The sequence below is a fragment of the Barbus barbus genome, assembly GCF_936440315.1.
Source record: "Barbus barbus genome assembly, chromosome: 27".
NCBI classification, from domain to species: Eukaryota; Metazoa; Chordata; class Actinopteri; order Cypriniformes; family Cyprinidae; genus Barbus; species Barbus barbus.
In genome coordinates this window covers 4,013,760-4,157,938 of record NC_136755.1, presented here as the reverse complement: position 1 = coordinate 4,157,938, position 144,179 = coordinate 4,013,760, and the positions used below count along the sequence as shown (strand labels likewise).

Here is a 144,179-nt window from a genome sequence, read left to right as displayed (position 1 = left end):
ATGATTTTTGTCATAATCGTACAGCCCTACGGCACAGCATCATCTTTTAGTTCCAATCAATTTGAAAATCCCACGCTGAATTGTGACTTGTTTGTAAATGAATCCGTGATACAATGAAGTGAACAAACGACTGAGTACTTACTGATGCGTTCTGGATCTTCAGTAAAAATGAAGTTCATCCACTCTTTCCTAACATTGAGATCAGAAGGAAGACCATGCAAACACCGGTTTTCCACAACTTGGCACTGCACAGCGTCTTGTTGTATTCGAAGTGATCTTTATCATTTGGTTTCTGCTTAGATCTGCGTCTTTGCCTCTTGTTATTTACACTACAGGCGCAAATCGGTGGGAGGGGCTAAAAATGCAGCGATGTAGAAGCAGGTGTTGATCTTCTGTGAAGACAGTGTTTAGCCACACTATTACATCATAGAGAAGATCATTCCACAAGCTGTCGTGTCGTTTGCTTTTAGGTTGCATACATATACATATATATATATACTGTATATGTGTGTGTGTGTGTATATATTAGGGGTGTAATGATACACATATTCGTATTGAACCGTTTGGTACGAGGCTTTCGGTTCGGTATGCATTACCAATGGATTGATTCGTTGGACTAATCCTATTACATTTTGAAAATAAAAGAGCTTAAAGTGTGTGTGAAATATAATGTTCTCTCAGTGCCAATGCGCTCAACAAGGCAGCCCAAACGACGTAACAGGCAACGTGCTGTCTGCCCAGTGGCTTAACGGACGGACCCGCGATAACCTCCCCTTGCTGGATTGCTTCGAAAGACGATGATCTTGTTTCGACGATAGCCAGAGATATTGTCAAAATCATCAATTATTCAGCATCTGATGCCAAAAGCTCCGTCATTACTCTGTCATTCCGTTTTTACTTTCACTTTCTGCATAGTGAATTAACTGAGAAGATCACCGGCATAACTCTAGCGCAAAGTTTGCACGTTGTTTATATCCACTGGTGATTTCCACTGGTGATATCCACTGGCTCGCCTTCATGGTTTAAAACAGAAATATTTCCAGCATAAGCAATTATATAAATTAATTTCCGAAGTAAGCAATTACCCCCCACCCCCATGTATGTATGTATGTATGTATGTTTTTATTAGGGCTGGGCAAGTTAACGTGTTATTATCATGTTAACACATTAATTAATTAATGCCGACAATTATTTTATCGAGCATTAACGCAATTTTTATTATTGTTTTGAAAGCCCATTGCTCAGTGGCTATGAATACACATACAGACAAACCATGGGTCACAGGAGGGGTAGGATGTTGATTTTTGTCAGTTTTTTGTTCATATGGCAAAGCAAAAAATAGATTTTTAACATTTGTAAATGTATTAAAAAAATATATATATTATTTCATTGCATTAATATTCATACCTTTATCTGGAACAGTTTAGATTAGGAGCATTCATATTGCATGTATATGTTACTACACTTCAAGTGAACTTAATCTGTGGCAAATTCAATTGAATGGGTATGATTTGGAAAGGCACACGACTTAATAAAAGGTCTAACAGTTGAGAATTCATATCAGAGCAAAAACCAAGCCCTGAGGTCAAAAGAACTGCCTTTAGAGCTCAGAGACAGGATTGCATCAAGCCACACATATGGGGAAAAGTAGAGCTGTAAAGTTACATCTGCTAAGTACTGAGTTAAGGGTATGAACACTTATGCAATGTACTTGTATCGGGTTTTTATTTTTTTTATTTTTTTTTTATATAAATTTACAAAGTTGTGACAATTCTGTTTTTGCTTTGTCATTATGGTGTATTGGGTGTAGATTGATGTGGACAAAAAGTAATTTAAAGCTGTTTAACACAAGTCAGCAACATTGCAAAAATGTATATATATTAGGGCTGTCAATCGATTAAAATATTTAAGTGACTGAAACGCGACCCATTAAGACTGCATAACAAGCTCTCCCTTCCAAGATGTTAATCTGCACAAAAATCCTGATAATCGATTCGTCGTCTGATGAAATCAAATACACATAAGATAAAGACAATAGCTGTGCTGTGATTTTGGCTATACTTGCATGTAAAATTAGAGAAACAACATAATATCTGTGTTTAACTGAAAGCGCTGCTCCTCTCTGCCGCTCACTGAACAGAAACTGAGCAGACGTAGAGAGAGGTGTGTGCACGCGCTGGCAAGACTGTGCATCTCCATTTTTGTAACTATGCGTTAGGCCACGGATCACACAGAAAATATGTGCTGTGTTAATCGCACGTTAATAAAATTAGTGCTGTTAAAATTAATTTGCGTTATTAACTTTGACAGCCCTATATATATATATATATATATATATATATATATATATATATATATATATATATACAAACACACAATAGTTATTTCTGGTCCTCGAATCTGATTGGCTGATAAGAGTGCGATATTAGAGTGATATCAGAACTCCAACAGCCATTTCACTTCACAGTTTGTAATCGTATCACTCTGCTTGTGGTACTTCTTACAGAGAGTGTCATGGCAGATGCCAAATCCAGTATAATTTTATAAATATTACTGTATCTGTATAGTTTTAATGTAGTTTTAAGAGGTTTTCAGGTGAGAATGTACTTGTTTATAGTTCACATATGCAGTTTGTTAATAAAGATAACATCTATTTGAAAATTTGCTTCGATGTTTTCGAACATGTGAGCTCCAGATGGTCAGCAGGCATTCTGCGCTCATGAAGCCGCCCGAGAGCGCCTCACTTCTGTTACAAATCGTTCAGGCTCACCTCCCAACCAATCACAGCGCACTTCCTCTCCCGAGTACTGATCACCAGCACATGTTCCTCATCTCACTCATCAAGTCCGGTTTTTAAGCACACACCTCAGCCATAGTCAGTGTCCGATCTCGCTAACATGAAGTGGACTCTACCCTTGGTACTCTCACCCAATTCTATTGAAGTGACTTACCTGTGGTACTTGCCTGCATTCTCTTCCTCCAGTTGTGTACTCCATCTTCAGCTCCAACTACACGCTGAGGTGTATGCTTCCAGTCATCTTTTAAGATGGGAGAGAAGTCTCCCATCTTCTCTCCAGTGCTCACCTGTTCAATAAACTACTCCTCTGTTACTAACTTACCTCTGTGTCCCGTTCAGTATATGTTACAACCTCAGCCAGATCTTCTGGAATTTGCCGCTGGCTCTGATGTCTCTATAGTGCTTAAACATGAGATAGAATTGGGTTTGGGTAAATCTAACGGGCAGTCTTTGGTCACATTAATCTATTATTTGTTCCGGAGAAGAGAGTTTTGCCAAAATCTAATGTTTATGTAAATTCAATGCTGTATATTAGAGCGCTGCTTTTGTACTTTTGACTGAATTGCCTAGCAACTTTTTTGATGGCGGTTGTTGTTGTTTATTAAATATTATTATTCAAACTAATGTTTATTGTGATATGATATTGATCTGAAGAATGAATTCTGTATCAGATGCAGGTAATCACACTCGCTCAGTCCATCTCTCTCTCACAATATCTACTATACATAATACATTTCTTTTAATACAGTAAGCCCTCAATGAAGCAACTCAACATTCCTTCGTTACTAGTTCTAAAGTGATGTTTTGGAATTAGTAATGGAGGCTTGGGCTCAGCTGTTCAACTGTCAAACTTTGATTTGAATCCGCTCTTCTCTCTAGAAATATGGCACATAGTCTTAGAGTTTGTACGTGATTAACTGGGGCCCAGGTCAGGAAGCAGACAGACTGGATAAACTGGAAGTCAGTTAATTCTCAGCACATAGAGACTCTTTCACCTAGATATCACACTATAGAGACTGTGTCTGTTCCCCGAACTAGAAAATACAGAAAACATCCAAACCAAAGTAAGAGTAACAATTTAATTGATGTTCAACAAATAAAAAACAGATATAATACAGATAAAAAAATGATAAAGCTTGGCTTATTGAATATTAGATCCCTTTCTACAAAAGCACTTTTTATAAATTATATGATCACTGACCATAAACTAGATGTGCTTTGTTTGACAGAAACCTGGCTAAAACCAGATGACAACAATACTTTAAACGAGTCTACCCCCCAAGATTACAGTTACAAACATGAACCGCATCAAAAACGTAAAGGGGGAGGTGTTGCCACAATTTATAGCAATATTTTCAGTATTTCTCAGAGGTCTGGTTTCAAGTATAATTCGCTCGAAGTAATGGTGCTTCATATAACGTTATCCAAAGAAACAAGTGTTAATGATAAATCCCCTGTGATGCTTGTACTGGCTACTGTTTACAGGCCACCAGGGCACCATACAGACTTTATTAAAGAATTTGCTGATTTTCTATCTGAAGTAGTGCTGGCTGCAGATAAAGTCCTAATTGCTGGTTATTTTAATATCCATGTTGATAATGAGATTCGTTGGGATCAGCATTTATAGATATTCTAAACTAACGTTTCAGGACCTACTCCTTGTCGAAATCATACTCTAGATTTAATACTGTCATATGGAATTGATGTCAGTGGTGTTGAAATATTGCAGCAGAGCGATAATATCTCAGATCATTATCTAGTTTCGTGTATATTCCATATAGCTAAAGTTGTAAAGCCAACTCCTTGTTACAAATATGGTAGAAACATCACTTCTACCACAAAAGACTACTTTATAAATAATCTTCCTGACTTATCTCAATTCCTCAGCATATCCAATAGCTCAGAACAACTTGATGATGTAACAGAAACTATTGACTCTCACTTTTCTAGCACTTTAGATACGGTTGCTCCTTTATGCTTAAGGAAAAGAGTCCAACACTGTGGTATAATGAGCACACTCGGGCCCTAAAGAGAGCAGCCCGGAAAATGGAGCGCAGCTGGAGAAAAACAAAATTAGAGGTATTTCGTATTGCTTGGCGGGAAAGTACCCTATCCTACAGAAAAGCATTAAAAACTGCTAGATCTGCTTACTTTGTCTCTTTTAGAAGAAAACCAACACAACCCCAACTATTTATTTAATACTGTGGCTAAATTAACAAAAAAAATAACATCAGCAGGTGCAGACATTACCCAGCAGCACAGTAGTAATGACTTTATGAACTACTTTACTTCCAAGATCAAAACTATTTGAGATAAAATTGTAACCATGCAGCTGTCAGCCACAGTATCGCATCAGATACTATAGTGCAGTGCACTATAGATCCCCTGAGGAACAATTCCACTCATTCTCTTCTATTGGAAATGAAAAATTTTATAAACTTCTTAAATCATCTAAACCAACAACCTGTATTTTAAACACTTTCCATCTAAGCTCCTAAAAGAGGTGCTTCCAGACGTAATATATCCTCTTCTGAATATTATTAACTCATTAGGATATGTCCCAAAAACCTTAAATCTGGCTGTTATTAAGCCTCTCATTAGAAAAACCACAAATTGACCCCAAATAATTAATTATTTACAGACCGATCTTGAATCGCCCTCTTCTGTCAAAGATATTAGAAAAGGTAGTATCATCACAACTATGTTCCTTCTTAGAGAAAAATTATATATGTGAGGATTTCCAGTCAGGTTTTAGACCATATCATAGTACTGAGACTGCTCTCCTTAGAGTTACAAACGACCTGCTTTTATCATCTGATCGTGGTTGTATCGCTCTATTTGTGCTACTGGATCTTAGCGCCACGTTTGACACTATCGACCACAACATTCTTTTAAATAGACTAGAAAATGATGTTGGCATTAGACAAAGTGCACTGGCATGGTTCAAATCGTACTTATCTGACCGCCATCAATTTGTGGCAGGAAATGAAGAGGTATCATACCAATCACAAGTGTAGTATGGAGTACCTCAAGGCTCAGTACTTGGACCCTTACTTTTCACGCTTTACATGTTACCCTTGTATACATATTACATGTTACACTGTAATATGCTCTGGTCCGCTCCCTGCTTACTGTGGCGATGAGATTCATAGCAGACTGTCGTCACTCAATGGCTGGATGTCTAAGTGGTGCCCGCAGAATAGCATAGACTTTATAGACAATTGGACGAGTTTTTGGGGCAGACCAGACCTGTTGAAAAGAGATGGTGTTCATCCCTCCTGGGGTGGTGCCGTTCTTCTCTCTAGAAATATGGCACATAGTCTCAGAGTTCGTACTTGACTAACTGGGGCCCAGGTCAGGAAGCAGACAGACTGGCTAAACTGACCGTCTGCTAGCCGCCTTACGTCACAGAAGTCAGTTAATTCTCAGCACATAGAGACTCTACAGAGAAAATACAGAAAACGTCCAAACCAAATTAAGAGTAACAATTTAATTGACATTCTACAAATAAAAAATGTTTACAATACAGAGAAACAACTGATAAAGCTTGGCTTACTGAATATCAGGTCTCTTTCTACAAAAGCACATTTTGTAAATGATTTGATCAATGATAATAGTCTAAATTTGCTCTGTTTGACAGAAACATGGCAAAAACCAGATGAATACGTTACTTTAAATGAGTCCACCCCCCAAGATTACTGCTATAAAAATGAGCCACGTCCGAAAGGTAAAGGGGGAGGTGTTGTTACAATTTATAGCAATATTCTCAGTATTTCTCAGAGGGCAGGCTTTAAGTATAACTCGTTTTAAGTTATGGTGCTGCGTATAACATTATCTAGAGAAACACGTGTTAGTGATAAATCCCCTGTGATGTTTGTACTGGCTACTGTATACAGGCCACCAGGGCACCACACAGACTTTATTAAAGAATTTGCTGATTTTCTATCTGAGGTAGTACTGGCTGCAGATAAAGTCTTAATTGCTGTCTATTTTAATATCCATGTCGATAATGAAAAAGATGCATTAGGATCAGCATTCATAGACATTCTGAACTCTATTAGGGTTAAACAACACGTTTCCGGACCTACTCATTGTCGAAATCATACTCTAGATTTAATACTGACACATGGAATTGATGTTAGTGGTGTTTCAATTCTGCAGCAAAGCGATGATATCTCAGATCAGTATCTAGTCTTGTGTAAACTCCATATAGCTAAAACTGTAAATTCTACACCTTGTTACAAGTATGGTAGAACCATCACCTCTACACAAAAGACTACTTTGTAAGTAATCTTCCTGATTTATCTCAATTCCTCAGCATATCCAACAGCGCAGAAAAACTTGATGATGTAACAAATTGACACAATTTGCATTGTTAAAAGCGCTATACAAATAATATTGACATGGTGGAAGGAAGTATAGTTCACACAAAAGAGAGCTTTTAAAGACAGCAGATTTCACGCTGTAGTGGAAACGCACCATTACACACACACACACACACAGAGAGAGAGAGAGAGAGAAAGAAAGAGAGAGGTCGGAGATCAGATTGCGCTGCACACACACATAAACTTCTTGTCAACGCTTCCCCGTGATTTTTATGAGTAAAATAGCCTAGATACTAGATCGCTACATTTTATTCCTCAGCAACGAGGTGTAAAGCATAGATTACATTTAAATTAAATTTTTATTGGATATATCTGTTTTTATATATTTTTTTTTTCAGTGAATGCAATCACTGATATTACAAATGGTATAAATGCATAAATTGTAAAAAAAAAAAAAATAGTTACAAGAATAGAATGATAAAATTGATAAACTGTAAAATATTCAAAATGTACAGCATAAGTATCATAACACTATTTTTTTTTCTGATACTCTAAAATTGTGTCCAACACAATTATGTATTTTCAGCAAAGCAGGATTATTCTATGCTGGTGACACCATTGCCTTGTGCATGTGGGACAAGAACCATAATTTCAGGAATTATGCACAAAACTATTCACAGGTAATTGTACTCTTACTGTTACTAAACTTAAGAACATGAGTAGATCATGATTACTGGTATGTTTTCACTGCAAAGTAACACACACACACACCCACAAACACACATAAAAACCCTGCAAATACCGCTGCAATTTTTTTTAAAAATGCAGTAAGTAACAAAACGTTTTCTGGTAGGACTGCTATCAAGTATAGTCTAACAGCAGGGTTTTAAGAAAGGATTAAATAAAAGGCTATTTGAATTTTCAGAGACACCATCACTCAGCTCTTAATTATATTACACATTCATGTTGGATCTAACAATTTATACATTCTTATTTTCTTCATCTTCGGTTTAACATCTAAAAAGACGTGTGTAAATCCTCTGCTGCACATTTCTGAACACCTGCTCAGCGGTAATTGGTGCTGCGGTCATCATCATGAATGAGGACACCAGCAGCAGATCAAGGTACCTCAGAGAGGTCATGTTATTGGCACTGCAGGGCAACATTTCATCTCTTCTTCATGTGAACGCGGATGTCTGACAAAGTCTCATTAATCTCCACAGGCGGCTGGTGTGGGAGGTGTTTGACTGACAGCTGCCAGCAGTTCCAGAATAACCAAGGCTTAATGGAGAATGATACAAATAGGATTATTTTCTTTAAGAATCAAAGGCATGTAGAAAACTTTCAAAGCGGAAATCCTTTTACAGAAATGACGCAATATTACTCAAGACATTAATCACACTTCAGATCATTCGGAGTGGTGAACATTCATGAATAGAGATCCATTACAGACATTCATGAATAGAATCCTTAAAAGAAAAAAGTATGATCTAAATGCAAAGTGACCCACATTTGTTTTGTTTTGTTTTGTTGTTGTTGTTTTTTGGTCACTATAAATGTGTGCAATTGAATTTACTCATGGAGTGGAGCCACATTAAAAGCCCAATATATCTGAAAATTAACCATATAAGGCCTTAAAACTTAAGAAACCAAATAAAACGTTTCTCTAGATATTTAATACTTCTTAAGTTATAGCCATGCAAACATTGGGGGGGGGGGGGGTATTTCCCCCATTTTTTAACTGTTGGCACTGGCATATAATGCAACGCTGAATGGTTAAGTCAACAGATTTTACTAACAGATCTACCAATCTCTATGTGAAAATGACATAATGATGCTGCCATCTTTCTGAAGACATTTCTACCCCCTGTAATTTGGCTCCAAATCTCAGGTGAAAATTGTTGCTTAAGATTTCGACCCCCATCTACAAAAGTACTTTTCACCTGAAATAAGATTTGATCAGGATATTTGTACTTTAACTCAAGCATAGGATTCATGTTTGTCCAGCACCGCTTGTTTGCACAGAATGTGTTAAAAATATGTGATGCACAGCAATTGGCAAACTGGAACAAAGTGTTGGCTACAGCATTTCTAATATGTGCTGCAGATAGCTGGGATTCATACATGAAGTTCCTTGCTCGACTCACACTTTGTCTTCTCACTTGCCCTCATTATAACACAACCCTCTGAGTCTGCTATACGTAAAAAAAAAAAAAAAAAAACTACAGACTTCTGCCCAGCCTGAATCAATGCAGAGCCACTAATGAACTAGTGTTGATAGCTGTCTCTTCAAGGGTTAGCCAATCCTTAATACAGTTGCAGAATGACAGACTAAAGCACAAACTTAGAGAGAAAACTTCCTGAAAAAGAAACTTTTGAGTAGACAGAACTAATGCTTTGATCAGACACTGCTTTCAATGCTAATTCTCACTTTGAATAAGAATAAGCCCTGCACCTGATTTATTCCATTTTTATGGAGGAATAAGTACAGCTGGTTGCATGCAGATTTGTTGGGGGTTTTTTTTGCAATCACACTCACATTTGTCTGATAAAATAAAAATCAATTGCCAGCATAAAATATAAATGGATAACAATCAGGGTTTAGCTTAAAAATTAATTGTATTTTAACCAATGGGTGAAGAGGCATTGAGCAAAACTGCAAAAAAAGACAAATAAAATAAAATAAAATTGTATTTTGTAAAAAGTGTATGTTTTAACAATGACCTGAATGTACTGAAAACAATATGATATATACTAGATAACAATAAAATATGCCTTTTTTGAGAATGTCAATTATTTTTTAAATTTAAAATAGTGATTGTTATACTTTAGTTGTCTCACTTGTTCAATTAAACTGCATGTTAAAAGACGCTAAATATGTATGTGTATGTATGTATATACAGTGGCCTCCATAAGTACTGGAACAGTAAAGAGAAAATTGCTTTGTTGGCTGAGGAGTCAAGACATTTGCAAATATGATTAAGAGATGAATATGAGACAAAACTACAGAATGTCACATTTTATTATTAGCCGTTTCAACACATATATGTTTTACCAAATAAAAAGAACAGCACTTTTAGAGTTTATCCCACTCATTGATGTGAGCATAAGTATTGGGACAGTTGAACATAAGGCAGATATAAAAGATTAAAAGCTATTATTTAGTTGCAGATCCCTTGCGCACAATCACAGCAGTGAGTCTGTGACCCATAGACATCACCAGACTCTTGGTCTCATCCTTTGAAATACTTTTCCCAGCCTTTAATGCAGCCAATTCCAGTTGCTTGTTTCGGGGAGTTTCTGCCTTTACTCTCCTCTTCAGCTGGTGAAATTCATGTTCAATCAGATTTAAATCTGGAGATTGACTTGGGCAATCTAAGAGTCCATTTCTTTGCCCTTATAGATTCTTTGACTGAACTGGCAGGGTGTTTTGGGTCATTGTCCTGATGCAATATGAAGCACTTCCCAATGAATCTGGTGGCATTTTCTTGAATATTGGTAGGCAAGATGGTTTTGTACCCTTCCAAATTCATTCTGCTACTGTCTTCATACATTAAGTCATCAGTAAAGTTGAGAGGGCCTGTTCCAGAGGCAGCCATGCATGCCCATGTCATGACACCACCTCCACCACGCTTTACAGACGAGGCTGTATGCTTGGGATCATTGTAGTTCCCTTTTTTTCTCCACATTTTTGCTTTCCCATCACTTAGATAAAGGTTCATCTTTGTCTCATCGGTCCATAAACACAGTTCCAAAACTCTTCTGGCTCACCTTTGTGCTTTTTTGCAAACTCTAATCTTGCCTTTCTATTTTTGGTGCTGGTCAGGGGTTTGCATCTTACTGTGTAACATCTGTAATTCTGTGTCAAAGTCTCCTGAGGACAGTAAAAAGTCTCCTGAGGACAGTAAAAAGTCTTGTAGGATTCATTTTCACAGCTTTTATGATTTGTCTGTCATCAACTACTGTTGTTTTCTCAGCCGATCAGGTCGTTGTTCGTTGCTGGTGGTTTCCAAACTCTTGATTTCTCCATGCTCTTTGTTTTTGCTAGAGCTCTAACTGACTTCCTCTTTTCTTTTAGCATCCAAATTGCTTGCTTTTCTCTCAAAGTCAGCTCCCTCGTCTTCATCCTGGTTTGTGTGTGTCATCATCGAATGCAAGATTCAGAATACAGAAATAATGTATATAACTGTTATGACACATTCCCTGCTTTTAATATCTGAAGAATTAATGCAACAGGACACAGCTGATCACGTAGAAAGACCTGTAAGGCAACTGTTCCAATATTTATGCTCACATCAGATAGAGGGATGGAACTCTAAAAGTGCTGAACTTTTTAGCTGGTAAAACATCTGTGTTGAAACACCCAATAATAAAATGTGACATTCTGTAGTTTTGTCTCATATTCATCTTTTAATCATATTTGTAAATGTCTTGACTCCACAGCCAACAGAGCAATTGTGTCTTTACTGTTCCAATACTTTTGGAGGGCACTGTATATATATATATATATATATATACACAACGAGCCGCCACACACGCTTGACACCATCTGAACCAAATAAGTTTATCTTGGTCTCATCAGACCACAGGACATGGTTCCAGTAATCTATGTCCTTAGTCTGCTTGTCTTCAGCAAACTGTTTGCAGGATTTCTTGTGCATCATCTTTAGAACAGGCTTTCTTCTGGGATGACAGCCATGCAGACCAATTTGATGCAGTGTGCAGGCGTATGGTCTGAGCACTGACAGGTTGACCCCCCACCCCTTCAACCTCTGCAGCAATGCCGGCAGCACTCATACGTCTATTTCCCAAACACAACCTCTGGATATGACGCTGAGCACATACACTCAACTTCTTTGGTCGACCATGGCGAAGCCTGTTCTGAGTGGAACCTGTCCTGTTAAACTGCTGTATGGTCTTGGCCACCGTGCTGCAGCTCAGTTTCAGGGTCTTGGCAATCTTCTTATAGCCTACGCCATCTTTATGTAGAGCAACAATTCTTTTTTCCAGATCCTCAGAGAGTTCTTTGCCATGAGGTGCCATGTTGAACTTCCAGTGACCAGTATGAGAGAGTGAGAGCGATAACACCAAATTTAACACACCTGCTCCCCATTCACACCTGAGACCTTGTAACACTAACGAGTCACATGACACTGGGGAGAGAAAATGGCTAATTGGACCCAATTTGGATATTTTCCCTTAGTACTCACTTTTGTGGCCAGTGGTTTAGACATTAATGCCTGTGTGTTGAGTTCTTTTGAGGGGACAGAAAATTTACACTCTTATACATGCTATACACTCACTACTTTACATTGTAGCAAAGTGCAATTTCTTCAGTGTCGTCACATGAAAAGATATAATAAAATATTTACAGAAATGTGAGGGGTGTACTCACTTCTGTGAGATACTGTATATTTTAAAACACCGAGCTCACAACATTATTTATGCTGTAATAATTTTCCATGCAGTGTAAATGCATTTGTGCTATATTTCAGCTACATTGAACTGTCTATATAAATGCATCTGAATGCCGCTCCAGTCACTTCTGTTTCTTCTGCAGTGGAAAGATTAATTTTGTAGATATGATTGGTAACAGCCCTATATTATCTTATTATATTAAGTTAAATTATTAATAAAATATAAGAATTTGATATGAAAGATGATGCATGCATTTAATATGGTTAGGGAAAAATGCCCTTTAAATAGATCAAAAATGACCTGGAAATCAGTTTAAATATATTTTTTATGCAGTATTAACTGGACCTGATGCCTCAGCTTTTAAGGAGCTGTGTAGCACTACAGACCTGGCTCTAAGGGCCACCAAGACCACGGCACAGGTTATAGTGAAGTGACATTCAGCCAAGTATGGTGACCCATACTCGGAATTCGTGCTCTGCATTTAACCCATCCAACGTGCACACACACAGCAGTGAACATACACACACACCGTGAACATACACCCGGAGCAGTGGGCAGCCATTTTATGCTGCAGCGCCCGGGGAGCAGTTGGGGGTTCGGTGCCTTGCTCAAGGGCACCTCAGTCGTGGTATTGAGGGTGGAGAGAGCACTGGACATTCACTCCCCCCACCTACAATTCCTGCCGGCCGGAGACTCGAACCCACAACCCTTGGATTACAATCCGACTCTCTAACCATTAGGCCACGACTTCCCGTGGGAGTCAATGGCCAATTTAGTGGTGCTGGAGCTGAACCTCACTGAGATTAAGGAGGCTGACAAAGTCCTTTTCCTTGACTCGCCGGCCTCTCCTGCGGGGCTGTTTGGACCTTTGCGGAGCGATTCACTGCAGCACAGAAGTCGTCCCAGGCTATGCGACACTTCTTGCCTAAACGATTCAGCTCTGCAACGGCCACCAGTCGCTCCAGACCTCCTCCAGCACAACAGTCAGCAGGGCCTGCTGGGCCTCATGGCCTCTGCTACTCCAGTACTTCAGTTGGGCCTGCTCCGGATGAGACCCCTTCAGTACTGGTTGAAACCTTTGATTCCGCCCAACAAGACGTGATGATGGCAATGGTCTACAGAAGGAAGGTTGTCTCGACAGATGCTTACAACACAGGTTGGGGAGCTCTGTGCGAGGGCAATCTGACCTTCGGCTCCTGGTCGAAAGCAGAAGGTCGGCTACACATCATCTGCCTTGAAATGATTGAAATATGTCGAGTGCTTCAAACCTTTCTGCCGGACCTGAAGGGACATCACGTGCTAGTCCGCTCAGACAGCATAACGGTGGTGGCATATATAAATCACCAAGGTGGGCTCACCTCGAAACGCCTTTTCGAGATGGTAAGGCGCCTCTTGGAGTGGGCACATCTCAACCTACATTCATTGAGGGCAGCACACGTGCCTGACATACTGAACCAGGGAGCAGATAGGCTATCTCGGAGCAACGTCCCCTCAGACTAGTTGATGCTCCACCCACAAACGGTTCAGAAAATCTGGGAGATCTTTGGCAAGGCAAAGGTTGACCTCTTCACCTCAAAAGACAACTCTCACTGTCGAACTTATTTTTTGAAGAGCAAGGATGCCCACGAATGGCCCAACCTCCTCTAATATGCTTTCCCCCCGATTGCTCTGATCCCTCAGGTAATCAGGCGAGTCAGGGAACACAGACACAGAGTGCTATTAGTGGCCACACTCTGGAGAAACCATTACTGGATCTCGGAGCTGTCTCAGCTGCTTATAGCAGCCCCGTGGCCCGTTCCCCTGAGGCGGGATCTCCACTCTCAGGCGAATAAAATGATTTGGCACCCTCAGCCCGAACTGTGGGCTCCACACGTATGGGCTCTCGACGGGAATCAGTAGATCTCCCCGAGAATGTCCTAAATATGATCTCACAGGCTAGAGCTTCGTCCACGAGATGCCTCTACGCCCTTAAGTGGTCGGTCTTTTCCGCCTGGTGTACGACCCATGGCGAGGACCCCGTATCATGTGACATATCGGTGATATTGTCCTACTTGCAAGAGCTGTTGGATAAGGGCCAATCACCCTCCATGCTCAAGGTGTATGTGGCAGCTATAGCAGCTTCCCATGCCCCTTTAGCCGGACAATCGGTGGGTCGGAACAACCTAGTTGTTCGTTTCCTGAGAGGATCCAGGAGGCTACATCCGCCCGGGCCCTCACGGTCCATACATGGGATCTGCCCACTGTCCTGAGAGCCCTCAAAGGCTCCCCCTTTGAGCCACTTCAGTCTGCAACCTTAAAAGTGCTTTCGCTGAAAACCGCGCTGCTACTAGCACTAGCATCGGTTAAGCGAATTGGCGACTTGCAGGCTCTTTCGATAAGCCCTGCATGACTTGAGTTTGGGCCTAACGACTCCAAGGTCGTCCTAAAGCCAAGACAAGGGTATGTCCCTAAGGTGCTCTACACTCCGTTTAGAGCCCTGGGCCCGTATTCACAAAACATTTTATCTTACCACTAAGAGTTCTCCTAAATAGCAGTAAAAGTTAATATAAGAAATGCATACTGACAAACATCCAATATTTTCTTAACGGTTTATGTTTAAGATGTAGCTGATTGCGTTTACTTGGATACTCGTCAAGACAGCCATTGTGACATAATATTTTGTATATTTGCTTATTTGTTCGAGAGGACGCGAAAGTGAATGACAGTCTCATGCAAGTTAGTTTCAATGGGACAATATTTTGCTTCTATTTGTTGTGCTACTTATATGCAAAATCTGACTTTGGCGTGCATATGAGACACAAGATTAGGTATGGGGTGTGGGGAAGGTGCGTATCATAAGCACACCAAATAGAAACAGAAATTTGTGCCATTGAAATGCACTTTCATGAGACCATGCTGGTGTGCTGTTCTTCATTCAAATGTGTGCACACACATTAACGATCTATCACAGTGCGTGATTACCACATTGAGAAAGATAAACGAGTGAGAATGATAAACTTTCTTGAGGAAGCAGCACTGGCCTGATGATTCAGATAACTGATTATAGTTTTCTATAAGGGTTGAGATGACAAATAGGGGGGCTGAAGCCCACTTAAAAAGGCTCTAGAACCGCCCTTGGCTAATTGTCAGTCTCTTACATGTATGTTTCTCGTAGTGGATGCATATAAACCGCCTTTTAATTAACAGAGTAGAATAATCGTGGCTGATGGTAAGACATGTAAACGTAAAAGAAAACCAAACTGGACGCAAGAACAGCTGTAACTTCTTGCCCAACTGGTTAATGAAAAGGATATAATCAAAGGAAAATTTGGAGTTGGGATAACCAAAGACCTAAAGGAGATAACTTTATAAAAGCTCATTATCGTCAAGTGTTTCTAAAATGTTTATATTCCGAGGCAGATTGCCGGCAACAGTCATTTTAGGATAGTTGTGAGTTGGTCTTAGTGACTTAGGAGTCCTCTTCAGTACTCCTAACGTTTCTCAGATTTAGGAGCTAGTTTTAGTGCTAAAACATTTTGTGAAATACTCTTAGAGAAAAATTTTAGGAGTCCTAAATTTAGGACTGACACGCCCACTATTTTTAAGATTTTCTCCTAAATCGGTGAGTTAGGAGCTACTTTTAACCTTAAGATGTTTTGTGAATACGGTCCCAAGTAATTATCCTCTCTGCGCTCCCTCCTTCTGAGGAGGACCAGGGCCCGTATTTCTACAGATTTTAAGAATCCTCTCAGAGAGCTTCTAATTTATCTTAAACATTTCTAACTAGGAATCTTAGCTTAAAAGTGATTCAGGACCAATCTGAGAGCAACTCTGAGCGAGGAAAAGACAAAAACTTTAATCTTAGTGAGGAGGCGGGGCTGACCCCGTTGCTAGCTATGACGCAGTCTTTTGAAGACTGTGATTGGTTGGTTGTCCAAGAAGGAAATAAAAGAGCGCTTTTAATAGTAGGGTTTATTATAAGCCTTCACTTTGAAAATTGCAGACTTAATTTTTCCTATTTTACCATACTCTCTCTCTTTCTCACACACACACACACACACACACACAAACATTATATATGTATATATATTCTTTATTTACCATGCTGTCATACCGTATTTTATAGGAAATTAACAGAGACATAATTGCTGTAACAGACCCAAATTATCACTGCTGCATAGTTGCATTTTTCCAGTTGCCAAATATGTTAATGTAGTGATTACGTCCATTTCTGCCGCTATGGCATTTCAGCGCGGTGTCGGAGATGTTAGCATGTCTTTAATAAGATCGGTCACAAGTATGATCCCTGCACAATCTAATGTGTAGCGTCTTATTAACTCACTGTCATGCATTGTGTGCAACACATTTGTTCTCCCTCTTCATGTTTCATACATTTTCTCCGCTGCTAAAGAAACTCTTAAGCCCCTTAAAAGTCCTTGTCCGTACTCCTAACAATTTTGGACCTTAAGACCTCTTTTAAGGGTTAAGATTCTTTCTGAATTACTTTTTTCTTTACTAGGACCTTTTCTTTAATTTAAAGAGGAAACACCCACATTTCTAAGAATTTTCTTAGAATTTTGTTACTAGGAGCAACTCTTAGCACTAAGATTTTTCATGAATACGGGCCCAGAAGTTTAAACTTCTCTGCCCAGTCAGGGTACTGAGAATTTACATCGAGCGTTCCGCCCCCTTCGGGCAGTCGGAACAACTCTTCGTATGCTTTGGTGGCCACACCAAGGGGTCTCCGGTCACAAAGCAGAAAATCTCTCGATGATTGGTAGATGCTATCGCACTAGCCTACTCCTCCCTGGTCTTCAGAGCCCTGTGGGAGTGAGAGCCCATTCCACTCGAGGCGTGGCCTCTTCTTGGGCATAGTCTAGGGGTGTATCCATAGCAGACATCTGTGCGGTGGCCGGCTGGGCCTCGCCATCCTCTTTCACCAGGTTCTATAGCTTGGACGTTCCGGCCTTACAGGCCCGGATTTTATCTGCTGAAAGGGGCACACGCCTATCTATGTGGTCTGACTCTCAGGCTCTGCCTGTTTCTTCAAGAACGCTCTTGGCCCTAATAATAGTGCTGAGGCTGTACATTAGACCGTTGGAACAATTATCTAAAGATGGGCTGACCTCTATGAGTTCATCCCTCATGCTTCTCGCAGGGCTGCATACACCCTGCATATAATTGGTCCTTCTGAGTCCTTATCGCTCAAGGCCAATTTACAGTATATCAGTCATTCCTCTTACATGGCACGGCTAATTGGATCCCCATTAGCGTCTAGCGATGCAGTACGAGTGAAGTATCGAAAGGGAACGTACTTGGTTACTTACGTAACCTCGGTTCCCTGAGATACGGGAACGAGTACTGCGTACGTTGCCTTGCCATGATGCTGCACGACTCAGTGTCGTCGCTTCAGTCGAATTTGCCTGAGATCCTATGGCGAAATATGAACATTTCATAACCCATAATAGGGGCACTTTAAGTAATTAATAGCGTCTAAATGTAAGCACTTGAGGTACTGTATAAACAACTTTACAGTTGAAAGGTTTATGAATCCTTTTTGGACAATAGTTGGCTATATTTAGTTTAGCTGTTAGATTTTTGTTTTGTTTTTTTACGTAAAACATCTGTATGTATAAAAACGTTTTATATTAAAAAATATGCATGATGATGGTTTTATTGTTGAGAAGAAGAGAGGTTTAGGAGCTCAAATAATATATGTATAATGGTAAAATGAAACTATACAAATGTATTAATATAAAGAATTAAAGGTATTTACATTTCTACATCTGTGCATGCATAAATACTTTTACATTTAATGCAATATGTCCATGTATATTTCAGGGAATATGTATAAGTAAACCTTACAATTACAACCTTGAATACCTATAGTAATGAGAGCCTGTTCCAAATTCACAAAACATTCCTTCTGAACTGCTCTTTTCTTCTTCTTCTACTTTTTTAAGAAATGTTTTTTTAATATTCAAAATATTCTTAATGTACTTATTTTTTCTTAAGACAGTTCTAAAGACAAAACTCAAGAAGAACTTCAATTCCTGAAACGAATGTTCATAAGCATAAAAAGAAAAAAAAAAAGTAAGAGAGAAGGAAAGAAACTCTTATAGGATAGCGTCTAACTTGTCTTAAATTTTGTCTTACGATTTTTGAGGTAATCTGCAGGCAACACAAAGTGACAGCCTTTGAGGTGCCTTTGTAAACTTTTCTTCTTAATAAAAAAATAGATGTTCTCAAGAAAATATTGGAAAACCTTTTAGAAATTTAGGATCATCCCAACAAACTTAGAAATTATCTAGAAACCTATTACACTTAAAAATAAAGGTGCTTCACGATGCCATAGAAGAACCTTTTTGTCTAAATGGTTCCATAAAGAGCCTTTAACATCTAAAGAACCTGTCTGTTTCACAAAAGGTTCTTTGTTGCAAAAGAAGGTTCTTTAGATTATAAAAAGGTAAGAAGTTGGTTCTTTAAAGAACCTTTGACTGAATGGTTCTTTGTAGAACCAAAAATGGTTCTTCTATGACATCGCTGTGAAGGACCATTTAAGCACCTTTACGTTTAGGTGTAACTTCTTTCCTAAGAATATATCTGTGAATCTGGCACCAGGGTGTTTTTTATTTTATTTTTTCTAGATTTAAATGAAACATCTGTTTCTTCCAGTTGATTGTGAAATCCAACTGAGAACACAGTTGAGTCTCCTGAGCCATAAAAGAGCGATATTTTCCTTTAGGGAGCTAATTAAACCCTATGTGGCAAAATCAAAAAACAAAATGTTAAAAACTCATATTTATTGCAGCTACTGGAAACGTTTTATGTACAAGTATTAGTCATATTAGAATGTCATTAAAGCTCTGTTGAATTATACTGTCAACTAGTAGATATAACAGACCAGGGGCCTCATTTATAAAATGTTGCGCAGAAACCATCCTAAATTTGATCTTACAATAATTTCTCAAATATGTGTACATGTGATTTATAAAACGCACGTACGCCTCTCTTTCAGGTGTGAAATCTATAAATCACAAATGTTACGTATTTGTGCTGTGCCGTTTGTTTCCCTCTGTCTTTTCTCTTGTTTACTTTCACTTTCGTAGTTACCAGTCATTGGTCTGGTCACCTGTCAATCTTCATTTGCTGCTGATGTCACCCATCCTGCCATTTCCAACCGGACAAGACCACCCCAGAAAAAAGAGCATGCCAGACCACCCGCAAGCACCCCTATGTTGTTACTGTTTTGTGTTCGTCATTTTGTTGATATCCTGTGTAATTATTGTATCCCCTTTTGTTTGTGTTGCTTGACCTACGTGTACGTTTACCTCTCATATATATATATTTTATATACGATACCCCCCCCCCCCCTTTTTTTTTTTCACATTTTCTTTTCGTAGTCTAGTCTCAGCCTCAGACGTCACGCCCTCGAATTGCTGGGTCCACCCCCTGATCCCTAAACCCACTCCATCTCCACCCCAAAACCTACCAATCTCCACCCCCTAGATGTGGATCCAACCACGCCTCCTGGATCTTGTGGACTGCAGCTACTTGTTTTGATTAGTAATGTGCATTGCTAAGAACTTCGTTTAGACAACTTTAAAGGTGATTTTCTCAATATTTAGATTTTTTTGCACCCTCAGATTCCAGATTGTCAAATAGTTGTATCTCGGCCATATATTGTCTGATCCTAACAAACCATACATCAATGGAAATCTCATTCAGTTTTCAGATGATGTATAAATCTCAATTTTGAAAAATGTACACTTAAGGTTGGTTTTGTGGTCCAGGGTCACATATGTCCAAGAGTTTTAAACACTGGTCTGTTATTGTGGTGACATTTCCACGAAACGTGATTGGTTGCTTTACCTGTCAGTCATATGGCTTCTTGGGCGGGCCTTGGCCATTCAAAGTGGCTAAAGTTCCCAGACCTTCAGCCGTCAATCTGAAGGTCTGGCTACGCAAGACTATTCGTAGTCAGGCTCCCTCTGTCTTGTGTATGATTGCTTCTGTAAATACTGTACATATATACCACTTTCTTTGTTTCACCATAAAACCTTTATTTTACCTCGTATTTACCCTCAATAAATCATTCTATTGCATTATATTCTTCCGGTTTCATGGCTCTTTGTCCCATAAAATGTATGAATGCATGTTTCTTTTAATGTCTATTTTTTTTTTTTTTTTAAACGTTGGACCTATCTTGATCTTGAACTTGCTCACAAATTAATGTTATCAGCTCTGCTTGTAAACAACTCCTAATTAATGTCATTAACAAATAAAAGATCACCAGTTATCGTCCAAATCCTTTAATTTAGAACAGCGTGCTGCAAGAACAGCTTACATTTCCAAAAACGTGCAGTACTCCGACAAGAAAAAGTGTGTACATCTGCTCAGACCCTGACGTGACGCTAAGCACTTTTCCATGTCTGTTCAAGGCTGCTTTTACAAATATGAGCGTTGGCATGGATTTAAGCGTATGCACACTCTAAGATCAAATCTGTGCGTACGCACACTTGAGGCCCCAGTTGTCCAGTCACAATCTATTAAACTGAAAAAAAAGCATTCCCACATACAGTATACACAATTTGGTCACACTTTATTTTAAGGTCCAATTCTTGCCATTAACAAACCATTAACTATGACTTTTGCCTCAATAAACTTCTAATTTGCTGCTTATTAATAGTTAACAAGGTAGTTGTTAAGTTTTGGTATGGGGTAGAATATGGCCATGCAGAATATGTGCTTTATAAGCACTAATAATCAGCCAAGATTTAAATAATAGGCATGCCGATAAACAACTAGTTAATCGTGAGAAATGGTCCCATAGTAAAGTGTTACCCACAATTTGCACTACTATTTCAAATTACTTTGCCTGCCATTTTTTAATGTTTTAAATGTACCCCATGTACTAAACATGTGAAAGCACAGCAGTCGTGATGCAAATCTATCACAGTTCACAGGCTCACAGTGTACGTCCGTGTGTTCTTTGGGAGTAATATGCATTGTAAACTAACAGATGGAACCTAAAAATGGCCACTATTAACTTCCCATATGAAACCTCTCTGAAGAATAGCACAGAATATTTTTAGTCCAGTCAATCACACAACATCCATATGTGACCAGCAGCAACCCTATCCCTATTTCTGAAGCAGCCTTTCCCCAGCTCCTGTTTCCCCTTCCATTCACTTGTTTTCTTCTTTGCTTAATACGGCAAGTCGAAGACTTAATAGATAGTGGGCTACTTCAAAGTACTCCACCTCCAAAGGCCCTGAATTAGCATTAGCGATAGAGCTCGTGTGATTATGCCTATGCAAAAAGAGGAGGTAATGGAGCTCTTCAGCGCTGTACAAATCATTCGCCAGAACCGAGTTGCTCGCAAGAAAACATACTTAGCGTGTGATGGATTCATCGATGGAAAACTTTATGCTGAAATAAATAATAGTGATGTCAGCTTGATTAGCTTGAAACAATTGCAGATGTTTTTGCCTTCTGGGCAAGAAAAGATGCTGGCATTAAACGCTTCGATCACTGCTGAGCTTCTGGTTTGATATTTTTAGCAATAGAGCAAACTAAATCAGCCTACTGCTATCCAGAAAAACTGCACAAATCAGATCAAAAGAGGGTTATCCATTCATTACCAGCAGGGTAGATTGCCACAATGGACTCTTCACTTTCCTAAAAACAAAACACACAAAACGCTGCTTCCAGTGTCATTTCTAATAAATTTATTGTATAAAAATCCCATATTGGCCTAGGAACAACTTATCTTGCAGAGATGCTGGTAGCATATAAATCAAACAGAGCTTTCAGATCACCAGGATCAGTTAAAATAAGAGCTATTATGCCTCTCACAGCTGAATAGCCAGTTGCATAAACTGCTTAGACTAGTCTTAAAAGAGATCAATCTAATTTTTCTTCAGTGTTGGTTATATATATCTATATATACTGTATATATATATATATATATTTATTTTTTTATAATTTTTTTTTTTTCCTGCACATTTTACACCTATATTTGTCTTTATTTCATTTTAATTCATATATCTCTAATTTCTTCCATTTTTATGCCTTAATTTTCACTGCTTTTTATGTACCTTTTCATGGCTATTTTTAAACAGACTCTATTGGGTCATTCCGTGTCAACTCAACCAGACGGCCTGAACAATTATTATTATTTTTTTTAAAGATAGTAATGATATCCAAAATATTAAATGTCAGACGTTTATTTCCCAAGTATACACTATTTTGTAGAGAGTGTCAAAATGACAATTTTCACCTGAGATTCACAGCCAAATTACAGGGGCTAAAAATAACTTCAGAAAGATGGCAGCATCATTGTTATTTTCACACAGAGATTGCTAGGTTAGTAAAATCAGTTGACTTTAGTCATCTTTGTTTACATTTACATTTAGTCATTTAGCAAATGCTTTTATCCAAAGTGACTTACAAACAGGGTTGGGCAATAACGCGTTACTGTAACTCAGTTAGTTTTGACAGTAACTAGTATTCTAACACATTACTTTTTAAATAAAATAACTCCGTTACCATTACAATATGGTGCGTTTGTCCATTACTTTTTTTTCAATTAATTGATTTTGGCTGAAGTGTAGCCTACAGCCAAACCTGTTTACAGCGGCGACGCATTGTGGGCGTGTTTGAGTTTATTCAAGTATGCGCGACGGTCAAGGCGAGAGCAAGACGAGTTTCTCAAAGTGGAAATATGCTCATTATTTCACTTTAGTTGAGCATAAAGACAAAAATATTTTAGTCAAATGTAAGCTGTGTCTTTCTGGTTCGAAGGTCCTATCTACTGCGATAAACAGCAACTTCAATCTGTCGAAGCACCTCCGGAAACTACATGCCTCGACGAAGCTAGAAGCAAACCCGGTGTCGGTAGACACACTCGAAGTGAGTCAAGCCCCTCCAGCCAAACAACAGCGACTAGATTTTAACCGTACTGTTAGCCAGGGACAGATCAACAAAGCTATTGCACGGTATGTTGTTGAAAACATGCAGCCTGTCTCTACTGTGGACTATGGTTGTCCATAATAGCATTTTTTGGTGCTGAGTTTCTCCAAATTGATTCTGAATAATAATTCAGATTGCTTTCATTTATTTATTTCAAAATGTTTTGTGTTATGTTGTACATTGTTGATAGTTTTCATACTTAAGCTGTGAAAGGAACATTTAAAGGGCTGAACACAGCTTTTATGATGCAGAAGCCACTTTAGGTTTTTTATTTTTGATTCTGAATATATTATTCAGCCTGTTTAGTGTTATCTTAGAAATCCTTGTGATATTTTCAGTTTGTGCTGGTCTGACTTCAAATGGTCTGAAATAAAATAGTGTTCAAAAATTACTATGTGTTCAAGTCAGTTTTGTGTTTGTATAGACCATAACGCATAAAAGAGCATTAATGGGAACAATCTTTTAAAAAATAACAAAAAAATTACTTTTACCAGTAATGCATTACTTTTTGGTATAAGTAATCAACAAAGTAATTGAGTTACTTTTTGAATGAAGTAACTAGTAACTGTAACTAGTTACTATTTCTTAGTAACTAGCACAACACTGCTTGAGGACAATGAAAGCAATCAAAATCAACAAAAGAGCAATGATACACAAGTGCTATGACAAGTCTCAGTTAGCTTAACGCAGTACACGTAGCAAGGTTTTATTTATTATATAATAAAAATAAGAAAGTTTTTTTATTTTAAGAATAGAATTAGAATAGAGAGTGCTAGAGTTAGAGGGTCAAATAACAATGGAAGAGATGTGTTTTATGCCGATTCTTGAAGATGGCTAAGGACTCAGATTGAGTTGTGTTGGACATTCCACCAGGAGGGAACATTTAATTTCAAAGTCTGTGAAAGTGATTGTGCCTCTTTGGGATGGCACAATAAAGTGACATTCACTTGCAGAATGCAAGCTTCTAGAGGGCACATACGTCTGAAGTAATGAATTTAGGTAAAGCAGTGCAGAGCCAATGGTGGTTTTGTAGGCAAACATTAATGCCTTGAATTTTATAGGAGCAGCTATTGGTAGCCAGTGCAAATTGATAAACAGAGGTGTGACGTGCGTTCTTTTCGGCTCATTAAAAATGAATCTTGCTGCCTTGCTCTGGATTAATTGTAAAGGTTTGATTGAACTGGCTGGAAGACCTTTCAAGAGAGCACTGTAATAGTCCAGCCTGGACAGAACAAGAGCTTGAACAAGGAGTTGTGAAGCATGTTCCGAAAGAAAGGGCCTGATCTTCTTGATGTTGAATAAAGCAAATCTGCAGGACCGGGCAGTATTAGCAATGTGGTCTGAGAAAGTCAGATGATCATCAATCACAACTCCAAGGTTTCTGGCTTTTTTTGAAGGAGTTATGGTTGATGTGCCTAACTGGATGGTGAAATTGTGATTAAACGATGGGTTTGCTGGAACCACAAGCAGTTCTGTCTTGGCAAGGTTGAGATGAAGGTGATGGTCCTTCATCTTTGTTGCATTATGTGTCAGTCGTGACAGTTTTAGAATGGGGAAAAAGCACTTTTCAAGTTTGCATGTCTGTAACTAAAGTATTAAAGATATCTTAATGCACTTTTTGAATTCAGATGTTAACCATTTTTAACATCTTAATTTTTTAGGCTGTATATGGTTCAGGTCCATATTAGAGATATTGGGATCAAAATATGGCTCCAGGAGTAAATTATTCAATTGTACACATTTTCAGTGGCCAAAAACCAAATATGGGTCATTTACATTAAGCTGATACCTTTTCCTTTTAAATAAGAAGGTCTGCAGAAAAAAATAATGTTGAAACTAGGATTGTATCTTAATTGCATTGAACATACCTGTGCAATTAATATAATTTTTCCAAATTTTTAAATTCTCAATCTTAGTAAACTTTTTATTTGTAAACTTAATTTTTAAGGTCCTACATGGTTCAGTCCCAGAGATATGGGGAGCCCATTGTGACTCAATGTCCATTTGGTTGAAAACCAAATGTTAGTCACTTTACATACAGCTGATACTTTTTGCATATAGAGAACCATGTCTGAAGAACAAATCATATTGAAAGCAGAAATGAATCTTGCTTCCCTCTATCAAGTACACATTAAAGTAATTAATGGTACACAACTTAACCTCTTAAGATAATTATGGCTTACAGATAATGAAAACCCAAAATTCAGTCTCAGAAAATTAGAATATTACATAAGATCAATAAAAAAAAGGATATTTTAAACAGAAATATCAGGCTTCTGAAAAGTATGTTCATTTCTATGCACTCAATACTTGATTGGGCCTCCTTTTGCATGAATTACTGCATCAATTCGGTGTGGCATGGAGGCAATCAGCCTGTGGCACTGCTCAGGTGTGATGGAAGCCCAACCCTAACCCTAACCCTAACCCTAACCTGAAGGTCATCTGCATTGTTGGGTCTGGTGTCTCTCATCTTCCTCTTGACAATACCCCACAGATTCTCTATGGGGCTCAGGTCAGGCGAGTTTGCTGGCCAATCAAGCACAGTAACACCATGGTCATTGAACCAGCTTTTGGTACCTTTGGCAGTGTGGGCAGGTGCCAAGTCCTGCTGGAAAATGAAATCAGCATCTCCATAAAGCTTCTCAGCAGAAGGAAGCATGAAGTGCTCTAAAATTTCCTGTTAGATGGCTGCGTTGACTGTGGACTTCAGAAAACACAGTGGACCAACACCAGCAGATGACATGGCAGCCCAAATCATCACTGACTGTGGAAACTTCACACTGGACTTCAAGCAACATGGATTCTGTGCCTCTCCACTCTTCCTCCAGACTCTGGGACCTTGATTTCCAAATGAAATGCAAAATTTACTTCCATCTGAAAAGAGGACTTTGGACCACTGAGCAACAGTCCAGTTCTTTTTCTCCACAGCCCAGGTAAGACGCTTCTGACGTTGTCTCTGGTTCAGAAGTGGCTTGGTAGCCCTTTTCCTGAAGCCGTCTGAGCGTGGTGACTCTTGATGCACTGACTCCAGCTTCAGTCCACTCCTTGTGAAGCTCTCCCAAGTGTTTGAATCAGCTTTGCTTGACAGTATTCTCAAACTTGCGGTCATCCCTGTTGCTTGTGCACCTTTTCCTACCAAGTTTCTTCCTTCCAATCAACTTTGCATTTACTATACAGCACTCTGTAAACAGCCACCCCTTTCAGTAATGACCCTCTGTGACTTACCCTCTTTGTGGAGGGCATCAATGTTCATCTTCTGGATCATTGCCAAGTCAGCAGTCTTCCCCATTATTGTGGTTTCAAAGAACAAGAGATACACAGAATGTATACTGTAGAGATGGTCATTAATTGAAACTCAAATGTAAATATTCTAATATTTTGAGATACTGATTTTGACTTTCATGTGCATTTGAAATGTTTTACTTTACATGTAATGAATCTAAAATATATGAAAGTTTCACTTTTTGAAATAAGTTACAAGAAAAAATTTACTTTTTCACAACATTCTAATATTTTTTAGATGTACCTGTAGTCTGAATATAAAAACGTATTATAGGTGTACCGTAGTATTGAGGATAAGCCAAAGACACGGTTTGGAAAGTGGATTCATGAGCTACTCGCTTCTTATAAATTCAGTAAATTTTGAACAAAAAAAGTTACAGACTGCAGTTTTAAAGTTTAAAATATTTGTTATTACTGTTATTAAAATAGTTAATAATTGATATACAACTTTATACATAGCTACACGAAACAATATTTTTTGGTACTTTTCTGGTCATGCAATTTTAAATAATTCTATTCTGAAATTGTCTTACCAAAACAAAACCTTCAGTACATTTGATGACAAATGTCTGCATGCTTTGATCTGATGGACTAAGAAACAAAGAAATAAATAAAAGTGGAATCAAGCAGTAAACACTGTTTTTCATGGCTAGACGGGTATCTTGATTATATATTGAACTCAAAATGCAAAAGTTTCACTCATCTGATAATTTCTTGTCAGCACGTTTGTTTATACTTAAAGTGCAACGTTGCATTCTGATTTATATAACAGCTTTTCAATTTCATGTCAGAGTTGGGCGACTATCCAAAAATAACAGAATAGAAAATAGGAATATGTGCAAATATAGAAGGGATATGATAGGAATATGTACACAATAAGAAGCAATATATGACAATATAAGAAGCAATTCTGGTCCAGCCTATCTGTGATGTACAGACTCTGTGGCAGATGGGAGGACGTGCAGGGAACAGACAGGGAGGGGGACAGCGATGCATTTGAGACGCACCCCAGCGTGTGCTGCGAAACACACAAACACAATTACACAGCAGGTCGACTCATTCCAAGTCTGCCGTGTCTGTTGAGATTAACATGCGCTCGTGTAAGTCTGTCCTTCCTCTCCCACTGTTTTGGCTGTGCACATGTTTACCTCTGTCTACCTTCTGTCCTTCATTCGACAGCCCAGGAATCAGACGCTAGACTGTAGAGTCATTCATCTGTCTAAAATGCACAGATGGATATAAAGAGTGACTTTTAAGAGTGTTTCAGAATGGTGGACAGGGGCTCGCTCACCTTTCTGAAATTCAAGGCTTCCCGTGGACTCAGTGTATGCCACATGCTAACTGTCTGCAATAGAACAGGCCAAGTGCCTGCTGATACTGTCTGTGCAGTTCTGGCTTCCTCTGGTTTGTAATAATCAGAGGCTACGATGAATTAAATTTAGTCCTAATTAAATGTGATTATGAATATAACCAATTGGGACATTTTGATTTTGGGACTTGGAAATTTATTTGCAAGTCTGCGTCAAGAGCAGTTTTAAGATTAATCTTAATTACAAAGTGTTTAAAACATTGGACCAGCATAAGAAAGAAGAAGAAATAAAAAAATGACATACGGCTTGTCTTTTGGGTGAAGGTATGATCCCAGCAAGACCACATCAAAACTTGTATGTGTTACGTGTCACATTTCTTAGTGTGTGTGTAGTTAAAGACCAAGACTATTTTAATTTTACATTTAAAATGAATTTGAATAAATTAATAAAAATAAAAAAAAACATGTTGCCGGTTACATATTTGCACAGTAAAATCCCCAGTGTTAAACAAACATTGCTCAGTTTTCATGTGGTGCTGATCTATAGAGAGTAAAAGTGACTGAGCATTAGTAATGACACCTGCAGTTAACAAGCAGAATCACCGAGGATAAGAGGAACAGCAAGAACAAAAGTGAAGAGGTGAGCAGAAGCACATCAACTACTTACAGCCACACAGCCTTAGATTAAATCAATATCTCACCAGAGGATGATTAAACAACTGCAAAAAGAATAGCCATATACACTTATTGCAAACCAGCTTGGCTTTATTTCTTTAATATGGTACATGTGCAAAGGTTGCTGGAGTCTGTTGCCATTATGGTGATCAGTGTTTCCTTTAGTTGGGCACTTGGCCATTGACTTTGGTTGAATTATATCTGTTTCAGCAGTTGTTGAAAGTGCACACTATCACTGTGTTCAGTAATATTTCATGGTCCTGACTGCACTGACTTAACTTTAATTATGTACACTTTTTGAAATCATTGACTGACTGCTGAATTTGGACATACAGTATATATATACATATATATATATTATACTGCATTTGCATATGGCTCCCAAACTCTGGACCAGCCTTTATGATAATGATCAGGGCTCAGACACATTCTTAAATCTAGATTAAACACACATCTCTTTAGCCAAGCAATCACATAATGCATCTCATAACCTTGTTCTATAGTTATATCGGATCAGATGCACATGATTATTCACTGCTTGAAAAGTCATGAATTTTGCTTTATATTGAGATATTAGAAACATTAACGTCATGAATGTCTGTAAAACTGCTTTGAAACTATTTGATTTCAATGAATAAATCATTTTTTTTCTTTTTTAGTTAATTGCATATGGTTCCAAATGCTCATGCAATAATATATGAAATAATATGTGCTAATCATGTACTTCCATCAGAGGCATAATGCATTCATGTCATCAGTGTTGTTTATGTGAGTGCTGCAGGGATGCAGATAGACACAGGTGGTTAATAGAGCAGTAGAGGAGAAACACACTGATTATCACATCACAGCAAAAATATGTTTTTAAGTTTTGGTCTTTGTTAAATAAGCAGTTATTCTGTCTCTCGTCAAAGCAGTTTTTGCTCATCAACAGTTTCGTTCTTAATCCATTCAAGGACTATAGAAAAGGGAATTTGGTGGAATATAGTTTAACAGAAAGAAAAACAGTTTTTTGATTTCATAGTCACTGGTTTAAAGCAAGCAGATGGAAAGACAAACATAAAACAATACCAAACACAAACAGAGTGCTTATGTAAAGGCAGATGAATGAAACGCTTTGGTGTTTCATTTTATGGGAATGGTTTTATTTAAAGTGCAGCAGGCTGTTTAAGATCGATTGCTTCTGCAGTGTTATCATTGCTCTCAAATCTGAATATCTGAGAACTGAGGCTTTATGTTTAGATATAAGGTTTTAGGAGGTATGCTGCTGCCTTAGCATCCGGTCTTTCAACCAAGGTTGTTGAGACCATACTCCAGTCCAGAGCTCTTGTTATGAGGAAACAGTACGCCTTGAAGTGGAGACTTTCACTTCTTGGTATGGAAAAGTGAGTTTATCACACCTGAGTTCAGTTCCTCTGGCCACACCTAGGCCTGATTACTGCCGCACCTGTTCGCAATCAAGAAATCACTTAAATAGGACCTGCCTGACAAAGTGAAGCCGTGGATCCAGTGAGTGAGGACAGAGATAAGGATGAGCCTGTCTCGGATCCCTCCGCTAAATCCACTCGTGAGCCCCATGTCAACAGTCTGCGCTGTGCCTTGGCAGCAGCGGGACCGGTGCCAACGGGATCATGAGCCTGACCGCTCTCATCAAACAAGTCCAGGTGGGAGCAGAGCACGCAGAGCAGGAGAAGCTCACCGTCCTGAGAGTCAGCCCCCTCGAGAGCTGATCGTGCATGCTCCACTCCCAAACAAATGACACACAGATCATGTGTAACCCCACCCACAAGATAGCCTGGCCCTTGTCCGACAGCTTATCAGAATTTTTTTGCCCCTTCTCCCAAAACAGCTTATACTGCTGTCTTGGTTTTTAAAGTTACGACCAAGCGGCCAGCGGCAGACAGTGAGCCTATCATTGTCGATGTGATCAATTTAGCCTTCTCAAATTTAGGTTCTCCCCACTCAGTGACGCACCCACTGAGAAACCTGATGAAAGTGCTCTAGTTATTGACGATTCTACGGAACGTAAAAATAGAGACACCAGCTACCATAGTCCAATGTTTACCGGGATCCAGAGCGCCTGACATCTTGGCAAATTTAAAAGTGCTGGCTAATGCTAAATGTAAATTCAGTAAGATTGTTATTCACGTCGGCGCTAATGATGTTCGACTTCGCCACTCGGAGATCACTAAAAATAATGTTAAAGAGGTGTGTGAACTTATTAAATTGTAATAAGTTCACACGTAATAAGTTCACGCAAGTACGATGTCAGACACTGTAATATGCTTTGGTCCGCTCCCTGCTTACCGGGGTGATGAGATTCATAGCAGACTGTCGTCACTCAATGGCTGGATGTCTAAGTGGTGCCCGCAGAATAACATAGGTTTTATAGACAATTGGACAAGTTTTTGGGGCAGACCTGACCTGTTGAAAAGAGATGGTGTTCATCCCTCCTGGGGTGATGCCGCTCTTCTCTCTAGAAATATGGCACATAGTCTTAGAGTTCGTACTTGACTAACTGGGGCCCAGGTCAGGAAGCAGACAGGCTGGCTAAACGGACCGCCTGCTAGCCACCTCACGTCACAGAAGTCAATTAATTCTCAGCACATAGAGACTCTTTCACCTAGATATCACACTATAGAGACTGTGTCTGTTCCCCAAACTAGAAAATACAGAAAACATCCAAACGAAAGTTTTCAGCATCATTAGTCTAGTCTTCAGTGCCACATGATTCTTCAGAAATCATTCTAATATGCTGATTTATAATCAATGTTGGAAACCGTTGTGCTGCTTCATATTTTTTGGGGGGACCTGCGATATTTTTTTATGATTCCGATCGCCAACACTTTGTTTATTTAAATGGGGAGTCATCTCAATTATTACTGTTTTACTGGACTATTGTAATGCACTGCTAGCTGGTTGATAGTAAACAAGCTACAGATAGTCCAAAATGCAGCGGCTAGAGTTCTTACCAGGTCAAGAAAATATGATCATATTACCCCAATTTTACAGTCTCTACACTGGCTACCTATTAAGTTCTGTATCAGTTACAAAATATTATTACTTGCCTATAAGGCCCTTAATAGTTCAGCTCCTGCGTACCTAACTAGTCTTCTATCACACTACAATCCATCAGGCTCCCTAAGGTTGCAAAACTCAATAACTGGACTTACGGTAGCACTTGACTCCCAAACTCTGGAATAGCCTTCCTGATAACGTTCTGGGTTCAGACACACTCTCTCTGTTTAAATCTAGATTAAAGACACATCTCTTTAGCCAAGCATTCACATAATGCATCTTATAATCTTGTACTGTAGTTATATCTGATCAAATGCACATTATTATTTTTTAGAGTATTTTTGCTTGAATTACACAAGCTTCAGTCTGAATCCAGAACACCTGAGAAGAGATGATGCCAAACCCTCAGGGGTCCTCAGATGATGCCAACCCTGAAACAACATACAGAACTACTAATTTGTTCTATAAGTTTGATTGCAACATATAATCCTTGCTGTGTCTGTTTGATTACGCCATTAACTGATTTTTACCGTATATTTCTGCCATATGTACATCAACTTGACATAGTCACCACTGATAAACTACTACTAAATATTTTGTACAATCTTTAATTTTCCGTAAAGCTGCTTTGCAACGATTTGTATTATGAAAAGCTCCATACAAATAAACTTGAATGGAATTGAATTATTTGATTAATAAAAAGTTAAATAGAACAGCATTCATTTGCAATGCTATTCAAAAGTTGGGGTCAGTACATTTTTTCTTTCTTTTTTTTTAAAGAAATTAATACTTTTATTCAGGAGAGATGTGTTAAATTAATAAAAAGTCATAGTAAAGACTTATATTGTTAGAAAATATTTCTATTCTGAACAAATGTTGCTCTTTTTAACTTTGTATTCATCAAAGAATCAAAGAAAAAAGTATTACATGTTCCAAAAAACAATATGAAGCAGCACAACAGTTTTAAAACTCATAATAAATCAGTATATTTGAATGATTTCTGAAGATCATGTGACACTGAAGACTGGAGTAATGATGCTGAAAATACAGCACTGCATCACATAAATAAATTATATTTTAAAGTATACTAAAAGAGGAAACCATTATTAGAAATTGCAATAAGATTTCACAAAATTACTGTTTTTTTTGATCGAATAAATACAGCCTTGATGAGCAGAAGAGACTACCTTAAAAAACATTAAAAATCTTACTGATTCCAAACTTTTGAGTTTATATATACACACATACAGGCACATAACGAGGGGTGAGAACCAGAGGGGAATAAGTTACATTTTTTGGTGAAATGGAGATATATTCATCAAATGAAAGCTCTTAATGAGCTCTTTCTACTGGCAAAAGTACTGTCATCCATGAGTGTACAAATTTGTATTATAAACAATTGAAATCAGTACACAAAGTCAGATCAGTCTATGGTAAAAAGTTTTGTTTTGGCTCTCCTGTAAAGTTGGTGAAATGTCACTTACGCCCTTCTGGTTCTCATTCCTCGATAACTACATTTCAATTGAGTTATTCACAACTGAAAAGAGTGAAACCTTTCATTATCATCAAATGTGCAGTATTAGCTTTTCAACTTTGACTTGACTTTAAAAAAAGCAGTTGACACATGGAGCGATTACATTCTCAGATGTCCTGGTGATTGATGGACGTCTCTTTTGGGATTATGTTGGGGCTGAAGCTCAGAGACCCAGTCGATCAGCAGCAGTAACTCAGCGGTTTGCTATGAGATCAGCAGGTAATGAGTAATGCTTCTCTCTTTAGGTAATGAAACACAGCCGGCCCCTCAGGCTCCAGTCAGCACATTTGCAAGTTTGTTTGTCGTGTTCATAACGATCACTATGACCTCTGGATATTTTTCACAGGAACACTGTTTTTCAAAAAGTGCTGTCATGAGAAACGCTGTATGTGCATCCCACAGTGACAGCAAATTAACAACTTTAATGATGCCGTGTCTCACAGTTTGTCGAATGCATATTTCTCTCTTTATTTTCTCTGTTTTGCTGGTTGAGTTCCGTTCAGCTGGAGGTGTCTGACTCTGAAGTGATTTTCTACTTGTCCGAGCCTCTGGAGTGCACATACACCAGCTCACTGAAGCTACAGTCACGAATACTCTGTCTCAAGAAGACGCCTGACATTCCCATGATGCCCAGGGGCTTTAAAGGCTACACTACAATAACAGACACAAGAGAGATGTCGTCTAGACAAGTGGTCCTCAAACTTTTCAGGCCTCTACACAAATCAGACCATCCAAGTACCACCAAGTCACAACTTTTCCCATATTTGTATTTCCGAAGTGTTAGATCGTGCCGACATCCTGTCAACAGCACCAAAATATTAGATCAAGTCTCCTCGTCTGGTATATTAGATCTGACCCTGGATGTCGGATCCTTTCAGAAAATAACATTTTCATCTGGCATCAAAATTCTTGTATGGTACCCAAAATCTTTAATTCCTTTTGTCTAGCACCCAAAACTGTATTACAAATCTTGTATCAGTCCAAGAGGCAGCCGGGGGAACAGCAGAAAGCAGGAAGAACGAGTATGATTATACTATAATCTCTACTCATTTTACTGTCAATTCCTTCTTTCTGCTCTTCCCTGGCTGTAGTAATACACTGATTTTGACATTATCTGCAGGATATCAGCCACAATAACAGAAGTGAACAGCTGACCTGTTTAAATGCAAGGTTCAAATTCTCTCATCATTTATTCGTTCCAAACCCAAATTTCAATCTTTGGAACACAAATGATGTTTTTAATGTTCACTCCTCATTTTATATCATCCATTGAAAGTCCATGCAACCAAAGTGTAATGCACCAAAAAGAACAAAACGACATAATAAAAGTAATCCATATGAATCAAACATGAAAACATGTACAATTACATGATGGACGAGTTCTTCCAATTATTCTTAAACTCATGAACATTTCAACCACAACTTAATGCAAAATATTGTCTGTGATAACAGCAACATTAAATGGCAAATATTTCTTCTTTTTTTATAAAATCTAAACAATATTTTAAGGCTAATTTGGTAGCATTTTATGTATTCTAACTACACACAAATAATATTCTCACACATAATATGGCAAAATAATAGTGTGACTGGAAATGACACACAAGCAATAATTTCCATGATTATATCTTTCTTTGTTTTCTTCACAAATCATGTCTTATCTTATTGACACTGTAGTCTTGCAATCTTTTTTTTTTTGATAAATGTTATCAGTGAAAAAATAGTCGGTTGCAATAAAAATGACTCAATCTGCTTCCTAAACAAACCCAACAATTATATAAATACTTCAGATTGGCAAACCTCAAGCACGTGTAACATTGAATTCAAACGAGAAGATTGAGTGAGATTAATGTATATTTTATATTCATCATCTGGACATGAATGTTAAATTGTGTGGCTTGTTAAAAAGAGGTGTGCTGTTACTTTCTCAGCAATCAGACTTATAATATTTACCTGGCTGACAATATAATTGTGTAGACTTTGATGGAAGGATAGAGCTAGTAAACCAGTAAAGCTCTGCGCAGACAAGAACCTCTCACATTTTCTTCAGAAAATGTAAAACTCTTTAATGAATGCCATCTGTTAACACCCATTTATTAGACACATATGGCTCTGTAAAGGGTCTTTGCTGCAGACGTAAGATGTCTGGACATATTGTGAGATTGTCTGAATCATTGCCTGTGGTTATGCTATAGAATACAGTGAGACAGATTCCTTATGGCATGTGAATAATTAACACTGGCCTGAGACCCTGTCAAATATATCATCGTATGTTCTGCAGGAGATCTGGAGACTGGAGTCTTGAGCAGCAGATGCTCATTTTGCTATGTTATGTTAAACTTTATGTAGTTATATAATGTCTTACTCCAATTGCTTGTCTTATATAAGTAGCCTACATGTGCACATATCATTCTGTAAGGTCTGTATAACAGCGGACACTCACCTACTTTATGTCACAAATATCAGTCTAAACATCTAGAAATTCTATCTGTTCCTCAAACAATGCTATTAAATGGCCTCAGAAGCCTTGCCTGTGTCATATGAACTATGTTTAAGGTACTTCAGTGTGCTTTAATGTCAATTCACATTAAACTAAGGAAAAACTGGGAAATATTCTGAACACCTTCTTTAGTCTGCCATGAAATTTCAAATCACATCAGTTTGGAATTTTGAGTAAAATTATAGAAGTTTCAGGGGTGAATTTAAAGGTTTCAAATAAACGTCACCATAGAGAATATTTGCTTCTTTGAACAGTCATTCATTAAACTGTGTATGACTGTCTCTGTGCTTTATTGCTTGCCAAACTAAACTCCTGAGGCTGGATTGAGAAAATGAAATGAGTTACTGAGGGGAAATCTTGCCAGTCCAGCATATTCTAATGAGTCTTACATCAGTGATAATGTAGATTCCCCACAGGACCAGAATGCCTTCAGAGACCCAGAAATGACTACTTCACTGTCTCTGCAGACCTCATTTTCCATTAACACTGACCTGCTTTCTTCAAATAAAGAAGCCGGTTTACAAACTCATCTGTATCTGTAACACTGTACCATGTAACAGAAATACGACTGGGTTGAGACTGTTTAGTAAGGACACATCCACACAGCAGCAGAATACAGTTTTCAGTCCTTACAGCTACATCCACACAGATTTCACTTCCGCATTCTGTTTCTAAACTCCTAACCATAAGTTTTCAGGACAACTGCATTTCCGATGAAGCCCTGCTGTATGAGGGGAACCAAATTAGAAAACTAGTTGTCTGCCATGTTATGCAGTGTGAGAGAAGATAGCCCTACTATGCAAAGCCTCAGCTGTCAGTGATAACAAGAAACACACCGCCTGAAAGCCTGTAATAAACATTGAAAGCATTGATCAAACTCTATATTATTCGCATTACAAGTAAAGTGAGTTACATAATCAGATTACTTTTTAAAATAACTAGTAAAGTAAACACATTACATTTAAATTTACAACTAAATGTCTGAGTTACGTTGTACTTTTTCAAATAAGTAACACGAGTTGATTTGTTTTCCCATTCATTCACTGACATCTCTACTGTCCCTGTCCCAGAGAGAAATGGGGAGTAAGTACACTTAGGCACTTCCTTCAGCCTGAGGCTTATTCATTTAACTTTTGATATGAAAGGGCCTTTACAACTGCCAAAAATATATTTGTTGTTTTTTTTTGTTAATAAAAACTAAACAGCGAGCCCAGCCCAGGTGACAAAATGTAACAGAAAAGGAAAGAAATGCATTACTTTTCATAAAATGTAATTAAGTAATGAAATTAGCTACTTTGCTTTGGAGTAACACAATATTGTAAAATAAAATAAAATAAAATTTCCCATACAGCCATTTATTAATAATACAGTTATTTATATAGTACAGTTTGTTACAGCATCACTGAAAGCCTGGGGCTTTGGCTGTAGTGGGACCGTTTTCTTTGGCGGAAAGTGTTCCCTCACAGAAGTGCTCCCTCTTATGTCATACTCTGGGGTTCCGTTATGCGTTTATGCACATGTGCACTCTTCAAAAACGGTACTTTTTGAGAGAAAAAAATTAAATATATAAATTAAAATGGATAGATTTATTCTGAATGGGAAATATAGTATTGTAGTAGAAGAAGAAGAAAGAAAGAAAGAAAGAAAGAAAGAAAGAAAGAAAGAAAGAAAGAAAAGTGTTTTTGGAACAATCAAACCAGATCAAAATGACTTGGATGTGTGTGTGCTTGTCTGTGTTGTTTAACTACTTTTGAAGACCAAATTTCTCCACTTATATTGTGAAATACAATATATATGTTTTTTTTTTTTGTTTGTTTGTTTGTTTTTAATCTAGTGTTCTGCACGTTTCTGTGATTCTTAAGTAGTGGTTGGGTTAGGTGATAGGAAATATCTTTAACATGATAGAAAATCAATGGAAGTCTATGCAATATCCTCACTAAGATAACAAAAGAAACTCATGTGTGTGTGTGTTTTAAACAGCATCTTCAGAGTGTCCCCTCAATAAAGTGCACTGTATAAAGGTGAATTCGGACTCAGCTCACATATCTTTGATATTATATATTATATTATATTATATTATCTTTAAACAATCTTTATTCATCCAACAGAGTAGACAAGAGTCACACACAGAGCACATGACGTATAACAGCGGACAGGCAACATTGGCAGAACACACTATAAATAGACAGAACTAATGAGGGGAAAACGAGACACCTGGAAACAGATCAGACACGGCTGGGACTAAATGAACTGAATGGGGACAGGAAAACCACAGTGTGAACAGTCATATCAGAATTCATGCAACTTTTGCATCCCTCTAGTCGAGATCAACATTCATCATCTGTGCTCATGGGAGTCACTTCCCAGATTTAACATATCTAAAGTTATCAAGACAGTTGCGAAAGGTAGTCAGTGGAAGTACAGTGATGTGTCAGAACTCAGAAAGTATTACAATGATAACTCTATATTCAAGCAAAACATGAGGGCTCATATCATTAAAAGTTTCATTAAAACTGCACATAATTTCGCTGGCTTCTGTGGCAGATCACACTATAAGTAAACGCATAATTGCTTACTTTATGTCCTCCATGTTTACGTCCGTATGATGGCGTACTGCGCAAATGTTGCCAAGTCCAAAGTTTTCCTGCAAAATTTATTTTTCACTGTTGCTGCAGGCTGTTTTTCAACTATGTGGGTTGAAGTGACCACACTAATGAAATATTTACCCCCCGGAATACGATTGGGCTTGTTTTGAGAAGCAATTGTTTGTTGTGAAAACCTGGCAAATCTGTTTGTATTGTTCTTTTGCGCATGCGGTTCAGTTCAGAACCATGATCTGTTCACACTGGAACTCTGATATTGGCCACATAAAAAAAAAAAAAAAAAAAAAAAAAAAAAATCAGGTCTGAGCAAAAATTTGAGATTTGAGCACTAATAAGGCTCACAGTGTGAACGTAGCCTGAATGACCCTCTGGTGTGACGATAGTCTGAAGCTCATATAGAATCACGCCAATTCATTGGCAGGTGGTGCAAGCACCACCCACTGAGGCATCACATGGCTGAATGAGCCTCATAAGGGAGCATCCGCACCTTCATCAACCATCATCAATGCTAAAGGGTCCTTTCGGTCCTATCGAGGTGTGCCTCCAGGTTTCTACTGAGGGGGGTCCCACCTGTCCATGGAATAAAATTTCTCCCCTGCCCCTGCGCACCATTACAGCTCAGATTTCTCTTCTTCAGGAAGATGATTTATCTGATTATGCTAATCTGTTATATATATTAGGATTCATTGTGTTCAGCAACCCATGTCGAGTGTTTTATTATTTTTCTTAAGCTCAATTCAGAATTGCATAGTTCTGTGTATTAGCTTCAGTATGAGCAAGGACACACATAATAAGTGTGTTTTGGGTTTTTGGCATGTACAAGTCAAGTCGAGTCAAGTCACCTTTATTTAGCGCTTTTAACAATACAGATTGTGTCAAAGCAGCTTTACAGCATCAAATAGGAAAATAGTGTGTCAATAATGCAAAAGGACAATAGTAAACACTCAATTTTCAGTTAAAGGCAGTTCATCATTGAATTCAGTGATGTCATCGTCCAGCTCAGTTCAGTTTAAATAGTATCTGTGCAATCAAGTCGACAATATCGCTGGAAATTAAGTGTCCACAACTAAGCAAGCCAGAGGTGACAGCGGCAAGGAACCAAAACTCCATCGGTAACAGAATGGAGAAAAAAAAACCTTGGGAGAAACCAGGCTCAGTTGGGGGGCCAGTTCTCCTCTGGCCAGACAAGCCAAAGTCAGATGCAGAGGACTCATCTGGTTCCCATGGTCTTGTCCCAATGGCCATCTAGGTAACAAGGTCTTCACTGGGGATCTGTTTTTGATATTCTAGGTATTATCAAGTATTATCGAGTTTTGAGAATGCCGCGGACGTAGAGGACTATAATGCGATAAGAGCTAGCTGAAGTATTGAGGTACTAAACCATTCAGGGCTTTATAAGTAATTAGCAAGATTTTAAAATCTATATGATGTTTAATGGTTTCCAGGTGTCTTTCATGGCATTGGAAAACTTCTGATGTTTCTCTACACCGCTTTTTGCATAACTCTGGGTCGTCGACACCAAGCTTCGTTGCAATTTCTTTCTAGGAATTGAATGCTTTCTCTGAATCTTTAAAGTCTCCCTGCAAGCGATTGTACATGTGTGGGTATATTTGTGGCAGTGCAGCCATTCGACACAGTGTATTTATGTTGCTAGTGACTTGGAGATGTTATTCTCCTGCCTCACCTCTTTTAGGAGCTTAGATGGAACAGGGTCTAACATACATGTAGTTGGTTTAGATTATTTAACAAGTTTTTACAATTCTTCCTCTCCTATAGTAGAGAATGAGTGGAATTGTTCCTCAGAGGATCTATAGTGCACTATTTGATGCGATACTGTAGCTGACGGCTGCATGGTTACAATTTTATCTTTAATTGTATCGATCTTGGAAGTAAAGTAGTTCATAAAGTCATTACTGTGCTGTTGGGAAATGTCAATACCTGTTGATGCTTTATTTTCCGTTAATTTAGCCATTGTATTGAATACATATCTGGGGTTATGATTGTTTTCTTCTAAAAGAGATGGAAAGTAGTCAGATCAGTTTTTAATGCTTTTCTGTAGGATAGAGTACTTTCCCGCCATGCAATATGAAATACCTCTAGTTTTGTTTTCCTCCAGCTGTGCTCCATTTTCCGGGCTGCTCTCTTTAGGGCACGCGTGTGCTCATTATACCACGGTGTCAGACTGTTTTCCTTAATCTTCCTTAAGAGTAAAGGAGCAACCATATCTAAAATGCTAGAAAGAGAAAGTCCATCGTTTCTGTTACATCATCAAGTTTTTCTGAGCTGTTGAATATGCTGAGGAATTGAGATCAATCAGGAATATTATTTACAAAGCAGTCTTTTGTGGTAGAGGTGATGGTTCTACCATACTTATAACAAGGAGTGGTTCTACCATACTTATAACAAGGAGTGGTTCTACCATACTTATAACAAGGAGTAGAATTTACAGTTTTAGCTATATGGAGTTTACACAAGACTAGATAATGATCTGAGATATCATCGCTTTGCTGCAGAATTTCATAACCATTAACATCAATTCAGTGTGACAGTATTACATTATACATTAAGTATACATACTAGTCTAAGTATGTTTAGAACATGTTTATTATTAAAAGCCTACTCTGTTCAAAAATAGATTTTAATAACATGCTAAACAACAATAATTAGTTTCTCAGTTTTATATATATATATATATATATATATATATATATATGTGTGTGTGTGTGTGTTTATTTGTCAGCATTAATGTAGAGTTACATGTCTGAGTATACTTTTCTGGGATTAGTCTACCAGAATCTACATATAAATTCAGAGGTGTAAAAAGTACTCAAAACCTTTACTCAAGTAAAAGTAAAGATACTCAGTGAAACTTTTACTCAATTAAAAGTACAAGTATCTGGCCAAAAACATACTTGAGTAAAAGTAAAAATAGTACTTTTTTTTTTTTCTTTTTCTGACAGACATTCAGAAGTTTGGTTAAAGGGAGAAAACAAAACAAAATGCAATGCAAACACATATCTAGTGCAGTAATAAGAATTAAAATGCACCACAGTGGAAGACACACACACACACACACACACACACACACAAATTGCAGGGAAAGGGATTAAAAGGAAACTCCATCCTTTCCACCCTCATGCCATCCCATATGTATATATATATGAATGAATGAATGAATGATGTGTTTATATAGAGCTTTATTGTGTATTGCTGTACACCCAAAGCGCTTTACACTCATGCGGGGATCATCACAACATGAATTACAATTAAATTCTCACAAAAATATAAATTATATTTAAATTTTCATCACTGATTTTATTTGCACTCAATCTTGTGCATTCAGCCAATATATTACACAGCTAATGGCTCTACCAACACAGAAAGAATAATGAATAAACTTTTTTGGGGGAAACACAACTTTGCTACCTCAACATGCGTCCTCTGATTTGATGGTGAACTTTTGAAGCCAGACTTTTACCTGATGAAAGTCATAACTGAAGTAGAACTGTGTGCTTGATGCATGAAAACAATGATCATTGTTCTCACGTCAAGCATGCACTTTTGAGCTTTCGTTTACCATATTTAATGTGCATAAGATACAATAAAAATGTAATGTACTTTTTAAGTTGAAATAAAATTGTAAGGAGTAAAAAGTACTGTTTTTTCTTCAGAAATGCAATCAAGTAAAAGTACATGTAGTCAGTTTAAATTGTACTTGAATAAAGTAAAAATCCCTCAGAATTTTTTACTTGATTACTTAAGTATTTTACACCTCTGTATAAATGTATATGTTCTTTAATAACATAAAACAGTAATGTTAATTCCGCTATCATTATTTATGGTGTTGCAGTTATTTAGTTAAGAATGAGGCAGAAGAGGTTTCTGTGAGAGTCTCTACCTATATCTAGCACATATAAAATGAGCTTCACCGGAAGATTACGAGCTGGTTTATCTTTATCCGGACGTTCTAAATAGCGCTCCGTGCATCTGGTCAATTGCTATTCTGTTTTGAATGACAAAACCTTTCCATTATGCATACAGTCAAATCAAGTTTAGATTTTTGGAATATTAATGGTTCCCAGACAGCTGGAAATGAACCCCAAAGAAGCCGCCCACTTCCATCACTGAAATCAGTCCACAGACATGCTGATTCTACATCATATGTCAGGTTATGCGAGGATATGTTAATGTGAAATTAGACTTTCTTTCCCTTTTCCGTTCCCTTTCATTTTCACATTTTCCCATTTTCTCCTGTATATCTATGCTCTCTCCTTTGTCCTTTTTCCCTTTTCACTCCTCTTCTGTAATCTGACATTGTATTTCACTTCAGCAATTAATCAGACTGCACTTCGCTGGTATACGATACGTCAGGCCGTTAAAACTCTCTTGACAGTTCACCTTCATACAGATTTGGAACAACATATAAGGTGAAATATAAGCAAGATGATTTTCATTATTCGTGCCGAATATCTCAAGTGTGAGACGGAAATGTTACGCCCCTTACTGTATTGTGATGCCATGTCCCGGCACAACGACACAAAAACAATAAAACCCATTATAAATTAGGCATTTGTTGCATCCAGTGGGGACATAATGACTGATTATAATGACTTATACTGTCTTTTTATGCATCGCGCCGCGTAAACATTACCATGTCTGCATTTGTGATCGGAGAAACGACAAACAACGAACACTACTCTACGCTGCTCGAAACTAGCATTTCAATCGTCAGTGGCAAATTCTTTAAATAAGAAAATGTGGTAACACTTTATTTTAGGGTCTCTTAACAAGTTGCTCATTAGCATGCATATTACTAGAATATTAGCCGTTTATTAGTAGTGATTAAGCACATATTAATGCCTTATTCTACATGACCTTATTCTACATCCCTAATCCTACCCAATACCTAAACTTAACAACTACCTTACTAACTATTAATAAGCAGCACATTAGGAATTTATTGAGGGAAAAGTCGTAGTTAATAGTGAATAAGTGTTCCCTATTCTAAAGTGTTACCGAAAACATACTTACAGGCTGTGAGTCAGAAAAGCCAGACTGTCCTTGTAAAGGTGGAATTGCCCCACTTTATAGAAACAGCCTCTGTGCAAGCCAGCATCGTAGGCTACTCTCCCAGGTTCAGGAAACAGTCCTCCATAAAATGCGCTGCACACACTCCAATATTTGGGTTGAACTGTTCTGGAACAGTGTTGTAAATACAACTTAACCACTGATTTCTAGTTGTGTCCTCTTTTTGAAGCCCAAACAAAGTACTTGCCCTTTCACAGCGTCTCCAGGACATGGCACCGGCGGCAGCAACAATAGTAGTTCCACATTGTTTCGTTGCATATACGTTTGTGTGGTGTTTTCCAAATCTTCCCACACCGTGATGTAGACATTTGCGTGATTAAGTGAGACAATTTAGGAGGGCGTGGTCGAGTCTTAACTTTGATAAAGAATATCTCTTTGGTTTTGAGACTTTAGTCTTTGCCACTTCAGGGATCTTATCTATGCACAAACAGCTTGTAACACTCCAAAGAGAAAGGAAAACTTTAAATCACATCATATGACCCCTTTAATTTTTAATAAAATGTAGCATCCCATTCGTTGACAACTATATAAACATTCACAGTGCTATCGTTATAGTTAGCTCGTTGATGCTTCTGGATTTTCAGTAAAATACATGCTGTTTTGCGGTGTATAAAACACAAAATGCTTGAAATGGTTATTGCACTACTATGTGCATGACTTTCACATTAAAACAAGGTGATCTTGCTTTTGTGAGGAAAAAAGCATACGTTCCCAGAAGCAACTGTTTTCCCCTCCACCATGTTTAAAGTTTATGGCCTGCACAACTCAGAAACTTGGGATAAAAAATTATAGTAGAAAGCAGAACATATGAGAAAATATAACAGCATTCATGTCCAATTTCCAACTAGAAAAGTCATATATACAAAAATAAATAAATAAATAAAATGGATAGCCTGTGAAGGCTACGGTAAGGTACGGATGTTATGGTCATTTGTACCTGTTGATTAAGGTTACAATGGAGCAACATTCAGATTTGCATTGCTTAGCAATAGTATGAAGGAAAAGAAGAGAGAACTAGCAAGGGGAACATAGCATTAGCACTAGTTAGTCTTAATAGTTTTTTTGGGGTCAGATTTTGGTTTTATCAGATGTGTTCATTAAACTTTAAGCATTACGGCTTGCTATAGCGATATGGCAATATAAATGTTGGCGATGATATAAAGTGTAAATCGATTGAACTTTTTCTATATCATTTATATATTGTCGTGGTATGCTAATATATTTGTGGAGCTTATAGTGGGCAGGAGTTATTGACACGTCAGAGTGATAAAGTGTGTATTTTCAAAATACTGTATTTGTATTTATCCACACAGTATTTTGTATTTTTATTTTAAATATATTTTGATGTATTTGTGCCCATCTCTGCATTCAGCCAGCGGTCTGTGGCTGAGACTAGTTGGAGCTAAATTCTCAATTCTCTTTAAAACGGTCTTTGAATTTCCATTTTTGCAGCAGCGCTATATCCTCGCTGTTGAAGAGCAGTTAGCTGGTGAAGTGAATTTACTTGTTTGTAATGTTCAAAGCAGATGTCATAAATGTCAGTAGACCGGTACAAACATACCTTCTTGCTATGGAGATACAAAGGAATAAAGAAGACAAGGAATAGCGCGCTGAAAAGGGGCGGAGCTACATAAAGTCTATAGTATGCATGTACTGTATCTAGATGGGATAGCAAAGTGTCCATCATTTGCGCACTTCAGAATCTCACCAGAAGTAAGTTAGTGGGTCATACGGTATGTTTTGCCTACTCTTATGAGCAAAGCAAATTCGGACATACTTGTTTTTTGCCTTCAATGTAGTCGGGAAGTATGTGATTTAGGATACAGCCCATGTGTTCTGCGATATAGGCTGTTTCTCAAATGGAAGGCTGCATCCTCCGGAGGACACATTTGTAGGCTGCATATGTCATGAAGACTGAGACTAGTCTCTGTGTCGTTATCATTCAATTTGGTGTGGACGTCCTTATTCTCACAGAATGATTATTAAAACGGTATAGTTCTCACTCTTGGTGAAACTATAACGACAAAACTTGTGCAAAAGACAGATAAAATGAGAGCGAGATGGTCTCTGGAGACAGTATGTGGATGAGAGTGTGCAGTGCCGGGTTGGAGAGCGGAGGAAAGCCATTAAAAATTCATGATACAGGAAAACTTCAAAATGTCATGATGGGTGGGCTGTTCATAAACATATCAATAAAGGAGCCACAATGGCATTCCCCCCTTGCAAGCTTATTAATTAACATTTCAAAAGCCTGCGAGTGCTCATAAAAAAGCTAGATTTAACTCTGAAACCACAGCAGACAGACACAAGTACTTCACGGTTTGAACACACTATAAGAACAAGGATCAGCATTGCTAAATAGTGTTAACAACACATATATTACATCTTATGCATTTAAATTTCTGGATCAGGCAGGTATAAGAAACACGAGACAACTGGTCATTCTGAGAGTCAATAGTGCCCTCTACAGGCCCCAGGTAAATAATGCAAGTTCAATATATCCCTAAACCCATGACATTACACCATGGTAAATGTTAAAAACAGGGTATTTTTGAAATATTTAAGTGAACACATTAAGTACAGTTGTAAAAATCAATCAAATGAGGCTTCAAGGAACACTGATATGTACCATGTATGAGTACTAGTATGTCTTGCATAAACCCAAAAATGAACCAAACGATGCTCACAGTTTAGTTTTAATTAATAGTGAAGTGAATGTACATGTATTAATTGAAAGACCTTTTTAATATATCTTTACATAAAAAAGAAACTATACAGCTGTTTTGTACCGGATCATGTATCACTTAACCTGTAGTCATTTTGTTTGCACCTTATAAAAACAGGATAGTGTAATACTATAATTACAATTAAAACAAATTTCTGATGTCAGGAAGACGAGATATACAATACAATCCATCTACAGCATGTCTCTATACAGTGCACAGGCCACCTGGTGGCAGACAAAACAAAGTGTACCATAAAACCAGCAGTGATGTGGACATACGTTTTCATTTTTATGTATTTTTACAATGACTCCATGATGTAACATCAACCATTTTGTTTGAAATTGTTCAACGTACAGTGGACTATATTATCATTTACAGCTGAATCTCATCAAACCTGTCAACATGTCCAGGTCATATTTCACCCCAAAACAAAACGTTTTGCTTACAGAAAATGAAGCTTTAGGATCATTACAATTTTTGGCATTGTGGGAGATAATATATATATATATTCTAATTCCAGTAATATGAAAAAAAATTGCATTCTCATTGCTTTTAAATGAATGCTTATATGAAAAAATATATTACAGTATTTTACTGTAATAAAATATAAAATCTATTACAGTAACAAGAATTACAATTGAGAACAATGCACATGAGAAAAAGCACAAAAAGTAAAATATCCAATACTACAATAAGAATAATTTAGGGGGAAAATGTGCTTAAATTATGAAAATAATATTTAGTTGTATATAATAAAATCTAATGGATTCTTATGGTTTTTGGGTAAAATATGGCATGTTCTTGTGGGATTCACCACAAAATATCTAAAGTGAAGTGCTGTTATTAAAAAAAGATGAAAATATTAAAGCAGGTGTTTTATCTGTGTGAAAGTAAATTACAGTAAAATGCACATAAAGAGAAAGTGAGAGGCGTGCCAACGTCCTGAGAATGTCAAAGATGTGCTTTCAGATCCACACACATCAGCGTGAGAAACAGTGTTACATGCATCTGTGTCAACAGACTTTCTTCTGTATTACTCAAAGGTCAGGCTAAAAAAAATCATGTACCAGTGTTAAGGCATAAGTGGACAGCATATATCATCACTCACTCATTCACACACTCACTCACTCACACACTCACTCACACTCGCTCAACACGAAAACAGTTTATCTCCAGTGTCATAATTTCCATAAAAGTATTATTGTTGGGTACACGAGCATATTCTTGATCACAGAAACATGTGTACCATAAAGACGATTAAAACACCCCAGTCCACGCTGTGGGAACCATGGGAACTCTACGGAGCGCTGGCCCTCCAAACCCGCTCCCAAGAAGTGTCTGAAGTATCAAGTACCAGCATCCCGCACACACCCACATCATTTCCTCCTCTGGACTCCAGAGCACTGAGCGGCTGGCCCCGTACTCGTCAGTGCAGGCTGGAGGATCATGGGAAACAGGATGCTGGAGTGAGATGGAGGCTTTTAGCTACAGCTTTCATCCGTCTGGGGCTTCCTCTTCAGAGATGGTGATTATGGCCGATGAAACCTGCAAAAGGAATTGAAAGACGACATCACATATTTGTTATAAAGTCGAGTTGATGGTTAAAGACAATGATCACGTTCATGTGCACATTATATTACAATTACTGCTTTTACACAGGAGATGAAAAAAAAAAAAAAAAAAAGTAAAATTACTATTCTATAACCACCTCTCCATTTCTCCCTTGACTTTTAAGGAACATTTATTTTAATGAATGGCTTTTAACAGGGTTCCTACACATTTTCCATTTCAAAATTCCATACTTTTCCAGACATTTTCAGCTTTATATTAGGTATATAGTAGTCATCTGGAAACATTTTTATTTTCTCAGGAGTTTTTTTCATTGATTTTCTTGAAGTGACAACATACAGAGTCCCTAATATAAAAATATATAAATAAATAAAAATGACCTTGAGAAACTATTCACACGCGCATGGGAATTTTTTTGCATGCTTACGCATTGCAGTTTCTAGTTTTATATAACCTGTTTCCTTTGTGTATCACTGCCATCTTACTACGAATAAAACGAGAGCAAGGATGCACATGAATTAATAGAGATCTACCAGCTCAAAATTTAGCTTTTCTTACGGTAGTACCTCTAATATCAAGGCCTGATGTCCAATTTAACACATCCTTTGTGGTGAAAGCCTTTAATGAACACACACCCACCCACTCAAACATTTAAATTCACTAAGATTTTTTTTTTTTTTTTAAGAAATTAATAATTTTATTAAGCAAGGGCACATTAAATTGATAAAAAAAAAAGACATTTTTAATTTGACAAAAGATTTGTATTTACATAAACATTGTTCTTTTAAACTTTATATTCATTTGAAATGTTTCTTGAGCAGTAAATCAGCATATTAGAATGATTTCTGAAGGATCATGTGACGCTGAAGACTGAATACATAATGCTGATAATTCAAAAAATACTTTTTACAACAACGTGCAAGTGCTATGACAAGTCTTGGTTAGCCTAAAGCAGTACATGTAGAAGGTTTTTTTTTGTTGTTTTTTAAAGAAAACGAGTAGATAGAATATAGAAAAAAAGATACCTAGTGTTTTTTTTGTTTGTTTGTTTTTTTAAATAAGAAACGAGTAGATAAAATAGAAAAAAGAAAGCTAGTGTTAGTTTTACAAGAAAAGCTAGCAGTTAGAGAATAAATATGCAATTGATAGAGGGTCAAATGTGTTTTTTTTTATTTTTAAATAAAAAGAAGACAGATAGATAAAATAAAATTAGAACAGAGAATACTTTTCCACTTTGAAACTGTCCATTTTAAATGAGCCTTGGCCCACAGGACACAACGGCGCTTCTGGACCATGTTCATATATGGCTTCCTTTTTGTATGACAGAGCTTTAGTTGGCATCTGCAGCTGGCACGGCAGATTGTGTTTACTGACAGTGGTTTCTGGAAGTATTCCTGGGCCCATTTACTAATGTCAGTGACAGAATCATGCCGATGAGTCATGCAGTGTCGTCTGAGGGCCCGAAGACCACGGGCATCCAACAAAGGTCTTCGGCCTTGTCCCTTACGCACAGAGATTTCTCCAGTTTCTCTGAATCTTTTTATAATGTTATGTACTGTAGATGATGAGATTTGCAAAGTCTTTGCAATTTGACATTGAGGAACGTTGTTTTTAAAGTATTCCACAATCTTTATATGCAATCTTTCACAGATTGGAGAGCCTCTGCCCATCTTTACTTCTGAGAGACTCTGCCTCTCTAAGACATCCATTTTATAGCTAATCATGTTACAGACCTGATGTCAATTAACTTAATTAGTTGCTAGATGTTCTCCCAGCTGAATATTTTCAAAATGTATTACTTTATCAGCCCTTTGTTGCCCCCGCGCCAACTTTTTTCTCGATCTGTAGCAGGCATCAAATTTGAAATGAGCTCATTTAGTGGATACAAGTGTAAGATTTATCCATTTAAACATTTGTTATGTTCTCTATGTTCTATTGTGAATAAAATACTGGCTCATTTGGTTTGAAAGTCTTTTAGTTTTCATTTTATTCAAATTTTCGCAACATTTCCGGAATTCGGGTTTTAGCATCATATGACCCCTTTAAGGTGTTTAAGTATTTGACCAAATTCCCGTTAAAATGACTATTCTTGTGCGTGTAAACACTTTAATCTATTCCAGTTAAGAAAGTGTTAAAAGTCTTTCACCTGGTATATATCCTGCTGTCCTCATGAACTTCCATTTCTGAGCTCTTATACTCATTCAGCTCTTTTCTTATGGCCGCCTGGAAGAGGACAAAGAAAGAACAACATTAACACTGGTTGTATTAAGCAAGTTATAAAACACCTTACAGTACACCTTATTTAAGATGTCATTTGGTCAAATCAAGATACAATTCTGATGCTTTAAAGTCAAGATGGTTGAGAAACAGTGTCTCTTATTGTCCATGTGCCTTTTCAAATAAGATTTGTTTGTTAAAGAGTTTTTGCTGTTTTCAATTACGTGCAAATGTTTTTATGTAACGCTCTACAATTTACATAAGACACCATTTAAATGGTGTTATATTGGTCAACACCAGGGGGCAGCGGAGAGCAGTGATTGGCTCAGACCTTGTCGGTAGGTGTGAGTTTGGTCCAGGGTTTGTCGGCCCGCCGGTCGTAGTCTTGAGCGTGAGTGCACTCCACATACTCATGAAAGCGCAGGATCTTTCTGGCCTGCAGCTCAGCCACTGTAGGCCTCTGGGACAACTGCACACAGAAACACACAACATGTGTTTTCATGCTCGGTAAGATTAGTATCTACTCACACCTCAATTAAAATATTTTTGCCACTAATGAAAAGAGTGTGAAAATCGGAACTTGGTTATTTGCAAACTTGTGTTTTGTTCACTTTTCATTGACAGTTAAGAAGTCAAAGGAGTCAAGCATTGATATTTTAATATATATTATATTAAGATTTGAATTTTAAATCTCTAACATTAGGATTTAAGATATTTTTTTATGAAAATGTAAAAGAGATAACTCACATGAGCAAAACATTATAATTTAAATTTACCCTGATTAACAAAACTTATTTTAAGAAACTGACAATTTTAATTTAGCAAGGATTGATCAAAAATGACAGTAAAGACGCTTAGAAGTCGCAACATGTCTATTGCAAATAAATGCAGTTCCTTTTAAATTTCTATTCATAAAAGAATCCTAACAAAAAAATCCAGTTTACACAAAAATAAGCTGCAGCGCAGCTATTTTCATATATTATCAAATGCTGAAATGATTCTTAAGCACCAAATAGGCAGACTATAGATAATAGCTGCTAAAAATTCAGCTTTCAAAAACATAAAAAACCTTACTGACTCCAAACATTTGAACAGTAGTGTAGCTGTCAGATAATGTCAAACAGTCAGATAATGGATGTGTGCCTCCAAACCTTTCTGGTCAGTCTGCGCTTGATTTCACTCCTTTCTGCTCGTCGGTCTGCTTCATTCTTGGCTGAAAAAAAGATCGTGCAGATTTTAAGAAAATCTTTTCTGGAAGCATCACAAAATTGGGAATTACATCAGCTATGACTGACAACAACAATTGCTATAGAGGACAAGACAGTTGATGTAAGACTGACCTATTAGGATGTTTCTCTGCTCAAGCTCTTGTGCAGAGGGTCTCTGACTCAGCCTCCTATGAGAACATGCAAAATATACACAGTGTGAGTGTGGACAGTACAAAGAGCCCATAAACGCACAGTGAACACACACAGTTGCAGACCTTGTGAGGGTGGTGCCGATCTGGTTGCGGAGAGCTTCCCACTGCTCTTTGTTGTTCCAGGTGATGTTCTCCTGGTCCTGAGACTGCTCTTTCTCCTGCTGACGCTCCAGCTTTAGAGCCAGAGTATCCTTACGCTTCACACGGCTCGCAAGACCACCTGAAAAGATATACGTACAATTCTCCTTATCGGTTTTGGTATTGATACTATGTTTAAACAAAGTTGCAACATTCATGATTTGAGCACATGGAAGGTTAAAGCACAGATAAAATAAATCTGTTAGCAAAGAGTTTGAGCAAATCACTACGTTCTGAAGGAGATAACACGATTAATCCATTGCATTTACTTGTATGCCAAAAATTAAAAATAAATAAATAAATCTACTGCTCAAAAGCACACTATCATTCAAATATTTGGGGTTGGAAATATTTTTTCATGTTTTTGAAAGAAGTCTCTTATTCTCAACAACAACAAAAAACATTTATTTAACCTATACACTGTCAAGTAAAAACAGTAACACTGAAATTTAATATAAATGTTTTCTATTTGAATATATGTTAATATAAATGTATTGCTGTGATCAAAGCTGAATTTCCAGCATCATTTCTCCAGTCTTCAGTGTCACGTGATCCTTCAGAAATCATACCAATATGCTGATATGCTGCTTAAGAAACATTTCTGATTATTATCTTATAATGCTTGTGCTGCTATTTTTCTGAAAAAAAAATATTTTTTTACTGGTTTCTTTTGATGAATAGAAGGTTCAGAAGAACAGCATTTATTTGAAATAGAAATCTTTTGTAACATTAAAAATGTCACTGTCACTTCTGACTAAATCTGAATCCTGAATCCATCTTTGCTTAATAAAAAAGTATTAAAGAGTTAGTTCACCCAATAATGAAAATTAGCCTGTGCTCTACTCACCCTGGAGACATCCTAGGTGTAAATGACTTTCTTCTTTCAGATGAATCCAATCAGAGTTATATTAAAAACTGACCTGGCTATTTCAAGCGTTAATCACTGCATTCGGCGTTCAACAGTCCAAAACACGTCAAATAAAGTGCACGCATCCATAATAAAACGTGCCTCAGACGGTTCTGGGGGGCTGAATAAAGGCCTCCTGTGGCGAATCCATGCGCTTTTTGTAAGAAACAAATCCATATTTCAAATGAAATAAACACTTCTCTCTCACTTCATCTAGCTGTCATAAGAGGAAGTCGTTCTGGCCGATGACGCAGGATGTGTGCGTTGCGTGATAAGAGACGAACGCGGCGAGAGAACAAAACAAAAAACGCCGGTCACGAATTAGAAGCACAAAGCGTGGATTTGTAAAGAAAAATGTCGGAGGATTTCGATATAAGCCAAGAAGAGACTGGTTTTCCTTTGCTAAAGTAAGGAAACTTTGCTTCCCTTGCTCCTGTAAACAAACTCGTGACACTAGCATATCTCTGAGGCGCGCGACACATGTCCAACATCAATCGACAGAATGGCTTCTGCATACAACAGTCAGCAGAAGTGAGAAAAAAAATGTTTATTACGTTCGAAATATGGATTTTTTTTCTTACAAAAATGCATGGATTCGCCACAGAAGGCCTTTATTCACCCCCCGGAGCCGTGAGAGGCACGTTTTATTATGAATGCACACACTTTATTTGACGTGTTTTGGACTGTTAAACAGAAACACCCGCCGACTGCAATGACAACACTTGGAACAGCCAGGACAACTTTTAATATAACTCCGACTGGACACCTAGGATGCCTCGAGGGGGAGTAAAACAGGCTAATTTAAATCTTTGGGTGAACTAACCCTTTAACTACTACTTCTTCAATCAATAAATACATTAAAAAAAAAGTTAAATGAATGAATGGAAAAAAATAAATATATATATAGGGGTGAGAACCAGAAGGGCGTAAGGGTCATTTTTGGTGAAATGGAGATATATACATCAAATGAAAGCTCTTAATGAGCTCTTTCTACTGGTAAAATACTGTCATCCATGAGTGTACAAATGTGTATTATAAACGATTGAAATCAGTACACAAAGTCAGATCAGTCTATGGTAACATTTTTGTTTTGGCTCTCCTGTAAAGTGGGTGAAATGTCACTTACGCCCTTCTGGTTCTCACCCCTCGATATTGTATACTGACCCCAAAATTTTTAATAGTAATTACTAACAAATGCAATTCAGGGTTTCTGCAGATATGAACAAGTTAAATTTAAGACTTTTTAAGACCTTTTTAATACCGCCTTGAATTAAATTTTAAGACCTAAACCCGTAATGTTGTAACGAAATAACTACTTGACACTGAACTAAATTTAATGTGACATTTGCAATCGTGAAATATTCAGCAAAATAGCCCCTTGTCATGGTGTCACTTTGAATTTATACCAGTGTTTCTTCTGAGTTTCTTTATGTTTGTTGTTGCTCATTTGTGACAGACAGCAGGAGTCTCAACAGCGCGACCTTGATAACAGAAATGGACTATATCCCATATCAATCGCTGTTTACGCTGAATGTAATAAAATCAGAAGAATCACTCTCGCGTTTCGATGCGTCGCTGGTTATTATTTTGTCACTTAAATTTTAATCAGGCTATTTGTCTGGTCGGGCAAGTAAACATTTAAAACTAGCTAAAAGGCTGGTCAGCTAGCTGTAGCTCGACCTATATTTTATTATTGAGAACATTATATAAAAAAAGAAGGCAGCTCGACCTGTAACGTTATTCTGCTTCTGCAATTCTCTCTGATGACGCAGTAACTACACGCCGGAGAAGAAGAAAAATCTTCGGTCTGTCCAATAATTGTAAACAGTCACTGGGTTCGTCAGACTGAAAAATATATTTTATCGGTAATGTGACCAAAAATATTTAAGTCCCATTGAATCTGAATTTAAGACATTAAGACTTTTTAAGTACCCTGCAATCAGAGTTTTAACATCGTATTCATAATTTGTTTATGCACTTATTAATGCAGGACAGGTTCAACATTCCTCAATAACCCTGGTCAGACAGAACTAAAGGATCATACTTGTGGGAACATCCTCCTCCTCCTCATCATCATCATCTTCATCATCGTCTCTGTAATTGATGGGTCCATCAGAATCGCTCTCTTCACTCTCCTCCTCGTCGTCGCTGTTTCTATGTCCTACGTCCTCAGGGATGACAGTGACCCGTGGGTCTCCCACCAGACCGCGGCGGCTGCGCGGCTCCAGCTCGGGCTGGCGTGTGGGCCGCAGCTTCTGCAGCTCTTCTTCAATGTCAAAATCATCATCCTCAGGCCTAAACAATACACAATCATATAGACACAGTGAACATATGAATGGTGAGTGGTTGTGTAGATATCTATTTACTGCAACACACAGCAAGCTTGTAACTCGTATACATCTTTGATGAGTACATTTTCAGAAAATTTTTATTGTGGGTGAACTTTTTTTTTTTTGTTTAATATTTATAGTACACAGAGCTAGGTAATAACTGATTACATTTACGTTATCAGATTCCAAAAATTAAGCACTTGCAATTAGATTAAATTACATTTAAAAATACTTGCAATCAGATTACAGTTCATTTTTATGGATTACATTTTTATTGATTCTCCCTAATTCCTCTTTCATCTTTTAAATTTTCCTTTCTAAAAGAACCTACTGCTTTATATATACTCAGAAAGTCTTACAGTTTTGTGGAAGACACAGCATTTGACCACTTAACTTACAAAAATCATTTCCGGTTTAAGAAGTGTTTCAACATTGCATAACTACTGATAATTAATGTTTATCTGAATTATCACTCAATAGGTTATTTAACCACGCATTCCTTTGTCTTTGGAATGCTTTTGTCTTTCAAACAAATAAAAAAATTAAAAATGATTAAATTAAAATTCACAAATTCACAAACATTTGTCATCTGATCCTCTTTCACGAATTATATTTACTTGAAGTACCCCTGACACTTTAAAATAAATATTTTAATAATGAAGTATCGCATTTGCATGTTCGTGGTTCGCTGATGTTGGTTATGGTCACATGACATGCAGGTAAACAAATATGTTGTTTTTTTTTTCAAATTGTGATTGATTTTAAAAAGGTTTAATTTAATATTTTTATTAAAATATCAGTTCTTCCACAAACCCCAGTTTGGGAAACCTTGATGTAATGTTTAATGCACTCCATATTGCTAATAACAGTGAATGGAATATAATTTCGTAATCTTTGTATTTTGATCAATATGGTACAATATAATCCTATTAAAAGTGATAAACAAGAAAGCTCAAAAGTAAATGTAGTCTGATTATATTACCTAAAATGAGCAATGTAATGGATTACGTTACTAACTACAATTTTGTCATGTAATTTTGAATCAGTAACGGATTACAATTTGTAAGTAATCTACCCAGCTCACATAATAAGTGGCATAAACCTAGGCAACATTTCTCTTCTTGGGATGCAAAAAGTAGCAATCTGTTATAAATGTACAAAAGCAGAGAACACTGTGTTATGAGATGAACTGATTTGCACACTCACAGTCGCAGAGGTTCGATAGTGACTGACAGGGAGTATTGCCCCCCTCCTGGGTCGTCAGCCAGAAAGTCCGGTGGTGACTCAAACAGAAGCGAATGAGCTCGCTGGGATCCTTCCGGGTTGGGCTGGACCGGACCAGGACTGTTCAAGGCTCTCTGGATGCGTATGTGCAGAGGTAAGGGTGGCTGCGAGGGCGGCTCTGTGGTGGGGCTGGGCGGCTCCACGTGCGGGACCACAGGGGGCGGTTGGGCATGGGAAGGGGATGGAGGGATATGGGTTGGTGGAGGAGAGAGCGCTTCTGAGTTTTTGCTGTTGTCTGATTGGGCAGGGGGCGGGGCAGAACCTGGGGCTGAGACCGGAACTGAGGAGGGGCCTGGGGGTGGAGGCTCAGGGTGATTGGTCGAAGAGTCGTCTGAGTGGCGCTTGGTCACAGGAGTCATCCTCTTTGGGGGAATGGGAGGAGATCGCTTGACTGGGACCGGGAGGGAGGGATCCACTGTAGAAATAAACAAAATGCAATCAAAATGAACTTCACATAGAAACGAGGGTTAAAGCAGAAGTGGCAACAAGAAATTAGTTTGTACGAAAGTGCCAAGCTAGGATGCTTAAACATTGATTTGCATGCCATGGAATTAATCAAACAGGGATTAGCAAAGGGGGGGGGGGGGGGGGGGGGGGGGTTTCATATTCTAAGATAATAGATTCTACAGATAATATTGTAAATATGAAGAGTTTCAGTATTAAAGGTCTAAAACATACCACTCTATGCAAGTTCGTGAACATAAGCTAGAAATGAGTCACATTCTGAATGCTGCCACAAGACACGATATAGGACCTGTTCACACCGAGGACGATAAATGTAACTTTAACTATTAAGTTTTAATAATTGTTAATAATTGGGAAGTCCACATCACAACTGTAACAACGGCAGAGAGCAATAATATCATCTGAATCACTTTCAGAAGTTTTTTTTTTTTCGCCAGATGAATGATAAAAACATTGACAGCCAATCAGAATCAGACTTTAAAGAGCCAGAACATTTAAAGCGGTAAACAACAAAACTATGTGCTTACAGTAAACAGAAAATAATATACGTCTACTGGTGTATACAGTTGTCATTAGTTATCGTTTTTGTGTGAACAGGCCTTAAACATTCTACTTGAATGGACGTTTTTCTCTATCAGGCCGACTACTGTCATGGCAGAGCAACAGTTTGAAGAGAATCTAAGCAAGTTAGGCCCCGTTTACACTAGTGCATTTTAATTTTTTGCTACGGTTACGCCCATCATTTACAATTCTCCGGCATTTTCGAGGTTGAAAACGGAGACTTTTGAAAATGCTCCAGACCCCGTTTTAGTTTGAAAACTCTGGGGTTGTGTTTCAGTGTAAACGGACCAAAACTGAGACTTTTGAAAAGGATGGCGTGGCTCCTGGTGTGACTCCTATCCTGAGTACTGCGACAGTGCAGGTTAAGTATGCACTTGCAACATGATGTTGGCCAAGCATTAATTTCTGAGGTTGTGAACTTGCGTAAAGTGTGTTTCTGGGCTAAATTTAAAAAATCTTAACCTTATACGAAGGTCAGTTCCATGTCAAAAACTCAACATTAGACACTGCCAATTATTACCTGCTATTCAGTGACATTTTCTAAATTCTCCAAGAGGGTGACATGTTAGTATAAATGTACATTTTCAGATGTCATCCAGACTGATTCTGAATTGAATCTTCATTACCGGTTATTCTGTTAATCCTCAATCACGGTTACCTATAATTATCATATCTTTTGAATAGGATGAACTGAACTCCATTCATTAGTTCTCAGTAATCACAGTGATTTGGAGCAGGGTAATGGAGATCTTGAGTATGGGTGTGAAAACATGCATGACTCTGTGAGGTTATTAGAGCATTAGGGCATGCATGCCAGCTGGTGTGGGACGGGACGGCACCAGGGCTACCTGGGCAGAGCTGAGCACCCCTTTGGCTAAGGTAGGTGGGCAGGGAGAGATAGACTCCAGACTCTGCCTGCCGTCTCCAGCTCGTCCAGTACTGAGGAGGTGGAGCTTTGTAATATCTCTGTAACGTTGAAGCTTTGGGGTGGATGAAGGGAAATGTGTTTTTAACATCTCAAACAACAAATCACACGCACTGTTGGACACTGGTCCAGTCTAACAGGTGACACCTATTAAAACCAAGTGCTTAAAGGGATAGTTCACCCAGAAATGAGTCAATTACTCATGTTACTTCAAATCCCTAAGACTTTTATAATGAAGATATTTCTAATGAAACCTGACAGATTTCTGTCCCACCTTTGAAAGTTAAAGTGGTTTAATCCAAGTCATCCAAAGATATGATCACTTTATGTGGTGAACAGATTTAATTTGGGCTTTTATTCACCTATAAATGCTGAGCACGCATACATAGAGCTCATCAAATATGGTAAATGGAAGCGCAAACATTTGATGTGCAAAAACAAACAAATTTGTTCTTACATCAATGACTAGGCCTATATGTGAATAAAAGCCAAAATTAAGTCTTTAGAAAATTTGGGATTAAACCATTCAATTCATTTGGATTTTATTACAGTGTCCTTCTGAAATATTTGAATTATCAACGTTTTGGCAGAATGGACTTTTAGTGGTGGAATGGAAATCAATCAGGTCTCATTAAAATGCTTTGAAGATGAGCAAAAGTCTTAAGGGTTTGAGAAGACACGAGTCTACGCAGACACCAAATTATACAAATACAACAAGATGCTGTTTAGTGCCAAGTTATGAAAAAAAACAGTCTTTGAATTGCCTTCCTTCTGATCATAACATTAGAAAAGAATGGATGAACTCAATTTAATTAAGATCCAGACCGCATCAGTGAGAACCTGGTCCTTTGTTCACTTCATTTTACCGCGGATTCGTTTCCAAACAAGGCCCAAGTCGACACGGGATTTTCAGAAATATTGAAACTAAATGACGATGCTGTGCGACTATATTGGATCCGACAGTAATGCTGAAACACAAGTGTGAGTAACTGTTTTTATTGTGTGATCACAATTGCTTTGTCTGTTAAACAGATTGTTTGATATGTACTTTTGAGTATTTCCATCTGTGAAGGACGTAGACTGTCAAACATACGCAACTATTAGCCAATCATAGCAGTCGGTGTTTACGTCCGTCTACAATCCGCCACACCTATTCAAACAGAGCGATCTAATGAGGGGGGTTAAAAACAGGACAGAAAATTGCCTATTACTTCTAAATTATGATGTTTTTTTGATGTAAAAATCTTGATAACATTATAATTTTTTTTTTGTACTGTTCTCTGAGGTCCACTTATAATCATGATCATGACCCTTTAATATTTTTCATCATCTCAGTCTCTCAACTGCTTTAGAAGGAGAACTGAAATGATATTTTCCTGGTATCTAGGGGCATCTATAAATGGATCCTGTTGGACAGGGATGTGTGTGCTGTGTTTCTGACACTTGGGCAGCTGCTGCCTGCCCCTCATGCCACTGGACATGACATGTCTAAAGTTATCTTCCCTCAATGACACCTTCAACCAGCAGTGTGAGCTCTCTTCTACTTTAATTCAGTTTGCAAAATCTACTGGAACAAACTATAGAAAATCAACCGCATATTAACGCAGCAAATTATGGGCTGAACTCACTGATTTAACTAATCAAACAAATTAACCAAATATAAAGGTGGTTACTTTCATACATCATTTGGTTCATGGCCAAGAATTCTTGACTGAAGGATTTTCTGAAATGTCTATGGAGAAAATGAATGGGAAAAATATAACCGGAACCCAGGTGGCTAGAAAAGTGGGCGGTCTCTGTTTTACTCTATTGTAGTAATAACAAAAAAAGCTAAGGACAAAAGTACAGGGAGTTCTCATGTCTGTGAGCAGACAGAGCATCAGCTGCTATGTAGGACAAACAGACACACACCAGTCCAACAGGAACATTACAAACACACACACACACACACTTTTTTCCATCCCTTGCCCAGGTGCAATTACTTTGGCCATTTTTGCATGATTTGTTGTGAAAAGGTACATTTAAAACCTGTCAGACAACAGACATCGCGTCTCAGTGTAGCCGTCTGTTTCCTCAGAAGTGGCTGGAGCCGGGCCGCTGCAGCACTCAGAGACAGGTGTGCGTGTGTGTGATATATGAAGCTGCTCAGTGAACAGTGTGCCAGCACAGCAGCACAAACAGCACAGAGACATGTCTCAGCCTGCCCGTCTCAATGGAGCACTCACCTGTCTCTCTGCTTCAGACGGAGGGAGCTGCAGACACTAACACACCTGATTCACTAAACACACAGGCCTTCATATATTACTAACTGACTTGATTCTAATGAGGGAAAAATTAAGAAAAAGTCCTCATGTACAGCTGTGATGCCCGTGTGGACACAAAGCATTTCTCCTCTATGTTTCACTGTCCTAAACATTACAAACGCACATATCCCATAAAAAAGCTGTAAGCAGTAAATGAAAGTGACGAGTATTGCGTAATTCCCCATCAATGTTGACAACTATCTGTTCATACTCTTTTCCCAATGCCATAGAAATATCCACATTACGAATGTGTAAGAAACTGAATGAACTACAACCCACGGTTATAACAAATAGGACTTTTACCACTGCTATGGGACTGTTATATTACCCACGAAAGCTACAGTGTACATTAGTTTTTGTGAAGGTTATCAAAAGTCCTGATGAATTAAAACAGGATGTGATATAGCCAATGTAATATGTAGGTAACACTTTCCAATAAGGTTTTATAGATTAAAACAGAGTATAGAATACCCAATACATATCACTCGTATAGTTTTGAATGGGGAAAAATGCAACGCTCAATATGGCCGCTCAAGCGTAGGAAGCCCCGCCTTCTGAATGAAAGAGCCAATCGCTAATCGGTGAAGTCCGCGCATAACTGCAGCTGCCGTTAGAAGTCCCAGTTGCTGCGCTCAGGACTGCATATGCGCACTGGCTGATCTAGCCTGAGAAATAAGCTTTTTATAACGCCATTTGAGCAAAAGAAACAACATTTATGGTACAGTTGTTGTCAAATTTCTTTGGTGATTTTTTTGGCGTTTCAGAGATGGCCGCCGAGTGACAGGACTTGTCTTAAAGAGACTTTGATTAAAAGTAATGCAATATGAAATGTAAAATGACAATGAATAATATGTTTTACAACATTTATTAATTTAGTTTAATGTTAATTTCTACATACACTAATAGTGTTAACAAGCTGAATAAATTAAACATGAACATTAGTATAAATATAAATTAACTTCAATCTAGTTATTCGTTTAAAGTATAGTTCATTAAACCCAATTCATTGAATAATGTTAACAAATTGAATCTAAATGTAGTGTTACCAGTCTGTTTTTATTTAAAAGAAAATTTGTATATAAACAAAACAGCTGTATAAGCATAACTGCATAAATCTGAATTATATAGTAATGGTAATGTCCAATCTAAATCACGCATGTCTCTGTCATGAATGAATGGAGGTTGTTTCACCAGTTAAATTAAATATGATTAATATGATTATTGCGGTAATCTGAAGGCAGCACAAAACACGACGTTTGAGATGTATGGACTTGATCAGCAAGTCTTCAGCAACAATCCCAAAACAATCATTTGCTTCTTAGGAAAACAATACGATATTCTCAAGAAAATATTTGATAACTTAAGAATTTTTCAAGAATTTCACTTAGGAATATGAACTTATTAGAAATGTATTAAGATTTTTCTTAAGCTTTTGAGAACCTAGCACCAGTTACTCTAGATACAGTTCCTACACACCTTTGAAACAAGGATTTTTTTATAGCTTTTCCAGTCATTCATAATTAAAATCCTACTGCATAATGATTTTTAGAATTCAAGTCGAGTCAAATATTTTAGAGCCAAGGATAACCAGAATCATAGAAAAACTGACATATTGACTACAGAAAGACTGTATTAATTTCTTCTGACTTTTCCATGCTTTGAAATCACAATTTTAAAACCCAGCTGAAAGATCCATGTTTTCCATGGGTGTGGGAAAACTGCTAGGTTACAACATTTTAAACAGGTCATGCTCTTATCATTCTGCACAGTGCAGTCTACTCAAGAAAGCAGCATGAAGCCACATATACTTCACAGTTGCAGTTTTGGGGCAAAAGCTGGCAGGACAAATGCTGACTCACCTTGCAGTGTAGTGTTGCTGTTCTGAAGGGCGGGTTTGGGAGGGGGCACTGGAGGCTGTTTAGGGGCAGGAGGGTTGGAGTGGGCGGGGACAGTGGGAGGAGTCAAGTGGGCAGAAACAGTGGGCGGAGCAGAGTGGGCAGGGAGAGTGGGAGGAGTCAAGTGGGCAGAAACAGTGGGCGGAGCAGAGTGGGCAGGGAGAGTGGGCGGAGTCGAGTGGGCAGGCACAGTGGGCGGAGTCGAGTGGGCAGGAAGAGTGGGCGGAGTCGAGTGGGCAGGCACAGTGGGCGGAGCTTCACGGTCTCCTGCTGTTATGGGAGGAATGGGATTACTTCGGGAGGAGTCGTCTACATTTAAAGACACAGTCCGAGGAGGAGGCTTAGCAATGGGGGGAGCAGAGGATGAGGATGATGAAGACGATGATGAAGAGGAGGATGGGACTGGAGCAGTCTCAGTGGAGGAGGAAGAACCCATCCGCCATTTGGGAGGGAGAATGGCCTGTTTAGAGGGCGGCTGGGAGTCTTTAGTGGAGGCACTTGGTGCAGGTTTGGGCTCAGGAACAAACCGCACACCCACTGATCCTAATGGTGAGCACAAGACACATGCACAAACATACATAAACACAAATAACAAAACACACACAGGTGCACAGCACAATCACAGCAGCAGGCATGGGTAAATCAGGCATGGCTTGTGAACAGAGTGACAGTGGAGTGCTTTAAAGACCCCATGAAGTCAAAATGGCAGTATTGTGTTTTGAGGGCATCTATATGCCCAATGTTGAAAAAAATAACTTTTAAAAAGGTATACTTAGGGCTACACGATCGACATATGCTTCAATAGCCAATAAAGGAATCCAGCTGTTTCATGGGGTCTTTACCGCCGCTGTGCCATGAGCAAAACAGTGCATAGTGAAGCTCTGCAGATTTAGCAATTCAACTGCATCAACTGTTTAATCAACACTCAGACTCTTGAAATAGCGGATGTACAGCTAAGCTGTCTCTCAAGAACCTGACATAAGCTGCTAAGAGCTTAAGCAAATGTATTTGTGACACTACTGTAAACGTCTCCTGATAGCAAAAACAAGACTTTGATGGACACCGAACTGAAGTCTATTATGATCCCAATTATTATTTGACAGACAGGCTAAAGAGCTAATTATAGAGGTGGCAGGCAATAAAAAAAATAAAATAAAAAAAAAAATGAAAATATGATGTCATTAAGTTTAAATGTTCTTGTAACAGATCAATACTGCAGCTCCAGGGTTATTTTGAACAGATTGTCAATACTGGGACACACTAATATTGAACTTCTGGGCCAATACAAATAAACAATGATTGCAATTTTGCATTTAAACTCTTTAAAAACAACCGGAGTGGCTAGTTTATAAAAAAAAAACATTATTTTTAACACGCTACCCAGCGAAGAATCGTAATAAACTTTGAGCTTTGTTACTTTTGATATGAAACAAAGTCTGAACTTTCAAATTTTATTCTATTTTCCAGCGCAAAGGTATATTTCCTTTAATAATTGTGACCCTGGAGCACAAAAGCAGTCTTAAGTCGCTGGGGTATATTTGTAGCAGCAGCCAAAAATACATTGTATGGGTCAAAAATGGGTTTTTCTTTTACCAAAAATCATTAGGATATTAAGTAAAGATCATGTTCCATGAAGATATTTGGTAAATTTCCTACTGTAAATATATCAAAACCTATTTTTTGATTAGTAATATGCATTGCTAAGAACTGCATTTGGACAACTTTAAAGGTGATTTTCTCAATATTTAGATTTTTTTGCACCCTCAGATTCCAGATTTTCAAATAGTTGTATATCGGCCAAAATATTGTCCTATCCTAACAAACCATACATCAATGGAAAGCTTATTCATCAGCTTTCAGATGATGTATAAATCTCAATTTCGAAAAATTAACACTTATGACTGGTTTTGTGGTCCATGGTCACAATTTATCCAGCCCTAGATGTATGTGAATATTAAAACTTCTAGTAAGCCTCACAGTTTTGAGTGATGCCTTTATTGCATTTTCTGAGCCCACAAATGTAGTGTCAGGAATGAAGTGAGCTGGGTGAGAGTTTTACCTGTCCGCGCCCTTGTTTCCTCCTCTGCAGGTGTGTATTGTGGCAGTGTGCTGCTCTGGATGGCCTCTGAAACCGGCCGGACCTTCTGTCCAATGTCAGACGAGCTCTTCTGAAGAATGGGCCGCATGTCCTGTTCTGACTGAGGCCGGAAGAGTTTCCCATCAGACACCTGTTTCACGGGTTCTGGCCTCCTGACATCTCTCCTTTCTCTCTCGTCTTTTCTGTCTCTCTCCTCGCGTCTATCCCGTTCCTCTCTTCTTTCCCTGTCTTCCTTCCTCTCATTCTGCTCCTTTCGCTCTCTCTCGTCTACTCTCTCTGGCTCAACCCGTCTTTCGTGATCCTCTTTCCGGTCTCGTGGCTGTTTCCTGTCCCTGTTTTCTCTCCAGTCTTTCTCTTCCCGCTTTTCTCTGTCATTCCTCCTCTCTTTCTCACGCTCATCTCTTTCACCTTTTCCATGCCAGTCTTCTTTGTCCGGCCTCCTGTCTTGTCTGTCTCGGTCATCTCTACGTTCGCCTTTTCCTTCCCTGTCATCTTTTCTATCCCTTCGTTCTCTGTCCCTACTCGCTTTCTCGTCTCTTTCGTCCCGCCGATACCGTCCCTCCTCCTGTCCTTGACGTTCACTAGGTAAAGATTCTGCTCGTCTCTCCACATCTGACTCCAGTCGGCTGCGTCGGTCTGTTTCAGGCGGTAACCGTGTCCGAGCGTCCACATCCAGCGGCTGACGGTTGCGACTGACGTCGGAGGGTGCTCGGTTGCGGCGCTCCGGTTCGGGTGCGAGGCTGTTCCTCTGTTCTTCTCCTTGTGGCCGTGAAGATGGTGCCTTGACCTCTGACCCTGTGTCTGACCTGCGCTCTCCAGGCACTGGAACAGTGTGGCCGTTCTTCACTGGAGGAGCTTTGTGATTCATGTCATTACTCTCTGAAACAGATGTGGATAATGGACTTTGAGACAGAATACAAGGATTTTGCCATGACTATTCTTATATGTTTTAAGACTATGGGTGCTTCTCAATTTCCCTCCTCGCTTCCTTCTTGCTTTATTAATATTAATATTGAATGTCTTAAAAAAACAAACTTTAACAACATAAGGGCAGATCTATTTTGCGCAGCTGATGACACTGAAGTGACGCTAAAGGGAGCGAGGATATATCATTTCACTTGATTCAATTCCTCCATCCTCGCGTCTTTTCCATGCATCCTTCCCTCGCATCCTGACGGGGTGGAGATAAGATGCGAGGAAAGGAAGCAAAGAAAGGAAACGAGGATGCACAAATAAGAATTGAGAAGCACCCTTTATCATTGGCTTCTCCAGGACTAAAAATCATGATTTTAAAGTCACCATGAAATCAAAATGGACTTGGTTTCTTGGTTTTAATTGAATGCTTTAAGTGTTTATTATAAATGATTTATCTGTGCATATCTTTAAATAAATACATACATAATAAGTAGTTCTCATAATCTTTAAATCAAAAACATTAAAATGCCCCCTTACTGTGACATCTCACTGACGTTACTAATCCTGGTCCTCATTGACTGTGAACCAGATTTAAACACCACATTGCAGCTAATTATGTATTTTAAATATGGAAAAGTCAGAGAATTATCACCATAAAGAAAGAGCATATTTTTGTATGTATCATGTGCTGTATTGTCATTAAAATAACATCACAATGCAAAAACTCTTTATGATCTTACAGTAAAAGTAAGATAATAACGAGTTTTTGCATTGTGACGTTAATGACAATTCAGCACATGATACATACAAATATGCTCTGTTTATGATGGAATGAATCTCACAAAGCATTTCAATTGAGCAATTAAGTTCAAAACAATGAGACATGACCATGCTCGGTTGCCGTACCATTCTCTGGGACGTCTTTCAGTAACCCTCGCTCTATCAGCTCCTCTCTGGGCTTCCTCATCGATATCTTCCTCTCCAACACTGATCATTCAGAAAGACAGCAGACACACAATCACTTAAGCCACTGGTTTTGAAAGACACAGAGTTTAAGAGAATCCTAAATCCTAGTTTCATTAATAACACATCGAAACTTACTACTGTGACTTCCAAAAAATGTTCATATCAGAATTCCGTTTTCAACAGAATCAGCATTATAATATAACTGTCTTCGATAAGTGTAGTTTAAGAGTCAGTAATCGACAGACCTTCTGACGTTTCCTTGAACTTGTCACTGCTTCTCTTCTTCCTCCACTTCCAGGGTTTGAAGATCTTGCCCAGGCTGGGGAACTTGCTCTTGCCCTTCGCCGAAGGGGTTCCTGCTCCTGGAGGTGCTCCATCACTGTCTGGCACACTATGATCCACTTCATCATCTGAAGAGGTGCAGGGGGAAAGAGAGAGAAGTTAGTTAGTAACTGCATGATTTTTACTTAACATTTCAGCCATATGGACATCAACTTGACCACAGCTACTAATAAATATAATGTAGAAACGTAAATTTTCTGGAAAGCTGCTTTGCAACGATTTGTATCGTGAAAAGCGCTATACAAATAAACTTGAATTGAACTCAAATGACTAATCAGACATTAATGAAAAATAAGAAAGTAAAATTAAAATAACTAATTCTAAGGTTGTGCACAGCTGTAAGATACTGTTAAACACAACTGTGACACATTCGATGTTAACGTAAAGCAGAATGCATTTAATATTTTTGTTATTTGAATAGCATTCGAATGCCATTTAATACCAAACTGTCATGTGAAAGCAGTGTTAAAACGTAATTAAATTTCAGATATGCATCTCAATACATACTAGTCAGAATATGCAAACACCACCAAAATGAATTAAACAGCTCTTTGTGTTGTGCATGTAAAATTACTGTAACACACAGCCAGGCATGATGACGGTCAAAGCACGTGCTTAATATAGGGCTGTCGCGATTCATTGAGTTTACTCGACTAGTCGATTTGTAAAAATTGTCGGCGCATTTCACAGACGAGAATCCATAAAACACATTATTAGACTATTTTCCAAGGCTGCATGATATATTAATCCCATTTAAAAATCATAATTAAGCAGAATTGTGAATTCACAAACGCTAAGATTTAATTAAATATATGCGATGCAGTTCTAACTTAATTTTCTCGTGATCTCGACATAACGAAAGTTGTTTTGTCGTTATCACGACTTAATTTTCTCTGTGTATTCGGCATGAGAAAATGCTATAGAAGCAGCATCATCGCAGCATCATGGATGATCGCATTCGCTTTTACTTTGATCAGGGACTCACTCAAACTGAAATAATAAAAATAAAAATATGGTATAAGTACCATCCCAAATATTGAAGGTGTTGTGTGTGTGACCGACTACATTGATCCATGATAGAATACTTTTCATGCATATTCATACTCGGCCATTTTAGCTCTGTGTCTGTCAGTGATTGACGACTTACACACAAGTGTTGGACACTTGAGAAGGAGGCTGTCGGGTCTGCAACTGCGACCCTCATTTTCTCACGATAGCTACAATTACGTCGTGAGAAAACGGTTTTTAGGTTGAGATCAACAACTTTCGTTATGTCCAGATAACCACAAAACAACTTTCGTTATGTCCAGATAACCACAAAACAACTTTCGTTATGTCCAGATAACCACAAAACAACTTTCGTTATGTCCAGATAACCACAAAACAACTTTCGTTATGTCGTGATCACGAGAAAACAAGACAGAAAAATTATAATAATCCATGGCCGCTTAGAACTTCCGTACTGATTCCTAAAGCAACTGTATTAAAGTTTTTCAGTCAAGAATAGTGAGTGATTTTTCTCTTTGCGTTTTGTTGTTTTGTTAACGTTAAATGAATAGTTCCCCCAAAAATAAATATTCTGTCATCTGTCTGTCAATTCTGTCATAATGTTTTATTTTTATACCATCATTTACTCAAAAGTTGTTTTAAACCTGAGTGAGTTTCTTTCTTCTGCTGAATATAAATGCTATTTTGAAGAAGGTGGAAAACCAAACAGTTGCTGGTCCTCAGTGACTTCCATAGGATTTTTCTTTCCTGCTATCAAAGTCAATGTGGACCAGCAACTGTTTGGTTACCCTCATTCTCCAAAATATCTTATTTTGGGTTCAGCACAAGAAATTAATAGAGGTTTGGGACAACATGTGAGTGAGTAAATAATGACAGAAATTAAATTTTAGGGTGAACTATCCCTTTAATGACAGTCGACAGCATGTTTAGTGTCCTGTCCCTTTAAGAGCTGCACGCATCTAATATACAGTACAGGCACGCATCCGTTTCTCTCTTAACTATTTACTTTCATTTTAGAGATAACCAACTGAGTCTGTATGTAAACCTTGTGTGTTTTGACAGTATTAGCGCAAACGATAACTTAGTTCAGTAATCAGGCGCTGTTAGACAGGCTTTTAGTGCGCGTGCTTCTGGTGTACACGCTCGCAAATTAAACATTTAACCAGCAAGGCTTGTGTACAAATAATGTAGTTTTGCGATCGCGAATAAGTGCAGTGTCCTGTCAGAGTAACTCTACTGCTGTATGTCGTGTTGTACAGTATATAGAGACGGAGACCAGAACTGTATTTGATATAATGTGTGCTGTAGCACGATACTACGATATTTCTTCAAAAGCAGATCGTGGAGACATTTTTATCATCCACAATCAAAAATCGTCATATCGCACACCCCTAATGTTAATATTTAACAGTTAAATATTACATTGATCTTACACGTGAAAATAACAACACCACTAGCACATTGTCCTGGCCACTGACTTACTTCAGAAACCCGAGTAACACAGCACACCCACCGCACTGCTACACATTCACAGCGAGAGAAAAAGAAAGCAGACTCGGTTTCTTAAGATAAGACTTGCCACAGTAACTGTAATTGCCTAAACATTTATAGTTTGTTGGATAAGAGTGCAATACTTTGCTAAAATGGATTGACAAAACAATTACAACTCTTTCAACAGCCTCATGACTCACATGTAACAACAGTGGGCGTTGATTCAGGACAGTTATATGGACACTGAAACTCTGACTCAAACAAGCCATAAGCTCAGGGTGATTTACTACAGTTACAGTAAATCAGTTTACATCGTGACACCCAGCTGATTTTTACAAATCTTGTTGCTACTAAACCCTCTACCAGTAGTCATAAGCACAGGCCACATTATGGACTGTATAAAGATGTGCTTCTAATAATAATACCATAACCAGACCTAATCATGGCACATCAAGCCACCAGGCCAGTTTCACAACATCCCGCAGGAATCTGAGAGGTGCAGCCCTTTAATGTGCATTTCAGACATTCAGCTGGTGACAGTACAGATTTAACCAGCATACAAAGATCAACACTAACCACAGATCCTGTTAATTAACGTTGGGTTAACATGACTAGCTAAAACAGAGAGCTGAATACAAGTTAAGGTCTATAAAATAAAATAATTGTCTTTAGACCTTTAGTTTCTAAACAGAAACAGTAAAGGTAGTTCAGCCTTGAATCAGGATACTGATAAAACAATTTCAGAAAAAAAGACATTAGCAGTTTTCAGACATGTTTTGTTTGTTGGGTCAGAGTACCTATTAAATCACAGAGATTCATACAGAGCCCAGAGAGAATATGAATAGTAATATTCACGATTTATTAATTTGTGGCACATTATATTAATGTGTTTTGTTTTAGGCCAATTTGTGGCCACAATATCACAACCTCTTTCAACTTGCCCTCATGTCTAGGCTTCATTTAATTGTGATAAAACATTTAAGTTTAATCTGCTTAAATCTATCAAATTAAAGTTAACTTAATCTGTTTGTTTTGGACTACATAAACAATTTTTGTCAACATAACTAGACAATGAATTTCTACTACCCAGCATGTTTTGCATGGGACTGAATTTGGATAGCAAATTGTAAAATTAAGCATAATTAGTTTTTGAGTAAAGGGAAAAATACAAAAACGTTCTTGTTTCCTCTTTGCTTGCTCCATAGACTCCACAGTACATGCCATTTTCCCCTTGTTTGAACAAATGCTAGGATGTTGTAACATAGGAAAGAGAATGTGTTATTCAATGTGCAATTGATGTCTATTCAGCATGAATAATGAGTCAGAGACCGTTAAACTGGTCTGAAGATACAAGACAAGGCAGGTTGTGTATGACACACGGGGCGCTTTGGAATGTTTTTGGGTTTTGGCAGCTCCATTGGCCTAGATGCTCTTAACTGATTTGGCAAGGGTTTGACAGCACACAGACCTAGTTTACTTCACTCAAATGGGATTTTTCCATGAAAACACTTTACACATGTGGAAAAACCTTTAAAAAAGATACAAAAAACCCCCTCAAGTCAAAACTACAAACTCCCCTGACGTGACCGTGAAATCGCATATTGTTTTATGAAAATTCTGTGAAAAATGTACATAATCAGAAGCTGTTCATGCATAGATAAGATCCCTAAAGTTGCAAAGACTAAAGTCTCAAAACCAAAGAGATGGACTTGTCCACGCCCTCCTGAAACAGCTAATTTAAACACCCCCCCACATGTCTACATCACAATGTGGGGAGATTTGCATAACACCGGCCAAATGTTTACGCAAAGAAAGGGGGCGTGATTTTTATTCTGTCTAGTATTGCTGCCCATGTCCTGGAGACGCTGTGCTTTTTTCGGTAAGGTTATGCCCTTCTCATTTTACACTTCGTGCATGTGTACTGAATATTAAATAAGTTAGTAATGATAACAATGTGTACCATGCTGATTTGTACAAAGGCTCAGTAGATTTGAACTTAACAAGCCTAAACAGACACCGAATGAGAGAGATTGACTGGGCGCGTGCGATTACCTGCATCTGTCCTTCAGGCTGAGTCATGTATATTTCTGAAAATAGGTTGTCATGTCCAAGGAAAGTGAAATCTCTGTCTGAGCATCGACGCTCTGCTGATCATGAGCCTTTAAAAGTAGCGCTCAAAGTTCAAATGATTTCAACAGCGTGTGTCATTGCATCTCTTTTTGAATGAATCAGCGTTTTTGAACTTGTAGTTGAATGAACGGTTTAAAGACTCACTCAAAGACCGTGTGGCGCAACCATGAAACTGCACTGACTGACAGCCCGTCTAGAACATGCAGGTGAAATATCGAAAGAAATTGTCCAGTCAGATTCGAGGATCAGCACTAACTGGTATATAACAATAGCCTAACGATTTTTGTTGACAGGTTTATGTTCTGTTATGTGGACCGTTATTTTGTCATTCTCTTCTGTTTACATCACTTCCTGTTTCAACACGATTTAGTTTCGGTTTCTGAATTCCTTACATCGTAACATACACACAGATATATACATATACTGCACTTTTGAGCCACTCAAAATTACCGCAAGGGAAATTCCTTCACTGCGACAGCCCTAGTAAAAAGACAGTATGAGTCATTATAATCAGTAATTATGTCCCCACTGAATGCAACAAATGCCTCGTTTATAATGGGTTTTCATTGTTTTTGTGTCGTCGCACCGGGAAACGCCATCACTATATGGTGAGAGCCATAACATTTCCGTCTCACGCTTGAGGCATTCGGCCAATCACAACGCACTGGAAATCTGACCAATCAGAGCGAACCTCGCTTCTCGGAAAGATGGGCTTTGTAAAAATTGACTCGTTTCAGAAAGGCGGGGCATAGATGAGCAACAATAATGTACAGTATGTGGAAAATAATGTGTTTTTTGAACTTTAGACCACATAAATATTGCATTACACCAAATATTGTTCTTTTTAGCAACGTCATATGACCCCTTTAAATTTACAAAGTCCTACACATTCCCCATTTAGTGTCTGCCAATTAGGTCTACTTGGTCTACTTACTGCTTACTGGAAAAAAAGAAAAAGAAGGGCTTAGTGACCAGAGAAAACAAGGTGGCTCACTGTCATGACACCACAACCTTAATAAAACAGAATAATAAAAGTAATGAAAGTGAACGTAACACTATCAAAGCACAGGCCACAATCAACCCAACAACACCAAGCACTGATCTTCACCTGACAAACACACACACACACACACACACCCCTCAATCAATGTTTCTGCGAAGCGCTGCCTCAGCCTCAATAAGCTTTTTGTTTCAGGAAGGCTGCGCATTCCTCTCATATCAGTGACATACGTGAGAATCGGATCAGAGTCGACGGCCTGAACTCACAGAGTGTAAGGTACAGCTATGATAATGGTAGAGGACATCACACACGGACATCAAGGACACTGTGTGTGTAAATAAAGACAGAGGTCAAGAGTCAATGGAAGAACTGATCATGCTACTATGATCAAACGTTAAGTGAGTATGGCACGTGATGCCATTTGATTAGAGAACAAACAGAAGATTTAAGGCAACACCTTAAAACAACAAGTCATCAGAAGGTGCTTGTCTGAAACTGAGGGATGTATAGAAATGTGTGCGCACGTGCGTGTGTGTGTGTGTGTGTGTGTATGCGTGTGTGTGTGTGAGACAGTATGCACTAATGCTGCTGCACCAGAACAACTGCTACTTATTGGAGCGCTATAAAACACTTCTGCTCACCAAGGGTGTTTTCATTTGATTGAAAATATAGTAAAACAGTCAATGTAAAATATTATCACAATTTAAAACAACCGTTTTCTATTTGAATGAAAGTTAAAATAATTAATTTCTTTGATGCATAGCTGAGCCGTCAGTGTCACGTGATCCTTCAGAAACCATTCTTATGTTGATTTGCTACAAGAAACATTTCTGATTATCATCAATGATGAAAACATTGCTTCATATTTTTGTGAGATTTTTCTTTTTTTCCAAACTTTTAAATCAATAGAAAGTTTTTTAAAAAGCATTTATTTTAAATATAAATGTTTTGTAACATTATAAATGTATTTACTATCACGTTTGATCAATTGAATGCATCCTTGCTGAATAAAATAAATTAAAAATATTTAAAACAAAATCTCACTGACCCTACACTTGGTAGTGTACAAAACAAACCAAACTATAAATACAGCATAATAATTCAGAACACAAGACATCTGAAAATCATTCATGCATTTAGATATGAATCTTTTTATGAATGAGCTCCACAGCCTCTATCAGTGTTTTGACGCAGTACAAGACAGACAAGGCTGCATGTAGGCCTGCGATTTTCAGAGCTGGAAACCAGCTTGAATCAACAGACGGCACAAACAGGTTTTCTCCCTTAACGCTGCTGCACACAACTCCCGCACCAAACACATGGTCATACATGATTAAAAAGATGCACTGTAGAAACTACTATAGAGAGCAACACGTTCTCATGTCATCGATAAGGTCTAATGCGAAAGTAAGCGTGCTTGACAGAAACATGAGAATGTCCGATTGCACAATCGCCACATTCCTTCAGCGTAGATTCACCTCACCTGCCCATGCCTGTTTATTACTCCTTCCTTCACGTCGATAAGCAAACACCTGCGATCGTTCCGACTAGTGCAGTTGGCATGAGTATGCGTAAGCAATAAGTCCAGATCCCCTCGAGCGGAAAAAACAAAACAGGTCTGGCTTTCAAACAAACCGTGAGGAAACTCGTTAAATGCATCCCGTCATCTTCATACTCAGAAATCCAAGTCCCGTCTGAAGTGACTCACCTGTACTGTAGGCAGGGTTCGGGTTTAAAGTCTGAGTGCTGGCTCCCTGTCCCATAATCTTGCTCTGTACCCCTGCGTCCGGTGCGCCCCGTCCTCTGCCTGTCCCGGGGCCCGCGGCAGGGAGGGCAAACACAGTTCCACTATTCTCTGTAATCCTAGATGTCGGAGCTCGCGCTGTTCATTCGTCCCTCCTTCTTACTTCACAACTTCTGTTTTGGTGGCTCGCTCACTCGCTCTGAGTCAACAACTCCTGAAGGTCCCTCCCTCCCAGCAGCCTTGACTTCATAAATAACATACGCCGCTAGTCTGAAGGACGTCAGCTGGCCGGGATGCCGCTCATTCCCGGTGCCGGAGACCGGAGGAGATGGGAGCCGGGCTTTAGAGTCTTGACCTTAGGTTGCTACACACCTTCATTTCCCAAAATGCATTAGACGGTGCAGTGTAACCTGAGAGCGGCTGCAACACAAGTAGGGGCTGCGGTGGAGCGCTTGACTGGCAGGAAGTGACATCATAGAGGGCTCAGGTTACAGGGAGGGAGATAGATAGTGAGGTGGTGGCACAGGCTGATTATTGACATGTGTGGGAGCGAAATGAAGACCGTTCACAGTATATACTTACACTGATGCTGAACAGCTAGGCGTAACCAAAACGGGATGAAAAATTCCAGACAATTATGGTGATGAGAAATTTAATTAAGCAACACAATGTTGTAATGTGGTTGGTATAGTCGTAGTCACATCTACTGCCCATTACATCTAATGAGAATATGCAAAGTCATACTTTACACATTGTGAATAGAACATTGTATTTAGCAAAGATGCCACTTTGTGTATTCGTTAGGAATGATTAAAATAAAGTCATCAGATGATGCTGTACCTTCACATCTACTGTGGAGACTAACAAAATAGATTTTTCTGAAAAATTCATGACTTTCAAATCAACAGCGTGGATGCATGAAATCATCCATAAAGTGTGAAAAGTAACCATACTCGTAAGGTTTAAATCGCACAAACTATAAAAATAAAACTATTATTTATGGATCTAAGAGGTCAAGCATTAACTGTAATTTTTAAATTGTAATAATGTTTCACAATATTACTGTTTTTATTGTACATTTAGAAAATATACAGCAGCCTTGTGAGCAAAACAGACTTATTTAAAAAAACATTAAAATAATATCATATCAGCCCCAAACTTTTGAACGGTAGTGTAAGAAGACATTGAGATGGGAAGAAAAAACAAAAAGAGGTAAATCAAAAAGTACTCCCTGTCAAGCTGTTACATTAAATCTCTAAGGATAAGGGAGTTATCCACACAGGACATGATATGGCTCGTGTTATCTGTATGTGTGGGAGTCTGGGATCAGAGAGATGGAGCACTGAGACGGAGTAGGACAGAAAAGCAAAGCTGGCTGTGTTTAGTGCCAGTCAGAGTCAGGTTTTGCAATGAAACACACACACACACACACACACACGGTGTGCTTGGATAAACTCACTTAAGCTGTCAGCAGACAAAAGCCAGACAAGGGCTGAATAAAGCAAGATGGATAAAACTGGTTCATTAAATAGGATACGAAACTTAATGCTACGCATTTAATGCTCTGTGTATATAAACAATTTGTTTAAGAATCAGTTAAGGGATTTCCCAAGCATCCCGATAATAATGAGAGAAATAAGAAAAACTCCACTGGTCTGCACTTCAGATAAACAGAGCAGACAGTTTTATTCTGCCAGCGGAGCGTGTTAACAGCACTGCCCTTTAAAGCACTTGAGAGAGCATCCAACCGCTCAACTTTCCCACAATCAGTTTAAACTGAAAAGGGGTTCCACAGTTTTGATAAATATGCCTTCAGGAACTAAAATATATCTTCTTGTGTAATGTATATACTGTTTTCACATTCTTATAATGCATGCTTGAATGATTGTGTACTGTGTATAAAAAATAACAAATTAATAAATAAATGTTGCATGCTTGCCTCAAAGGCCTTTGCTCTTATATATAGCATGAGCTGTTTTATTTAGTGATCATGGCTGTGTCAATTTCTTGTCTCACATCCTATTTGTTGTGCAACTTTTTCTGTCCCAGACAACCTAGGCTTGCCAATTTATAAGCAAGAACTTTTTTCAAGACACAAGCTTAAAACATAATACTAATAACACTAGTGGGGGATTACTGGAGTATTAAATGTTACACAATAAAACATGAAAATTCTGTGAGTTTCTGATTACCACAGACCTTCAGCAATTTAACAACAACAAAAGACAAGCTGTTTATTAAAACAGCAGAAACTGAATGAAAAACTTGTATATGTAAACAGGCATAATTAAGAGCCTAATAAGCTTTATTGTTCTACAGTAACAGATACTGTAACTGTGATGCAGATACAGGCTGACAGTGGCTAAATCCATGACCTTTCATTTGCAAAACCCCAGCGCCATCTGAAGGACACAGTGTGTTACTGAAATTTAATTCACATCATCCAAATACAAAATGTATCCAAACAATAAATCATTAAACCCAAAGCACAAATCTATCCTGAGACTCTGATATTGAGAATGTGTATCATTATGAATAATCTTATTTCTTGTTCCAAAAAAAAAAAAAAACTTGGTTGTGTAAAAAAATGTACTAGTATTTCCACCTAAAACAACAATGCAACATATAACGTCACTTTAGTTCAGTGTGTGATACAGAGCTGCTCATACGGTCCACCTCACTCTGAACTTCTTTGGCTAGTTGTTCTTTTGATACACCCGTGTGAGGCCTTAGATGCATTCAGCTCATTGTGCTGCTGGACTGCTGACTCACTGGACATTAGTATATGGTTACAATGACTGCTGACCAGTGAAAGACCTAGAAGAAGTGAATCATCATAGCAAAGTGTATAGTATATCATCATGATGCCTTGCAGGAAGAAAAAAGGATATTGTAAACCCAGCTGCTACACTGCATTGCATTTCCATGTCCTTTCCAGTCAATTGTGATCACTGAATAAAAATGTTTTTTAGAATAATTTTGATTCAGAGCAACAACTAGATGATGAAATACTTTAATTCAGAGTGAAAATAGAAAAATCTACATCAGGGCTCGCAAAATCGCTTGCCCGACGTCCCGGGGCTATTGTGTTTTCCAGTCGGGCTACCAAAATGTATCACTGTCCTGCCCGATGGGCTAACTTAAATACAGGGCTCCCACGCAATGTTCCCTCTTAGCGGAGCGCGCTCTTCTTCCACCGCGGCCACGCAGAAGAAATAATGTGCCTCGCGCACACAAATGAGTTGGGAAGCCATTTGATTGAATGTCGCAGTAAAAGGGAAAGAATAGCAACGCTCGGGCAAAGCGCTCTAGAGCTGATGTCACGACAGAGTTAGAACCGGTTTCATAGAAAGAGAACGATGTGCACCAAATGAGTCGCTGTAGAAACTCAATACTTCAATGGTTGCGGTGCGCTCAACACGAGAGACAACACAAACACAATGACATGTGAAATAAAACGTCCTCATGTATTAAAGAAGAGTGGCTTGATTAAGTGCTGGAAATAGCGGAGGATGAGACATACAGTCACACACAAGAGTATTGTACAAACTGTACTTCATAATGATGTTTAGACAGCTATAGAAGAATTCATATGTTCACATTGTTATATTTAACTTACAGATCTCAGCTTAAGTTTTGCTTCAGTTTCTATTCCATTCTATTCTATTCTATTCTATTCTATTCTATTCTATTCTATCAGTTTAGTTTGTTTTGATAGTATATTATGTTAGGGCTATATTATAAACCTGATAAATAATTGACCTTGTTTTTGAGTCTTGGACTTTGAGTCTCTTGCTTATCAAGGTTGTATTCATTTCATAAATACAGAAAAAAACGGTTATATAGTGAAATTATTGCAATTTCTAATATTGGTTTCCTATTTTAATACCTATACTTTAAAATAGCATTTATTCCTGTGATCAAAGCTGTATTACTATTTTCTGCATCATTACTCCAGTCTTCAGTGTCCCATGATCCTTCAGAAATCATAATAAGATGCTGATTTATTATCAGTGTTGAAACTTGTGCTGCTTCATATTTATATGGAACCTGTGTTACTTTCTTTGATTCTTTGATTAATCAGCATTTATTCAAAATAGAAATATTTTCTAACAATAGAAGTCTTTACCATCAATTTGATCTATTTAACACATTCTTGCTGAATAAAGTTTATTTAACTTTCTTTAAACGTTTTTAAAGTATCTTTAAAAAAGAAAAAAAATTCTGACCCCAAACTTTTGAATAGTTCATATTGTAAGACAAAATCTCTATTTTGACTAAACGCTGTTCTTTTTAACTTTTTTTTTTTTTTTTTTTTATAAAATCACAGGTCCCAAAAAAATACAGTATAAAAAATAAAATAAAAAAGCAGTACAACTGTTTCCAACATTGATTATAAATCAGCGTATTAGAATGACTCCTAAAGAATCATGTGACTCTGAAAATACTGCTTTGTTTCACAGGAATTAATTACATTTTAAAGTATATTCAAATAGAAAACATTTATTTTAAACTGCAATAATATTTCACAATATATTTTAGTGAAATAGATACAGCCTTGATGAGCACTTTTGAACTGCAGTGTATTGTTCAGTAAACATGTTTTCTCTTTAACCTAAAATGTACATCATTTATTTACATCAAGGGTCACATCATTTAGTTACACACTTTTTTGTGTGCGTGCTGTACAGGTCTGGTATAAAGAATGCTTTTGCTCAGGTGCCCGAAATGTCCGCAAAATAGAGAAAAGTTTTGCTCAGCAAGAAAAAAAAATAGAGGGAACATTGCTCCCACGGGTCCTTAACTTTGATACAACTAAACTGAAGAGTTTTTAAGGCCTTAGACAGTTTTAAATACATTAAATAGTATAAGAAATAATTTTTCAAATTGCCTTAAATAGATTTTTCAGAATTCTGCAGATAAATAGTAAAATAGTCGAATAAAACTCTTTCCTTGACATTCGTTGATATTTGTGTATTGAAAATGTTTTTGATTGACATTTATGGTCTTTATTTTATTTGGGCTAGTTAAATAATTTCTGGGCTACCAAAATCTGAAGAGTACCTGCCCGAAGGGCTACCAGGGATTTAGAGATTTTGCGAGCCCTGTACATTCATTATAAAAATGTGACTTTTCCAGATCTAGAAAACACATCTTAAAAATGAATTGATTTTAACAAACACTATACGGAGATAAAATTAAATAGGCCTACATTTGAATGAAATATCTGAAAAATCGTTGACAAGTTTCATCACAACAGTCTTGACTGCTATAGACATGAATTGTGCTGCTATGATATCAAGGTAATATTTTGATTCAGATAAAGTGGCAGTGACGTAAGGTTTCATACAATATATATCAGTACAGGCTACTGATGATGCTCACTTTCAAAGGAATTCAGCCATGATACAGACAAATGTATCAAACACATATAATGTCCCAGCATTAGACACAATATTGCCTCTCTGTATCCCTGTTCTCTCTTTATCTGCCGTCCTGATATCGCTCTGTCCCAACGCTCAGGACAAGAGTCACTGGAAGAAACCAGGCCAAAACCACTGAAGTGAGTAAATCCTATCAAGGAAATATATTGGACTGCTTCCAGATCACAGCAGAAACTCATGCAAGTAAAGAGTCACTCCACTTCTTGGCACAATCCCTGAATTTAACTGTCATCACTAACAAAAAGTGTCAAAACAAACAATGTTCTTCTAATGCTTTTTTTTTTTAAATATATAAATTGGGGCCGTGATGGTGTTTTTTTTTTTTTTTTTTTTTCATGGTATCACAATGCCTTGTGGTTAAGACATTTTTGCTCATTTTAAATTATCCTCTGGAAAATGGATTTAAGTACAAATACATATTTTAAATAAACATTCTATTTATTTTTAATAAATATTTTATTTACATAAATAACACTTTATAATAAGGTTCATTAGTTAAAATGACTTAACTACATTAGTTAACATGAACTAAGAATGAACAACACTTCTACAGCATTTATTAATCTTAATTTCATAATTAAAATCACAAGTTGTGCTTGTTAACATTAGTTAATGCACTGTGAACTAACATGAACTAACAATGAACAACTGTATTTTCATTAACATCAACAAAGATTAATAAATAGTGTAATGTGTTGATCATGGTTCGTTCATGTTAGTTAATACATTATAACAAATGACACCTTATTATAAAGTGTTACTGACCATAAATAGTAAGTATGAAGTAATTAACACAGGTTTTAGATTAAGCATGTGACACCTGAACAAATACGAACGACCCAAATAGCACAGGTGTACCATAGAATAGTAGAACATTCTGTAACGTTATAAATGTCTTTACTGTCACTTTTGATCAATTACATGTATCTTTGCTTAAGAAAAGTATCTCACAAACATGAAACTTTGAAAGAGTTGTGAAATATTGAAGTATCATACCATCACTGTACCATGATACTGACACAGCACAGATCTTCAGATGATCACACATCTGCTGTTGTGTTCTCCAAACTCAAAAAGATGCAATCTAGCACCTCAGTGGACAGATTTGTTTTGGTATAGACAACAGATTTCTTTGTATGAATATAGTTCTTCGAGTACACAGACATTTATGGGGAGCAGTTCTACACGCTCATATGTGCTGGTGAATACACACACCTAAAAGAAAAGGAATAACCCACAATCTGAAGGAAAAAACGGTCTCTACCCACAAACCTTAAAGGCCACTTCTATTTTTAACATTCTTCATTGTTATCAGAAAAAAGGCACTTGACCTTCAATGGCAGACAACGGATATTTACCCTATTGCTCAGATGGCAGACACTGAAGGGCAGTAAACTAACATTTCCTACCTGATGAGGAAGTCTCCTCTTCTACAGAGTTACTCTCTTTGTCCATAAAGGTGAAATTCCCCACTGAAAAGCGAAGCTACACCGTGGCAAATGAAAAGCGCTGAGTTTCACCCGTGGGTGTGTCGATTGGGCAAAGCGTGATCAGATATCTGACTCGAGAGCCAGCACACCTAACACACCAACACACCACATGGCCAACCTCCTTATGAGCTCAGTGATGTTATAAAACAACAACTACGATCAAGAAGAAAACCAATCATTGTTTTCTATGAAATATATGTGGTCAAAATTTCAAATTTCAAATAAAAAAAAGCCAAAATGCAACTATTCCAGGACTGAAACAAATAGCCTAACTGAAAAAAACTGCCTATAATCAATAGTGAAAATGAGTGAAAACTAATTTTGTAAAAGCCTGCGTATATCCTGGTCAAGATGTGGAGTGATCAATCACAGATATTTCTTTAGTCTTTCTGATATAATAACCCATCTGCTTACCTCGCTTTTCCATTCCTGCGTCAAAAACACAGCAGCAGGTAGAGGTTCCTGAGAAAATAAGAGACAGATTGCTTGATTAGTCACAAACACTACATATTATTTCACCAACACAATGGCTGCAATGTGTTTAAAAGGTTCAGTCTGACATTGAATGGCACCGTGAGAAGACATGAATGAAGAAAGTAAAAGACTTAATGCAAAGTCAGTGCATCATTGCAAACAAGTTATCAGCCTGAAGGGGTTTGTTTTGCGATAATGACCAGGTGACTATATAATCCCACATATTACTTAAACTTGCAAAACTTGCACATTCAACAGTCAATATAACATTACAATTCATCAACTATGATAAAAATAGCTTCCAAACAGAGGTTAACTACACTTTTTATTTTGGAAATCCTTTAATATTCGTAAATTATAATTTATTAAAATTAAAATGATATAATTTAATATTCTTAAATTATAATAAATTATCATTAAATTACTATACTTAATGTTTCAATATTAAAATTATTTTTAAATCTATTTTTAGTATTTAAAAGATTTTAATATTAATGTATTACTATTAAATCCTTATATTTAATTTTATATTTAGTTTGTATATGCATTTATTACTGTATGTAAAATATTTTACAAATTAAAAATATATATTTCTTCCTTTTTTTTTTAACCGTAGATGTTGGCCACTTTATTAATCTCAAGAAAATTGAATATGCATGAATTAGTGTACACAGTCATTCACATGATGCACACGTATTTGCAAAAACATGCCTAGATTATTATGAATAATCATTAATTGTGGTTAAGTCATCATACCTGTAGACTTATGTAACTGCATATGATGTAGATATTTACTTCGTTTTTTCTGGACAGGATCATGTCTTACTAAGCAGCATAATAGTTCTTCAGGGTATTAAATAGCAGCAATTAATTTTCAATTTTTTCCTGTTTATTACTGTGAAGTTGCTTTGAAACAATCAACACAATACATAAGCGCTATAAGAAATAGAGACGTAACGGCATAAAGATGTCTTAGTTACCAACATTATAACGGTAATGTTAAAATGTGCTGGAAATATAAAAAAAAAAAAAAAAAAACATTTTCACACCAAGTTTTAGATTTAAAATTAAAAAAACAAATAAAATGACTTCCTGGTTTGCATAAACACTAAAACATTACCAGTGATGCCCGGATTTTAAATGACAACATGACTGACAACAGTTTATCTAATAACGTGTGAAATAATACTTTGAAAAGGTTTCATAAAATGGTAAACCTCACATTTCAGCCTGCAAATAAAGAAAAGGGTCAAGTCAAAATGATAGAGTAATAAACGATTATATATATATTATCTGCTCCAGAAATGCTGATAAAATGTAAAAACTGTAACCTGAATGCAATGCAAGTCGCTTTGGATAAAAGTGTCTGCTAAATGCATAAATGTAAATGTAAATAATTCTAGATACATTATCTGAATTGTTTAAATGTGTACACATGAATCGCATTCACATGAACAGAAGTGGCAAACTGCCTGCAGAACCACAAGTGTTTGTTTTAGACTGGTTATAGTCATGTAAACAACATGTACTGTAGGAGTGTTAAGTTATCATTCATTTCTCAAGTCTGTGTAAACACACAGCGAGATCATCTGGTTGAGCCCCAGGTCTGGGCTGACAATATTGATTTCTCAATCATAATCGACTGTCATTTTAATGAACTGATATCAATTCTTCAAGAATAGATATTTTAATCTACGCCATATTCAAATGCCTGAACAAAACTTCATTAAACATTATTTGTAGTAAGCCTTCCATCCAATAAATCACAATAAACTTTGTTACTTTCGATATGAAAAAGTCTCAGCTTTCAAATTCAGTCAATTTTAACACAAAATTCAAATAACAGCCACTGTCTTGATGCTCTTTGATGTGGCGTCACAGATCGATGCGAGATCCTCAATTCAAGTGGCAGCGAGGAGCACACATGAACCGATCAGCTGTTCCTCTTTACTACTAGTTATAGTACAAAAAGAACACGAATGAGCTGTTGAAAGAAATAGAACAACTTACTGAAATATATCATGTTGCTCTGAACACCGTTTTTACCCCATATGTATTTTGCCATTTTTTTTTTTTTTTTTTTTTACCATTGCATAAATTAAATAGCCATAATGTTCTTTTTGCTGTTTTGTCTTGCTTTACAAAGAAAAAAAAATCAATTACAAAACAACAATTGAAAAATATTTACTTAACATTCAAGCAGACATTAGGCTATACCAACAAAGCACAATTTAACTTAAAGTTAATAAAATAATATTATTTGCCATTTTTGTGATCCCCTTCTTGAATCAGGCAAGTATATTATACTGTACACATTAATGCAGCCTTGCTGAGCAGAAGAGAATCATTTTAAAACATTAGAAAATATTACAGATCCTAATTTGAACACAACTTGTGAATATTATAATAATTTCATCATTATTGTCTTTATTTTATTTTGCAGAACAACAGTAAAATTACAATACACAATGTATGAATGTTAATGGAGTAGGCTACTTCCTTTTTCTCAGCTGTTATTTTGGCAGAAACCCACAGGAAGTCCTCAGTGCTTCTTTTTGTTGACAACAGCAGATTTTTAAATGATGCTCATTACAAATTTAGGAAGATGTTTGTTGTACGTATCACAATGTCACAAGCCTTGTAAAAATTATACAGTAACCAGCAACAACAACCCCTTCCCACTTCTCACCGGAAACATGCGATGCAGTACTAAACAGTCTCTGGCTGTCGGTGCTTGTAATGATTTTAGTGTCTTTCTCAGACACGTTTAAATGCTTCCACATTGATGAAGTTTGCTGCAGTGCCTCTCTCTGATGGCGTCATGCCATTATTCGGTACAAATTCGGTCTTTTTGCTTATTTGCTTATTTTAATTTGGGTTACTGAACATTTGGTGTACCCCTAATATTAACTCTTGAAAGCTGTATTTTTTATATGCACACAAACACATAAAAATATGGTTCTTCAGTGGTTCTTTGGGGTGGTTGAGGTGCTATATAGCACCAGTACCATAATAAAGAACCTGTTAAAGCCAGTTTGGTTCTTCAGTGGTTCTTCTACATGGTTAAGTTGCTATATAGCACCACTGCTGTTTAAAAGAACCCTATTTCCTGAAGATAACATGGTTCGCACCCTTTTTGCCCCCAAGACCCCACATAAGGAAATATTCCAGAGCCCCCACATGAGACTTCTTGACCTCAGAAAAACATTAAAGTGACTCAAAAAAGCTTTTGCCATTATAGTAAATGCCCATTCATAGCAAACACATGAGAGTGGAGTTACATATCTAAAATCTGAGGAGACAGGTGAAGACAGGTAAAGTGGTCCCCCTATGATTACGAGCCAATGACCCACCTTTAGTGGTGTTTAGCACCATTTTTTAGAGTGCACTGTTACATAGTCAATATATTTTTACATAACTTGATGTCTTCATTAATTAATGTATGTGTGAATCTCATCTGCCATAATGTTTATATTGCAATGACAAATTGGAAAAGAAACAATCATATAATTGAAACGTTTTCTTTATACAAAATGTTGTACATTTGCAACTTAAATGTTCGTATACAAATCTTTTTTTTTAGTATTAATTGATATCCAGAAATAAATTGCAATTGAATTTGATAGTTTGGTATGTCGTTAATTGTAACCTTTAAAATGATAGTAATTTACCAACCTGCATAGATTACAGCATTGTTTCCCCTTAAAGGGGAGTCCAGTGCTGTTTCATGCGTGTTGAGTTGTTTACACTGCTAAAGAGTTGGATTCTCATGCTAAACATGGACAAAGTTTCAAAAAACGATTTGGACGTATAACAGAGTATTTCTGTGCCACATACACACTTCTGGGTTTCTTACAACTTTTGGAAAGTTTTTTTTCGATCATGGCTCTTCATGACGTAATGAAGGGTGGAACTCCTTATCGACCGGAGCGAGAGCACGCCCATCAACGCGCTTCATTCGGCTGCACTGCTGCACGGGACTCACTTCGGGAAGAATGTCTCTAAAGAAGTGTGTTTTTGGTTGTATGGGAAAGATAACCTTGTTCAGCTTCCCAAAGAACCCAGCGTTACGTAAACAGTGGATTCATTTTCTTTTTCCGGGGCAGCAACAGAGTTTTGCAAGTGTGTTTGTTGATGAACGTTTTATAAACAAGGCCCAGTTCGATGCTGGATTTGCACATCGTTTGATACTGAAAGATGGAGCGGTCCCAGCTATAAAAGATCCCGGTCATGATTCGGAACTGCAGACGGTAAGTGAAAGGGCATCAAATGTCTGTTTTGCTGGCGATCGGTGCTCAAGTGCTCATCACTCTTTAGCTCCGCCCACGCCGCGCCTCCAGGAGCTCGGCAGTTTTCAGAAAGAATCGTAAAGCTGTATCTTTCTTTTATAAATATGATAAAACTAAAGACTATTTGGAGATATGAAGGATGCAGTACTACTCTATAGGTACTCAAGATTAACATGAGATTGGTGAAACTGTGTGTGTTATGCCCCCTTTAAGAAAAACTGACATTCATATCTAAATTAATCAATACTAAATCATATTGAAAGGTTGTGAACCGAAATCATGAAATCTGCGTCAATACCCAGACATACCAAACACTGACCGAGAACAGGCTCTGGGCTCCACAACAGAAATAATTCTGGTCATAAAGTGGTTCATAAATATAACCACCCATGAAGCTCTAACTATTTTTTTTTATGTTGATATATATCAACATAAAACATTTAAATACAATTTTAGGTAGAATTATTCATAATAGCACATATTAGGCCTGTCGCGATAATTAACCATCTAATCGCGATTATTTGATCTAACTGCGGTTGTTTCAGACAACCGCGATTATGCTTTTTACACGGCACAAGGGGGAGTCATACACCAAAAGAAACAGAAGAGCACCAGTTTGGTTTTCATGTGAGGGACATAATTATATTTACATTGTTAGATTTAAGTTTACAGAAACTCATCTTCCTTCTGCTGCAGTTATGACAGTCAGAACTAGGGCTGGGCGATAAAACGATAACGATATGTATCGCGATAGACACGTGAACGATATCAATAAAAAATGTGTTCGATAAAACGTTCGATATTTTTTATTCTTCGTCGGAAGAAAACAAAGGTTGCGAAGCAAGTTTGGTTGCATTAACAAAGGCACTCGCTCTCTGGTAACCTAGCAACGTAGGGAGTGACACGCTAACAGCCAATCATGTAACAGTATCATGTTTGGTTGCGCCATATCGTTGTCTCGTGTCTAAGATGCGCACCCACGGCTGAGAGTGCACGTCTGCAGCCAGACCTGGCTGGTCTGCTGGATTCCTCTTCATAAGCAGAAAATGAGTGCCGCAGCGAGCGAGGAAATTGTAAATAAAAGAGAACGTCAGATATGGCAGTTTTTGGATATTATAAGTCTGACCGTAGTCAGACCAAATGTCGTCTGCAAATTATGCAAGACCATCATCCTCGCCAAGACTGGTAATACCACGAACTTGATACCACCTTAAAAAAAAAAAAATAATTATCGATATCGACCGATATGAAACACTGATATCGTGATACAGTTTTCAGCCATATCGCCCAGCCCTAGTCAGAACAGTAAAACTCTCTCTCCAAGATGATATATTCCCATTATAATACTTGATGTCTAAAATGACTATATCTTGCTGGAGTTCATTGCTCTTTAATTTCTCTGTGTTTGTACAGTGTGGAGTGCAGAGCGCTGCTACTCCATGTATCTTCAAGCACATCATTCTGCACCCTGCATGTGTATAAGAGCTTTGTTTCAAGCGTTTCACATGATCAACGTTTTGCACACAGAAAAACTATTAGAAGCCTTTCTTTTTCTCATGATTTCTATCTTATTTTCATGAATGTATTTTGTAAGAATAGAAATAGTTAACAGAATAAACTTGTCTAAATTGTATAATGTGCACCAAATTATTTTTTTTTTTTCAAGATATAGTTGTTGCTGCTAAATTATACAGTCAGCTAGTTTAATTTCATAGCTTATATATTTTTATTCAAATGTAGTTTCTCTCTGTGGTGAGAAAATGAGTATTGTGTTTAACAAAGGGTTTAAAAAAGAGTGACTATTAGTACCACAAACGCAGTATTGATATTTTGTAGTGAAAGTGCTGGTGTTGGATCTGTATCGGCCGATTCTTAGAATTGGGAGTATTCCATGTAATCTTACACTGCAAAATAATAACTAAAGAAAGATTAAAAGATAACATCACAATTAGTTACTGAAGCCTTAAATTAATTACAGTTATATAATGAAAGCCATAAAAAACAGACAATTAATCATGATAATCGGCATAATCGCCAAAGCCCTAAAACAGACAATTAATCGCAATAACCGTGACTAATTAATCGTCTGCCAAATTTCATAATCGTGACAGCCCTAGCACATATTAACAAAATGCATTACATTGGGATATGCTGTTAAACTGATACAAATTTCCTCACACAGTCACATAAGTAAGCAATTACATAAGCCGTGAAATGAATATAACTGAACACATAACAACTTGCTTGAGGCATCTGTTTGTAAAACGCCATTTCCGGCTCAAAATATCGACCAAAACAATGTAATGGTGAGGCTGCACTGCTGACACCAATCCACTGATAATAAATAACTGTAAATAATTAGCTGAGATTAAACAGTCAGCACTTTTACAAGAGGAAAAGTGATTACAGTTGTTTGCGTGTTTCACATTTTTTGCCTTTTGCACTTCCGCAGAAGTTAAACGCTTGGCTTCCCTGTAATTGCACTGCTAAATTTATTCAGAAGTGTTGCTGCTGTTCACAGAATCAGAACACATACTGTTTGTTTCTATAGTGTGCTGTTGGGCCTCCACTAATAAGCCTCTTTAAACAGAACGTCGCTCTCGGTTATCTTCTCTGTACGGCTGGAGCAGCTTTAAGCACCAGACTAATGTGCCCTATGAACCCTGGGACAGCAGATGTGAAATATCCCCTTGCACCCAGAGCAGGATCAAGGACAGCAGATCTAATCTAGATCCTTCACCGGCACAAGCTGATTGAAGTGTCACACTGTCACCAGGACAGCTCAGCTGCTGCATCACATGTGATCAAAATAGGTATGTTCAGAATCACATGCAGAGTTTCATTAAAAGTGTTGCATTATTGGTAATATATGTACACCATAACATCTTTGTTGCCAGTGATACAAAAGGAACATTTCATGTGACTCCATAAAAGTATTTACAACATCTGCATCATACTGTGGTTTAAAAAAAGTTTATGCTTTAAAGTTACCCTTCCAATGTAGGTGTTTCTATAAGTATGCAGGTGTTTCATGGACACGTTGTTCACTTGGCTGATCGTGAAAACCTCACACTGAGAAGTCAGAAACCACATTTACATGGATGATTTGAGGATCAGTCATCAGCAATGAAAAAGGATGTGCCAAACATGCATGACAACATTAATGAAACCCTATCCTAATCTACTAATAGCAAAACAAACAGATGATCTTTTCTCTATAGCACTCCAGTGGTCATTGACAGGAGGAACAGAATGTAAAAAAAAAAAAAAAAAAAGATTACCAATTAACCACTGACTAAACAAAGGGCTTCTCTATGTTTTAGGTAAATTAAAGGAAACACAAAACAACACGTTCTAGTGAAGTCTAGTATATTTGTTCATATTTTAAGTAAGAACTCAATTCTGTTCAGTTTCACAAGACTTCATTTTACACATGCATCAAGTAAATCCTGATTCAAGGACATTTAGATTAATATCGGAAAACACATTTACAGATATACAATTAATGCTAAATTTCTTTCGAGGCCTTAAATTGTGGAAGAGACAATTAAGACTTTAAAACATTTGTATGACCTGCAGAAACCCTGGACAGTGGAAAAGCACTATTTGGAGAAGGATTAACTAAACATCACTGTTTCAATCAATGATTTCAGTCCTCCAAAAATTATTTTTGGATGCCAAAATTTTGGTGCATCACTAGTGTTAAGGCCAAAGTGAACTTTCTATTTTTTTATTATATAAATATATATTTTTTAAACAGTGCATATGCTAAGGGTACAGCTGAAAAAACAGCCTTTTCAAAGTAAAGATACTTAAAAAGTTGAATCCTTGTCCAGCATCTATTGTTGTTGCATCTCCAGTAGTTTGTTGTTCGGTTTCCTTTTAAGCCAATGTTGTCACTTTGTGGACAAATTACAAAAAAAAAAAAAATCAAGGTAAATACAAGTTGAGCAGGCACGATTAGAAATATCTGGCTACACTCATACTGTGCTGAAAATGAAATTTGCATCACTTGTACTGTATACATGTATATAAAAAAAAAAATCAAAGTATACTTTGGGTTTTAAATTGAATGTGAGAATCAACAAAAACTGAAACACAAGATACAATATTTCTGCACCTTGCACAAAACCTGACAGACGCGAGTCGTCATTCAGAAACAAAAAAGATTAATCGATCATTCTTTCTAAAGTTTTGACATGAGGGTAAACAAACAAATAAAAGTCTACAAAAAAAGTGCAGATGGAGCACAGAATTAAGGTGGTAACAAATCTGTAAGCCACACGGTCTAACCCGTTTCGTCAAACTGGTTTGGCGGCTCATGAACACTGTACACAGTTATGAAAAAATGCAGTGCCGCTGAAGTCATCTTGAATAGTACACGCTCACAGAGGGCATGTTAAGACAAATGACCTCTGAGGAAAACCGACTGTTACAGGTCTGTGCTTGACAATTCTCTGGCAGCCCTGCCCATATTCAAATAAAAGTTGCCTTGCTTTAAAATGCTTGGATCTATATTCAAATACAGCCAATATGGCTTTTAAAATGTACAACTGATCAGAAACTCTCCTAACATTCATTCAAGGCCCATTATAGTTCATTGACATAATTATATCTTAACAGTAAGTGAAGCAATAAAACGGTCAACACCAGCATTAAGTGCACTGACACTCCTGCAGTTTTGTAACACTCCCCCTAGAGTAGAAAACATGAGCAATGAACACCTTAGGCCACCATTTTACTGACACTAAATGCAAGAGCAAACACATGACAGTCGGTGCTGTGTGTGTGTGTGTGAGAGGTGAACAGTATAACATGGACTGGAGGGATATGTTAATGAAATTAATAACCATAACCAAGCACATGAATGAGTGAAACGTCCTCACAGTAGACAAACTGCTGTGCGCTGAAAGCCTGTCAGAAATGAGACAGAACTGGACTGACTGGTTGTGTAAAGTGACCCGGTGTCACTGCAGTATTTACATAGCTGTGAGAGTTTAAAGTACAAACTAGATTTTTAGCACAATCCTGCAGCATAATCCTGATCTAAAACACTGAAACGGTCAATGCAGCAATAAAGGAGTAGTTTTTACAGAAGACTTTCTTCATACGATGAGTACAGTTTCCACGCAATGAGGCTGTTAGGCTACAAAAAAAAAAAAAAAAAGCTACATGAATATGTCCTATGGCCAGTTGCATAAACTTTGCAGTAGGTAGTTATAGGAATTCAGTTATAGAAACAAACCGTAAGGGCCTTCCCCCGAGAACTACATTTTCCCCTAGAGCCATCTTCCTGGTTGCATTAGCAAGTGACGTGACGGAAGCCTGTTTTCTATGTATCGCTGTTTTCCATGTTTGTGGAGTAGAGGTTGACTGATACCAATGTGTTGCAGGGCTCTACAGTGTGAAAACCACTGTGTGGACTATGAATAAATATTTAGGAGCACCTGGTCGACTGACCCAATCAGCATATTTGTGAGGGAGCTTCAAAGGCTTCTAACGTACTTACGTGTTTTTGCAGCGTTTAGCAATGTATCAGAGACATATCCTCTCATTATAACAAAGACAGAGTATAAATAAGAGATTAATTGTGCAGTGTAAGGAGCTTTGTTGATTATAATGGAGTTTTGTGAGATCGCGACGAACTAAGATGAGTGATATTGATTTAATAGAACAGTTAATTTAACAAGAAGTTAATATTAAGTGATTTATATTGTCTGACTACAACACTATTGCCTTATTTTTCTCGATTTCGTTTCAGAAAAAAAACGTAAAATCGCTTCAGACAAAGTAACAGCGTAGCCACTACGCATCTCCATTCAAACACAGCGATGCTTCGTTTATGAATGAACTGCGTTTTAAATGAATCTAGTGAGTCAATGATTCAATTACCCATTCATAAAGACAGTCCCTGTGTCCCAATGTGCATACTATCCACCCTATCTGCCCTAAATTAGGGATGCACCGGTTGACCTGCCATAAATAGTCTTTTTTTACTTTTTTTCGGCCCATTTTTCCAGAAGTGCACCCACGTCCACACTACATTGTAATAATTCAGAAGTAAAACATCAGTAACATAAAAGCCAGAAGTAAACATCAGTTCTGTACAGGATGATTATTACCTTAAAATTACATTGACTTAATTTGTGTTAAAAAGCACCTGCTGTAGCATCTTTGTTTTACTGGCTGCACTGAACATTTGATTTAACACTTTGGAAAACATTATTTATAGCTTACTTTTTACCAAATAGACATCTTATGTATACTTTCATTCTTCTTTGTTGCTTAAAAAAAAAAAAAACAGAATCGCTCATGATCGGTGCATCACTACCCTAAATAGCATTGAAAATTACTAAGATCACATAGAATTTAGGATGGATAGTACACATTGGGACGCAGGCACTGGCAGTTTTAGTTTAATTTTTAAAGTATATTTTCTATTAAATCATTTAATATTTCTATATTCAAAATTTTATATTTAAAACATTAACCTCAACATGAACACATAAACACATGAACAACATCTCCAGAACTGCTGTGAGTCACTTCATGAGCATTTTACTGTTTGATTCGAGTAAAACTAACGTCATATCATATACACACAGAACTGTAAAGGTATTCCCGGAAACCCGTCAAAATAAATGTTTGGTTTAAATTGGAAGACACTGCGGCAGAAATATATTAATATTGTTCAGCGGACAGTACATACTGCTACTACTAGGCTACTATTAAAATTAAAACTTTATTTATTTATTTTTAGTAATGATCACACAACAGTTATTCAATTTTTTTATTTTAATAGTAAATCCCCTTTTTTTGCCAAAATAAATAAACTTTGATTTTCAATAATTTAAAGAAATTAAATTAATGTTTTATGTCTTCATTTGAAAACCAGATACAGAACACAGAATTTCTGAGGAAAAATAAAACCTTTCATTAGGCTATTTTAAGAATAAATTTAAATAAACTTAACAATAAAACATGTGGTGAAAGAAAATAAAAGACCCACTTATGAAAGTGGATGAAGATTTTAAATTTCTTGAAGTCTTTAACAACCTAGAAGTGATGATGTGTTTTAAAATGAACACGCACTAATGTAAACGTAGCCTAACAGATGTGTAAACTGAATTTTTTTTTAACTTTATTAAAATTATTTATTTATTGTGTTGGATATATTTTGTTCTTTGTGCAGTGGCTCAGGAGATGATGCTTTGAGTCTATCAACATTAAAAAATAGTTTTTTGAGATAATGTAATCTTATTAAAACTGATTTCATAAAACTTGTAATCGAAAAAAGTATCGTTCAGGAACCGGTATCGAACTCAAGGTATCGGTATCGAAAATTTTTGAACGATACCCAGCCCTAATTGATACAATTGTTCAACATTCAAAACAATGCAGGGGTATAACAATATATCTTGTCACAATATATTGTAATACTAAATTGCAAATGTATTGTGGATAGCGACAATATTGTGTACCAAAAATTAAAGGGTTAGGGTTTTTATTTGTTTAACATTAAAAACAATTGTGATGCATTTCATTGGGAAGTTAACGTAGCCGAAGTGATCGTGATTTGCTAAATAGTCTTGAATGCATAGCCATCATATACAGTATTAGCCTCTAATGCTGAAAATGAATCGTTAGCACATGAATTTAATGAAACTGTGGCATGATAAGCCTGTGTTGACTTATTGACAGCTCAATAAACTGTAGCACGTTCGTTGTGAAAGCTTGTTGATTACTCACTGTTTTTCCATTTTAATTAAGTTAAAATAATCGTAATGTTTTAACTGTCACGTACTCACAGTCAGCCTGTTTAACGTTACCCCACAATACATGTTTTGACATGCTTTTATAATGTTGGTTGAGACATATGACATTTTAATTTTCAGACATAGAGAAGCCATCACAATAATTGACTGTTAAAATACCACGTGTTAGATTGTGCCGTTTACTGTGTACTGTACTCTATGTGAAGTGCTTTCAAGGACACAGCTCAGGGCAGGCAATAGTATAACAAAAGATAAATAAATAAATTGGTCAAGTACTAGGCTTAGGCCGAATTTATATCTATTTGTTTATATGAAATTAACTGAATGTTTTTCAAGAAACACATAACAATCCAAGCAGGGCGATCCTTTCCTGAACTAAAGAGATGCACTACATGCTGCAAGGAGTTTCACTGTCCGTTCTGCAGTTCTGCTTTGTTTCACAGATGAAGTGCAGTTAATCTGCGGTGTTCTATTTCCAGAGGTATGCATAACAATTATAATGTATTGTGCATGTTTCTGCCCTTTCAAACCCTACTGTATATTATACCTTATGCTACTTATGTACGGTGTATATTTCAATTAACAATTTTCTTTTGATAGGCCATCATATATGGCCTGGCTGGGCTTCAGAATTTGTCTCTGCAGGATGCTGAGCAGGCCTTCCTCTCTGGTCCTGATTATCATCACAAGTAAGAGTAGAAAATGGAATTATTTTTACACAATGTCCAATGTATCCTTTTTTTAAGCGTTAACAACATTTGTGTTAACCTAGCAGTGAATATGCTCTCCATTTACTATTTCAGTGAAGTGGAAGAATTTAATAGGGTGATAGAGAAACAATAGAGAAAAGAGGGGAGAGCATCCAGGTGGTAGATAGTGCTGCTGCATACATCACAATGTGTGTCAATAAAAGTCATGTCAATAATGTTATTTCTATTCAGATTTCTTGCATCTCTCTATTATTTTTTTTTTTTTTCAGTTCAGATGGGCTTTATTGACATGAATGTTTCAAGAACCTTTGTTCCCACAACATCAAAATATTTTTTTTCCAAATCTTTGAACAGCATGCAATAATAGTATTATGAACATTAATCGGTATGAAGATTGATATAATTATTTTTGTATCGTATGTGTGCGCGCTCTGTGGTAACGAAGATCTTTTAAATATGAAATTTAAAATTAGAGAGTAGAACGTTCAACTAAATGTTCCTTATTTCATTCACTTCTCTCTCTTTCTCTCTCTTAGGAGTCAGTGAAGACGTTGTCCATGAAGTTCTTTCTATGTGGTTCACGTCATGAACAAATTTGTTTTTGTGTCTGTTCAAGTTCAACGGTTGTTTATTGGACTTTTGTATAAAATCAATATCACATTTGTAATCATGCTGATTTAAAAATAAGAAAGGAAATGGCAGTCTTCATGTCATATTGATTAGCTATATACATTTTCTGCCCCATATATTATATTTTTTGTGATCATCCTAAATGCATTTTAATAGACTGAATCACGCAGAGAAAGAACGCACTGTAAATACACACATTAACAAGTCTAACCAACTAGACTTCATCACATTATGTCTGCGTGCACTCTGTAGGAGTGTTTTGTCGATATCAAATCGCTTTATGCATTATCAACCTCTGCAATGGACAAAACCCAGAAAATCAATCTGTGTGGATTTTTGCCGATAACCGACTGTTCCAGCAATGACTATCAGTGCCGATTAATCTTCCGCCAATAGTAATGAAAAGTTCCTCCGGTGCAAAAGTCCCTTATGTTAAGACTGTTAAGAACTAGTATGACCAATTAGCAGTTAGCCAAGGGGTAATTAGTCTTACTTTTTGGATTCAAATTGACCAATCTTTTATACAACTGATTATAAAAAGTTATGATCAGTCTTGCAGAAAAAAAATACGAACTTTTAATACTAGCCAACAAGTTGTATGCGACTGGGCTGGATATTTGATTGAAACTGGCAGCATCAAAGTTTCAAGACATACTATACAACAATCAATCACGTCTGAAATTAACACTGTCAGTTTTTACATTAAAAACACACTGTGACAGATTCAGCAAATGATTAGAATGATTCTGAAAAATGAGGTTGAAAGTCATGTTATCAATTCTTTAAAGCAAGAATCGCTTCATAAAATTAATCTGTTAACAATCCAGACCATGCTAGTCGTGCTGTATACTACCATTCAAAAGTTTGGGGTTGTTCCTGAAATAAGTCTTATGCTCAAACGCTGCATTCATTTGATTAAAAATACAATAAAAACAGTAATATTGTGAATTATTATTATAATTTAAAATAATTGTTTTTTGATTGTAATATAGTGTAAAATGTCCTAATTTACTCCTATTATCAATGCTAAAAACAGTTGTGCTGCTTCATGTTTGTGTATAGAAGCAGTTTTCAGGATTATTTGATTAATAGAAAGTTCAAAAGAACAGCATCTATTTGAAAAATAAATATTTTGTAACTTTTTTTTTTTCATGGTCACATTTGGTCAATTTAATGCATCCCTGCCAATTAAAGTCAATATATCTAAAAAAAAAATTAAGAAAAAAAAAAATTCTAATCTTACTGAGCCCAAACTTTTGAAAAGTTGTATATGTTTGCTTTTGCGATTTATGGCAAATTGTTGCATTTTCATTTTATTTTGCTGTAGTTTTATCTCATTGCATTCCGATTGCAATTCTTTCCAAGTAGGGCTCGCTGCAGCCCACCAGATCCAGAGGGCGTGGTTGGATCCACATCTAGGGGGTGGAGATGGGTAGGTGTAGGGGTGGAGATGGGGTGGGTTGGTTTAGAGGCGGAGATGGGTAGGTTTAGAGGTGGGTTAAGGGATCAAGGGGCGGAGATGGGTAGGTTTAGAGGCGGAGATGGGGTGGGTTTAGAGGCGGAGATGGGGTGGGTTTAGGGATCAGGGGGCGGAGATGGGTAGGTTTAGAGGTGGGTTAAGGGATCAAGGGGCGGAGATGGGTAGGTTTAGAGGCGGAGATGGGGTGGGTTTAGGGATCAGGGGGCAGAGATGGGTAGGTTTAGAGGTGGAGATGGGGTGGGTTTAGGGATCAGGGGGCGGAGATGGGTAGGTTTAGAGGTGGAGATGGGGTGGGTTTAGGGATCAGGGGTGGAGATGGGTAGGTTTAGAGGTGGAGATGGGGTGGGTTTAGGGATCAGGGGGCGGAGATGGGTAGGTTTAGAGGTGGAGATGGGGTGGGTTTAGGGATCAGGGGTGGAGATGGGTAGGTTTAGAGGTGGAGATGGGGTGGGTTTAGGGATCAGGGGGCGGAGATGGGTAGGTTTAGAGGTGGGTTAAGGGATCAAGGGGCGGAGATGGGTAGGTTTAGAGGCGGAGATGGGGTGGGTTTAGGGATCAGGGGGCAGAGATGGGTAGGTTTAGAGGTGGAGATGGGGTGGGTTTAGGGATCACGGGGCGGAGATGGGTAGGGTTTAGGGATCAGGGGGCGGAGATGGGTAGGTTTAGAGGTGGAGATGGGGTGGGTTAAGGGATCAAGGGGCGGAGATGGGTAGGTTTAGAGGCGGAGATGGGGTGGGTTTAGGGATCAGGGGGCAGAGATGGGTAGGTTTAGAGGTGGAGATGGGGTGGGTTTAGGGATCAGGGGGCGGAGATGGGTAGGTTTAGAGGTGGAGATGGGGTGGGTTTAGGGATCAGGGGGCAGAGATGGGTAGGTTTAGAGGTGGAGATGGGGTGGGTTTAGGGATCAGGGGGCGGAGATGGGTAGGTTTAGGTATATGTAAGGTGGGAGGAGTTGGATCTGGATCCAACCACGCCCCTTGGATCTTGTGGGCTGCAGCGAGACACTCCTCATTCTTTCCGTAAACTTGGGTAAGACAGAATTTAATTTCTTGTGGCATGGTGAAGGAAACGCTAGATTTTATTTTTGTGGGAAAAAAACATGTGAAGATTCTGTCAGTTTAGTTAAAACTCTGCAAAACAGGCAGAGCTGAACAAACACCTTTGTCAGCAAAAAACAGCAAAGAAAACAAAACAAATCATGCAGCGTGAATCCTCTCATTAGCCATTAAACTCTCATAAGTTAACCATCAACTGCGTGATGCTGCTAAAACATTCAAAGACAGCCTGATCTCAGGCCACTAAAATAACATTGTAACAGTGGTTTCAGGACGCTCACGGTGCACTTCATCATCCTAAAGAGCATCTGAGCTGAACGAAACAATCCTTCATTGTCTGACTCTCATTATTAGATGCACTGACAGGATGAAAAGAGGTTAAATGGGACACACTAAAGCTTGAACTAGGCCACTGATTGAACAAAATCACTGCAACAGGACACATTTTCATTTATGATTAACTCCCTGAGCATTCAGATGGACCTAACAGCAACAAAGTCACACAGCATACAGTTTTACCGTGTTTGCATAAATGCAATGCAACCTTCCCTGAACTGTACAATAAATACAGCAATCATTCAGGACAGCACCATGGTATTCCAGGTCCTGCTTAGTGTGGGTTCAATGTGTCTCCAGCAGAAAACAAACCCTGAGGTTCCTCTTTCTGTGGCTGTCTACCTGAGCACCACCTGGACCTGCTCAAACTTGCCCAGGACAACAGAAACCATGTGGGGAACGCAATGAATGTTTTGCACATCAACTCTTTCTGGAGAAACGTCCTCCAAAACTAAAGCTCATTCTACACACAGACTATAAATCAGTGTTGATGTTGACATGTTGGAATCACTGAACCTGATTCAAAAGAAGCCACTTTATCATTAACCAAATTAACTTACATGACAACTTCATTTATACATATAGCATTTAGTTAGTGTGCGTTTAAGAGATTTGCTTTGTGTATTCGGGTGTTTACGTTCTCTTTTAAACTGTTTAATGTTAGCATTTCCTTGTTGTTTTGAAACAGAGCAACAGGTTGTTGAGCTATTAGCATTTAGCGGCTAATCATTAACACCAACTCAAAACATCAAACAAAACACCTGCTTATTATTAATCACGACATTACTAAAACTGAAAATGCATTAACGTTACCTGTGTGAATGTATTAATAAAATCCCTCCATAAAACTTTTCTGAATCTGTGAAGAGTTTTAAACGCAGCTCCCTCGGGTTAACCTCGCGGCTGTCAGTCAAACTCTGTCAGGTCCACAAACTCTCAAAATGAGACGAGATGAAATAAAGACACATCCGACATGTCCTTGGATTAATATGTCCTAATCCAGAGCCCTCTCATGGCGCAGTTGTGGGTTGAGTTAGTTCTGTTAACTCGTGTTTACCGACCGCAGCAGCAGGTTTCTACCTTCTCTGATCAAGCGCGAGATCGCGGGTTGCCAGGTGTTCCACCTGGAGCTCCTCTTCTGAGAACCTGTGGCGGTTACGCTTTTCCATAGCTGGCAGCCAGGCAGGTCACGTGACAAGGAAAAGCCGAACCTGCTTGCAAGTTACACGGTTGCCAGGTTGCGACCATAAACCCCTCTTTATACATTTTTATTTGCTAATATATTTATTTTACATAATATAATAATAGTTGTAACATATGCTACTATATAATGTTAATGCTAATTAATTTAAAAATTATTTATTAATTAAATGGAAAATTATGAAGCCCTATTCTTTCTTTTTTTTACTTTACAGTATTTTATATTGAACTACAATTTTATTTATTTATTTTTGCTTTCATTATTATTATTATTATTATTATCATTATTATTATTATTTAATGTACTAAAACATTCTTGTCATCATTACAGAAATAAATTGAAAGTACATTTTTAAGCACTATCCTTCTTTTACATTCGTTCTTTACCGGTATAATGTAAATAAATGAGTGCTGTTAAATGATTAATCAAGATTAATCGAATACAAAATAAAACTTTTTGTTTGCATAATATATGTGTGTGTTCTGTCTATATTTATTATGTACACACATTATATATTTTGAAAATATTTACCCGTATTATTTATATACATATAATTTATATTGTAAATGAATATATTTAATATATAACATATTTTTCTTAAATATTTACATGCATGTGTGTGTATTTATATATACATAATAAATATACACAACAAACATACATATATTATGTAAACAAAAACCTTTATTTGGGATGTGATTAATCTCGATTAATCGTTTGACAGCACTAAAATAAATACTTGGCAAATAAATTATTTAATACCTGTATTTAATGATTTATTTTCAACTGTTGTGTTTGATTTTCTTCAATTCTCGCACTCTAAATCACACTTATAAGCTTTGTCTGCAGTCTCTCTGTTATCCAGCATTCACAGGACATCGGTGCAGGAGGGCTTCAGTTCTGCCAGCTGATGTGGGACTTCACGCTTGCCATCTAGTGGCTGCATTTAACACTGCAAGCCAAATAACATCAACAACAACAACAATAATAATAATTTGATATATAATATGAAATATTGCTTATGTAGTAGTATCCCTCAAGCATATCTATAAACTCTATAAACATAAAAAAGGAATCTTCTTAGTTAAGAATTGCCCATAGTAGTTATAGTTTTATATTATAATCTCTCTTTTACTCATTCAATCAGATTTTTAATGAATACTACCAGTTGAGGAGACTCCGCTCTTGCCAGGGTCGGTGGTAGAGATCTGTTTTTTTGTTTGTTTGTTTGTTTGTTTTTTCTTACTTAAAAATAACCAAGTTACAAAATTCAAATTGTTATCTTGAATGTATTGTAGGTTCAACACAACTATTATTTTGTGGATCAAAACGAGAGCATTTCACCTATATATGAAAAATATATATATTTAGATATTTTTAAACTATATATATACAATTTTAAGATACATAAATCAGAAATACTCTAGTTTCTAGAAGACAAAAGGCATATGCCCATATTAAACACAATGTTCTGTCATGTAAATAGATTATTCAGAGTTTACACCATAGCTGAACACTCATTTATATCTGGTGAAATTAGATACAGATGATGTAAAAAAGGCAAGATGCTGAAGGATATTTCACATTTTGGATTATTTTACTGCTTTTATAAACTGCAGTGATCGAGAATCTCCAGGAGAGTTTATCTTATTGTGTTAATTATTATTGTTCTGACTTATGCTTGCATGATTACAGCTTGAATAATCGAATAGCATGGAGCATGTGATCGTCTCTTTGAGAATATGTGAACTGAGGCCGGGGTTATTTGTGTCTCACAGATGAAGCACAGGTGTAGGTTAGATAACAATAACAGCCATCCTCCAGTGAAAATCTTTTCACTTGTGTGAATGTGGAAGTTAAAGTTGTCTTTTTCTTTATTTATAGTAGACTTTTCCGACATGAAGGAAGTGGGTCAAAGGCAATCAGCTCCTAAATTAACAGAAAAATGCATCCTGTTCCTCATACCATCGTCAGATTTAAACGTGATGTTTGTCCAGTGAGTTCCTCATTAAAAGAGTGTTGTGCACAATACATGCGGGACAAATTACACTCTAAAGCTTAAAACGTGCTCGCTGTATACTGTAGGTTAGTGTAGCATGTTACAGTAATTAGAAAGGTTACATTAAAACTAGCATTGCAAGATTGCATGATGTGATACAATACAACGTGCTGCATATTATGCTACAGAGTTATTAGCTGTTCATTGTCACAGAAAGACGAATCTGGATGGGCTCACTTATATTTCTGATTTTATTCAAGCTAAAAACATTTAGCCTCACACCCCCGTCCTTATCTGTGAAACCGCAAGTCTCCATGTTTAGAAACATTCTGAGATAAAAGACAAAGCAAAGCATGCTTTATTTAAAAAAAAGGGGGTATTTTAAGTCTCAGTAGACAAATGAAGGAAAATGAAGCCGATGAAGTGCATGAAGCATCTATAAATACAGCACCAGAAATATACACAATGCATGCTGTTTTCAAAAGCCTGTCCCACCGGGATTTGACTCTCTAAATGTGCCGCTTAAATGTTTAGTCTACGAATGTAAAAATCAGTGTTATGAGCAGTCAGAAAAACCAGGCTTGGAAGTCTTACTAAACTATTGACCTACGTTCAATAGTGCCGTAATACTAAAACACTCCTTTTAATAGGTGCTCAGTTTCTTTTTAATCTTTTAATCTTATATTTAACTTGTGTTAGGTCATAATAAACCGGCTCGTCCCACTCATGTCATAACTAATCATACTTTTTAAGTTATATAACCTTAATATGCATATAAAGCTTTCTGTAGGTGCAGACTGTGAGCTCCACTGAAAAGTATTGCTGGTATTACTAACACTTGATGAGCTTCATGATTCATTTATAAGTGTTTTGCTCATTTGCAGTGTTGCCCAAAGTCAGGTTTCACAGCACCTCCACACCTGAACAGGTAAGTTTCAACAGCACTTCCCTGTTTCTAAAGAATAGAGAGGAACACAAGTTTAGTGAGGGTGGAATCACAGTACATTGTTTCCATAGAAAGTGCTCATTAAATGACCTACTCAAGGGTACAATGCTCACAGCTTGCTGCTCAACCCTTGCTCCAGGCTTATTTATACCCAACAAGGCTCAAATACTTCCTACAATATAATTATACATAATAAGATATCATTTGGCATAAAATTAATGGAATAGTTCACCCAAAAATTAAACCAACAGATTTGGAGAAATGTAGCATTACATGACTTGCTTGGCAGAGGATCCTCTGCAGTGAATGGGTGCCGTCAGAATGAGAGTCCAAACAGCTGATAAAAACATCACATCACTCCAGTCCTTATGAAGCAATAAGCCATTATTAAGATGTTTTAACTTTAAGAAGTTTCTTTCAGCTAAAAGTCTATAATAGAGAAATAGAGAAATCTGCACAAGCTAAAACAGTCCAAAACAGTTAACACATATGACATTGGATTTTGATGTGAGAGACAACAGCAGATTGACTTTTTCATTGCATTATTGTGGATTATGGATTTGAATTTTATCCAGAAATAACAGTTTGAAGTTAAAAATGTTTTAATGATGAATTTGTTTCTTACAAACATGCAGCTTTTCACTTCTCCAGATGTTAACTGATGGACTGGAGTGGTGTGGATTATTGTGATGTTTTTATCAGACTCTCATTCTGACGGCACCCATTCACTGCAGAGCATCCACTGGTGAGCAAGTGATGGGATGATACGTTTCTCCAAATCTGATGAAGAAACAAACTCATCTACATCTTGGATGATCTGAGGGTGAGGGCATTTTCAGCAAATTTTTATATTTTATTATTTTAATGTTATTACAATGAACCACTTTCTAACAACAATCAAACTATAATAATCTGAAGTAACAGCAATGAATACTATGGGTGGAAAACAATGTGAAATATTGCAAAAATGCCTGGACTCAAATAAATAAAACTAAAAATCTAAGCCACACAAACTGGGGTTCTTCCTTAGAAATAAACAGAATGTTTTTATGAAAAAAAAACATTCGATGAACTGATTTTAATGTATTATTCTGTAATGTCTGTTTGACAAAGCAGAACTGAAATCGGTCCCCCTACATTTCACCTCAATTTAACAACCAAATTAATTTCTAAAACACAAGGTTATTAAGAGCTCTTCATCATACCATCTCATTTCTTAACTGTAAACCATTTAACATTTAATAAACTGTTCTCATTAAATGGTCTAGCTGCTTTTGTCACCCTAAAACAGCTGTTGTTACATCTGGTTATATAATCAGTTATATAATCAGTCAACCCTAGTGGTCCTCAACCAGGGGGCCTTTAGCAACTTTCAAGACAGCCGAAGAATGGCTTAGTATTCAAGAAACAGTATTGAAGTGACAAATTATTATTTATATACACAAACAATCTGAACACTTAAAATGCTTAAAATGTGGGAAAGGTTGAGAACGATTTCAAGAGCCAATAATACTTTATCACATCATTAGACCGCAGAAATTATTGTAAACAGCAACTCATGGTGGGATATATGACATTCCAGCCTTATCAGGTCACGCCGTTGAAAGTAAACAATGCATTCCTCAAAGACTTTACAAGAAGTGATTCGTCATGATCTCTGGCACCACAGTCCATTTAATGTCACAACCTATATGCTCATTTTTGACATTACATTATATTGTTTGTGTAGTTGTGGTTTTGTGCAGCTCAGATATTGACTTTGGTGATAAAAGTTGCGTTCACACACTTTCAGTTTACAGAATGAGATGTGAAAGCGGATCTATCAGTCTAGACTTCTAGACATGCATGAAGTATTGTCCAAGAGTGATTAGACATCAGGACTAGATTTACAGTTAACAGTGCTGTTTAATCCAGGACTAGTCATAATCTGTGTCTAAAACAACTTTGGGACTCATACATCTGACGTCATTGTCTGTGCATAGCTGGAAGGAAAATAGGGAAAGTCTCCAATGTAATCGGCTTTTCTCTCAACAATTCCCACTCTGGAAAAAAAATAAAATGGGGTGAAGTTAATACAGCACACAGGATTTACTTTGTACATTTAACAAGTTAGTGTAAACTATTAATCTAATTGTATTAACAGCTACACCAAAAAAAAAAAAAAAATGTTTGTTATATTTACTATGAATCATTGAGAAGGCCTAACAATCACAAAAAAAAAAAAAAAAAACTAATTAATAATTGATAAATTGATTTAAAATGTACCTTTGTTAAAAAGAAGTGTGCTTAAATACCGAATGTGCACTGAATGTATACTTCAAATCTTACAATATGTATATTTTTAAGAGTCTGTACTTGTAGATAATATAATATTAATGAAATAAAATGACACTTAAGTGTAATTCAAGAGAGACACTTTCTACAAAGTCTTTATGGCTATGTCTCTTTACACACTTAAGTACATTTTAAAAAAGTGCACTGAAGTTTTACCTTAAAGTGCTTTTTTTTAATAATTACGTTTTAATATATATTGTAGTGTTTTAAAGAAGTATTCTGATGTGTTGACTGACATATTAAAGCACATGTAAAGTACTTGATTGTAACTGTAGTTGGTTATTCAACATGACATTAATAGAAATGGCATTAAAGTATATTTTAGTTAATCATAAAGGTTTATAAGTATATTGAGCAGTAAACTTGAACCATATTTCAAAGACTAAAGCAGTAATTGTGAAACAACACATAAAGATGGGTCAAAAACACTCTAAAATTCAACTAACTGCATTTAATATACATTTAAATTAGAACTGTCTGAAAACATTACATTCAGTTCACACTGAAGTTTATAGTTTAAGTACATTATTTCCATAAGTACATTTTAAAATTACTGTATGCTAAAGTGTTCTTCTTTTTCAGAAGGCTATAACTTTCCAGCATGCACTGAGGAATGAAATATGCAATAAAGTTTCATGACTTCACTGTTACATCACAGAATAAAGGACATTCAGTCAGTCTTCCACATAACTGATGGGTATTTTCCCGAAGGCTCCTGGGAAAACCCCCCCCAAAAAACCCACTAATAAATAAATCACATTCAAGGTGATAACCTGCAGTCTATGTTTATTCACAACAGAACAATGAGCGTTTGACAACTGTTACATCCTCTCTGTGATAAACTGTGATACCTCAGCCAAAAACAAGCAGAATCCAGGTTAGATTTGGAGTGAAAAACAGCACTCCGACAGATCCCTGAAGTGTGGGCCTCAGATACGATAGACTCACAGCAATGACAGCGTCACAGAGGGAAAAATAAATACTCTTTGTGTCTGATAATGTACAGTAGAATGCATGATCTGGGTTGAGTCACACATTAATTCCCACTGAAGTACCTGCCATTGTGTTACATACAGAGACAGATGAAAGAGATATGGAGCACAATGGAAACTAGATTCTTTGTTTTTCCATAACAAACCGTATCTTGCATTGTAAATCATATTTTTAGTTTCTCAAGCAATTTAAGCTCTTGTAGTTCTAAGAATGATTTGTCATATTTTTAGTATGACCACATAAACAACAGGATACGCACTATTTATCTGATGAAGTTCAGCACAACAGTAGCCTTCATTCTCTTCATTAGATTCCAGTCGGCTTTCACTCTTTCCATTCAGTGTGTTGAGCAACATTTGGCAAACAATACTCTCATAACATCATATTGTGTGTTTATTATTCATCAAACTTCTGTTTGAATAGGCAAGTGCGAACAGAAACTTGGAGAAGTGTGTTTCTGTATTTCATTCATGCTGGGAATGCTGTTATTTCCTGGCAGAACTGTGTTTTGATATAAAGGCCTCACACTGATAGCACAGTTAGTGCTGGTGGTACTGTGGATACCATGTCTTCGATAGCCCATGACAACTAGAAGTCAGCATCCACTTTTTATACACCAGTACTAAATACAGTAATACAAATGTGAATAATGATCACTGAATGCATGGTCTCCAGAAACACCTGCATCAGAAATGGATTATTATTACTAACATGCAGCCAAGCTGTTTGGAAAAAAAGAAAAATAAAAGTTTTTCACTGAATTACACATGAAAGATTGTATGATGCATTGCACACACTTTTTTAATTTTTATTTTTGTGAAAAACAAAATAGCTTACTGAAACACCCCTCAGACGTCTTTGGTAAATAAATATTTAAATAATAACTAGATTTTTTGTTTTGTTTTTTTTAAATACTTTTCTATGTTTTTTCTATGTTCATCCTGGTGTTGTTAGAATTGTGCGTATGCTTTTTGCACTTCTTAAACTTAACATAGCAGTATGTACTATCAATAAATATTCTTACATATTTTATAACTGATAAACTGATGAAATTATCATTTATTATTGTAGGGTTTCGTTTCTGTCCATTAAAGAATCTAAACTGTTTTCAACATTGCTAATAATAATAATAATAATGCTTGCCAAATCAGCATATTAGAATGATTTTTGAGGGATCATTTGACACTGAACACTAGAGTAATGATGCTGAAAATTCAGCTTTGATCACGGGAATAAATCACAATTTAAAATATATTCAAATACAAAACAGGTATTTTAAATTCAAATACATAAACTCTTACCAACAGTCCAGATAACTGTCAATCATCTTGATATAAATCACTTTTTTAAACATCATTCCTAGTCAAACAAAAGTGTTTGTACAGATAAAGTTATTTTTCTCCTTCCTCAAATGCCAGATGTTGTCAACACATAGCTAATGTTACTAGATTCGTTCCTCTCGATGTCCTTGATAAGCAACATTTAATCTAGCACACAAACAATGAGTTTAAGCATCCCACACTCTTCCATCCTCAGTGTCAGAGGCTAATAATAGACCATTAGCAAAGAACTCTTCATGGCCTTTTAAAAACCATGACGTGTGATTGTGGGCTAATCAGATGAGATCACAGGAGGACGTGTCTTCAGGGATGTTGTCAGGTTTATAACAGAGGCCTGTGGACATGGGATGCCAGCCCGATCTCACGGCAATTCGTACATATTTTACGAGGTGGCTAATTCGTACGAATTCGTACAACCTCACTCGTACAAATTCATACGATTTTTGCTTAATCGTACGTATTTTACGAGTTGCCAATTCGTATGAATTTGTACGAATGACCTATACCTAACCCCGCCCCTAAACCTACCCGTCACTGGGGTTTAGACAAATCGTACTGAATCGTACGAGTGAGGTCGTATGAATTCGTACGAATTAGCCACCTCGTAAAATACGTACGAATTGTCGTGAGATAGCGTTGGGGATGCAGGTTCTGATTGAATTCTCCGATAAACATGCTCATGTGAGGTCTGTGCGAGGCCTCATGGGGAACATGAAGCGGAGATGCAAGTTGGCATGTAGCAAAACTTGAGAATGGCACGTAGTTCATGTTATCACTATCACTTTGTTTTGTATGATATCTGAAATGTGTATAATCCAAGCACGTATGGGCTATGCCATGGAAATGGCAAGCATATTTTACCCTTATGGACAAAACATGTTTGGAGAAAAGGAACAAAGCCCTTTTTTAAATGGTTTATTTAGTTATTTTATTGTACCATATAATCCATCACACAAATAAACAAAACAACATTTAAGGGAGCCATTTTCATGGAAACTCTGTTTTACTTTGTTATCAGTCACCTCCTTAAGAGACTTTTTATATTTAAAATATTATTTTTAAACGCTAGAACATTAACTTTCAGCGCCACTCACTGGACATTTCATTCTCAAATTGTTGCGATAGGCTACATGCTAAAATGTCGCCACGTTCAGGTTCATTGGGGGAAATGAAGGCGCCATTTACTCCAAATTTCGCCAAAATGGAAGAGCCAATGTATTTAGCATAAATGCGGTTTCAGACAACAGTTAGCTAATTTACCAGGTAATCATTTAGAAGCCTACTGTATGTATGTTTGTGTCTAATGTTTATGCACTGTGTCTGTTTATGTAGTTTACTATGGAAGCTCATTTTGAACAGACTGAAAATTGCACAGTCATTATTTTTTAAACAAAGTAACATATAATCCAATGCTGTTTGTCCAGTCGTCATCCTGACCACAAGCACTACTCTTCTGAACAATGGTGACCCCACAAACTTACACACACCAGAAACCCTTTTACATTTAAAGATTATACAACATTAAACACAAACAGATCTCCCCCTATACTAATATTGAGCAAAAACGCATGAAATAACACTTAATTTGAACAGTTTTACTCTCCTTTAACAGTCAGAAGGAAAGCATGCTGGGAATTAGAAATCTGCTGTAACTCATTCAGTGTGTACACACATTCACATTTATATGGGAGCATCTATGTGCAATATGTACTCAATAAAGAATCAAACAATGAATATTTATTTCTTAATTTCTAAATATATTTCTATGTATCAACATAGAGCCAAATATTGTCAATGCATATTGCTGTATATTGAAAAATACAAGCACTAATGTCCAATATATGGATATATCGCAATATATGTTGCAGTATATTCCCATATATATATTTTTTTCATAAGGGTTCCTCAGAATTTAAACAGGCTAACCTGCAAATGTGAATTACATCTCACAATTCTGAGAAAAGAAGACAGAACTGCCAGATTTAAACGCAATTGCGTGAAAAAAGTGAGAATTTTGTGATAAAATGTCAAAATTAGCCTACATTATTTTTTATTCAGTGGCAGAAACGTGCTTCCATATTTAACAGTAGGCTTGTGTCTAAGACTAATTTCCATTCTATGACAAATTAAATGGAGAATGCATAAAGTACAAGTTTATCACTGTAGACGTTTTAGAGACTTCGTTTTGTCTTCCTGTTGTGAAGTTTGTAGCTATGGAAGATGTTGCATTACTGGTTATTATTGAGTTGATTCAAGTCATCTAGTGGGCTGAGAGTCAGTTTTGAGAAGGATTAAATATGTTGTCACTTACAGTGACCATGAGCGAGCGCAGCTTCTGTTCCATCTACAGAACCTGTGGCGCTATCTAAATTATTTTACATTGTTGAAGTATATAGGTATAGGTCAGGGGTGGCGAACGTCGGTCCTGGAGGGCCGCAGCCCTGCAGAGTTTTGCTTCAACCCTAATCAAACACTCTTGAACAAGCTAATCAAGGTCTGAGCGGTTACTAGGAAGCTACAGGCAGGTGAGTTTTAATTTGGTTTGGAGCTGAACTCTGCAGGGCGGCGGCTCTCCAGGCCTGGAGTTCGCCAATTGGTTTAGGTAAATAACTATAAGAAAAAGTGCAGTCAATAGTTAAACTATTTTATACATACCGATGTGTTTATTATTATAATAAATTAAATTATACCAAATACCAGGAGGAGAAATTGATAACAAATACAATTTTGCAATATAAAGCACAACCGACTGTTTTTATATAGCTTAAATAACTAGAAGTGAAAGCCTTGCACGTTCAAGTGACAAATGGCCATTCTTCCATTACAAATAAGGTGGATTGCACGATGTCATCAACACTGTAAAAAAAAAAAGTTGTTTCAACTAAAAAAAATTTGTTTAGTCAACTAAAATATTCCAGTTATCCCTTAAATTAACATTGAGTAACTTAAAATTTCAAGTTCACTAAACTAAAAATTTTACGTCAGCGGGGGTAACAAATTATTTTAAATTGAAACAACTTTTTGAAACAATTTTTTTTTACAGTGAAGATTCAGGACAGAGACAGATAGTAGTGTTGTTTCTAATGATGCACTGTACTGATTCACAGCTGCAGGAGTGTGTGATATGTTCAGGTATCTCTGAGTCCTCCGATCCAAACCATGCAGGAATCAGATAAGACGACACTAGTGTTAAGAAACACTAAACAAACTCACAAGATCTTGTGGGCAAAAGAACGGCATGGTCCAGACACTAAAGTCTGACAAATGCACATTCATACAGCTCCTAGTGAGATGATAAATAGGTTTGTCAACAGCAGCTGTGTGCCAGCTCAATTAACTCTTATCAGGTTATCAGCCATGGACAGGTCATTAAGTTGTGTGCATATAAATTCAGGTCATGAGAATACGTTGAATATGTATCTAGTAATCATTAACCTTTGTTGCAGTGCTTAAGAAATATAGTGGAGGATGTTTGCTCTCGTTTTGTTGATGTCAGTGAATTTGTGGCATTAAGGCTTTCTTCTGGAGATTAAATCTGAATGTTTCTACTAAAGCCCAGAGAGATTTTTTATTTATTTTAATTTAGTTTATTTTGCACAAGAGTAAAATAGATACAATAAAAACACACACACAATAAAATAATTAAAAATGCAATCCATATACTGTGCAGGAAGATGCAGAAAACCCAAAGGGCTTATTTAGAGCCTCCACCTAAACAATGAAAAAAACTCACGAAATTAAAAGAAAAGCTAAATTACAATAACAAATATATACATACAAATGACAACAAATTAATTACTACATATGTAAAAAAAAAAAAAAAACTAAAACTCTCTACTAAAGCCCAGAGAGACTTTTTTATCAAGTTTGAATGCTTAGTCACTAAAATCATATAAATAATTTAGCTGCAACTGTGGTTTAGCTATAATTATTAGATAGCATCAGCAAACACAGATTTGACTATTGGCATAACATCTGGTGCATACTGTAGTAGCTTGTAATGAAATTCAGGTTAACACTTTAGTATAGGGACCAATTCTCACTATTACCTAGTCGGTTAATATCATGCCTATTATTAACACATTGGCTGTTTATTAGTACTTATAAAGCACATATTCTGCATGACCATATTCTACATCCCTAATTCTACCCCATACCTAAACTAAACAATTACCTTACTATCTATAATAAGCAGCAAATTAGGAGTTTATTTAGGCACAATTCATAGTTAATGGTTTGTTAATAATGAGAATTAGACCTTAAAGTAAAGTGTGACCAAATTCAGGTATAAGTTCTTCTCCAGAATGTTCCTTTTTTCAGCACAGTCATGGACATTTGTGATAATGAGCTAAGTAGTTATTTAATCATTTCACAGGGACATCATGTTTTTAAGCCCTGTGACGAACTGGCCATCTGTCCAGGGTGTCCCCTCCCTATGACACAAGATGCTGACGCAGACTCCAGCCCCCCGTGACCCTAAAGAGGATCAGATTTTTGGAGAATGGATGATAGGTCATGTAGTTAAAGTAAGTCTAAAACACACAAGAACTGACTGCACATAATCAGCTCCATATGGCTATCAGAAGTAGTAAACTTGCTCTGTAGTTCACCCGAATACAACAGCGCATTTGCACTCATGTCTTGTGAATCACGAGTCATGACACTTGATAGAGTTCTAAAAAGCGATCTAAAAGGGCATGACTGCTTCAGAAAATTAATATTTTTCTCACATTTGCTTTTTTTTTTACCACTATTGGTTATAGTTTTAGGGTAGGGTTTAGTGTAAGTGTTATGTTACGTTATTTTCATACCGTTATTAATCACATGATAGAGCATTAACCTTTGCCGTCACCCACCGGTCATTTATTTTACAAACGTCTGCTACAATCAGCGTGATAAAAAGTCATCACATTCAAGTCAAGTCAAGTCACCTTTATTTGTATAGCGCTTTTAACAATACAGATTGTGTCAAAGCACTTAACAGTATCAAATTGGAGGATAGAGTGTCAGTAAACACTCAATTTTCAGTTAAAGGCATTTCGTTATTGAGTTCAGAGATGTCATTGTCTAGATCAGTTTAGTTTAAATAGTATCTGCTAAATCAAATTGACGATAATCACTTGAAATTAAGTGTCCCCAACTGAGCAAACCAGAGGCGACAGCGGCAAGAAACCAAAACTCCCTCTGTGACAGAATGGAGAAAAAACCTTGGGAGAAACCAGGCTCAGTCGGGGGGCCAGTTCTCCTCTGGCTAGGAGATTATTGTTTATTTATTGTTTACTTTTTTATTTTTTATTTATTTTTTAAATGAATAAATGTATTTATTTCTATTTTATATTGTTGCAATTTCTAACAATAATAGTATTATGTAGTTAGGTATTTTATTATATTTTTAGTTATTTTCTTTTATTTTTAGTTTTATTGCATTTAAGTCAAGGTCTTCACTGGGGATATGTCCCCGGGGCCAATCGAGGTGTCCCGGCCTCCACCGACGGTCAGGGAGACATCATCTCCCAGCACCGATGCACCATCTGATCCGGACACGGACTGAGAAACAGAATAAGAAAGAAACAGACAAATATTAGCGTAGATGCCATTCTTCTTACGATGTAACGAGTACATCATGTGTTATGGGGAGTGTTCCTGGTTCCGGTTGATCTAATTAATGCAGCCTAACAATCCTTTAATGGATTTGAATAATAGAAGCGTATTAGTGTGTTATGTGTAAGCCAGGTTAAAGAAATGTGTCTTTAATCTAGATTTAAACTGACAGAGTGTGTCTGCCTCCCGAACAGCGTTAGGTAGATTGTTCCAGAGTTTGGGCGCTAAATAGGAAAAGGATCTGCCACCCGCAGCAGACGTGGAGGACTATAAAGTGATAAGAGCTCGCTCAGATACTGAGGAGCTAAGCCATTCAGGGCTTTATAAGTAGTTAACAAGATTTTAAAATCTATACGATGTTTGATAGGGAGCCAGTGCAGTGTTGACAGAACCGGGCTAATATGGTCGTACTTCCTGGTTCTAGTAAGGACTCTAGCTGCTGCATTTTGGACCAGCTGTAATTTGTTTATCAAGCGTACAGAACAACCACCCAATAAAGCACTACAATAGTCTAACCTTGAGGTCATAAACGCATGAATTAGCATTTCTGCATTTGACATTGAGAGCATAGGTCGCAATTTAGATATGTTTTTGAGATGAAAAAACCCAGTTTTACAGATGCTAGAAACATGGCTTTCAAATGAAAGATAGCTATCAAACAGCACACCTAGGTTCCTAACTGATGATGATGAAGAATCGACAGAGCAGCCGTCAAGTGTTAGATAGTGTTCTAGGTTATTACATGTGGGGTTTTTAGGTCCGATAATTAACACTTCTGTTTTTTTCAGAATTTAGCAGTAAGAAGTTACTCGTCATCCAGTTTTATATATCAACTATGCATTCCGTTAGTTTCTCAATTTGGTGTGTTTCACTGGGCCGCGAAGAAATATAGAGCTGAGTATCATCAGCATAACAGTGAAAGCTAACACCATGTCTCCTGATAATATCTCCCAAGGGTAACATGTAAAGCGTGAACAGTAACGGCCCTAGTACTGGGCCTTGAGGTACTCCGTACTGCACTTGTGATTGGTATAATACCTCTTCATTCACTGCTACGAATTGATGGTGGTCAGATAAATATGATTTGAACCATGCTAAGGCACTTCCACTAATGCCAACAATGTGTTCTAGTCTATTTAAAACAATGTTGTGGTCGATAGTGTCGAACGCAGCGCTAAGATCCAGTAGAACTAATAAAGAGATACAACCATGATCAGATGATAGAAGCAGGTCATTTGTAACTCTAATGAGAGCAGTCTCAGTACTATGATACGGTCTAAATCCTGACTGGAATTCCTCACAGATACCATTTTTCTCTAAGAAGGAATATAATTGTTCAGGTTCAGGTGAACATTCAGGTTCATTTATTTTGAATAACACTAAATGCACTTTTAGCACCACTCACTGGATATACGTATATATTTTTTTAAATGTTGCAAAACATACAAAAAGTTATGCATTTGACAAAAATGTCACCAAAGGCACGTTTGTCCAATAAGCCTTCGTTGCAACAGTCATGGTAATTATTTATATTCAATTTATATTTTACTTCTGTAAGTCCACTTGTGTCCATTGTTAAGGCTAAGCAATTATTTAATAATTATAATGTCGTTAAGAAATGACTGCACAAGAAAAAACACATTCAAACAAAATATCTGTTACCAGAGTAAAACTGGAGTAGAAGATTTTTGAAAGTTGGTGCATCTGTGAATTCTCTCGTCCCGAGATCACTCAGAGTTGAAGTGACTCAATACTCTTTGAATGAAGAGGGGAAATTGGTGTCTTTCCAGTCTGCTTGTTGCTTGCCGACATGCAATGCTTGATGCTTTGGCTTATTTTGTAACTATTTTTGTTGGTGGATAAAAATAAATGAACTAACTGTCCACATTTGCTCTGAAACTTTCACCTGGTGGTTTGGCTAAACTCTTACAAAACATGCCCTATGACATAACAAATCCATGTCAAATCCCATGTAACACTGGGCCTGCTCTAAAGCATCAGTATTCCAGTAGAAAACAGTGTACTGTGGAAAAAGCCTTCTCTTGGTTTTAGGATTACTGCATCACTGTGAGTCATTTGACCTCTTGTTCCTGGTTCATGCCAGAGCAGTGCACCCTGATACGTAACTGTGACCCCTCTGCGCTGTATGCTAATTCTGTCAGCTTTCCTAGCCTTCAAGATGGGTATCTGTGTCCCTTCATGTCTGTCACATCATGGAGAACGATAACAAGTTGTTGGAGGAGAAAGACTGTTTTTTGAGCAGTGGAAAACAGGCCCAAATTTAGCAGATCTGACAGTCTGGAGATTGTCATATAGTCACACAGGAAAATGGAACAATGGCTTCCAGCTACTGAGGAATCCGGGTGTACCCAGCGGGAGCACAGGCTGGCTTGATCTGGAGGGCGGTTCAGGACAAGAGTTTAATGGAATAGAAACTCCAGGTCATCACGCTGGAGAAAGCGGGTCTCAGATGTATTGGGGTATGTTTACCTATTACCTAACTGTGGGTCAGGAGCGGACAACAGTGAAAAATAATCACAACAGGAATGAGGGCAGAAGATATAAACACCTCATGAATGTGAACAGCAAAAACAAGATCATAGTTACTTCAATCAAATCTAATTCCTGCAGTATTCTAAAGATGCTCTGTATTACATTTGTAGGGGAACTCATGGTTGCATTTGGGACCTTTAAAGGGCCAGTTCACCCAAAAATGATGTTGTCCCATGTTGTTCCAAACCTGTATGAGTTACATAGAACATGAAATAATATATTTTGAAGAAACAGTTTTTTCTCCATATTATGGACATCAGTGGCCACCATCAGCTGTTTGTTTACCAGCATTCTTCAAAATATCTTCTATTACAGAATATAGAAACACATACATGTTTGGAACAACTTGAGGGTGAGTAAATGACAGAATTTTCATTTTTGGGTGAACTATCCCTTTAATAAAACTCTGTTCTTTTCTTCTAAACTACAAGCTTTTGAAAAGAAATAAATAAACTTCAGTATGGGTTTGGAAAGACTATAGCTAGGGTTTAATGAGAGTTTAGTAATGTTTTATAAGGGGTGGTTACAGTAAGGATGTTCACTTGGTGCTTATACGTGACAGTGTGACAGATCTCAGAAAGAAGAGGTCGAGATTTCAGCCGGGACACTAAAGGACACTTACTTTTAAAAAGAGTAGCCTACTTGGAAATAATATACTTTGGTATAGGTACTATAGGACACCTCAAGTTCACATTCAATACAATTAAGCGCACTTCTTTTTCACCAGGGGAGGTATGACACCCCAAGCAAAATCAAGTTTTTTCAAGCCAGCTAGTCAGATGCCGTCTAATGGTATGTTAAGAATTTATTAAGGATTTAGTAAGACTTTACTAAGGGTATGAAATATGTCATTGAAGCTATTAAGGTCGCAAATGGAGAAAAACTAACTTAGAAATGTTTTGAATTCCATGAAAAAACTGTATGTCCAGCTATATACAGGCTCTAAAAGCTGCCAGGGCAGAGCATATCTGCAATCTCACAGATAATAACAAAACAATCCAAGGTTTTTATTTAGCACAGTGGCTAGTTTAACAAATAAACACACGCCACCCAATCTAAATATTCCCTCACAGTTTAATAGTAATGACTTTATGAATTTCTTTACTGATAAAATAGATATCAGAAATACAATATCAAATGTAGATTCTACTGCGTCTAGTACTTCAGCTTCATTCATCGCACCCAAAGAAAAACTGCAGTGCTTTACAACTATAGGAGAGGAAGAGCTAAATAAACTTATCAGTGCATCTAAACCAACAACATGTTTATTAGATCCTGTACCCACTAAACTACTGAAAGAGTTGTTACCTGTAGCAGAAGAACCGCTTCTCAATATTATTAACCCATCGTTATCTTTAGGTCACGTCCCAAAACCATTCAAGCTGGCGGTTATTAAGCCTCTTATTAAGAAACCACAACTAGATTCTAATGAACTGGCAAATTACAGACCCATTTCAAATCTTCCGTTTATGTCTAATTTTTTTGAAAAAGTTGTGTCTGCTCAATTGTGTTCCTACTTGCAAAAAAATGATCTCTATGAAGAATTTCAGTCAAGTTTCAGGCCTCACCGTAGTACAGAAACTGCACTTGTTAAAATTACAAATGACTTGCTTCTTGCTTCAGACCAAGGCTGCATCTCATTGCTAGTATTACTTGATCTTAGTGCTGCGTTCGACACTATAGAGTAGACCATGACATACTCCTAGATCGATTACAAAACTATACTGGTATTCAAGGACAGGCTTTAAGATGGTTTAGATCCTACCTGTCCGATCGCTACCACTTTGTTCATTTAAATGGGGAGTCATCTCAATTATCACCAGTAAAGTATGGAGTACCACAAGGATCTGTCCTAGGTCCTCTGCTATTTTCAATATGCATGTTGCCCCTTGGTAATATTATTAGAAAATACGGGATTCATTGCTATGCTGACGATATCAACTATATATCTCAACAAGACCAGATGAAACTTCTCAACTATCTAAGATAATAGATTGTGTAAAAAATGTAAAAGATTGGATGACCAATAATTTCCTCCTATTAAATTCAGATAAGACATAGATATTACTGCATCTTCAATAAACAAGCTACAGATAGTCCAAAATGCAGCAGCTAGAGTTCTTACCAGGTCAAGAAAATATGATCATATTACCCCAATTTTACAGTCTCTGCACTGGCTACCTATTAAGTTCCGTATCATTTACAAAATATTATTACTTGCCTATAAGGCCCTAAATGGTTTAGCTCCTGCATACCTAACTCGTCTTCTACCACGCTACAATCCAACCTGCTCCCTAAGGTCGCAAAACTCTGGACTTTTGGTAGTACCTAGGATAGCAAAGTCCACTAAAGGAGGTAGAGATTTTTCACATTTGGCTCCCAAACTCTGGAATAGCCTTCCTGATTGCGTTCGGGGTTCAGACACACTCTCTCTGTTTAAATGATCTGAGATGACCGAACACCTGAGAAAAGATAATGCCAACCCCTCAGAGGACCTCAGAGGATGCCAATGCTCAGACAACATACAGAATTACCAAATTTTGCCATACATTAAATATATTAAGGTTCTGCAATATATAAATATATTGTGTAAACTTAATTTCCTGTAGAGCTACTTTGCAACGATTTGTATCGTAAAAAGCACTATACAAATAAACTTGAACTTAAGGTCGTCTGTTCTCAGAATGACGCCATTCCATCATTCCAGATCAGTCACAGTTCATAGACAGGCAACTATGCCAAACATGGAAAACCCCACACTGCTTCCTGAGAAGAATGTCTATCTTTAATCGCATGTGGAGATCTGTGACTGTTTTAGAAACTTGTGCTACTTGAAACAGGAGAGATTACAAGAAATAATTTGGCATTCTTACTGGTACAGCACAACTTTTTAGGAAACAATTAATGTTAACTTGTTAACATCAACATTAAACTGGTGCCACCAATAGCTTTGGGGCAAAAGTTTTGAATAATGATGTTGCCGTATGACCAGTGCTTGAAGTGGGCCGGTATGCAGTACCGCCACTTCTATATTTTAGCCTTTAGAGTACCTGCACTTCTGACATGTTGCCGGTACTCAGAGTAAAATCATCAGGGTCTGGGTGATTAGGCTATATGATCCCATATATGATTAGAAATTTTATAGAAACTATGTAAAACACACTACACAGGCGGGATCACCTCTCATCTCGACCAATCACATGAATGAACGCAAGCAGAGTTGGTCTACTTCATTGTGTGGTGCGCGAGAGCATGTCAGGGGAGGCGCGCAGAGTAGTAGAATAATAATAATTATTGATTACTAATTGGAATCAGTACTTTATAACGAAAATCATATCTTAAAATGGAAAGAAGCAGGCTTTTGCAATCACATAATTTTGCAACGAATTCAAACAGTAAGCTCAAAACAGCGCTAATGCAGAGAAAACACAGCCGATTTAATCAGCAATTACGGAGAGAATAGTGACTTGCGTCCAGATGTCAGTAAAATTATTATTTTCAGCATGTATTTGGCTTAAAAGCAAGAGTGTTTTATAACGAACGCTAATTATGTGGTGGTCAGAGATTTAGCGATTCTGAATGGATCCGTATATTACAGGCAGGCAATTTAGTGGTCTTTGGTGTCTCCCTGTGGTCCTGTTTGATATTGCAGCTTGACTTGTGCTAATTTGTATTGAAAACTTTTATTTAATTATTGAATGATTGATTGTGGCACTATACATACATAGTGTATTTATTTAATATAAATTAATTAATTAATAAATAAGTAAGGGGGATCGGATGAGTACCGGCACTTCTTTTTTCCACTTCAAGCACTGCGTATGACAGTTTTATAATTTGTATTGTTATTTGTTAGGGGCGGCAAGTGACTCAGTGGGTAGCAATGCCATCTAACACACCAAGAGGATTTCTGATTCGAGTCCTGGCTGAGCTTGAAAATAAAAGTTGAATGCCATAGAAGAGTAATTTTGGGCACCTCAAAGAACTTTTCAGTAAATTTTAGTTTGTTTATAATTGTATGAAGAACATTTTTAATAATCTAAAGAACTTTTTTTCCATTATAAAGAACCTTTTATTGCAAACAAAAATATACAACCCGAATTCCGGAAATGTTGGGATGAAATTTGCATAAAATGAAAACGTCTCAAGGTTACATATGTAACCCTAGTTCCCCAAGGGAACAAGATGTTGCGTCAAACGCTTTGGGAATGCCTTCAGCGAGACCATGCTCTGAAATGTGTGTAATCAAACCAATGAATGGGCGTGATGTCACTGAATGAATGGGGTGACACATGACCAGGAAGCTATAAAAGCATGTGAGGTGGATACACCGGCAGCTTCTGGAGAATGAGGGAAGTGCTAGCAGCGATGCCGGAAGTATGGCAGGACACGCAGCATCTCGTTCCCTTGGGGAACTAGGGTTATATATGTAACCTTGAGACGTTCCCCTTCAGGAACTCGAGCTGCGTCAAACACTTTGGGAACGAGATGCCCACGCCGCCAGACTTTCAAGTCCCTGCGTAGTGTGTATGAACTTCAGCACATCTACGGCAAAAGGACGGAAGAACCAGGAGTGGTACGAATGTCGAGGTCGTAGAACCTGACAAAGGTGAGCAGCGTGGACCAGCCTGAAGCATTACATATATCCTGCATAGCCACACCCAACAGGAAGGCCTTTGAGGCCGCCACACTTCGGGTGGAGTGAGCCTTGACCCCTAAGGGTAAGGGAAGGCCAGAGGACTCATATGACATAATAATGGCATCAACAATCCACCTACTGACGGTCTGCTTAGTGGCAGGTAAACCTCTCTTGGAAGGACCATAGCAAATGAATAACTGGTCGGACTTCCTCCAAATGGCAGCTATGTGGACATATGCATCCAGTGCTCACACTGGAAACATGCAATTTAGCTTCTGCTGGTCAGGCTCCCGAAAGGGAGGAGGACAGAATGCCTGAAGTATGACGGGCTGTGGTACTGAGGAGGGCACTTTAGGGACGTAACCCGGCCTGGGGTACAGAAAAGCTTTGGCTAAGCCAGGCGCAAAGTCTAGGAAGGAGGGGGCTACTGACAGGGCCTGCAAATCTCTGACTCTCTTCAGTGATGTGATAGCTAACAAGAAGACAGTCTTAAGTGTCAGAACTCAATCTGAAACCTCCTCTAAAGGTTCAAACGGAGGTTTACAGAGAGCCTCCAGCACCACGGCCAGATCCCACGGGGGGACAAGAGATCGTACGGGAGCCCTCAGCCTCAGCGCACCGTGGAGGAAACGTGTAATCAGGGTACGTCTTCCCACAGACTGACCACCGAGAGGGGCGTGGTAAGCAGTTATAGCCGCCACGTACACCTTCAGGGTGGAGTGGGTCAACCCTGCAGATAATCTAGCCTGCAAGAACTCCAGCACTGAACCGACCGGGCAGTTAGCTGGGTCAAGCTGGCGATCTCTACACCATGAAGTGAAAAGGTTCCACTTTAGGCCATAAAGTTTGCTTGTAGAGGGAGCTCTGGATTGGAGGATGGTCTCAACAACCTCGATTGAGAGACCAGAAGCTACGAGTTGTGCCCCCTCAGGGGCCACACCCACAGCTTCCACAACTCCGGGCGAGGGTGAAATCCTCCTGACGGGAATCTCCCACGGAGAGCCGTCTAGAATAGAAATCAGGTCCGAGAACCATACTTGGCCCGGCCAGAACGGGGCTACTAGTGGCAAACGGACCCCGTCCCGGTGCACTCTCTCCCTCCAAAACTCCTGGAAGCAGAGCAATCGGGGGAAAAGCATACAGACAAAGCCTCGGCAAAGTCTGTACCGTGAGATGGAGGCTGCTCCACAGACCAGGCAGGACGCATCTGTCGTTAGCGTTACACGACGACAAAGAACTCCCAACACCGGCCCCTGTGACAAAAAGCACAGTTTCCTCCAAATGTCTAAGGCACGAAAACATCGCCACGTGACCTTGATCATGCAAAGCGGATTTCCCCTCAGGGAAAACCCCTTGGTATTGAGCCACCACTGTAGGGGTCTCATGTGCAGCAGGCCAAAAGGTATCACGTTGGACGCAGCTGCCATCAGACCCAGCAGTCGCTGAAACTGCTTCACAGTGAGTGACCGGCCTTCTTTGACTCTCGCGACTGAAGTGAGGATCGACTCGATCTGAGCAGGAGACAACTGTACCTGCATTGTGGTCGAATCCCACACCACACCCAGATAAGTGGTCCTCTGTAATGGAGAAAGCACACTTTTCTTTGCGTTTAGATTTAACTGCTACTCTTTCATATGGGAGAGAACGACATCTCAATGTCGAACCACCGCCTGTTCTGATTGAGATCATCGATATAATTTAGTATGCAGATGCCCTGGAGTCGCAGTGGAGCCAGAGAAGCATCCACACACTTCGGGAAAGTTCGGGGTGAGAGTGCAAGGCCGAACGGAAGAACCCGATATTGGTAAGCTTCGCCCCCGAAAGCAAACCTCAGGAACTTCCTGTGCTGAGGAAGGATGGAGACATGGAAATATGCATATTTTAGATCTATCGTGACAAACCAGTCCTCTGACCTGATCTGAGACAGTTTGTTCGTGAGCATCTTGAACTTCAGTCGCATGACTGACTGGTTCAGCTGACGCAGATCTAAAATTGGACGCAACACCCCATCCTTCTTCGGAACAATGAAGTACCGGCTGTAGAAGTACCGGCTCAATAGTATTTGCTTCTTGTTGTAACATCGGAGCCTGCTCGGGAAACAATCCCGTTGAAACGAGGCGGAAGGAGAACCAAACTGATTTCTGTAACCTCTTTTTACAGTCTGCAGGACCCATTTTGAGATATTTGGCGAAGACTTCTTAGCCAGAAGGACAGTCCTCAGATCGACCTTCGATTTCAAAGTCTTCGATCGTGAGAGTCGCTCCTTTCGTGAACCCCATACAAGTCGCGATACTCACTTTCTGCACCTCTCTGTATGAGGAGCGGGCACATGGTTGGGGCTGCTCCCGTCCAGCAGCCCCCTGAGCTAGAGACTGGCAAGGAAAGAACCCCTGAAATGCCACCACTTGTTTACGAGCCTCCTGAAACCTGTCGACAACGGAGTTGACGGCGTCGCCTAACAGGCCAGAAGGCGCAAGCGGAGCGTCAAGGAGGAAGACCCTGTCTTTCTCTATTATATCTGACAGGGTAAACCAGAGATGCCTCTCCGCGGCTACTAGGGTTGCCATAGACCGCCCGATCACTTTGGCGGTCTCCTTTGTGGCGTGGAGAGACAAATCAGCGGTTCTTCTGAGTTCTTGAATATCATCAGATTTTACTTCCTCTCCCTCATCCAGCTCTTCCAGCAGGTCTGCTTGGTAAGCTTGCAACAGTGCCATCGTATGTAAGCAAGTACCAGCCTGACCTGCTGCCGTGTACCCATTGCCCACCAGCGCTGATGTACTACGAAGTGGCTTGGTGGGCAGCGCCGGGGCTTTAAGAGACGATGCCACACCGGGAGACAGATAGCTCGTGAGCATCTGTTCATCCTGGGGCATCACCCTATAACTGCGCTCATTTAGTCCCGAGTCGTTACTATAATCAAGAAGAGAGGGACTAAAGAGGCAAGCCGAATATAGTCTTCCCCACGATCTCGAAAACTCAGAATGGAGATTGGAGAAAAACGGCATGCCCCGGCGTGGAGGGAGCGGCTTAGACCTCAAAAAACGCTCATCTAACTTGTTATTTGAGGGTTCAGCCTGCTTCTCGGCGGGCCATTCAAGATGTAACTTGGCCGCAGCATGAGTTATAACCTCCACAACCTCCTCATACTGTGGAGACTGAGCTGGAAACCCTGACGAGGGCTCCCTCCTCAAAGAGAGCCCTCCGGGAGCAAAGCAAATGCAGCGAGAAGCGCTCACAATGCGGACAGTCGGCTCCCTCAAGAAGTGACTGAGCGTGCTTCGCCCCAAAGCAAACAACACACACAGCCTATACTGCTGTTTACTTTTATCACACCCCTTATCAGACTTAGACTTAGCCTTTAGCATGGCTTTATGTTTTCTCACAGTGATCACAGTGACAGACAACAATAAATATGACATACACACACAGAGCGCTTCGCTGAATGACAGAAGCTGCCGGTGTATCCACCTCACGTGCTTTTATAGCTTCCTGGTCACGTGTCACACTGTCTGTGACATCGTGCCCATTCACTGGTTTGATTACACACATTTCAGAACGGTCATCTAACCGAGGTTATATAAGCCAAAGTTTTGCATGTTTGACACACGTGCTTCAACAACCGGTCGAACAAAGAATGTTCCCAATAGCGCTATAAGTGCAGCATCTCGTTCCCGCTTTTTCAGGGAACAGGGTTACATTCAAGTAACCCGAGACGTTTTCTCTGAAATAGCTCAAAGGTTCATCTCATGAACCTTCAATTGGAAAGCATATATAGACAGAGGACCACACAAGAGTTACAAATTCTGACAGTGGATGAACATCCAGGAAACGATTACGGTCAACAGCTGAGAGGAAGAAGAGGAGTAAGGATGCATGCTGGAAAGGCTCAGAGGCAAAACAGAGGAAGAGTCAGAAGAGGCAGAGAACAGAGGCGCATATCAGATGAAATTAGGGCTATTGAGGCCCTTCAATGGCTGAAGTGTGCAGCTAAATATTGGGAGATCGCCCATATCCTCAATAATTCAAACATTTCAAAATAGTCTCTTTCAATCAATATCCCACATACAGCAATGTGTAAATTTGTACTTTTGAAAGGATATATGGCATACATAAGAAGCACAGCCTTCTGCATTTCAGTACAGTAACTGTCATCCAAACTGTTGCCATAGTTTTAATCAGGGAATACTAACAGAGTGCACTGTTATATTGATAACATGACTAAGCATTTTGACTATCTTGTTTGTGAACAATGACACAAGGACTTTTCATTCTGATGGCACTGATATGTTCATTGACAAATACTTACTTTTGAGAGATGAACTAAAGGTTTTGAGTAAGTTACAGGCTTTTACAGGAAATCCATTGTTTGGTGCTGTTTGTACGAATTGTTTTAAGAAATGCGCATACTTCTTTGCAAATATTACAGTAAGGATGATTCAAGAAATGCACCAAAGTAACTGAGAAAAACTGTATTCAGGTTTGAAACAATGGATCCGTAGAGATGTGAAGGAATAGGCCAAGGACACCACAGAGGAGGAGGAGAAGGAGGTGGGAGTAGAGAAAGAAATGAAGGAAGAGAAAGAGTAGGAGGTGGAGAAGGAATATGGAGAGGAAGAGGAGAAGGAGAATGAGGAAGATGAGGAGGAGAAAGAGGAATAGGAGGAAGAGGAGGAGAAGAAGGAGGAGGAGGACGACAACATGGAAGAGAAAGAAATGGGAAGGGCAAGAAGACAAGCAGTCTCATATATTTTGTTTGATGCATGCCAGGGTTGGATCAGGCGTGCGAGAGGACTTTACCCCCGCTGCCTGGTCAGGGCCAATATAGACTGTGATGTTGAGGGGATTCTTTGGCCTGTCCCAGACCAAAGACGGGATGCTGGGGCAGAATTATTATTTTTGTTGTTGTTCACTGTTTTGTACTGTACTCTACAGTACATTAAATTAAGGAATCAAACACTTGCAAACACATACATTTGTTGCGTTCATCGTGATTTTTTTTTTTGTGGGGGTGGGGGAGGGGGCACAAGCAACACTTATAACCGTTTTTTGTAATATTGTTTTGAATTTATCTCATCGGTGTGTAAGACTGCGTTGTAACGTGTGTGTTTTTCAGGGTTTGTGTATCATTGCTAAGAGCAAAGTTTGGTTTTTCAGCAAGATTGAGTTGTTTTGAGTGGAGAATTTCATTTTGACCTGAATATAGGAAGTTTGGGGAATTGAGTTAGAAGTTATGGATTTCTGTTTAGAGTTTTGCATAATTTCAAGAAATGTGTTTAAGCAATTGAGAAAAACTGTAAACATAATGATTTAAAATGTACTTTAACTTAAAACTTTTAATTTGACATTGTTTTAAAAGTTTGATAGTTCCATGAGGAACCCTTAACATCCATAGAACATTTTCATTACCCCAAAAGTGTTTAATAATAATGCTTAGTAATTATCTCACAATTCCGACTCCTTTTCTCAGAATTGTGTGATATAAACGCACAATTCTCACATTATTCTTGCAATTCTGACTTTATTTCTTGTGACTGTAAATATATATCCCACAAGTCTGACTTTATAATTTGCATTTACGAGTTTATATCTCAAATTCTGAGAAAATAAGTCTGAATTATGAAATATAAACTTGTATTTATGAGAAAAAGTCAGAATTGCAAGAAAAAGTCAGAATTGTGTGAAATAAACTTGCAATTGTGAGAAAAAAAGTCGGAATTACAACAAAAAAGAGATATAAATTTGTAGTTGCGAGAAAAAAAAAATCTGAATTCTGAGATATAAATTTGCAATTGCAAGAAAAAATTCAGAAAAAAATCAGGATTGTGTATCTCACAATTAAACTGTGTAAATTCACAATTTTGAGAAGAAAGTCAGAATTGCAGGAAAAAAGTCAGAATCGTGAGAAAAAAACAGAACTGTAAAAAAAAAGTCAGAATTAAAAAAAAAAAGTCACAACTGTGAGAAAAAAAAAATCAGAATTGCAAGAAAAAAGTTAGATTTGTGGAAAAATGGCAATTGCAAGAAAATATCAGAATTGGAAAAAGTCATAATTGTGAGATATAAAGTCGCAATTGTGAGAAATGTCAGAAATGCATGAAAAAAGTAAGAATTTTGAGATATAAATTAATAATTGCGAAAAAAAAGTCGGAATTTCAAGAAAAAAAGTCAGAATTGTAAAAAAAAAAAATGTCAGAATAGTGAACCTTTCCTTTTTTTTAAGAGTGTAGGTGTGAGTTAGATGATGGATTGGTCATCCGCCGAGGGTGTTTCCCTGCCTACAGGCTGAGATGCTGGGAAAAACTCTGCCATCACTGTGACACTGTGTAGGACAAGTAATTGAAGCAATTGAAAAATATATTTTTTAATATTCACATTTACAGTTAATATTCTTACTTCATTTTTGTTCCCATTTAAACTGGTTGTTTTGTGGATTTTAGCTTGAAGTTGCTAGTTCATTTTATATGAGCTTGAAAGAGAGTGAAAAGTGTGACGTTAGCAAGGCCGTTTATGATTCTGGCAGTTTATGGCTTTGATCTTTTATATAATTATGGAAGCTGTTTATCTCTAATGCTATCTTTGGATTGCTTGAGTCACTTATGTTTGTGAGAGGACCGCTTCTCTGGAATCCTCCAAACAATAAATTCCACAATTAAAAGCTTTTTATTATTCTCTCATGCCTTTATTTGATTAGCATTATTCTAACTGCATGTCATGGAAAATGTGTTTTTGCTGCAGAGCAACGGCCTTGAAAGGTATGCTGCTTACGTTGCTTCCTATTGAGCAAATGTAGGACTATACAGACACAACACTAAGTCCACCCCCGTCCACCCAGAGAGTGAGTGTTTAGGTGTGTGTCTATTTGATATCTCCTTGGTAACTAAACATTTCCTAAATACTGTATCTCAACAGAAATGTCAACACACCGAAAGTTCACGACACAAACCGATGACATGAAATAAGAGTACAATAGAGTCAAAATACATAACAGGCACTCACACGCCACAACCAGTCCATCAGCCTTAATTGCATTAGATAAGCTAGTGTAGAACTTTGTCGAACAAGAACACACACACACCTATTAACAGGACAGCACATTCCAGAGAAATTTGCTCTTTTCACTATCTGTGGCTGTAAAATTAATTAACGACCCAAGCATCCTGCTCTGCTCTCCTTAACGTCTCACGAGACCCCTAAAACAAAGGATATATGTGTGGAAAAATCTGAAATGTATTTAAAAGAGGACTTCACAGTTGTTTCTTATCACTTAAACATAATTCAACCAGAAACAGGACAAAGACCTCTGGATCTGGACACGATCTCCTGACTGCTTAACATGAAATTCAATGATTGTATCAGCCAGGAGAGACGTTTTTATGATGAGACTGGGCATTGAAGTCTCACAGATACATGCCCAATGGGACACTCATGACCCCTGGACAGCTTCCCCTTTCGTCCTCCCTGCATTCCAAAGGAATGCATTTTTTTCCTGTGCAAAGAACACCCAAACTTTTATTGACTCTCTGCCAACAGATATTCCTTTATTCCTATTCCTATTAAAACAATATACTCAATAGACAATACATATTAATGTTGTATCTTATGTCTTTCATATACTTGGTGTGATTATTTTGAAGGTAGCATGTTAATCGATGCATTAACTCATGTAGTATATAGAATTAAGGTATGTACTTTGTCTATGCTAAATACCTGTTGTTTGATTTTGAATGAAAGCTAGTTGCGCCAGCAATAATTTGGTGTGGATGAAAGTTGACTTTTCTTATCATAATGTATGAGTAAAACACTTTCTGCTAGGACATATTCTTAATTTACGCACGGAAAACTGAGCCGTGTGGGGCGGGGCTCCGCCCTACAGAAACACTTGTGATTGGATCAAACAGCAAAAGGGGCAAACTGAAATCAGCCCAATAAAGACCAACTTTGGTGCGTGTCTCTCTTTGCTTGCTCGCGCGCTGACCTGGTGAAACTTCGGCTCCTGCTCTGATCGCGCTGTTAAGCGCTCCCAGCCATTAACATCTGGCCAAGCAGTGAACAACTATCAATACTTAGTCAAACTTCTGAAGAAACCCTTGAAAGTCTGAAGCTACACAAAAGGAACTCAAGGAAGAACTTTGAGCGTCATCACGTCACAAAGAAGCCAACCAACCACCGAAGGGCATTCCTTGAAATGCGCTAAACGACGACACATCAACAGCCAATCAGTCGGAGGTTCCCTCCGACCCCGTGGAGAAACTCTCAAACTCTCAAACTCAACTAAAAGCAAGTAATATCAAACAAATTTCCTTAATTCTGCTGGAAACTGGTTGAAGTAATTTAAGAGAAAAGACAGACAAGTTTTCTGTTTGAAATTCCCTCAGGGCAAAGTTTTCAGCAACTAGCAAAAGAGTGCTGGTTTAAGCTTTCTTCAAGTTCATTGTCTGCAATGTGTGTGTTTGTGTGTTTACGTATTCTGTTTTGTGTTATTTTAGCTTAGTGGTATTAAAGAAATCTTTGTCTCGTGCTGTGTGATTTTCAAGTCTTAAACTATCTGCCAAAGATGGCGTTACCTATGCTCAAAATTACCTAATCAATTCTGTGTTATTATTGTGGCCACGGGAATAAAACGGAATTGTTAAGAGATAACCTACTGATTTTAATGCTTGCTGGACAAGTCGTTAATGAGGTATCGTTAACAAGGTATAAGTTGGACGTTTTGATTAATATCGATTAATCATGTAAATATCAATAAATAAGGGCTAACCCGTTACACTAGCAATAGCATTTGAGAGGCAAAAAAATATAAGGTCAATATTTTCAGATCTGTCAGGAGTTCTAACAATTTTGGCCACCACTGTAAGTGCGGCTTAAGTAGAACTGATTACATTTAATATAAATTTAAACTACAATTCATTTTCACTTAATTTACATGAAATGAAGTAACTGACATTAAATTCAATTTGCACTTAAGTATATTCTTTAAAATTGTATAATTTCTGTAATACGTACTCTTTTCAAAAGTATGCTCTACTTCTTAAAATAAGTAAATACTTATTTTTTTCACAAGGGTATACATGCTTATTTACGTCTGTCCAGAAAAATACAGAAAAAAAGTTACTACTTTACATCTTGCAACTTTGTGTCAACTAGAGGCAGAACTAATCTACTTTGCATCTTTAGTGGTGTATCTCTCTGTGCTTCTGTAGTTGAGTGTATCTCAATGTTGCGTGCTTTGTTGAGAGAGTATTCTTTAGAAACACCAAGAAGGCAGGACGTCTTTCATTAGAAAGAGTTGCTTCTCTTTCTACAAAACACGTAATATTTCCCTGAGGAAACATTCTATTACGTGACTTCCATGAGAATTCCTCCATTCTTGATCCAAGGAGACAATTGCCATAGTATTCCTTCTTTTCACAACCTGCAGTAATGACTTCCCACAAAAACAAGTGTGTTTGCTTCTGCCTGGTGTTTAGACCTGCCATAGGAAACAGCTGCATCTGCAGTCAACAGCTGTATCTTCATGCACCTGCTCGCAGTAGACGTGATTACCTGCATTCACTCGCAACATGAATCCCAGCAGATTCCAGCGTCCTGCACCAGGAGGCACTGGGTTTCCTTTCGTTCTCTGGTATGTGGATCGGGGTCAACTGCAGATGGTTATCACTGCCAGCTTTGAATGAGAAATTAAGATAGTGATTCTGTGAAACTGACAGACTTGACTGTTTACAGAGCTGGCTGAAGGTTGTTTATAAAAAAGGTCTGACTGTCTGCAGGCTAGGGAGTCTGTCTATCACTTTAGGCTATCTGCTGTACATGTGCCACAATACAGGAATGACCGTGATCTGCATCTTGAGCTGTTATTCTCAAATATGCCTCAAGTCTGGACATGATAGAGAGAGCTGCTTCAAACCAGTATCCTTATTCTTTTGGCCATACACTGTATGTATCCTTCAAGGAGAACACAATCCCAGAATGCACACTGCAACAAAAATAATAACTGTTTCATAAAGTGATTTTTCAACAGGATATTAATTTTCATGGTTTTAAATAAAAGATTGTTGTTATAAGACAATACATTTGTGAATCAAAACCACTCCTTTCCTGGTAAAAAATAAATAAAATTAAATAAATTTTCAAATGTTAACAAATCTGTGGCAACTGAATGTGTCTGTCATAGAATAATGCGCACAATACACGGTAGTGTTTTCGAGAAGCCTGCAGAAGTCCAGAGAGAACATGCATTTTCTGGAAAACCCAAACTTTTTGTGTTTTGATTAATCCATTGCTTTCCAAGAAGGAGAAAATGGCAGCCTGAACAGCTTCAGCATGCTGTCTGTTCTTATCCGACCATCATCAGTTTGTAGCAGTGAATGAAGAGGTATCATATCGAGTTCAGTATGGAGTGCCACAAGGCTCAGTATTAGGATCGTTGCTTTTCACACTTTACATGTTACCCTTGGGAGATATCATCAGGAAACATGGTGTTAGCTTTAACTGTTATGCTACTGATACTCAGCTCTCAATTCACAAAACTAATGGAATGCATAGTTGATATAATCGACTGGATGACTAGTAATTTCCTACTGCTAAATTCTGAGAAGAATTTTGCTTTTATGTAAATAATTCAAACCCTAAGGTTTGCATTCAATAATTTACTGCTATTTTTGCCATTATTTATTATGTCTTAAACCCATTTTGCATCTGTGTTGTTTGTAGATTACCCACACCTGATCATCATCAGCTCTGATTGTTTCCGACCCTACGCTAATTGCGTTGCTCTTGGTAGATTATGTTGGTAATTATGGAAATGATCCATTTGCATTGCCCCCTTTTGAGAAGACAATCCCAAAATGAGATTTTGCCAAGCTCTTTGTCCCTAAAGTATAGTGCGCAGCACACACACACACACACACACACACATTCCTGCAATGAAAGAGAAGGAAGACCAGGAACTTCAGTCTGCTGTAATCACCCTTGACTGGAAAATAACTTGAGCAAATGAAAGATAAAATGTCCTTAAAATGAATGCATGCTAACCTGCAGACATACGTACATGCACCTGCATCCACTGCTAATGGCTTAAACAGAACAGAAAATCTTAGAGAACACAAAGGAAAAGATTAAAACAAAGCACACAGTGTTATGACAACCACAACAATTTGGTCGTAATCAGTTTCCGCCCCAGCCACATTAGTTCCTCTCACTGAGTGTTTTTCCACTGTTTTTCCATTTTTTTTCTCCTAGTAGTTCGTTAACTGTGCGTCTGAAGGAATGCGGCGGGAATGTGCAGACGGCATCCTGTTTTTTTCTTACACTTAGTCAGCTGTTTACGCTCAAAGAGCTGTGTGAGCACAAGGTGCTTTCATCTCTACTGACGAAAGAAAGACAGATGTAGGGGGAAAGTTTGTTTCACTCTGTACTTGTGGCCTAGTTGCATATGATGGTGTAAAATTCTACATTTAAATTTGTGGTACATTTATTTTAGCATCCAATTCTCACCAACAAATCATTAATTATGACTTTTGCTTCAATAAACTCCAAATTTGCTGCTTATTAATATAGTAAAGTCATTGTTAAGTTTAGGTATTGTGCAGGATTAGGGATGTAGAATATGGTCAAGCAGAATATGTGCTTTATAAGTACTAATATAAACTAGGCATGCTAATAAGCAACTAGTTAATAGTGAGAATTGGTCCTTATACTAAAGTGTTATCATTTGTTGTATTAAAAGATAATCAAGATAGAAAACCTCTTACTAAAAACACTACTATTGCTGATAATTACACTGAAAAAAATCGGTGTTGAAGCAATTTTCACTCATGAAATTGCTAGTAGATTTCACAATTAATTACAAAGAAATAGCAGGTGAAATAATGTTAATTTGAATGTTAATTTAGTGTAATTGTACAATTATATTAGAAAATAATAGGCAGTAACCCCCCCCCCCCTCTCTCTCTCTCTTTCTCTCTTTCTCTCACTCTCTCGCTATATATATATATTTCACGAGTTTGCCTGCCCGTCCTGTCCTGATGGTTAATGGTAAACAAACTTGGCTTGCTGTCCTTAATGGAGGCTCGAACCCGAGGTGTTTGGAACTCTTAAAAAAATATTAACAATTTTGTAAAAATTGATTTTCTTACCATCCAAAGATTCAATAATTCATAATAATAAATAACACAGTAATTGTGGTTAATTTGATTAATTAAAGCATAAATTGTAATCAATTGATGGCTCTATTAGTTACTATTCTATATAGTATTCTATAGATCGACCCGCATCATGAAGCTATCCTCCTGCATTAAGGGACCTTAAATGTTCCTCAGAATTTCAAAACTGCACGTGTTGAGTAAATATTTGAGCAGCTGGAAGGGGCTGGTAGACAAAGACTGCACATCTTAACAAGATAAAATACCATCCCAGACGACTGTCAAACACTGCTTAAAAAAGAAATAACACAAATGTTCTGGCCTCACCTACAGCTAACTCACTTTTAAGAAAAGTATGTTGTGCACCTGTTTGGATGCACACGTGGAATTCACATTTCTCCGAAGTTCTACATTTATCAAAAAGATCTTAAAGGATGAAATATGACGTTGGCTGAGCAATAAAATGACATGTGAGCAAAAGTCACATAAGATATCCAAATGTGTGCATCTGTAAATATTTTTTATATATAGGTGCACATTCCATAAATTTGTCTGATGTGATTTTGCTGACAATAAAATTGCCATAATTTATACACACCCCAGAGCTTTCCTAATCGAAAGTGTATTGCTCATACATTTGCAACCCACACACGCGGATCGAACAATGATGCATGCAATCATTGGTCATTATGGGATTGTGTTAAATTTGTTTTTGTGGTAGGTTTGTAAAGTGTAATGTACTGTTGAGGTGTTGGATTTATTATGTGGAGGAGTTTAATGTGTAACAAGAAGTGCAATGTGATATTTTACTCATCTGAACATGATTGATTCGACAGCCATGTAACACAGAAAACTGCTAAGTAGTTCAATAAAGACTTCTTTGTTATTCGGTAGTTTATAGTTTATTAATAGATACAATAATACAAAAATACATTTCATTAAATAAATTAAATAAGTTAACAAACTGACTGCTGGTTGTAAGCAATTCAAGTTTAAACATTCAAGTATCTGTGAGTTACAAATAGTCCTTTTTTCACAAGAAGAAAACAAGAACAGGTAGAGCAGAACTAAATGCATATATTACAATAGTCAAAACTCTGTATGCATAAAGTAGCCATTGCATTTAATTGATGCAGTAATGAGAACTCTACACAGTACTGCAGTATTTATATTATGAATATTTTTTTGGCAAGCTTTGAGCTATTGAAACCTGCTGGTATTTGAACAATAAAAACACTCCACTGAAAGTATGCAATAAATACTTCCGCCTTCACTGAAGGGAAAATGAGGAAAAATGGAGGGAAGGAAGAGTCATAAAAAACAAAACAGATAAACATTCCTCACGGCTTTTTTTTTCCATTTCAGTTTTTTTTTTTTACATTTGGACACTTTCTTGTGATCACAGAAAGCATCAGACACATTCATCTCCAAATAAAAGAAAAATAAATATATAAATAATTAAATTAAGCTCTGATACAGAGAAACAATAAATAAAGCATAATATAAATAAAATATTGAGTGTCAAGAATAGAGTTTATACGGTATCTAAAGTCGTTCAGGCAGAGGGTAAAGGGGTTTCATTTTAAATTTTCTTTCATCTTTCCCACCATATCTTCTCAGACAGTAAAATGAAATGATGTTTGCCGTACTAATGCTGTTTTAACTCACTCATTTGGAAATGTCACTGGTGCAGAAGGCTTTTTACCACCTAAATCATCTTTTACTCTGGCGAACAGACTGTTCTGCTCCTCTTCAGCTGACGGAACTGACGCTTTCTGTCTTGAATTCAGTGAATCCGTCACGTTTGCATCCTCTTCTCACGAGGCAGATCCTCGTCATCCAGGACTGGTTTTGTTCAGGTGCTCCGTCACCTCATCTCTTTCTCTCTAACTGATCAAGAGATTCCTGAGTCTGGATTTCCTCTCGGTTGAAGCCGACCGTGAGGCTGTCATGAAGTTGTATTTAATCGCCTTCCTGCAAATGAAAATAACACATAGTTTAGCCCCAAACCAGGATATTTGATGTTCACTGAAGCAAAAGCATGTGCTAAATGTGCTTATGTTGATAGAAAATGATTTACCTGAGAGATGACAGTAGATAATCGCTAGTTTTGCCAATGTGATTTGACTGGTCATCAAATTGGGTCACAATCTCCATATCTGGATTTTCTGAACTGCAAATCAAATTTGAGAATAAGGTTACACACTAGTTAACAGTTAGCTCATTCAAATGTGTCCAAACTTTGACTGGTCATGCATGTTATAAAGCTATGGTACAAAAGATAAAATACAACTTTTCAGTGACTTGCTCTTGTGAAAACAAGGGCGAACAGATCTAAATGTCTCTCACGCATAAATACAGATTAATACAAGGGCTAATGCCATCCTTGAACAACCACAGGAATCTTCAGATACTATTAAACTTGTCCAAAAATAGCTGTACTTTGATTTGGTGACTCATAACTGCTTTAGTCATTAGACGGTTTCTCATTCACTCCCTTATTTGCTTTCATCTCAGAGAAGAGCATGCATATCGGAGCTTGCTAAAACCCCCCCCACACAAGCCGCCCTGATCTCCGCTGGTCACACATGGCTGCCTACGGCATCCGCGACAGATAAAATGACACGTATCTGTCTGATTTCATCTTCAGGGTGTAGCTGGAAGCTGAGCTCACCTGCTGTGACAGAAACTGGAGCAGGTCCGGTCAGTGGAATTGGCACATTGACAGCGGCCCGTGGAGCGCCGGCGACGGGACAGAGGGCTTCCCAGACCGAAAGGTGCGATCTTACTGTAGTGAGACGAGAGGGAGAGGGTTAACAGAGAACTGTGAGCAGTCAAATGCAAACAAGAGGTTATAAATTCATATTTTGGGGGTCTACATGTGATTAAAGTGACATTATGGATCCAATTTTTCAGGATTCAGAATTCTTTCAGTTCCCTACATTCACCCTTTGTCATCTTAGACGTACTCACTTCGGTGTGTTGACCCAGATGATGTCCAAATGGCAGAAATAGATGCACTCGTTGTCTGACCAGCTGCTACAGGAGCAGCGTTTGGTACGGACCCGTTTGAGAGCAGGTGGATTCTTTGATGCTTCAGACTGATCAGACAGTGGATATCCAAACCCTACAAAACACAAACACTATGATTAAAGCTATTCACAAAATGTTTATTTGGCACCCTAACAAGTACTTCATGTAGTAACATCCAAGTTTACTGACTCTATCAGTCTCTATACATTAGGTTACACCACCAAAATAATTTTTTACTCATCCAACTGCACAAATTTAGGTATTATTCCATTTGATAAATCCACCTAATCTGATAAATACACAAACACTACAGATACAGCACTCGGTCATTATATGGGTAATAACTACTGAACTTATCTGTAAAGATAATAAGGCATAATCATTTTCTTTGTGTGTGAAGGCAGATAGCCACCAGTGCGGTCATGAAGGACAAGAGAATATATAGATCAATATAATTATTATATCCAGACTGATTATTAAAAAAATCTGAGTTGCAGAATTTTCATTTGGGCTCCATAAAATCGCATTACTAAAACAACTGAATTTTGTATGTAGTTTCTCTCATAAATAATGGCACAGAATTGTGTCAAACCACAGAAATTACACATGCTGTGGAAAACGAAAGTGAATTTTTGTTTCTTATAAAAGGTAGAAGTGTCTTACCTTGCTGCACCACACAAAGTGTAAGTGAGATAAAGACAGCAGTCCACAGTGAGAAAGCCATTCTCAAGAGTTTAACACGTCTGTAGAATCCAGTTAAGTGATTATATACAGTTAGTATCTGCAGACCACAAGAGCTCCACAGAAAGACTGACAGGTGCTTGTGTTCAACTCAACCTGCCCGCCTTCATTTATCCTCCCTGAAGCTCCGCCCACTGCCTGTTACACAACACTGAGTCCAGGCATTCCTGCCTCCTGATTGGCTGCAGGCTTCAATGAGGTGGAGGGGAGAATGAAAGAAAGGTAGGGAACAGCGGCTGAGGTCAGTGACTCCCCCTGGACGAGTCAGTGTCACAGAAACAGGAAACTTTTTTTTCCGCAGGGGAGGCCGTGTGCTGTCATCGTCACAGGAGATAGTGTTTAATGGCATGTTTTGCATGTGTCCAGGGATAGATTGAACATTAGTGCAGAACCCCCCCCCCCATCTCCCCCCCACCCCCCTTCTGAGGAAAAAGCAGGACTGATAGTGTGTGCAGGATATCCACTTAAGTCCAGGAGCACAGATTGTGGATACAGCATGCGTGCTGCAATGATTTTAGATATAAAGCTGAAAAATATGCCAATACAACATTTCACAGTAAAAGCGCACATTAATCTAATAGATATTTAGTAAGAGATCAGAAGATACTATACGAGATACTTAGTGGATCACATTAAACAGTACTTAATTTTCTTGAAATACATACTGTATATATATATATATATATATATATATATATATATATATATATATATATACAGTAAGTAGATATAAGTAGATATAAGTTTGAGGTCAGGAATATTTGTTAGTAGTGTCTTCTGCTCCTCAAGGCTGCATTTATTTGGTCAAAAATACACAAAAAAAATAGTGATATTGTGAAATATTTTTTTCAATTTAAAATAAATGTTTTCTATTTGTATAAATCTGAGTTTTCAGCATCATTACTTGAGTCTTCAGTGTCACACGATCCTTCAAAAAATCATTTTAAATGCTGATTTTCTGCTCAAGTAACATTTCTTATTATAATAAATGTTGAAAATGGCTGTGCTGCTTATCTTAGTATATATCACAATTAATAGTGAGAATTGGACCCCAAACTAAACTGTGAATATATATATACATACATACATACATACATACACGTATATATAGTCAGTTTAATTTATTATTATTATTTAATATTACCTTCTATATTATAACCATATTAACCACTACTACTTTAGCCTCAGTAAACTCCTCCTAATTTGCTGCTGATATGGTCACGCAGAACAGGGCATTAATATGTGCTTTATAATACCAATAAATATCCAATATGCTAGTAACATGCATGATAATAAGCACAGTCAGTTAACAGTAACAACTTTCCCCTATATCAGATGAGATCAATGTCTGAGCAATAATATTTTCCTTCTCAATATTGTTTTAACTTATATAATGTGTCTCAATTTACATTTTTCTTAATCGTAGGCATGGAAGCTACCTTTACCACTAAAATGAGATAACATTCACTAAATATGCAAATTACACAAGAAACCCCCTCATTGGAGATAATGGCAGCATCATTTGCCCGGCATTAATCATATCAGCACACTCCTGTTAACAAATGTCACTGATTCAAATATGCAAAATATTGTAACCTCCGGTGTGTTGTTTTTACACACTGGACATGTACACAGTGTGTGTTACAGCTGGAAAATAACCGGTGGAAGATCCTCTCACATTAGCTGCTCTTCCAACTAGTGTGTGCTCTTAATATCGATTTTTCCTTATTATAACTCTATACAATAAAGAAGTGTGCAGTGATAATGACAGATAGGACCTGATAATTAAACAGAATAAAACTTTTTAATTTATATGTTACTGTTAACTTTATTTATTTGTATGATAATTAAAATGAATGGATATGGATTGAAAATATAAAACCAAGCAAAGCATGACACTGCATATTTCGTTACGCAATACCATGGCGCATTTTTAAAGTGTGACTTTTTAGTCTACTTTACTGGTTTGATATGTTTAAAATTTAAGGGCATAAAACAGAATTTATAATATTTACACAGCAACTGTTCCACTAAACAACATGTTTTTCCCTCTATGAACTGGAAAAATATTAAACATTCAAAAGTCACTGCAGGGGGGCAGGAAATGCCAGAGTGATGTCACAGTCCACTAAACAATGGCACCTCAGATTATTTCTCCTGCTGAGATCAAAAACATAAAACAATAACTAAAGCAAATGTTTGTTAAGTCTTACATCATGGATAGATGATTAAAAGTGGCAGTTTTTCAGATAAATCAAGATTTTTGAGGATTACGACCCATTTTGCTTGATTACGTCATCTTTGTTTTCCAAGCAAATGTATTTCATACATGTCAGATTTATGAACTAAGAGCCAATAAGAATGAGATTAATTATGCTGTATGGCAGTTATAAGACGATTTATCTTGAGACACATTATTGTGCTTCATATTAAGTTAATGATTGCTCTGGTCACCGTACTCCACCTCAGACTCGCTCTCTCAGTAGTCACAATCTAACAATGTGGCCTTATCCATTTCCTCTTCTACTCAGAGCGGTGGCTCGCTGGAGGAATTACAAACACAAAACAACTGAAAGCGCCTGTGGAATTCCTCCGGAAGCTCTCAGGAATGTGCTGCTCCACTGCACTTTGACACCTTACATGCTCCTATAGACTTTCCTGACCAAAACTGGTCACTGAGACAGAGACAGAGAGAGACAATAACAAAGATGACATGCAACATTCGTTTAACGATCCTACAGGAATAATGAAGTCATTGTTGAAACTTAGCTTTGGAATTGAGATGCATGATATTCCAGGTAGACCCATATTAAGACAACGCATAACAGCGACATATTAAAGAGAGAGTTCACCCTACGTACTCTTTTTTCATACAGTGAAAGTTAATGGGGCACAATGGAGTTCTTTTGGACCCACGTAAGAAAGAAAGTCAGGTTTGGAACAATGTGAAGGTGAATAATTTGATCAAAAACTGCACTTTGTAATAATATTAAAATGAAAGTGCATTTCAAATCATTGCTTTAATAATCTTTTGTTGTGCTTTAAAGAAGTACACTTATTTTGATGTGTTGACTAATATACTAAAGCAGATGCAGCTAGATTTTAATTTTATTCAATATTATTTTAAAATAAAACATTGTGCATGCACTAAATGAACTAAATTGCAACTTCATCATAATAAATGTGCTTACAAATATATTTAAAGGTTTCAATAGAAACTCAAATTTATACAGTATCAATAGAAATGACATATTTTAGTTTACTATAAGTGCATTCAGCAACTTTAACCATGTATCAAAGACAATTGAAGTAATCATAAAATTATAAACATGTACTCAAGTCTAAGGTAATTGCATTTACTGTGATGTAAGTTTAAATGGTACATTTCCATTTAATTGCAATTAACATCAACACAGTGTTTAACAACATTACCGTTCACACTTAAGTATATTCTTTTGAAGTATATTATTTCCGTATATTTAAATAGTGCACTTCACAAGGGATTCCTCTACTCTCTTTTCTATCTTTTATTTAGTAAATTAAAGATGAGTGGTATAATTCAAGGGTGTTGTGGAAGGTTTCCAAGGTGTTGTATGTGGTTGCTAATGCAGTAGGTGGTGGTTTGGGTGTAGCAGTGCAGGATGAGTGTAGTTTTGGTCAAATCACTAACCCTCCATATGTGAGTAATATCTTATCTGATGATTATACCTCATTCTGCCGTCAAACATGACACGATTTTGGAACAGGCGAGCACACCCTTAAAATTGCAAAATGCATTCTTATCACAGGCTACCAACGGCTAGAATGGCTTTGATTTTATGCCCCCTGTAACAGAGGTGTTTGAAGAATTCCAAACAATGAAAAAATGCATTCACTTTCTTGGAATGTTGCAAGAGATGATTCAGTTTTTGGCAAATGTCTCAGAAGGGCAATGACGGTATGATAGTGCAGACACACACAGTCCAGTTCCGTTTCCTGTGCATTCCTCTGGCATGAGCTATAACCTCCATCACAGTTAAGAACGTAAACAGCATTTGACGATCTAAGGTCTGGAACTCAGGCTTCATGGGGGCTTTACTGATAAACCCTCACTTGTCTTATTATAACACCTGCATATTGTAAATAAACATCAGTAAACCGATGCCAATACTGACAGCTAGCCAGACCTGTAACAATGATGCTGTGAGTACCGGTGGTTCACTTTGGCGCCAGTCGAGTTTTCTCATCAGACACTTTGTGCCTGGGAAGAGAGTCATGAAGAAAAAAAAAAGTAAAAAAAAAAACCCCACATATGTCAGTCAATAGATTTTTAATACATTTTAATGACAGAATAGTTGCACAACCATAAAAACAAAAAATGGTGGAATGTAGGCCAATATATTTACATTATATAACCTATTTAATATGCACACACATAACATATTTATCTGGCCATTGTAGTGAGGACATTGCATAGACCTTCAGTGATTTTCCATCAGGTTAATGATATTTTCTATAACCCAACCCTTGCTTACCCATCATAGAAACATGTGCAGAACACTAGATTTACATCGAAACATGAAAACTATTGAGGACCAGTAAACTGTCCAGACTAGTGGGTTGTAAAAGTATTTCACAATATAAGTGAGGACATTTGGTCCTAACAAGTATAATTAAAATAACACGCACACACACTCTCTCTCTCTCTCTCTCTCTCTCTCTCTCTCTCTCTCTCACACACACACACACACCACACACACACAGTCTCTCAGACACACACACACACACACACACACACTCACTCTCTCTCTCACACACACACTCACTCTCTCTCACACACACACACACACACTCACTCTCTCAGACACACACACACAAACACACTCTCTCTTTCTCTCTCTCTCACACACACACACACACACACACACACTCACTCTCACACACACACTCACGCTCTCACACAAACACACACACACACACACACACACACACACACACACACACACACACACACTCACTCTATCTCTCTCTCACACACACACACACACACACACGTTTATTGTTGTGAAAAGTGGGGACACCCCATAGGCATAATGGTTGTACAAACTGTATATTCTATTGCCCTACACCAACCCTACACCTAAACTTTACTTTCCCCAACTTTTTTACTTTTCACTCTGTATGATTTATAAGCGTTTTGAAAAGTGGGACATGGGGCAATGTCTTCATAAGTCACCTGCTTCTTGTAATACCTGTGTCATTATACAAATGTATGGCCTCATTTGTCACAAACACACACACACACACACACACAGTAGGCCTATATATTTTATGTAACTTGTCTGTTTTAGCGCGTTTACAGCGACATCTAGTGGCAAGCTGAGAGTATACACTCCATTTATTACATCAGCGTTCACAGTACCTTTTCAAATGAATGTTATTAAAGAGTAAAAAAAAAAAAAAAAAATCAATATGAAATATGTTATTAGTGAAGAAAAAAGCCTGATATTCAGATATAAATATAGGGAGACTGGAACAATAGTGACGTATATTGTCAAAGTGAAGCCTTTCAGCATTTTTTCAATAAGTAAATGAAAACACGTAAATAAAATGTGCCAACTTAACCCAAAAATACATGAATAAAATTGCTTTTGTCCTGCAGTCACAGTTCAGTGTGGTTGTATTTTGTTCACTTGATATGCAACAGCTATAGCATCAATTATGATATTGTAATATTAGTGTTTGAGGTAAAATTTACAAAAAAAAAAAAAAGTCGTTTCGAACTAAGTGTTTAAAACTTACCATTTTCGAATATCCTTCAAACAACTATGGAGCCATTCATCAAAAATGTTATAAATAATTAAAGGACGTAATTTAGAGCTATGATCACATGCCAGCAGAGAGCGATATTTCCTCTGAAACTATTCCTAAAATCCCACACCAACAGTGTCTTCAAGAGTCAAAAATAACACAAGTACTGAGGTTAAGTGTACAGTTTTGCCAGTTAGCATGACCCCGTTGACCTCTACTGGAAGATAATAATGTTTAACATGAATAGATGTCGCATCCTTTAAACACCAAAGCCTGACTGGCTGAGACGACTTTTTAGAGAGACTCCTGGTCTGAAATGATAAAAAATCACATCATAATCATAAAAATGTTAATGTATTTTAAATTACATATCACATTACCAAGCTAAAAATGGTCAAATTAAACAGTTGCACAAACATTGGTAAACAAGAATGCTATTAAAATGCTATTAACAGCATTAATTAATAGACACATGAAGCATATAGTCCGAGATATAATAATGACAGAACACAGGGACATTTTGTGCATAGTTTATCGAATAAAATAAACATAGGTAAAGCAACAGACCATATTTTAATGTAAATTCATGTTACTCTTGTATTTCTGATAATGCTTTGTCCTGTCTGAAAGATTACATCACAACGGGAGGAACACCGTACTGACATCTTCCCACATCTAAATAATCAACACCACAAGAACAACTGAACCATCAACCAGAGCTATGTTCATCTTCTGGCTTTGACCACATTCTAGCCTATTTACTGGAAATGCACGAGTGTTTAAAATGCTGGTCAAAAATAGTCTACCGACCGTCACATACAACAAAGAAAAAAAAGATGCTGCAATGCCATAGATATGTATAAATGCATATAAAAACATACATTTGTACAGTAGGATTTCTAATTAGATTTACAGAAGGATATAGATATACTTTCTTCATGATGAGTGGAAAATTCCTTAGTTAAATGTTTCCATGCCGTAACACAATATGTGAAAATGTGCAACTTGGATTTTATTGGCACCTCATATACTGTATATATTTATTATTTTATTAAATATATGCAATAAAATGTATTCATTTTACGCCGCATATCACACGCACAAATGCACATGTGTGGTAGGTCTATGTAAAATGTAGACTTCAGAAAAGAAAATCAGGAACATAGATCAGGAACGTAATGTATCTACACATCTACATAACTAGGTTGAACCGAGCAAAAATTATTCAGCAAAGCTTAATCCACTGACTTGAATCATGGTCTGAGACTTTTTCTCTGCTACCCAAAATCTGACAGACCCAAAAAAGGTTAGTTCACCCAAAAATGAAAGCTCTGTCATCATTTACTCACTCCATCCAAACCAGCATGTTAGGCAGAATGCTACAAAAAGCATCCTATAAAATACCCTAAAAATACAACTCATGTCATGTATTCCAAGTCTCCTGAAACCATGCAATGGTGACAAACTGCATTTTTTAGTATTTTATGCTTCCCGAGCTGCACCTATAATGTTAATAAAATTTTTACACCAAAACTGTGATAATTTAGAGATAAAAGGCTTTGATTTTAATCCTATGATTTGAACACTCTGCTGTGTCTCCTTTTAGACTTCACTCTAAACGTCCACTGCTATAATTGTTTAACAGCTTTGCATATGAAATAGGGATGCACGATATTATCGGACTGATATCGGAATTGGCCGATAATGGCTTTAAATGTAAATATCGGCATCGGCCGATATGAAAAATTATGCAGATAAGAGGAATACGTTAACTCGCATGTGCTCAGGGTGTGCTAGTGATTAGATCACGCCAACAGTGTGGCTCATTCTTGAAGCAAAGTTTTGTCTGAATGATGATTAGATTCACTCTTTTGGATTGCTGCATTAATGCTGCATTCACGTGCTATCGGAATTATCGTAAATACGAGCTTCCTAGTCGGAAATTGGACATGAACGGCCTTAGAGAGGCCTTATATGGCCAATTTCCATTTAGGAAACTCGTATTAACGATAATTCCGATATCAGCAGCACATACAGAATGACGCGTTTGGTGAATAAACAGTAATAGCACGAGCAGCGGCAGCCTCCCCGGGGCCCAAACACCTATTCTGTAAGGATTTTTAATCTGTAGGGTGCGCTGTTAGACTACTTCTAATTAAATTAAAAGTAAAATAGCCTACACAAATAGACTGTGTTTCTGATTAAATAAAGCAGTAATTGATGTCATAAAATAATGAGTATATTTTGATTTAAAGGTCAGAAGCTATAGTTTACATAAATGTTTTTTTTTTTTTTTAAATCACAAACATGACATGATTATTGTAAATTACATAAATTTATATAAACCGATTTATTCATTGTGTAATATGTTTTATTTTTTAAACAAATCATAAGCTCTAAAAGATTTTCAGAATTTTCACAACTCTTTTGCTTTAGACCATTAACAAATGTTAAATCTTAAAATAAAATGTTACGGTTAACACTGCATCTTTCTGGGGGAAAAAAATGCAGTGATTGATATATAGTTTATTTATAGTTATTTTCAAAGCTTCAATGTACTGTCAAAAAAACGTAATTATTGTTTAATTCTAACAAATAAATTATTGTTAAAAATGAACCAAAATTAAAAATATTTTGCTTATAATTTCTGCAGAGGAGAGACTTGGAAATATATCGGTATCGGCCAAAATGAGTTGAAAAATATCGGCATATCGGATATGGGCAAAAACTCAATATCGTGCATCCCTAATATGAAATAAGAGTTGCATGTGAAACTCTTTTGAAAACTTTTACATTGTTTTTAATATCACAGCTGCCATGTTTAACTAATTGTGAAAAGTCTTGATTGTAGCATTAGATCTATAGGTGATCAGTCAAGTCTGTTGACCACACAAATTATCTGGCTGCGGTTTGGCTTTGTTTTCTTATTGTTTTCATACTTTCTGAAGGTACTGACTGAAAAGTAGTTTGACCAATAGCATGCAGGCATTGTACATAAAAAACCTATGGCATGCGAGAAGGTGGGATCTAATGATGGTCAAAACAATGCAAATATATGTAAATATAGTCTATGAGAACTTACACTCTCAGAAAAAAAAAAGGTACAAAAGCTGTCACTGGGATGGTACCCTTTCAAATGGCACCTTTGTACCTTATTTGCCCCCAAAAGGTGCATTTTAGTACCCGTGTACCTTTTTTCTGAGACTGTAGAGAGCAAAAACCCAGACATTTTAAGAAAATTAAGAAATCC

General features: G+C 37.5%; 2 protein-coding genes across 7 annotated transcripts; both read right to left on the bottom strand.

The window, feature by feature from the left end:
- Positions 1 to 46,176: 46,176 nt before the first annotated feature.
- On the bottom strand, positions 46,177 to 98,789 carry phactr4a (phosphatase and actin regulator 4a). Of its 6 annotated transcripts, XM_079381134.1 has the most exons (15): positions 98,430 to 98,789; positions 81,282 to 81,329; positions 66,464 to 66,628; positions 66,159 to 66,239; positions 64,299 to 65,216; positions 62,204 to 62,782; positions 57,965 to 58,096; positions 56,013 to 56,505; positions 54,521 to 54,771; positions 51,495 to 51,651; positions 51,352 to 51,407; positions 51,163 to 51,224; positions 50,343 to 50,480; positions 49,941 to 50,017; positions 46,178 to 47,770 (listed from the first exon to the last, which is right to left on the bottom strand). In XM_079381134.1, exons 2-15 carry the CDS (start codon positions 81,292 to 81,294, stop codon positions 47,755 to 47,757), a joined length of 3,138 nt encoding a protein of 1,045 aa, XP_079237260.1. In that variant the 5' UTR covers positions 81,295 to 81,329; positions 98,430 to 98,789; the 3' UTR covers positions 46,178 to 47,754. The 6 variants fall into 6 exon arrangements, with proteins under 6 accessions (XP_079237264.1, XP_079237260.1, XP_079237262.1 ...); XM_079381136.1 differs by lacking the exon at positions 57,965 to 58,096; XM_079381133.1 differs by lacking the exons at positions 81,282 to 81,329; positions 98,430 to 98,789 and adding an exon at positions 73,898 to 74,362.
- Positions 98,790 to 132,253: 33,464 nt separating this feature from the next.
- edn2 (endothelin 2) lies at positions 132,254 to 135,219 on the bottom strand. Its single transcript, XM_079380386.1, has 5 exons — positions 135,062 to 135,219; positions 134,339 to 134,492; positions 134,040 to 134,153; positions 133,446 to 133,538; positions 132,254 to 133,339 (listed from the first exon to the last, which is right to left on the bottom strand). Exons 1-5 carry the CDS (start codon positions 135,120 to 135,122, stop codon positions 133,252 to 133,254), a joined length of 510 nt encoding a protein of 169 aa, XP_079236512.1. The 5' UTR covers positions 135,123 to 135,219; the 3' UTR covers positions 132,254 to 133,251.
- Positions 135,220 to 144,179: the final 8,960 nt, after the last annotated feature.

What these genes read in the sequence shown, in the direction of transcription:
- phactr4a (XM_079381133.1), bottom strand. Translation starts at nt 73,952, where the DNA reads ATGGGACAGGGAGCCAGCACTCAGACTTTAAACCCGAACCCTGCCTAC. An exon ending in GTTCAAGGAAACGTCAGAAG is followed by an intron (nt 66,240 to 66,463) that starts GTCTGTCGATTA and finishes CTGAATGATCAG; the next exon opens with TGTTGGAGAGGAAGATATCG. An exon ending in GGAAACAAGGGCGCGGACAG is followed by an intron (nt 62,783 to 64,298) that starts GTAAAACTCTCA and finishes GCTCACCATTAG; the next exon opens with GATCAGTGGGTGTGCGGTTT.
- edn2 (XM_079380386.1), bottom strand. Translation starts at nt 135,122, where the DNA reads ATGGCTTTCTCACTGTGGACTGCTGTCTTTATCTCACTTACACTTTGT. An exon ending in ACTTTGTGTGGTGCAGCAAG is followed by an intron (nt 134,493 to 135,061) that starts GTAAGACACTTC and finishes TGTGTTTTGTAG; the next exon opens with GGTTTGGATATCCACTGTCT. An exon ending in TATCTACTGTCATCTCTCAG is followed by an intron (nt 133,340 to 133,445) that starts GTAAATCATTTT and finishes TTTCATTTGCAG; the next exon opens with GAAGGCGATTAAATACAACT.